General features: G+C 40.8%; 4 protein-coding genes across 11 annotated transcripts; 3 read left to right on the top strand and 1 right to left on the bottom strand.

Annotated features, from left to right (window-relative positions):
• Nucleotides 1-808: 808 nt before the first annotated feature.
• TNPO2 (transportin 2) lies at nt 809-39338 on the top strand. 4 transcript variants are annotated; one of them, XM_083351315.1, is made up of 25 exons: nt 809-1003; nt 3696-3811; nt 5169-5244; nt 6830-6979; nt 7866-7972; nt 9595-9728; nt 11360-11441; nt 12804-12926; nt 14202-14320; nt 15554-15614; nt 16629-16797; nt 21292-21444; nt 21613-21838; nt 23013-23184; nt 25095-25181; nt 25481-25588; nt 26118-26276; nt 27513-27600; nt 29768-29866; nt 31111-31206; nt 32217-32292; nt 35126-35225; nt 35837-35911; nt 36192-36322; nt 36767-39338. In XM_083351315.1, exons 2-24 carry the CDS (start codon nt 3713-3715, stop codon nt 36297-36299), a joined length of 2667 nt encoding a protein of 888 aa, XP_083207441.1. In that variant the 5' UTR covers nt 809-1003; nt 3696-3712; the 3' UTR covers nt 36300-36322; nt 36767-39338. The 4 variants fall into 4 exon arrangements, with proteins under 4 accessions (XP_083207441.1, XP_083207442.1, XP_083207440.1 ...); XM_083351316.1 differs by having other exon boundaries at nt 809-988; XM_083351314.1 differs by having other exon boundaries at nt 809-958.
• A 1738-nt stretch (nt 39339-41076) lies between these two features.
• FBXW9 (F-box and WD repeat domain containing 9) lies at nt 41077-67852 on the top strand. 2 transcript variants are annotated; one of them, XM_083351327.1, is made up of 12 exons: nt 41077-41364; nt 42720-43148; nt 43763-43905; nt 45392-45520; nt 48923-49035; nt 50565-50656; nt 52305-52453; nt 55500-55613; nt 55727-55816; nt 56697-56762; nt 56948-57066; nt 67810-67852. In XM_083351327.1, exons 2-11 carry the CDS (start codon nt 42722-42724, stop codon nt 57020-57022), a joined length of 1398 nt encoding a protein of 465 aa, XP_083207453.1. In that variant the 5' UTR covers nt 41077-41364; nt 42720-42721; the 3' UTR covers nt 57023-57066; nt 67810-67852. The 2 variants fall into 2 exon arrangements, with proteins under 2 accessions (XP_083207453.1, XP_083207452.1); XM_083351326.1 differs by lacking the exon at nt 67810-67852 and having other exon boundaries at nt 56948-61038.
• A 70-nt stretch (nt 67853-67922) lies between these two features.
• Nucleotides 67923-77571, bottom strand: WDR83 (WD repeat domain 83). Of its 2 annotated transcripts, XM_083351333.1 has the most exons (10): nt 77328-77571; nt 75623-75872; nt 75072-75192; nt 74392-74497; nt 71779-71827; nt 71569-71695; nt 71130-71197; nt 70585-70693; nt 70193-70307; nt 67923-68569 (listed from the first exon to the last, which is right to left on the bottom strand). In XM_083351333.1, exons 2-10 carry the CDS (start codon nt 75723-75725, stop codon nt 68417-68419), a joined length of 951 nt encoding a protein of 316 aa, XP_083207459.1. In that variant the 5' UTR covers nt 75726-75872; nt 77328-77571; the 3' UTR covers nt 67923-68416. The 2 variants fall into 2 exon arrangements, with proteins under 2 accessions (XP_083207459.1, XP_083207460.1); XM_083351334.1 differs by having other exon boundaries at nt 68333-68569; nt 74392-75192; nt 75623-75712; nt 77328-77515.
• A 19-nt stretch (nt 77572-77590) lies between these two features.
• Nucleotides 77591-85673, top strand: WDR83OS (WD repeat domain 83 opposite strand). 3 transcript variants are annotated; one of them, XR_014491031.1, is made up of 5 exons: nt 77591-77735; nt 81275-81380; nt 82942-83039; nt 83466-84232; nt 85440-85673. XR_014491031.1 is itself a non-coding variant. In XM_083351345.1 (4 exons), the coding sequence occupies exons 1-4, from the start codon at nt 77686-77688 to the stop codon at nt 85504-85506; spliced, it is 321 nt and encodes a 106-aa protein (XP_083207471.1). In that variant the 5' UTR covers nt 77596-77685; the 3' UTR covers nt 85507-85673. The 3 variants fall into 3 exon arrangements, 1 of the variants encoding a protein (XP_083207471.1); XR_014491032.1 differs by having other exon boundaries at nt 83981-84232; XM_083351345.1 differs by lacking the exon at nt 83466-84232 and having other exon boundaries at nt 77596-77735.
• Nucleotides 85674-116519: the final 30846 nt, after the last annotated feature.

Genomic DNA, 116519 nt, shown 5'->3' on the forward strand with positions numbered 1-116519 from the left:
AAAAGAGCAACAAAGATGATTGGGGGACTGGAGGCTAAAACATATAGGGAACGGTTGCTGGAATTGGGTATGTGTAGTTTAATGAAGAGAAGGGTGAGGGGTGACATGATAGCAGTGTTCCAATATCTCAGGGGCTGCCGCAAAGAAGAGGGAGCCAAGCTATTCTCCAAAGCACCTGAAAGCAGGACAAGAAGCAACGGATGGAAACTAGTCAAGGAGAGAAGCAACCTAGAACTAAGGAAAAACTTCCTGACAGAACAACTAACCAGTGGAACAACCTGCCTCCAGAAGTGGTGAATGCTCCAACACTGGAAGTTTTTAAGAAGAGACTGGACAGCCATTTGTCTGAAATGGTATAGGGTTTCCTGCCTTAGCAGGGGGTTGGACTAGATGACCTCCAAGGTCCCTTCCAACTTATTATTATAATTATTATAATTAATGCAGCCTGTTTGGAACCGGGCCGCACGAGTGCTGTGCAGATGCAGGAAATTGGATTAATTCAGTGAACCAGGGTTCCGTTAATCGTGGGTTAGTATGCGAGGTGAAGATAGGGCCGATCATCACCTGTAGATGGAAAACAAACAGTTTGCTCGTTAGAAACTAGATATTTTAGGAAGCCATTCGAAACTAACATTCATTTCGCCTTGGGACCGGTCCTCGCAAGGTAAGGCTGTGCCACGTGACCACAGCGCCCGGACTCCAGAAGAAGGGGCGTGGCCACCGCCCTTTCTTGGCCTACGCCGCATGACGTACTTTCTTCCTCCGGCGTGCGTAAGCGGTTTCGGCTTCCTCTGGCGTTTGCGCCGGGACACGTGACAGGCAAAGACGGCGGCCGGGCCGGCTCACAGCCCGCGTGTAGCGTTCGCTTCTGGCTTGCCGCCCCCTTCCTTCCTTCCTTTCTCTCCCTCCTTCGGAGCTGACGCCGCGGCCTCAGCCCGGGCAGGCGGGGAGCCGGCAGGTACCTCGCCGCGGGGGTGGTCGGTGGAAGGTCAGGAGCTGCAGGGCGAGGCGATGGCGCGAGGTTTGGCCTAGACAGGAGTTGGGCGAAGGAGAGCCTTCAGGAGTCCGGCCCAAGCTGGCCTGAAGGCGCTGCGCTCGGAGGGTTGTGAGGAGGGGGCCGGCTGCGGAGCGGACTCCCGGTTGTCTGAAGAGACGCCAGCCGTGCTCGAACGGGGTGGGTGGGTGGGCGCGACGCTGCCGGCCGAGAGCTTCTCTGGCGTGGCTGGCGGGGAGCAACCCAGAAAGCTTCGGTTGCGGCTGGTGGGGGCCCTCGGGAGCGACCGTGGCTTTTCGGGGAAGGGGCTCAGGTGTTTGTTTGTTTTTTCCCCTCCCCGGTGGCGGCTGCTGCTGCTGCTGCTTTCCGTGGTGCCTCTGTGTGGGGAGGTGATGCTGCAGAACCCCGGGCGGGCGGAGAGAGAAGCAAGCGCCTTGGGAACCGCACGGGAAATGTGCTTCAAAAATGCAAGACAAAAAAAAAAAGACCTTGGGCTGATGGAGAGCGCGGGTTCGCCTTAAGCCCCTCAGGATCTTCTTCCACCCAAAACAGGGGTCGGCAACCTCGGCTCTTTTATGACTCGTGGACTTCAACTCCCAGAATTCCTGAGCCAGCTATGCTGGCTCAGGAATTCTGGGAGTTGAAGTCCACGAGTCATAAAAGAGCCGAGGTTGCCGACCCCTGCCCAAAAAGAACTGCCCAGCTGCTTTCCCAAAGCTCAGAAAGGGCAAGAAAGTAGCGCGTTTCTTTTTAGGATGCGATTGTCCTCTGGGCCCCCCCTCCCTCCCTCCCTCCCTCCTCCCGGTACTTGGGAGAGAAATCTTTTAACATGGAGGCCTCGTTTAATCGTTACTGATAGTTTGCCTTGCGGGGATCGATCGTGGAATAATAAAAAGGGGATTCCCTGGGTTCTGTCCAGTGTGCACTGACTTGTTTCCGTTGATTTATTAGTCCGTTTTCCCCCCCATCAAAATAACTGCTATAGAATGGTAGAATAGCTTTTTCCCCCCCCTGTTTATGATCTCTTTTCAAAGCATTTATGCTTGATTTTAAGAGCTTACCTTAGTAGAACCTTTTTTTTTTCCTTTGTTACTGTTTAAAATTATTGGGAGTTTTTGCCAATTTGCAAGTGCAAATGTCTGCTGTTTAGCAGCTCTTGATTCTTAAATATATTTCTTGAGAATTGAGGGTTCCGTATACTGATTTTTTTTTTCCGTACCAAAGCTTGCCTTGTGTTTTCTGTTCTTAGGGCTTTATAAATAGCTTATCCTTAAGTACCTGTTTCCAATAATACCCTGGGTTGTACTGTAAATCTTTTAACCTTATTTTGGAATAGTATTGTGCTATTCAGTCCAAAAGCAATAGAAAGTTTCCTTGCATTAGGTCATGGTAATATGATCTTTTTAAAAATGGGTGTATGGGAATCTATGACATAAAAAGCTTACAAAACAATAGAAGAAAGGGAGACTTTTAAAGGAGGAAGAGCAGGTCCCATGGATTTTTATAATCTTGACTGAAATGTAAAGAAAAATACAGATCTAGAAGTTATAGTTTTGTTTAGTCCTCTATCATAGAATATTGGGTGTATGTAGAAATCTCACAAATGTGTATAACTGAATATGAAGGGGTTTTTTTTTCCTGAGATACAAAATATCAGAGCTTGGAAATAATTGGACTACTTCATGAGAGATAACAGGGTTGACTGCAACAATAAGCATTTGACATGTATGATGAGTTCATGTGCTCAAACAGACTGAAAAATCTGTTACATTTCATGGCAAAGCTGGTCATTTAAATATATTGGGATGAGGAAGCAGATCTACCAAGAGTTTAGCTAAAGTCTGAAAGTGAAGCTGGAGGAGAAGGGGGAGACAAATAAGTTGCTGAGTTTAGAGAATGTAGTTTTTTTTTAATCTTTAATTATCATTTTTGAAAGATGGTAAATTAAGGCATCATCCGATATCATCCTCTGTATTTACTTCCTTTGCTGTCTTCATGTAATTTCCCCCCCCCCCCCCCCCGTTTATTTCAGTGTAAGTCCTTCCCTACCAGATCTCTATATGGAAAAACATGGAAGCAAATAGTTCCTTCTGCCCCACCATGACTAAATGTGTGCTGAGTCATAAGTAGATTTTGACTCTGGTGCCTCATATTTTTCTAGTAGCCTCTAATTGATTTTCTTTGAAAAAAAGTCTTCGATATTGTAGATAAAAGTTCCTGCTAGATTTCATTTATTCTGTCTTGTATATTCTTCTGTTTTCACAAGGAACCATAGCAATTTTATTTATAAAGTTCATGTAGAGTATTATATTGCATAAAAGTACTTTGTTGATGAAATATGAAATATTTCCATTAGAGAAACTCTTTGGCTGGTCTTCAACATATCCTCCACCATAGAAATATTGAATTAAGTTGTCACCTTTCTTTATTAATACAGTGTGTTTTTAAGTCCTATAAGCCAAATCTTAGATTTACATTGCATCCTTCCTAGAATATAAACTAGGCTGGAATGAAGTAAAGTTTATCTGTGTGGACTTCCTAAGTCTGGTTTATAAAGCAATGATGCCATATGTGGGTAGCTTATATAATTTTGCATGTAGATTAATTTCCAGGTTGCATTCTTAAGGAGGTTTGCTGTTAGCTTTGCTTGTATGTGTATAACTGCTTTTAATTTATGTTTTAATAATTTTTCTACCTACAGATAGGCAGTTTTCCATCATGGACTGGCAACCAGATGAACAGGGTCTCCAGCAAGTTCTTCAGTTACTCAAAGATTCCCAGTCTCCAAACACAGCAACCCAGCGTATTGTGCAAGATGTATCCTTGAACTAATTAGCATTGCTACAGTATTGCTTGAGATTTAAAAAGAGAACAAAATGCAGGCAATGAGCTTAAAGAATAGAGGGAGAAAAATAATATGTCACATTGGGGAATACAGGTAACCCTCGACTTATCCCCATTTGTTTAGTGACTGTTCAAAGTTACTATGGCATTGAAAAAAAGTGATCTATGATTGTTTTTCACACTTATGACCGTTATAGCATCCCCATGGTCATGTGATCAAAATTTGGGCACTTGGCAACTGGCATGTATTTATGACAGTTACATTGTCCAGGAGTCATGATCACCATTTGTAACCTTCCCAGCTGGTTTCTGACAAGCAGCCTCAGCTACACATTCACTTAATTGCAGTGATTTGTTAACAGTTGTGGCAAAAAGGTCATAGAATGGAGCAAAACTCAATAACTGCCTCGGTTCGCAGTGGAAATTTTGGGGTCAATTGTGTTATAAGTCGAGGACTACCTGTAATTACTAATGAGATAGACATTTTGTTAGCAACTTTCCCAACATACTATTTTTCCAGATATTTGGGGCTGTAATTCCTGTATTCCTGGAGCAGTGGTAATATTGATTGTTTTTATCATTGTAAGGACCCACTTCAGTTAATCACCCAAGAAAGCAGAACTCTTGAAAATGACATTGTCTCATAAGGATACTTTCATTAGGGGTCAGTGACAGTAGGGAAGTCAAGGTGAGATCTGTGGAAAAGCCCACCGAAACGTTATAGTTAAGCAAGCAATATTCCTCCTCCCACCAAAGTCACAATGTCCATTTGAAATCCAGCCAATCCACAGGTGGCCTGAAGAGCGGGTAACTGGCACAGTTGGTGGGCATCTCAGGGTCACCTCCGGTTTCATTTCTCTGTGACCGACTCCCTGATAAGGGAGACATTCCTTTCTCAAAGGGATGGAGGCAGGAGGAGAAAGTAAAAAGCAAAAGTTATCCCAAGCTAATGCAAAGCTCCCCCTCCCCCCAGCAGAATGACAGGCCCCCAAAGTAGAGTATATATGTAAGGCAAAGGGGTTTGGGGACCTGACCGTAACCTAGGTCACAGACTCCTTGTTTAAAATGGCGGTAGCAGAAAACAAACCTGAAAGTGGTTCCTCTGGCAGTGGCCTATTCTTGATGTAGCCTTCTGTAATGGCCTGGCTGGGGGATTATGGAATTCACATTCCAGCGTATCTGGCAAACCCCAGGTGGCAAAAAGCTGCAGTCATAGGGCAATATGGTCGTCTATTACTACATCTGTGGCTGAAAAAAAATATATATGGGCTTTTGGAGACTTTTAGTCAGAACATATTATGAATGAATGAATTCTTAACTAATGCTACAGAAACTGAAACAGCTCAACCAGTTCCCTGATTTCAATAACTATTTGATATTTGTTCTGACACGACTGAAATCTGAGGGTATGTCTATCAAATCTATTACAACACTTTTTTAAAAAAACAAACCTATATTATATAGTCTGTATAATAATGGGATACAGTACTTGATTTATAATGTCTTTAACTGGCCATTGGAATATTTGAGAAAATTAGATTTTGACTTAAGTGATATGGCATGTTTAGCTTCTGAGTAATGTTGGAAAACTGCCTGATTTAACATCTTAAAGGAGATTTTCCTTTTAATCTCTGACTGATAATTTGGTGCTCTGTATGGCTTAGAAAGCAAGGGAGGATTTCAGGAATCAAAAAGTCGAGCTTCCTTTGTTTTGTTTAATGCTGCTCCCTTGAAGCTATGCTCCCCCTTCAAAATGGCAGAGCAAGGGTTAATAGGCTGAGCTTTTGGAAGAGCTCCAGTGAAAGAATCTAGATTCTAGAATAAGGTAAGAAGATAAGCCCATTGTAAACATATAAATTAACTTGCAAGAAATCCTATAGATAAAGGTGTTCTGTGACTGATGACCAAAGGTATGTAGTGCCCTGATTTTTAAGTATACAAAAAAGATTGAAGTTGTTTGGATCTTTACAATAATTTGTAATAAGCTGCTGTTTGTACTAGAAACTAGTGAGACTCCTGAGTGAAATAACTCTAATAATTTTACCTTTTTTCCCTCTTAAAGCTTTGGCAGTTTTGTTGGATAACTTAGGAACAAAGAATCATTTAATTCCACACACAAGATTTATTGGTATATTAAAATGCCCTCATTTATTTTTGTGAAAACTGGGTTCATATAGCACAGGTTCCCCTTATAGTCACCCGGCCTTACATTCTTTTTTAATAAAATTTAATCTACTAAAAGGCTAATAAGTTTTCATTGTTGGTATCCAGGCAGTAGTGTTTACCCTATCATTTATAATACTTTGGTACACTGAAACTAAAAAAAGTACTGTTTTGAATAATCCATGAATCTTGATTTAAATTTTAATTGAAATAATATGATCTTCAGCTCTGTTCTGAATTATAGGCTAATAAATATAACAAGGAAAACATAACTTGAATGGAAATTGATATAACTTAGCTGAGAACATCAACAATGGTACTGTCAAATTTCTTAAAATCTGGAAGTGTATATATTACATAAGACTAAAGAAGGAACACAAATGCTGAATTGCACCGTAGAGCCAAAATCCAGTCATGCTGCTAAATTTCTTGGCTAAATGGGAGGTCAGACTGTGACCCTTTTCAACACAGCTTGGTTAATGAACTTACTCCCATGATAGCAGGATCAGATGTTAAGAGTTCAGACATACTTTTGCAGTCCAAAGTATATGAGAGAATTATAGGTGCATAACCTTACGGATGTCTTTTAAGACATTCAGAAGGAAGTTAGTGAAATGCACGTGCATACATAGACTGCATTACTTTTTGGGTACACATAGCTTCATTGTACGGCAGTCAGCCAGTTGTTGAATCCAGTTTCCCCCCCCAGTGTCTTTATTCACATCACTTCTATTTGTTTTTTGTATGTTATTACCTAAAACATTTCCGTAATTTTATGTAACATCTCATAACATTTAGTTCTAATCCCACTGATCTCTTTAAAAACAGATGAACCTACCCGTTCTCTGAGTGGCTTGATCCTGAAGAACAATGTGAAAGCTCACTATCAGAGTTTCCCCCAGCCTGTTGCTGAATTTATTAAGCAAGAGTGTCTTAACAACATTGGGGATGCTTCTTCTCTTATAAGAGCTACAATTGGTGAGTAGTGGTAAGAAGCTAATAAGGATGGATTACTAACTAGAGTTAAATCTGTGCTATGTTTTGAATATGAAACAAGGTACGGAGCATATTGGAATGTGAAAATAGTATCTGTCTGCAACTTTGTGCAGCAGCGGTGGTGTTTTTTTCTTCCCAGGATTATATTGAAACTGCCAATTAGCAGCTATGCATATCAATACTGGATAGAGAGATAGGTACTTTGAAGAGTTTCAGATAGGTGCTGTTTTCTCTCCTGTAAACTCCCAGCCATCTTTTAAACATTATTTCTGAAGAGCTGCTCTTTGTTATTAGAAAGGGAGGGCTATACTAAATTAGTGCTGTGAAAGTGTTTTAATTAAAAGCAGAATTATTTAATAAGACTCTACTTCAACTTGTAATGGTCAGCTAACTGTGCAAATTGGAAGTTGTCTACCTCCCACTGTGTATAGGAACACTTATAAAAAGTAGGGTGATTGGGCTCAACAGATATGAAGCAAGTAGACGGTGTAAACTGGATTTGTCTATATAGACCTTAGGCATAGCATAGCATAGCATATTCTCCTTAAGGGCAAAAAATTACAATTTAAAGGGTAAATGTTTCATTTACCCCAATTGTTGGCTCTCCAAAAATTAACATGTAGCATAAAGGATTTGCACACTTTAGTTACCTTTTAATAATAATTCCTCCTAGTATGTCTCAGTTGCTTTAACAGTCTTAGCATGTTTTCTGTTAGATTAGCTGAGGAATCAGTGGCGCTCAGCCCCAGTGAATGATAGGTAACAGAAAATTCATCTATTTTTTTATAGCAAACATTATAAAATCAAAGTTTTTATATGAGAAAATGGCTTGTGAGGTGATCTTGTAGTTTGTTCTTTCTTTCGGCAGGTATTCTTATAACAACAATTGCTTCCAAAGGAGAACTGCAGATGTGGCCAGAGCTTCTGCCCCAACTCTGCAATTTACTTAATTCTGAAGATTACAACACATGTGAAGTGAGTGGGGCAACTGCATAGAATTAATTGATGGCTTGAGCCAGCAAGATGGTCTTAACTATGGCTATAGAGTATAGATTTGGCACTGAAATTTTCCTAAGAAAGCTAGTGTAAGTGATGCCAGAAGCCATATTTTATTTAGTGTGTTAAGGATTTTTCAGTTTTTGCTAGGTATAATATATTAATATATTGAACTTCTAATTTACTAGTCGCTTCCTGTTCATTGGAATCCTATGTCTTCTCAGTAATCAGCTATTGTGAGTTTACTCTTTCTGATGAGTAAACGTCAGAGAGAGTCCCTCTGTGAGGGCGATGGTAGTTTTAAAATTAGATAGACAGACAAGGTTTCCCCTTCCAGTCTTGTCCAACTCTAGGGGCCGGTACTCATCTCTGATTCACAACCAAAGAGCCAATGTTGTTGGAAGACATTCCCATGGTCATGTGGCTGGCTTAACTATATGCTGAAGGTGCACACATCACTGTTACTTTCCCACCAAAATGGTGCCCTTTTATCTACTTGCAATTTGCATGCTTTCAAATGGTGAGGAGCTGGGGCCATTAACGGAAGCTCATTCCATCATACGGTACTGTCTTGAATGCCAGCCTTGCTGTCCACAAGCCCAGCGTCTTAAGCACTTGGCGCTTGTGCCCCTCTAAGATAGATAAGATGGGATAAGATACGATATTGGTGTTTTTAGTATTTATGAAGTTAATGGAATATTTTTAAAAGCCTAGCTGGTATTGGTGTTCACAATTTTTTGAAGATGTAGTATCATATTTCAGAAATGTGTTCTTAATACAGGTAGTCCTTGACTCACAACCAATTGGTCAATAACTGTTCAACTGACCTATCCTAAAACTTACAACAGCTGCCTCACCCCTACCCCACATCATGTGATTGCATTTGGGGAACTTGGCAACTTGCATTTACAACTGGTTGCAGCATCCTGCAGTCACATGACTGCATTTTTTTTGTTGTTTCTAGCAAAAACCATTCAGAAGAATAGATTTGTTTAATGACAATACAATTCACTTTATGACCATCCTGAAAAGAGTCACATCTGACCTATGACTGAAATTTGGAACTCCATTGTGTCTGCAAGTTGAGGACTACCTGTATTCTTGTTTTACTGTGCAATTTTTCATTGTAAAATTTCCTAGTTAAAATGAGAGATATGTGGGGGGGGAAGGTAGTTGGGCAGTATCAGATGCAACTGGTACTCTAAAAAAAATCAAGTTAAACATTTGCATCTTGGAAATATAGGTATTCTAAGAATATATCCATGTGCTCACAGTTTTTACTGATAAAAAAAATGCAGAGTGTTTATTTTTTAAAGAACAATCCAATTGGTACTCCTCCTGCAATCTCTTCAGCTATTTAGCCACTAGAATGGCACATAACCAGGTTGTTGCGTAGGAAGTCTGGCTCTGGGTAAGAGGACAACACGTTCCTTCAAATTGGCAGCTTGTCTCTTCTCTTTGGCACAGAGTGAATACCGCTCATGTTAGAAAATCAATTTGAGGAGCAGAGCCAAGCTGTAGGCATTCAAATGAATTTTAGATGATCTTTGCCTGTTTTTCAACTCCATATATTTGTTACTAAATATTGCAATATTCTATAGGGGGCATTTGGTGCCTTACAGAAGATCTGTGAAGATTCTGCTGAGCTCCTGGACAGCGATGCCCTCAATCGGCCTCTTAATGTCATGATCCCAAAGTTCCTTCAGTTCTTCAAGCATTGCAGCCCCAAAATTAGGCATGTATCTGTTCTAGCATCAATAAAACGTTTAGTGGAATGTGCCATTTTGGATTAAAATCAAAGATAGTAATTAAAGCTTTTTGTAATATATTTACTGCTTTTTGATTGAATAAACCAAAATCATATTGCTATCCAATTTCAAATATTTTGTCTGTCATAAAATTAGTAGTATTTTTGGCAAGTAGCTCAGATATCTAAACTAGTCTTACTGATCTTTGGAGGGTCCAATTGGATTGATTTCCAATTCTCAGTTTTCTTAGCAACCTGGAGAGTGCTGACAGTCAAGCTCCACTCATTACAATAATTAACCACGGTACTTGTGGGTAATTCAGCCACAGTTTTCTAAGTTCATATGATGCTAACCCATTAAGAATGATTTTGCAAAGTACGGTGACCAAGTCATATTAAAAAGAAAGGACAAAAAATCTGATAGTTTAGTATAATATGTGAATCTAGATAGCTTCATAAACTTACGACACTAAGCCAAAAGTTCTGGTTGAAATAAATCAGGACATAAAAGTAGTATAAATGGAAGCAGTTTCCTTGTTCCTGGTGGGATTTTTTTTCTTTCTTTACAAGTAATGGAACTAATTAGAAACCCCCATTAACTGTAGGTTTCTAGTTTACACATAACAGGTGATAAAGTAAATTGCTAGTAAACAATAATAGGTATGTGACCATTGGGTTTTGCATCCTGAATTGCTTGGAATACAGTTTCCAATTGAAGAAAATGCTCGTAATTGCAGTTTTCAGATTAGGCCCCTTGATTACATGAGCGGAAAAGCAAAGTTGATAGAACGTGCTGCTTGTCATATCCAGGCTTCCAAAAGCAAGATTCTCTGAATGTTCCCTATACAGCAGGGGTGTCAAACTGCCAGTCCATGGGCCGGATGCGTCATGTCAAAACCGCGCCCACCCCATTGCTGGCTATGGAAAAAAAAGTCACGATATGTCGCAACACGTCATGTGACATTGCGAGTTTGACACCCCTGCTATAGAGTGCCAAGTGAAAAAGAACATTTATTGTTATATAGTGACATATTTTAATCTTTGGAACTATCCTTGTAACATAGTTACCATTTTAGTAATGTAAAAATATATTTTCTATTTTGTTAGGCTTTAATAGAATGAAACAAATTATTTTGATCATCAGTTTTACTGTTAGTTAATTAATTAATTAATTAATTTTATTTAATTAAATTTCTATACTGCCCTATTCCCGAAGGACTTTATGATGTTTGCAGTGTCCCCAGGGTTGCGTAGTCACCTTTTGCAACCTTCTGACAAGCAAAATCAGTGGGGAAGCCAAGTCCACTTAACTGTGTTGCTAACATAACAATTGCAGTGATTCACTTAACAACTGTGGCAAGAAAGGTTGTAAAATGGGGCAAAACTCACTTAAATGATTCGCTTAGCAACAGAAAAGTTGGGCTCAATTTTGGCCACCATAAGTCAAGAATTACCTGTAGAAATAAGTAAAGGAAATTGTTAAATCTGATCTATTTTTAGAACAAAATATTGGTTGTCCAGAACTTACTTGAGATTATATCATGTTGTTAGTAAATTACTGAAGTCAATAGCAAAGGTTAAACCAAATATTTTTAAAGCTGTTGTTTTCTGTTCCTTAGGTCACATGCTATTGCTTGTGTCAACCAGTTCATCATGGAGAGGGCCCAGGCCTTGATGGATAACATCGATACATTTATTGAGGTGAGCGGAATTAAACTAGGTCAACAGTTGTTTTGAAGGTTGAGTTTTTACAGTCCACTTAAGTATTAGGTGTTTTATGGACTATCAGTATTATAATTTTAGAGTACAGGTGGGTAATTCCCAAATCCTTTTTCTCCAACTCCCAGATTCCTTCCATCTTGCAACACTTCCTGTGTAACCTTGGTGAGCAACTATAATAAACTGAGAAGTTTCTGATAGACTTTACAGACTTCTAAAAATTAAAAAGGCATCTTTAAAATTAAGGCAAAACTCCCTTTGTAATGTCATTATAAACATAACTTTATGGATGAGAGGGGGAAATTGCAGCTCCTGACTTGTGAGCTTTCCCAAACCCAGGTAAATTGTCTTCCTTTAATTAAGGGGAAGTCACTTCATCTTAAAAAGAAATCTGTGAACATCTTCCAGAGATTTTCTTTCTGATTATTGCAGTTTTTGGATCAAGTACCCTGAAACTGGAAACATACCAAATGTTTTCTGTATCTGAACGATGGTGGGAAGAAACTGTGGAATTGTTTTTTGGAAATTTATTTACTGGCTTATGTGTAGGTGAGGAGGCCTCAAAAATTTTAAGAAATGCCAAGATTCTTCAGAGCAAAGTTTGATGTCATTGAATTAACAGTTCTTTAACCTTGCAACACATGATCAGATTTTCTTCTGTGATTGTTATATTTCTCTACTATTGTAACCATAGGCAGTATCAGGTCTTGGTTTTTTTTTGTCTGGTGCTTAATATGATTTTTTAAAGGAAGATAAGGATTTCAACATTTTCATCCTTAGTTTTCTACGTTTTAGTAATTTCTTTTTACTGCAGTTACATATCCATGGGCAGAGGCAGCCTTAGAAAATACAGGGTCCAGTTCAGAGAGAAAGGTATTTGGTTCTTAATACCAACATATTCCTTTCCCTAAATATAGGAAAATATAATACGGCCTCAACTATGCATACTGAGGTCACTGTTTTGTGCTACCTCTCTACTTGAAAATAGGCAGATAGTGTCTGTGAAAAACCTGAATGTTCATAAGGTGTACAACAAATAGTAAGCTTGAGGCTTTTCTGTTTTCTTTCCGTACACACTTGTTTTTGCTTTACTAACTTTATTGTCACCATGTGTCCACTTGTTAGAAATACTAAGCTTTGGCACTACTTGCACTTGGCTTGAGTTGCATGAAAAATAAATGCATTTCTGTGTTGACAAAGAACACATATTGTAATGTTTTTCTGCATAGAAGGGAAGGTTTTCTCTCTAGGCTACAACAGTTCTAGAAGATCCAAGTATTTGTCCAATTCTTGAAGTTGGCATTGGATTCTTGACTTAAAGTAATTTTTCCCCCTTCTTGGCAGCACTTATTTGCCTTGGCAGTAGATGAAGATCCTGAGGTTCGAAAGAATGTTTGCAGAGCATTAGTAATGCTGTTAGAAGTGCGAATTGACCGACTTATCCCTCACATGCATAGTATCATCCAAGTAAGTACTCTTGCTTTACAGAGTTGGTCCCTCTAAACCAGGGGTGTCAAACTGCCGGCCCAAGGGCCAGACCCTTCACCAGGAAACCCCATTGCCGGCAACGGGGAAAAAGCTCTGATAGGTTGTGCGATGTCACGTGACGTCATGAGTTTGACATGTCTGCTCTAAACCAATCATAGCAAGCCTACAACACGCATATCAGAGGTGGCGTGCTGCAACATTTTGGATGTCACGCAGCATTTACCGATTCCTGACAACTATTCACCTTGTTGATGTTTACCAAACGTAATGTTTACGATGATTACCAAAGAAGCTGAATGAACAAAAATACAAGAAATATGTGACCCTGCACCATCCAATCTGAACTTTTTGTTTCCATTGTGCAAGATTCTTCTGGAAGTTGATACTTGTTCACCAGTTTTTTGGAAAACACAGACAAGAAAGGGATAATGTGTGCTAGCCGCTGGTGTTGCTTCACTGGTTCATAGAAAAATTCATTCTCACTGATTTATGCTACTTATGTGACAAGTCCCAAGCAAATAAGTATCAGGTCACTACCAACTGCAGGTAGTCCTCGACTTACAACCATAATTGGGCCCAAAATTTCAATTGCTAAGTGAGATATTTGTTAAAAGTGAGGTTTGCCCCATTTTCAACCTTTCTTGCACCGTTGTTAAGTGAATCCGGCTTCCCCATTGACGTTGCTTGTCAAAAGGTTGCAAACGTTAATCACATGACCTAAGGACACTGCAACTGTCATAAAGATGAGTCAGTTGCCAGTACTCTGAATTTTGATCACATGACCCTGGGGGATGCTGTAACATTCATGAGAAAAACAGTCACAAGGCACTTTTTGCAGCGCTGTTGTAATTTCAAACAGTCGCTAAATAGAATGTTGCAAGTTAAGGACTACCTGTATTCTCTATTCAAAAATTAAATTATTTACTTCCAACCTGGGTTTTCTTTCCCTCCAAAGCCTTCAGAATTAAAGCCCACAAATTAATATTCCTTCAAGTACAACCCTATTTCTACAGCAGGAGAAATTAATTAATTTTACAAGTCATTAAATAATACTATTAGTATAATCATAATGAATGTTGGAGGTTTTCTTAAAGAAAATATTTAAGAATAGTCAATAAATGAGTAAGTCAGGGAATACCTATACTCCTTTTTGCAGGAATTTTAGTGTTCTGTAAGACAGATATAGCAAATACAAAGCAAAAATAATGGTTTCTTGAATCAAAGGTTTTATGTCTCTGGTTTTGTCTGTGACAGTATATGCTTGAGAGGACTCAGGACAGTGATGAAAATGTGGCATTGGAAGCTTGTGAATTCTGGCTGACGTTGGCTGAGCAACCCATCTGCAAAGAGGTGCTATCTTCACCTTTAGTACAGTGAGTAATTTAATAGCAGCAGCAGTGCACTGTCTACTTTTTGATGCGTGGACTTTGTTTTCATGTAGCAAGTGATTTGATATTTACATTGTGAAAACTTGCAGATGGCTCCACCATTGTATCCTTTCTTAACAGAAGCTCTGTGCAAAAAGGAAGCAGAATAAGACTTAGCTGCCACTAAGCTGATTTTGCTTATTTGAGTTTCAGCTAGGCTGGATAGTTTATATTAAAACTGTATATTAAACACATATAGCTTAATGTATATGTTTGTGAGCTTTCCTTAGAGAAACTAATGGAATAAAATAACAGAATATTGAAATGAAAATAGTATATATCCCTTTGGTCCAAAGGAGTATTTTCAGGAGAAATAGACCACAGCTATTTCATTCCAGATGGATAGTGTCTCTCAGCATAAACTAAACTTTAGACTTCACCAAGCCAAATGTCACTGAACTAGTTATTAATAACAAAGATGGGAGAAGACGGTTGGTCATGTAAACCTGTTATATTTCTATAATCCTCACTTATTAATATGAATTTAAAGAATTAGAAAATTAGAAAACCAATCCCTTGTTCAGTGCAGAATACAGTACAACATTTCTGATCAATAAACATCCAGGCTCTCTTTATGAAAGAGAAATCACTGCATAATGTAATGGCCTATTTAACTGATTAACCGTTCTTACACTTATAAAGTATTCCTGATTTCTGGCTCGAACCACCTTCTTTGTAGCTTTAACCCACTAGATCTGGTCTTGCCCTAGGACAGTGGTTCTCAGCCTGTGGTCTGCAGACCTCTGGAGGTCCCTGATATCGTCACTGGGGGTCTGCAAAGGCTTGAAGAAATGTTGTGATTTTAAATCTTGAGTTAAGTCTTAGAGGTTCATGGCCATGGTCCATAGCCAGAAAAGGTGTTTAAAGGGAGTCCGTGGTGAAGAAATGGCTGAGAACCACTGCCCTAGAATGTTTATTACTTTTTTAAACCACCATTCAAGTCTGAATGGACTTTACACTTTACTATTACATGCTGTAGTTTCTTGCCTAGCAACAAAAGCCAAGATATCTTGTGTGAATACTTCCTTGCTTTTAAAAATAGTTAAAATATTTTTGAACTCTCAGAAGCTATTGAAATTTAAATCATACATTTTCATTCCTATTTGTCAAAGCTGCTGTTATCCATATTGTTCTGGGTCAGGATTTCACCTGATAAACTATCTCATTTTCTCTTACTAGATTGATTCCTATTTTGGTGAAGGGCATGAAATATTCAGAAATTGACATCATATTATTGAAGGTATTACTTTAAACCATCTAAACAATTTAGGAATACTATGTTGCTTAGCTTATTAATTTTTTTTCTTTTCTGATTTTTTATCACTATTCCTAGTTCTTTACTAAGCCAAGTTAATTAAAATAATATTCTGTGTTGTATAGTAGCTTCAATACAGCTTCATTGGTTTTTTTATGCTATTTTACTGCTGAACATCCTTCCGGGTGTAGTGGGGGAAAAAGCAAAAAAAAAAAGATAGTAGACACTCATTTCTATGAAACTGAAAAAGTACATTATCTATTGCAAAAAATGTAATACATGCACATACACATACAGGTCCCTTCATGTCAGTGATGACTCCTAGACTAGTTCTTGCAGTTTTCTTGGCAAGATTTTTCCAGAAGTGGTTTTCCATTGTCCACTTCCAAGGGCTGAAAAAGAGTGATGCCCAAGGTCACCTAGCTGGCTTTTTATCTAAGGTAGGAATAGAGTTCCTGGTCTCTGGCTTCTAGCCTTGTGCCTTAACTGGCACTCTTAATTTATATATCAGGTAACAAAAAAGTGTTATAGCAATAAGTCAGATAGCATGGACTTTTGCCTCTTAAAGACAGGTTATTAGATATTTGTAAATGCAAGGAAAAGGCTGAGCAAATGCATTTATGGAAATGATGCATGACCTTCAACCTGACACCAGTGATGGGTTGTTATATTCGTACTGTCTGATCCATAGAAGCATTGTCTGAAGCCTCTTGAGAAGCTTGTAGTTCACTCTTATCAAAGTTTAAGTCAGCAATTTGAAGTATTTTCATACATTGGACTTCCATCAATCAAATGCAGATGGCTGCAAGTGAACATGATATCCATGGACTTGGTTTCTTACCTGAATCTATTCTATACAGAGAGTAACCATGTAGGTTTCAGAGAATAATTAAGGTCCTCCATTGAAGAACCAGTGGAATACTATACGGTGTTTTGCTTTCCTAGCAAGAGAGATTCCCTATCAAATGAGATTCCATAATAGGCTCTTTCCCCTTACAGGGTGATGTGGAGGAGGATGAAGCCATCCCAGATAGTGAACAAGATATCAAACCTCGCTTTCATAAATCACGCACAGTTACTCTGCAGCATGAAGAGGAACGGTTGCAGGATGAGGAAGATGGAGAGGATGAGGACGATGACGACGACACGCTGTCTGACTGGAATCTGAGTGCGTAGGGGGATTAGTATTAAGCCGTGCTCTAGGGCCAGGGTCCCCAACCCCCAGTCCGTGGACCAGTACCAGGCCGCGGCATGCCAGCAACCGGTCTGCACAAACAAACACCAAGTCCCATCCTTGAGATGCAGACAGCACACAAAACCACGCCCCCTCCGGTCCACAGAAAAACCTCTCTCTACAGAGGTGCTCAAGAGGTTGGGGACCTCTGCTCTAGGGATCGAGAGGAGTAAAATCCCGGGGATGTGGATTCTGGGAAATAGTGCATGTGGGTTAAATGGAGAGAATGCTATTTGAACTTGAAACTGTAGCCCTGTGTAGATGAAGTAGTTAACGCGTTTTCTACTTTGCTGTTATATGGAATTAGATGATAATTAGATGTAGAAAATAAGTTTTACTAGGAACCAATTGTTACTCTTCTTTTTGGCTGCCCCTTTTTAACTCTTAATTTTACATCATCTTAGCAGGGGCTTGAGAGAAGAGCACATACCGTATATACTTGAGTATAAGCCGAATTTTTCAGCCCACTTTTTGGGCTGAAAAACTCCACTTCGGCTTATACTCCAGTGAACAAAAAAAAAGAACTGTCCCTTCGTTCGGAACAGGCTGCTGAGAGAAGGGAGCGGCAGAGCCTTGCAGAGCTGGCGGCAGTCCAGCGTTGTTTCTTCCCCTCGTGCGTGCGTGTGTGTGTCAGACCCACAGGAATGGCTGGTAGGGAAGCGGCATTCCGGCATTCCCCCCCTTCCTGTGTGTCGAGCCCACGGGGCTTGACAGACAGAGAAACGCAAATGCTGGACTGCCGCCACCTTTACTAGCCATTCCTGCGGGTCTGACACACACACACACACACACACACACACACCGCCGGGCTTGGCTCCTCGGCAGGAGGGGCAGCCCCTGCCGCGCCCCCCTCCCGGCCCGCCGCGCCGCCGCCGCTTCCTCCGGGCAAGTCGGGGGGGCTTGCGGGGCGAAGGCACCGGCCAGGGGGCAGGCAGGGCGGGAGGGCGGCCGCGCAGCTCAGCGCCGCCCCGAAGCCACAGCCAGCCGCCGCTCTCCCCCCCGCTCGCTCGCTCGCCTGCTGCCTCACCCCCGCCGCCCCGAACTCACCGCCAGCTGCCGCTCCCCCCCGCTCGCCCGCTGCCTCGCCCGCACCGCCCCGAACTCACCGCCAGCCGCCGCTCCCCCCCCGCTCGCCCGCTGCCTCGCCTGCGCCGCCCCGAACTCACCGCCAGCCGCCGCTCCCCCCCGCTCGCCCGCTGCCTCACCCGCGCCGCCCCGAACTCACCGCCAGCCGCCGCTCCCCCCCCGCTCGCCCGCTGCCTTGCCCGCGCCGCCCCAACGCCACAGCCAGCCGCCGCTCGCAGGCCTTTCCGCCTCCCTCCCCTTTGGGCAGCGCTCCGCCCGGCGCCTTCCCTCCCCCGCTCTCCGCCGCCTGGTGACGCGCACACTGGCGCAGCGGGGCTGAAAGGAAGCCGGTCCCTTCCCTTCACTCCCCGCTTAGTGCCGGAGTCATGGCTGCTGACGGGGTGGATGAACGGTCCCCGCTGCTGTCAGCGCCCAGTTCGGGCAATGTGACTCCGACGGCCCCGCCGTATTTCTTGGACAGCAGCCCGAGAGGTAAAAAAACCCCTCATCTCTCTCCCCAGCCTCGCCGCGGTTTTTGCTGCCTTCTCCCGGCACGTTGGCCCCAAACTCCCCATCGGCTTTCCCGGCGTCGCTGCCAAGTTCGAGGGGAGAAGAAGAAGAAGAAGAGCGGGGCACGGGGGTGGGGTGGGGCTGACGGAGGAACGAGCGGATGAGCTTGGGTGGCGGGGCAGAATTCCGCGGGTCGCTTTCGAGGCCGCGGGAGCGAACCGTCTCCAGTTCTTCCGTTTACTCTTCGCCGAGAAAATGGGCGCTGAGATTTTCTCGGCGAAGACTCACCTTCTCCCGTTCACCTTCAGCAGCTCCGCCAGGCCCGTCCAGTGCCCTGCTAGCAGAGCTTGACAAATGCAAAAGCTGCTTTGGTTAAACACTGGAAGGTTTAGTGATTAACCCACCCCACCCCACCTGGTCTTCTTGCTGTTTCTCCCCATCCTCACTCCTACCCACAGGGGCTCTCTGCCTCTTCTACTACTTCTTTTTCTTTCTTTCTTTTTTGCTGAGGTGTGCGTGTCTCTCTCTCTCTCTCTCCCCCTCTCTCTCTCTCTCTCTCTCCCCCTCTCTCTCTCTCTCTCTCTCCCCCTCTCTCTCTCCCTCTCCCTCTCCCTTTCTTTCTCTCTCTCTCTCTCTCTCTCTCTCTCTCTCTCTCTCTCTCTCTCTCTCTCTCTCTCTCTCTCTCTCTCTCTCTCTCGTGTGTTATCTCGAACCAGATGGGATGGCAAAGTCAAATGCAAATGGGGATCTTGCAGCTCTTGCCCTGCCTTTCCCCCCACGGTTACCTTCTGTTCTTGATGAGCTCACGAGTGCTCAAGGACAAAATAGGGCTGGGCAGAGCCGGCAGTTAAAAATAGGATGCAGATAAAAGGAAAGGTAAGGAGGGGTTCAGGTTGAGAGGAGAGGCTGCGTAGCCTTAGTGTAACTCCTGTGTGAGCTGACTGGGTTGCCTCCAATGGGCTCTGACAGTGGAACAGAATGGAATAGAAAATATGGAATGGATTGGAACAGAACGTAGAACAGAACAGAACAGAACAGAACAGAACAGAACAGAATAGAATAGAATAGAATAGAAAAGAAATATAGAAAGTGAATGGAATAGAATAGAATAGAATAGAATAGAATAGAATAGAATAGAATAGAATAGAATAGAATAGAATAGAATAGAATAGAAATATAGAAAGTGAATAGAATAGAATAGAATAGAAATATAGAAAGTGAATAGAATAGAATAGCATAGAATAGAATAGAATAGAATAGAATAGAATAGAATAGAATAGAATAGAAATATAGAAAGTGAATAGAATAGCATAGAATAGAATAGAATAGAATAGAATAGAATAGAATAGAATAGAATAGAATAGAAATATAGAAAGTGAATAGAATAGAATAGAATAGAATAGAATAGAATAGAGAATGGTAATAAGAATAGAATAGAATAGAATAGAAAAGAAATATAGAAAGTGAATGGAATAGAATAGAATAGAATAGAAATATAGAAAGTGAATAGAATAGAATAGAATAGAATAGAATAGAATAGAAATATAGAAAGTGAATAGAATAGAATAGCATAGAATAGAATAGAATAGAATAGAATAGAATAGAATAGAATAGAATAGAAATATAGAAAGTGAATAGAATAGAATAGAATAGAATAGAATAGAATAGAATAGAATAGAATAGAGCTGGAAGGGACCTTGGAGGTCTTCTAGTCCAGCCCCTTGCTCAAGCAGGAGGACCTATACCAGTGGTGGTGAACCTATGGCACGCCTGCCAGAGGTGGCACTCAGAGCCCTCTCTGTTGGCACGTGCGCCACCACCGCTGCCAGCAGCAGGTCCTTGTCGGTTGGTGGACTGGAAGAAAAGGGAGGGGGAAGCATTTTACATGCGTGCATGCGTGCACGGGGCCACGAGCAGGCACATGCTGCAAAGGGGGCGGGGCTAGTGCCTGCGTGATACTCACTAGCCCAGCCCCGTTCTCACATGGTGCGGTGCCTTGTATCTGCACCCTGCGGTGCGGCGGTTGGCGTTTTTGTGCCTTGCGGTACGGTGGCCCATTTTTTGCTCCCCCTTTTTTTTTTTCGTGCCAGAGGCGGCACTCAGAGGCGCCTCCCTGTCCCCTCCCCCGAGGGCACCAGAATGCCGATGCTGCCTTGGCACTTTGTGATAAACAAGTGGGTTTTGGCTTGCGGTTTGGGCACTCGGTCTCTAAAAGTTTCGCCACCACTGACCGATACCATCTCAGACAGGTGAATGTCCAGTCTCTTCTTAAAAACCTCCAGTGATGGAGCACTCTTGATTTCTGGTGGCAAGCTGTTCCACTGGGCAGCTGAGAGAAAGGGGCGGCAGTAGCTGCATCCCCCGAAAGAAGTCTTCGCCGAGAAAATGGGCGTTGAGACGCCTCATTCTCTCGCTCAGCGGAGACTTCTTTCGCGAGATCCAGCCTCTGCCGTGCTGCACCGAGAGAACAGCAAGCCACCCCATTCTCTCGGCGGAGCACTCCACCGCCCCATTCTCTCGGCGGCTTGCCACCCCGTTCTCTCATCTCAGCAGAGACGTCTTTCGGGGGATCCAGCCTCCAGCTGCTGCATTTCCCAGCCTCGGCTTATACTCGAGTCAATAACTTTTTCCAGTTTTGGGGGGTAAAATTGGGGGGTCTCGGCTTATACTCGAGTCGGCTTATACTCAAGTATATACGGTACTTAATTTTCCAATACATACCGTTGAAATCAATAAATGAGTTTCTGACATAACAGGGTTTAGCGCAGAAGCTCTTTGTACTTACTGACGTGAAAAGTTTTTCTCCTTTCGGAATTTGTGTCATTTCTGTCACATGGCCCATTTCTTTTGCAGGGAAGTGTTCGGCTGCTGCCCTTGATGTGTTGGCCAATGTCTTTCGAGATGAGCTCCTCCCGCATCTGCTCCCACTACTCAAGGGGCTGCTTTTCCATCCTGAGTGGGTCATCAAGGAGTCTGGAATCCTTGTCCTAGGGGCGATTGCTGAAGGTGAATCCTGAAGTTATTAGCTTAAGCCAGAATTTCTTTCTATTGAGGGACAAGGACAGTAGTGATCACTTCAACAAAAAAAAACAAAAACCCATGGAATTGACAGTTTTAATTAGTTTGCCTGAGAACGTCTAGATCATGTACTAAAAACATCTTTTGCATTTCTAGGCTGCATGCAGGGCATGGTTCCTTACCTCCCTGAGCTGATTCCCCACTTGATCCAGTGCCTGTCTGACAAAAAGGCCCTGGTGCGTTCCATTGCTTGCTGGACCCTGAGCCGCTATGCACATTGGGTTGTAAGCCAACCCCCAGACATGTATCTCAAGCCTCTGATGACAGAGTTGCTCAAAAGGATTCTTGACAGTAATAAAAGAGTGCAGGAGGCTGCTTGCAGGTAATCTGCTCCTGGAATGCTTCAGTTATCTGTGAAGGACAGCGTTGGAGACTTAAGATTTTTTTGTCATTATCAGCACAAATATGCTTTCTTATTTATTTACTTATTTATCTATCTCTTGCTTTTCTATTAATTTGTAATCAAAAGGGCTAATAATTAAAATGCAAATAAAACATTGATGATCCTTTACCACCCATAGTTCCCTCTGCTTAGATGTAGAAATGACGTTGTAGAGTGCCAGCTGGTTATTGTTATCTCCTAGGCTTGATAGGGAGCTTAAAAATGCTTCCCGGTAAGAAAGGTATCTGGAAGCCTTGAGCTTCCATCTGTAGCCCTGAATAAAACTTAGGATCTGTAGCATAAATGGATTTTTTGGGACCATAAATGCTGCAGTGTCAACCTAGCAGTTAGAAAGCACGTAAAAATGCAAGTAGAAAAATAGGGACCACTCCGGTGGGAAGGCAACAGCGTTCCGTGAGCCTTTGGCGTCTAGTCATGCCGGCCACATGACCACGGAGACGTCCTCGGACAAGCGCTGGCTCTTCGACTTTGAAACAGAGATGAGCACCGGCCCCTAGAGTTGGAAACGTTTAGCACGCATGTGCGGGGGAACCTTTACCTTTACCTTAGATGCTGCATAGGGTATTACATTTTCTAATGCCCTTTATTCCTGGCAATTTGGTTTCAGATCATGACATCTATTTACCGTTATGTAAGTAGCAGGTTTACAGTGGGTTCTTGGGAAAGTGTAACCTCATTTTGCCTGCCTATTACAATCCTGAGGGAAAAAAACACTGCGAGAACAATAATTATTACATTGCCAGCCTGCATCCAGAATATATGGTTTGTGTGGGCTGGCCACCCATATTCTAAAGCAGGTCTGAGCTGTATAGTAAGGCTTTCTAGTATTATCTTGAGGCTTTCTTTGGATATGATGAAGAATTTGATGATTGAGCTCTTATCACATGATGAGTCATGTATTCGTACTGTCTGATCCAGAGAAATGCCCTTATATTTCAGATCAAAAATAGTAATTAGGCTATCACAACAAAACTAATTTTTTTATCCAAAAAAACCACCGAAGTGTTGGGTTGACGTTTCGTTTTTATCTGTTCACTTCCTGGGGCTGTTATCCTTTGGGTTTGTGTTCACTTCCAATTGTCTTTTTTTTTAGTGCTTTTGCCACCCTTGAGGAGGAAGCTTGCACAGAATTGGTCCCATATCTCAGTTTCATTCTGGATACTTTGGTTTTTGCTTTTGGAAAATACCAGCACAAGAATTTGCTGATCCTGTATGATGCAATTGGCACTCTGGCTGATTCTGTTGGACACCACCTCAACCAGCCGGTTAGTACATTTTTTCCTATTGGCAGGCAGTGTCAGCAGAAACTGCTAGCATTTAATGACTATGATTAGTTGAACTATTTCCTTTCCCACTTGAATAAAATACTATTAGTGCCAGGATTCTTGAATATAGGCAAATCCAGGTTGCGATTTTTTTCCCCACTCAATAGGATAACAGTAGAGGGAAAGGGATCTGCTACTTATGTCTGTTTTCTTTAAAACAGAAATCCTTAAATTAAAATGTGATGGTACACAGAAGAGTGTAAACCATAGTGGGGCACCTCTTTTACAATTCTTGGATTTCCACCAAATATTTTGATAATTTGATAATATAATTTGTTGAAGTGCTGTCCCAATGCATGGAGGCTGTGTGAGCCTCAGTGGGAAGAAACTAATGCAAACTCAAATGCCACAAAGACTAAATGGCTGTAGATGTTAGAACCACCTAGATCTGGGGACCTTATATTTTTATTCATGGATGGAATTGCATTTGTCCATTCAAGAGTGATGAAGCTCTTGGATTTAAGGAACCAAAAAGGCCTTTGCAGAGCTCCATCTGGAGTATCAATTGCATCCTTTCCTGGTTTGAGAGGGCCTGCCTGTAAAGACCACTTAGAAATTTTTCTGCTTCGTGAGCTATGATGATTGTCAGTGTTTCTCCAGGTACAATTCATGGTGGTGAGGTTTGCAAGAAGTGTGGGTTGGAAGTTGCAGGGGAGTGCGAGTTGCAATACAAGTTGGAAAGAGTGCACAAGGCACTGCATGAGTGGTACATGTCAGAGAGGGTGCACAGGCTATGTACAAAAGTCAAGGTGCCGGTTGGCGAGGGTGTGCAAGTAGCCAGCATGGCGCAAGTACAGAGGGCTCAGGAAGGGTGCACAGGTCAGGGAGACTTACCCCAGTGACCTATGACCTTCCCTGCTGGCTTCCCCTATGACCTTATGGGTAAGCAAGCAGGGAAGTTTGCAAATGATGATCACATGATTGCAATGTGCTACAACTGGTTGTAAGTGCTCAGGTTGCAATCGTGACCATGCCCATGCTGGGATAGCCAGAACTCCAAGGACCAGTCTTAGCCATCATTCATTCAGTGCCATTGCAGCTTCAAAAAGTAGCTGAATGAATGGTAGGTTGAGGACTGCCTGTAGACTGTATTGAACAGCTGTTGGTCTGTCTGTGTATCAAGTGCATCAGGAAACTGGCCTTCCAGTTGTTACTGAACTGCAGCTCAAAACAGCCTTCAGTACTGATTGGGTGTGTGCGCGGGGGTGTGATTCACTATTATTTATTTATTTTTATTGAAAAGTTTTAAAATACATTTTTGAATACAAAAAAAAAACCCTCCTCCCCCCCTCCCCTTCCCCGACTTCCCAGAGCTGAATACAGGGTATAAAAATACAAATAAACATAATCTAAAATACGCTAACAACAATAAAACATTAAATTCTATCGCACTTTAACTCTCCATCGTCAAAATAATAAAATAACTACAAACTAATTATACATCATATAGATCCACTACTTATTCAAATGCTAAATGAAACTTTTTAGTGATTCACTATTATTAGAAACAACCAAGGTGCTACAGATTCCTACTTCAGATATACATAATGAAAGTTAACGGGCAACATTCAGTTGCTTGGCTTCTTCCTAGTCAGCTGATTAATCACTTCTCCTTTAATTTTCTTATTATAATCAAAATCACAAACGGCAGTTATTATGAGTGAGAACTGAAATTTCTCCAGATCTTATTTTTTTCGTCTGCTACTTGTGTTTTTATGAATAGATGCTCCTGTCAGTGCAATTGTTAGCATTTTCAAATCTGAAAATGATTTTTAGTTCTAAAGATTCTGGGCTGTTGCTGGCAATGGTTCCAACTGAAATGTGGTTGTAAATTGCCTTATTTTTTCCAGGAATATATCCAAAAATTAATGCCTCCACTGATTCAGAAATGGAATGAGCTGAAGGATGAGGATAAGGATCTTTTCCCCCTCCTAGAAGTAAGTAGCCAATTAGCTACTAATTATTTGGATGGGTTTTAGTGTCTCAGATGATATGATTAATGGTGTTGTACATGAAAAATTGACTTATCTGATGCTCTGTTTAAAGATAAATGTCTGTAGGTCCTGTACTCTATGGAGCTACATGTTGTGTGTCGTTTTAGCAAAATGAGAGAAAACTGATATTTATTTTTATGTTTGATCTCAAATTCCTGATTTCAATATTTAAGTATAGAAATGTACATTCAACATGATCTTTCATGAATGTCTTTTCATGCACTGTCCATTCACTTCTACAGTGTTTGTCATCTGTAGCAACTGCTCTACAAAGTGGCTTCTTACCGTACTGTGAACCAGTCTACCAGCGCTGTGTAACCCTTGTGCAGAAAACCTTGGCTCAAGCAATGGTATGGCAGTATTTTCTCAGCAGTATCTGAGAAATTTGTTCTAAGTTTCCAAAACATGTTTCTGTTTTGGAATCACGGCTTGCTAATGGATGAGAAGTAATGGAGCACATTAATTCATCATAAAAAATATTTGAACCATTAGGTGCCTGAAGCTGAATTTGCCAGTCTATTGTTTTAATGTGTGGGTATACAGAGTTTTTCAATCCAAGAGCTATATTTGGTTTAGAACTGGATGGTGTGGGCTGCATTCTGTAGAACAATGTGGAACAATTTGAAAATTCAAATACGAATTCATTTAGATTTAATTGAAATACACTGAATAGTTGTTGTATTTTTTTTTAATCTGCTATGTCACAAACTACAATTCAGTGGAAATTTCTGGAGGGGTCCTGGGAGCTGCATGTGGTTGCAAGTTGTCTATCTCTTATAGTAGCAAAACTACTCTTTTCAATCTGTTCAGGAAAACTTGAAGTATAGTTGATATGTCACCTTTTTTTTTTGCAATAAATTATTTTTTTTCCCAACACAGATGTACAGTCAACACCCTGATCAGTATGAAGCACCTGACAAAGACTTCATGATAGTTGCTCTTGATCTTCTCAGTGGTTTAGCTGAAGGTCTTGGATGTCATGTTGAACAGCTTGTGGCCCGTAGCAATATAATGACTCTACTGTTCCAGTGCATGCAAGTGGGTGGAAGTTTTACATGTTTGGCTGTTTAGCCCAGAAACAGTTAGTCAGCGCTCAAAAAAAATCATGTCTTGAATATTAGTCTAAACATTGCAATAAAAATAGTGAGCTGTTATAATATATTTTAGCATGATTGCAAGATTGACACGTAGGTAGTTCAGAGGAAGTAATTTACCATTGCATGTTTTTAATTATTTGCTTTATAAAAGCATTCTAAAAATGGAAGCTGTAAATACTTTGGGATAGTTACCACTTCAAGATAATTTTCATAGCATATTAGAGAGAGAGAGAGAGAGATGATGGGAAGTATGTATGTGTGTGTAAATATCATTATTGAAGAAACAGAATAGATGAGAATTATCCAGCAGTGCTTTGAAGATAGGAAAAGCAATGTATGTTGTTTAGTCAGACGCAAATTTTTAAAAGGAAGTGAAAAAATTACTTTGTCTAATGGGGACTGGAGTAGATTAAATATCTTTTAGAATAGAATAGAGGTAGAAGGGACCTTGGAGGTCTTCTAGTCCAGCCCCCTCCTCAAGCATTACCATTTCAGATAAGTGACTATCTAGTCCAGGGGTGTCAAACTTGTCACGTGACGTGTTGCAACATATCGTGACTTTTTTTCCATTGCCGGCAATGGGGTAGGCACGGTTTTGCTATGATGCATCCAGTCCGCGGGCCGGCAGTTTGACACCCCTGGTCTAGTCTCTTCTTAAAAACTTCCAGTGATGGAGCGCCCGCGATTTCTGAAGGCAAGCTATTCCACTGGTTAATTGTCCTCACTGTTAGGAAGTTTCTCCTTAATTCCAGGTTGCTTTTCTCTTTGATTTGATTTAGAAATATACGTAAGTTTTTATATTCTAAGTGAATCTAAAAAACTTAACAAAATTGGATAATAAAAAAGGAATTCAACGGGTATTTGTCCCAATCTTACTTCAGCTTACTTCAGCTTTTAATATAAATATGGCAAATTTTTAATCTGAGAAAAATTAATCAGCTGTATGTTAGTACCAATAAGGCAAAGAGCCTGGAGTAGGACTTAAACAAGACTGGCACAGGTAGTCCTATTTCTGTGTCTGAAATAAAATTTAATCATGTAGCTGATAAATTCACACGTTAGGTTTATACATCATATTAGATCTTGTATTTTTATAATTTTGTTCACTTCTTACACAATACCGTAGTTAAAATAATAAATAGAACTTTTTTTCTCATATTTATTCTCCTGTTTATAGGATACTATGCCAGAGGTTCGGCAAAGCTCCTTTGCACTCCTGGGAGATCTTACCAAAGCCTGTTTTATGCACGTCAAGCCATGCATAGGTAGGTACCCTTTTCCCCTAAGGCCTACAGATATTTTTTATGGTAGTAGTAGTCTCGGTATTGATGCTTTTAAATATCCCAGGTAAGAAAAGCAAGAAATGTACATTGGTGGGAGAGGTCAGAAGGACATTATGCTAACTGTTAACATTGACTTGTATGTGGTTTATGTTCCTGTGCTCCTGATAAAAGATGGTCTTTGGCATTTTCCTTGCCCATCCTAATTCCTAGTTGTTGGGACATTTTGAAAAGTACAGATTCCAGATATTTTCATTTCTATTCCACTTAAAAGAAGCTCCCATTAGATAAAAGATGGTTCCATTGAAGGCAGTATATTAACAGTTAGTTAGTTTCCTGCTTTAGTGAGAAAAAAAGATTAAAATGAAAGTGATAATTCTCCCAGCCAGTTTTGTGTAGGCTGAGAACTAAAAGATGGCAGATATACAACTGATCTTTATTCTGGGTTTTTTGCTGCTAGCCTTCAGAAGTAAATTAAGAATTAAAGGGATGATTTGATCAGTTCAGTCATATTAACTTTTAACAACTAATACTGAAGGAAGGAGGGCGTCTGCCAAATCAATGACTAAAACTTTGATAAAGATTATTCTGAAGTTATTACACAGAGACTTTAAACTGAAATATTAGATAGTTGTTGTTCAGGCTAAAATGGAGCCCTTTATACCAACCTATTTATTGGAATTTGGCAAAAATGACTTTAAAAATTTGCTGCTTCCAGATGAGAGCTAAAAAAAATCAGTGATCCAAATACTATAAATGCTACTTGTAATGTTGCAGTTGAATACAGTATGAGTTCAAATTTAAGTGTTCTGTACTGATCGTTTAGAACTAAGGCTAGGATGACAAGGTAGACCACAACCTACTTCTTGGTAAGCTAGAAAAATATGGGTGACAGTATCACCACCAGATGGATTTGTAAGTGGCTGACAAACTGTACTCAACAAGTAATCCTCAATGGCACTACATCTACATGGAGGGAAGTAAGCAGTGGGGTACCACAAGGTTCTGTCTTAGGCCTAATACTCTTCAATATCCCCATAAATGATTTAGATGAGGGAATAGAAGGAGATCTCATCAAATTTGCAGATGACACCAAGCTGGCAGGAATAACCAACACTCCAGAAGACTAGCTCAGAATCCAAAAAGATCTTGGCAGATTTGAACAATGGGCCCTATTTAACAAAATGATATTTAATGTGGAGAAAAGCAAGGTATTGCACATGGGCAGGAAAAACCAAAGGTACAAGTATAGATTAGGCAAAACCTGGCTCCAGAACAGTAACTGTGAGAGGGACCGTGGAGTCCTAGAGGACAATCACTTAAACATGAGTCAGCAGTGTGCGGCACAGCCAAAAAAGCTAATACAATCCTTGGTTGTATAAACAGTCATAGAATGAAAATCATGTGAAGTGTTAGTACCACTTTATAAAGCCTTAGTAAGGCCACACTTGGAATACTGTATCCAGTTTTGGTTACCACATTCCAAAAAAAGATGTTGGGACTTTGGGGGAAAAAGTGCAAAGAAGAGCAACTAAGATGATTAAAGGCCTGGAGACTAAAACATATGAAGAACGGTTGCGGGATTTGGGAGTGGCCAGTCTAGATAAAAGAAGGGCTAGGGGGGACATGATAGCCTTATTCCACTATTTGAGAGGCTGCCACAAGGAGGAAGGGGTCAATTTATTTTCCAAAGCACCAGAAGGCAAGACAAGTAACAACTGATGGAAACTAATCAAGGAGAAGTAACCTGGAATTAAGGAGAAACTTCCTAACAGTGAGGACAATTAACCAGTGGAACAGCTTGCCTTCAGACGTAGGTGCTTCATCACTTGAGGTTTTTAAGAAAAGACTGGACAACCACTTGTCTGAAATGATATAGGGACTCCTGCTTGAGCAGGGGGCTGGACTAGAAGACCTCCAAGGTCCCTTCCAGCTCTATTCTGATTGATTTCTTAAAATAAAAGATACATTAATGAGACATCTGAATTTTGCCAGTCCAAATCTAGAGCTGCCTAAATTAAGATTGAAAGAACTAACACAGTGATGAGATTGCCCATTCTTTCTGTACAGAACCTTTATAACGGTTAGTTGTAGTCTTAGTATTCTTTATTATGTGGATAATCGATGCTGAGTAAACGTATTTTCTCTTTAGCTGAATTCATGCCTATCTTAGGGACCAACCTGAATCCAGAATTCATTTCTGTGTGCAACAATGCTACTTGGGCAATTGGAGAGATATGCATGCAAATGGGTGAGTGTAAAAAAAGTGCCCAACACAAATATGGGTGGATAGACTACTATAGCACTTTGGAGCTGTATTCCTTTCTGGTTTTTATATGAGAATAATGTCTCTTTGGCATTTTAGGGTGGTAGACTTCTTGTTGCTTAGGTGATGTATGAAACCTATTTAAGTTGTGCTTTTTGGTGTTTAATTCTGTTAGTCCCCCAATGAGATTTTCACTCTCACAGTCTTGAGCCATTGTTAACGTTGGCTGTGATATATTTTGATAATTTGATAATATAATTTGTTGAAGTGCTGTCCCAATGCATGGAGGCTGTGTGAGCCTCAGTGGGAAGAAACTAATGCAAACTCAAATGCCACAAAGACCAAATGGCTGTAGATGTTAGAACCACCTAGATCTGGGGACCTTATATTTTTATTCATGGATGGAATTGCATTTGTCCATTCAAGAGTGATGAAGCTCTTGGATTTAAGGAACCAAAAAGGCCTTTGCAGAGCTCCATCTGGAGTATCAATTGCATCCTTTCCTGGTTTGAGAGGGCCTGCCTGTAAAGACCACTTAGAAATTTTTCTGCTTCGTGAGCTATGATGATTGTCAGTGTTTCTCCAGGTACAATTCAAGGTGGTGATGATGACCTAGAAAGGCCTAAATGGCATAAGGATTGATTATTTGTGACACCATCTGCCTCCCATGGTTTCTTCCCATCTAGCTGACAGAAAGTGCATTCTCTGGGTCCCGTTAATAAACAGTGCCATTTTTCAGGAAGCATGCCTTTCTGTGACTTGGTGCCTGGCATCTGAAATGGCGTCCCCTCTGAGATCTGAATGGCTCCCACCCTAATAGCATTCTGGAAGCCCATAAATATCAGGGTGTTCTCCCATGCTTGAGTTAGGTTGGATTGCTTGCATGTTTTTTTGATGGTGTATATCCACATTCCCCATTTTCATTTGTTTGATTCAGCCTAGAGTTGGATAGTGTCAGAGTCAAATAAATACATAAATAATAGCGTCAATTTCTACTTTATCTATAGTTGTGGCCTACCCCTAATTGTAACAGGACCCTTTTCTTATATTTGATTTCTAGCCTTAAATGGTGTTGTTAAGATTGATATAAGCTTTTCTGGTCATTGAATCAAAAATCATTTTGTTTATGCATGAAGAACCAGCAAGATGTTAAATTGGAAGACATTCAAATATGGAGTCTAGATTTCTACAACTAAGCATGACTCAGTTCACAAATTTCTTTTTACCAGGGGCTGAAATGCAACCATATGTTCAGATGGTGCTGAATAATCTTGTGGAGATCATCAACAGACCAAATACCCCTAAAACTCTTCTGGAAAACACAGGTGAGAGGGCATTTGCTGTCCTAGTGATAGCTATGATTGTTTACTAATTCATAAATAGATTTATTATTTTTTTTAAAAATCCCATTTATATCCTGCCCTTCTCCGAAGACTCAGGGCGGCTTACAATCTAAGAAGCACAAATCAATGTGCTTAGCAATAGCCTTCATTCTATGTATATGCCTGCTTTATTAGGGCTTTCGCCCCCCCCCAGGCGGCATTATTACAAAGTCAGCTTATTGCCCCCAACAATCTGGGTCCTATTGATTAGATTTCATGGGCAATCCTTTAATATGACAATCATTCAAGATTATGCTTTAACCACCAGTTCAGAAGAAAATGAAGTTGTTAAGCTTTATGATCAAATCCAAGTTGGAAAAAAAACAGAACATACAAGCAAAGTGTGTTGCTTGTGATTGGAATGCCAATGTTGGAAACACAAAGAAAGAAAATATCATTAAATAGCATGGTTTAGGAAACTAAAATGAAGCAGGGGACCAACTTATCAATATCTGCTGTTCTAATGATGTCATGGCTAACACTGTCTTCAAACAATGAAAATAATGCCTCTATACACAGACATAATCAGATGGAGGATATATAAATGCAGTTCGATACATCAGGGGTCCCCAACCTATGGGCCGTGGCCCACTACTGGGCTGTGGCCACTTGGCCACCGGGCCGCACGAAGGGATGGAATTGAAGGAATTAATAAGACATAACCATCAGATGGAAATGTCATTAAACCTCAGACTTCTATGGCTGTTTCTTCACTAAAATTTCACTAATTTCAAATAATTTATGACTTACTAAAGGTTTAATGGAATTAAAAAGCTATGTATTTACTTTCTTTTTTTTTCTATGCACGTTTACTAGTGTGAAACCATCTTTATATTATGTGCTGCAGTATAGTAAAGCTAAGGTGGTATTGATTCTGTCCACCCATATCTTATTACTACAAATTGATAAGACACTGCTTTTGTGACAGGTTTGGGTTTTTTTGTTTTTTCTAGCCATCACAATTGGCCGCTTGGGCTACGTCTGTCCTCAGGAAGTGGCACCGATGTTGCAGCAGTTTATCAGACCTTGGTTAGTGTTTATGAAGAGGCATAGAAGAAACTTTGGGGTTTGCTTTTCCGGGGTTAAAACAGACTGGGGACATCTCAAATGGTGAAGTATTTGATCCTCTAGAACAGGGGTGTCAAACTCAAATTTCATTGAGGGCCGCATCAGCATTGCGGTTGCCCTCAGGGGGCCGGGTGGGTATGGCCAGGGTGGGTGGGTGTGGCTAGAGCGCGTATGGCGTACTGGGTGGGCGTGGCCAGCTCTACATCGTTTGCATCAAGGGTGCCTATGGGGGCCTGGTCAGGAGTGGGAGAGATCTGAGGGTCTCTGGCAGAAGGAGGGTCTCTGGGCCAGGGCCAAGGCAGTGGGGGCCGTTCCCTCACTGTTTCCAGGATGGCTTCGTGGGCCGCATGAAACCACTTCGCGGGCCGGATCCGGCCCCCGGGCCTTGTGTTTGACATGTCTGCTCTAGAACAGACATGTCAAACACAAGGTCCGTGGGCCGGATCCGGCCCGCCGTGTGGTTGCGTCTGACCTACGGAGCTGCACTGGAAACAGCGAAGGACCAGCCGGCAGCACCTCGGCCTGGCCCAGTCCAACTGGGCACCGATCTACAACCTGGTTGCGTCCATCAAAGCCAGAACACACACAGCCTTAGATCCACAGGGTAGCCCTCAAACCAGCGACAGGCACCCCCCATCCCGCCCCTTGAGCACACGTGCAGGAGGCAGCAAGCAGATGGAGCCCAGCGTCCCTGCTGGCTGTCTTGCCCTGGAGGCTGACTTCACCCAGGACACCAGCCCTGGTCTCTTCCTGTGCGCACATCCAGGGGGCGGGGCAGAGGCAGCGGGGCAGCCCCTCACTGGTTCCAGGGCTGCCCCATGGATCTAAGGCTGAGTGCGTTCTGGCGTTGATGGACGCAACCAGGTTGTAGATCAGCGCCAACCCCCCTCCCCCACCAGCACCTCCATGGTCCGCTTGCCGACCTAGGCTCACAGCCACGGGGCTTCCCTTTCACCAAGACCGGGGGGCCCCACACGTGGGATAGCGATGGCCGGCCGCAGAATGGCCACCAGCAGCACTGGCAATCTCTCCCCCTCCCGCCGTTCCTTCCTGAGCGTGGAGGAAAGAGAGATGGGAATGAGAAGCAGGGGAGGAAGGAAGGAAGGAAGGAAGCAAGGAAGGAGATGGAAATGAGAAGGAGGGAGACAGTGAAGGAGGGAAAGAGGAAGGGAGGAAGCAAGGAAGGAGAGAGAGGCAAGTTGGATGGAGATGCCCCAGTTCACTCAGTTCTGATTCAGTCCTGGATCCATTGAGACTTGGGTTCAAAGGAGAAAGCAGTTTTGTGTTCTGTTTTGTCACAGACAACTTTGTTGGTAATCCAAGTTAACATTGATATTCTTGAGTTGTGAACTCTTAGGAAAGTATCCCCTCCTTGTGTGTTGCAAACGGCCGTTTCCAGTGGGGGAAAATATTTTCCTTTGCTATATTTCCAGTCTGAATTAGACCATGGCTGGGTCCCTACAGAAGAGACCTTTTAAGCATTATGTATTAACAGAAAAGCAACTAACTTACCTCTGTTCCTAAATGCTAAAGCTGTTGCACATAAAAAACAGAGGAGCTCTGATCAACTATCCCAGCCACCATTTTGACAGTTTTGCTGTACTGTTGTCTGTGGACGCCCCCACTAAATGCAAGCGTGGGAGAAACCGAGCCTGGTTTGTTCCCGGTCTTTTAAGTGGCCACAGACTACTAGCAAAAGTGGCCTTTGATCACAAGGCAAGGAGGCATCGAGAAATGTTTCCCCTTTTGCATTTGAGCATCCAAGAAGGGACAGGAAAGGAGAAAGGGAAAGAGGAAAGACAAACAAAAAGAAGGAAAGAGGGGAAGGAAGATGAATGAAAGGAAAATGAAGAGGGAAGGAAGGAAGGAAGGAAGGAAGGAAGGAAGGAAGGAAGGAAGGAAGGAAGGAAGGAAGGAAGGAAGGAAGATTATAATGAGAGGGAGGGAGGGTCTGAGGAAGTCCTGCCTTACCACTTGCCCACGAGCAGCCCTGCTGCCCTTTCGCCATCCACTTTTCCCTCCTCCTGACCTCCTGGTGGTTTCCCATCCTATCACTGAGGATGCTTTGGTTACAAAGCCGGGTGGGAGTGGGCCTCCCTCTGACCCACACATTTTGCCCTCCCACACACACCATGAGCAACTTGGCCAAGGAGAGCAAGCCAGTCAGCAGCAGCCTTTAGGAGGAGGTAAGCACGGCCAGGCGCCCCCTTGGGAAAGGCTGGACTGGGCCCTCCACTGCCCAGGGCAGCCTGCATCACTGGGGCTCCTCCGCATGGCCGGAGAGGGACAGAAAGGCTCCTCTGGTGGACAAGGGTGTAGTGCTCGCCCTGGTCTCGCCTTCCTCGGCTGGAGACAATGGATCCCCCCCAGCCCTGCACAGGCCACCTACCCCCAACACGAGCGATGTTGAGCTCGCCACACCCACACCTGCTATGCCTGCCACGCCCCCCCTACCCCCCCAAGTCTACAGTTTAAATACATTTAATGTCACAGTTTTTCTTACAGGACGTGTAAAGGAAAGATCCTAAAATTAGCATTTATAATGTTTTTTTTGCTTGTGGTTTTACTCTAAATAATGATCAGAGTTTAAATTGAACCATAAGCACTATATAAAGAAGGCTGCTAAGTGAATATTTATATGTAAATACATTAGTGGAAGAATGTTATTTGACTCTAATAAATCTGATGATGTATCTCTGCCAAAAATACCAATCTTAGTGCATGGTTTGGGAAATGCATTGTTTTTGGTCTTCCCCACTTTCTTAACATATGAAAGATGTATTCTTGTTCATAGGTGTACATCTTTGAGGAACATTCGTGATAATGAAGAGAAGGACTCTGCTTTCCGTGGCATCTGTATGATGATTGGAGTAAACCCTGGTGGAGTTGTACAGGTAAATAAGCTTTAAACATAAATTCTTTGCTTTGTTATGTATGCTATCCCAGGCTGAACAAGAAGATAGATCTTGCTGTACTGGTAAATCTACTGTTAAATTAATTAAGGATGTTTGACTCTCAAATGCTTAGCCATAATAGCAGTCAGTTATGAAAAATATTTTTATATGAGGAGACAATTTTTAAATTTTGCATGCGTCTCCCTTGCTAGACTCCAAACAGATGAATGTCTAGTTTTTCTAAAAAGACTGATCCTATTACCTTGAACTCTGCCAGCCTAATTCATAATAATCAGACATTTACTCAGTCCTGCATAAGTTTCAATTTGTTATGATCTTCATTGCTCATTAATTGATGTTAGAGCTGGCTGTTCCATTCTCTGCAGTATTTTCATATGCTCGTTAATATGTAGAAAACTAGTCAAAAACATCCAGTATATTATATATATTAGTTTCACAAGATCTTCCTTAGCTTAAGGCAGGCGTGCCAGGTTTCTTAACTTCACACTGGTTAGATTTTTTATTCCATGCCCTATACTTTTGCAGAATGATGTTGGCTTAAACTATAATTTGTAGTGAATATTTTCTTAAGAATTATCGTGTTTTTCTAGGATTTTATTTTCTTCTGTGATGCTGTTGCTTCATGGGTGAGTCCAAAGGATGACCTGAGAGATATGTTTTATAAGGTAAGTCATCATCATAGGAAGAGGTTTGTTTGACAGTATGCTGTATGAAGAGAAGTAGTCATTCTTTTAGAATTCATTTTACTTCAGTAAGTTGATGTTATTTGTATACTCATGTTGTTTCCTAATTTATATCTCTGAATTTTCTTTCTGAGTTTTTTTTGAAACTGTAGATAGATTATAAGCAGTTTTGTGTGAGATATAGGGTTGTGTTAATAATGGTGTGGTTGTAATGGTGTGCCTTTTTCTTCTTCCTAATGAGTGATAATGTATTTTTTTCCAGATTCTCCATGGTTTCAAAGATCAAGTTGGGGAAGATAACTGGCAGCAGTTCTCAGAGCAGTTTCCTCCACTTCTGAAAGAGAGGCTTGCTGCATTCTATGGTGTTTAGGCGAAGCCGCAAAACCATACTTGGTGAGTCCCAAGAATGTTGAGTGAGATTATATCCCCACAATTAAAAGGAGAATGGGTAACTAAAAGGGGATGGAGCATTTTTTAAGAAATCTTGTCTCAAGGCTGAGAAATTGAGAAGAAAAGGATAGATCTTCCAGCTCTAATCTCGTAATCCATACTGATTTTGAAGATCCAGCCTTTTCATTTTACTATACGCATTAGAATTAAGAAATATACCAATAAGACTTTAATGTCCACCATAACCAGTGGTATTGATTTTTATTGCTCCTGAATTGTGGCCAGTTTCCACTTCTAATTGTGGCTGTACTAATTTAACTCGTTACTCTGCATGATGAAAGTTAAGTAACTTGGATAAAACGAGTTGTGAAAAATGGTTCAGTCTTGTGAATTCAGTGGGTTATTGGCTACCTTTTTTTAATTCCAATAATTTCTTTCTTTTCTTAGGTTCCTGTGTGCGCTGGGAGGGATACTGGGAACTCGTCCATAACCCAGTGTTGCAGATCCCTGTTAATGGGGGGTTAGGGAGGACGGGAAGAGCATTGTGGGACATAAAATGACCGCTCCCCATCTCCTGAAATTTACAAAGTTGGGGGGGAGGGTGGGCCTCCATAACCAATTGAAACAAAAACCAGGGTATCTCAGTGGCAGAAGGAAAGGCCTCGTTTATTCAGAGGTCATCATAGATGGAATGGGGTGGGGTGGGACTCGGCCCTGCGCTGGGAAAAGGGAGCAAACTTAAACTGCAACACTCTTGAGAAGGGGATCTAACTAGGGGCCATCATAAAGAACTAGCTAATAATAATAATAAAGGATAGGTTTAAGATGTTAAAAAGGATTAAAAGCTACAGTGGTTTAAAGCCAGCTGACGAAGAGGGAAGGGTTAAAATGTAATCCAAGGGGGTTATACTACTGTATATTTCCAGTCACTGGGATTCAAGAGATCAGCTATTCTTCACCTTTTCAAGACTGCATGGTGACCAAGAAGTAGATTAGCAAATCTGTGAGTAGTCCATAATGACTAAGTGTAAGCATTTTCATCTAGGAACCTTAAAAAAAACCCACAGAAACTTTTTGCCATAATAATTGCCATGGCACTGTGTGCTAGAAGTGATGCTCAGTGCAAAGGCAGCCTGTGACCTTGCAGGGACCTGCTAGCCATCTAGGGAGCAGTCTTTTTCATAAGAAATCCTGTTGGAGAAGCATGTCTTCGTTTTTTTTTAAAGATGCCACAGTTGCCATGAGTCTTTTACCCTGTTGTTCAGCTGTTACTTTGTGACACTGCTATTATATTGCTTCAGTTGCAGGAGGCAGGAAGGAGCAAGGAGGGAAATTGAATTTCACCTGGGAATGACTACACAGGCCAAACGTGGGCAGAAAACAATGCATTTATTATTATTATTTTTTAAATGGCTCGTGGCATACAACGTCCTGCACTCTTCTGATCCGAGTGGTATTTTACATGATGGTAATTTACATTTTCTGTCTTAAGGACTTCTTTACCACATTCACCACTCTGGCCTACAAAAGAAATAGTAAACACAACAAAGTACAGAAGAATGATTAAACAGGGAATCCTCCATGAATGATCAGTGAAAGCTTGTAGCTTTTGCTGCATACTTAATGGAGTCGCTGTCTTAAGAAATTCTCATTAGATCCAATTGCACCCTTCTCTGAAAATGGGGGGGGGGGGTTGCTGAATGCTTTTAACATAGTTAAAGCCATAGATTTTTAATAGGAAATGAAAATGTTGGAAGTAGAAGCCCGTTTTCCCCAAAGGCAGCTAGGATGTGAGGGAAAGGGAATACTGCTTCACTTTTGGAAAAATGAGGAATGCTTGAGGAGAGGTAATACTCAAAAGGAACATTCTGGAGAATAAACAAGAACAAGATTTGTGCAAAGTGGTGTTTATCTACAGACAGCTTGGTGACAAGGAACAAGTGAGCTGTTCTGAGCAGATCCCAATGGAACTTCGGCAACATCAGGATTAATAGCCAGACAACTAGGTTGAACTGTGCCTTGTGTCCTGCATTGCTTCTGAGGGTGGTAAACAAAAGTGGTGAGACTACTTAGATGTTAAAGATGATTTGTGTGACAAAAGGGACATCTCTTTTGGGGGTTAAAGTTGTACTTTCTGACAGTAACTGATGGTGGTACTTTCAGTACTGTGTATGAACTTTTAAAAGTGTATTTGTGAGATTGCCCAGTAACTTAAGCTTCACTGATACACCTATCTACATTTTTCTTTATATTTCTGGCCTCCGTTTCATATGTTGATAATGCTTGCAGTTCTTGGAATTTGACATAGAACTTGCCGGGGCATTACCATACAGGCCTTTGTGCCAGAAAATCATTTCATTTGGGAGATGGCGCATACCTAGGTGAAAGCTGCTATTCTCATTTATGGATCTGATTGCTAGGAGGTGGGGCACGCCCTTGCATCTCTGCATCTCCTCCAAAGGTCAAAGAAACAATGGTAAAGTTGCAGATAGCAAACTTCCTGAATTTATCTTTTTAATAGTATCAAACTTGAGCAGGTCTCTGAAAGCAATCGGCTAGTTCTTTGCATTTTAATTGTTTTATTACAAGTGTTCCTCCTTGTGCTGTATTCTCCTTGTCCTGGGGGGAGGGGGAGCAGAGATTCTATTTGGGTAGCAATTGGTTTTTAAATGCATGGGAAAGAAATAGGCATCTGTGGAGGTGGAAGCCTGGCTTGTACTTTGAAACCAAGTGCCCAGGAGTATGAAAAGAAGGCTGTGAACTCTTCCATCCAGTGAAGTTTAAGCTACTTGGCCTGACTGCCTCTTGAAATGGAATTTGTCTTTTGTACAAGTGCTTCTAGTATTGCCTCCTGTTTGTTAATCCTGGATTTGTATATTTGTAAATGTGCCGTAATGTTTCCAATGGTGGAACTGCAGTGTACCTAGTGTTGAAGCAGCTGCTTGCACCTTGCTCAAATGAGATTTTTCTCATTTTTATGTATAATTTTTTGTCAACTAAAAAAATTCCTGTGACTCCAGTTTCCTTGTTTCTGACCACTTTCTTTGTCTTAACTTAAATGTTTTTCATCGTATTTTCCAATGTAGTGATTCATTCCCCCCACCCACCCACCCACCCACACACACACACACACACAAATTCAGGTGGGGTGAAGAAACCTGAATTCTGTATTTCCTACTGCTTAATTTGTATTAATTTTTTCCCTTGAATTGCCTCATTGAGAATACTACTTCAGTGGCGGATGGGAAACTATTTTTTCAAGTAACTTCAGTTTGTTGGTTAAGATTTGCCTTTTCAAATTATCATAATACAGTTGGTAGAATGAAACACTTTTTGAAAAGATGCATTTGAGCAATGTGGAATTAGAATTCTAAATTATACACAAACCCAAGATCATTTCCTTTCTAATACAGAAGTACGTGCTAGTGAAGATGTTGGAGCCCTTTGATAACGATTATTTTGCAGTGAGTTCAGAAGATAGATTTATGCAAATTCTCGGGCTTTCAGAAAAGAGAATTAGAAGTCACAATAACTATCTTGCACTGTGCCCTTAAAATGAGACAGCTGTAGCAACTTTCCTGTTCCTTGGACTTCTGTGAATAAATGGCTGATACAGTTTACATCAGAACTTAAGTAGTCTCTAATTCAGGGGTCTTCAAACTTGGCCCTTTTATGACTTGTGGACTTCAACTCCTAGAATTCCTCGGCCAGCATGCCTGGCTGAGGAATTCTGGGAGTTGAAGTCCACAAATTATTAAAGGGCCAAGTTTAAAGATCTCTGCTCTAGTTCTAGCCAATTTTCTGGGCTAAAACTTTTCAGTCATAAAAGGGCCAAGTTTGAAGACCTTTGCTCTAGTTCTACCCAATTTTCTGACAAGATTTTGTCTTTCATCATCTATATTAAAGATTTGTTACTACACAAGTCAACTGCAGGAATTTATTAATTGTATTTTATCTTTCTGGACAAGGTTGTCCTGGAGTGCCTTTAAACTAGATGGTAGTCATGCGTGTGCAATGTTTAGTTACCAAAACATATTTCAGTTGCATAATTCAATTTAAACAAAAGTAAAGCGACTATATTTTGTGCGTGCATTTGCAGAATATAACTTTATGCCACATACTTGAACATGCACATAACTTCCTCCATACATTTAGTCATACGTATGTTCTAAAACTCTGATAAAACAGTCCTGTCCTGCTGAATTTCTGCGTCCTCAATTGTCTTTAACTTAATCCCTCGTCAAGATGTTAAAAGAGCGGTCCGTTTTGCTGGTAGAAAGTTTTAAAAGAATGTTTCTAAACACCGCCATAAGCCAGATAATAAACAGTCAAAAGTTTCGCTAAAAGTACGGTTGAGGCTGCGGAAATGCAGCTGGTGCCCGTGGGACCATTGTTTTTTTTTTTTTAATTAAAGAGTTGTTTAATTAAAGCAGGGGTCTTCAAACTTGGCCCTTTTATGACTTGTGGACTTCAACTCCCAGAATTCCTCAGCCAGCAATGCTGGCTGAGGAATTCTGGGAGTTGAAGTCCACAAGTCATAAAAGGGCCAAGTTTGAAGACCCCTGAATTAAAGAGTTGTTACCTAAAAGTTCCCGTGCGCGCGCACTTGGAACCCAGAGAAAATCGGAGACTTGTCAGGGCTCCTCCCCCACTAAAAAAAAAAGGTCGGTTCGCGTCATCAATTGGCGCCGGAAGTGGTTCCTTGGAGACGAGACGCGCGAAGGCCTCGTAGCGGGCGCGACCTGTCGACAGCGAAGCTGTCTTGAATCGGTGGCGTCGGTTCTTCCCTTCCGACGAAGCGGCTGAGGCGGGTCGCCGTGAGGATTAGGATCCTAGCTCGCTGCTGCGACCAAGGAAGCGGGAAACGGGACTCGGCGTTGGGATTAACCTCTTCCTGTGTGGAGCTCCGCATCTACAGAGCGGAGATCTTCCAACGGCGCTTAAGGCGGGCGTGACCGCTCTTCGTATTGCCACGTCTGCCTGAACGGAGGAATTGTATTGGGCAGCAGAGCTGATATTTTTCGCTTGCTGCACTTCCCGGACAGGTACAGGATAAGCGTGCACGGAGGAAGCAAGCGGAAGGAAGGCAGCAAAGAGAGCAGTTCCTTTTTTTTAGAATCGGCTTTGGAGGGTTTCCGCGTGGGGAAGAGCAAGACAGGAGGTTCGGTTTTAAAATTGGCTTGCTGAAACGGTGATCAAAAGTGAGAGAGAAGCAGTGGTTTTTCTGAGATTTCTACTCTGCCTCTATGTGGTGTTCAAAGGATAAGCAAGCTTTCCGGAATCTGTTCCAGGAAGCTCTTTAGCCTATTTGCGGTTTTATTCATTAGGAAAAATGACAGCCATTTCAGAATGCACATTTTCCTCCTCCAGGAACCTGCTTTGCCCTTAGTAAGTGCTGGGGCCCATTGTGTGATGCACGCAGAGCCTGTTGGGCTAAAGCAGCACTAAAACTCTGCCCATGCACTGCTTTATTTACAGAAAGACACTCTTTAATTTCCTGCCCATCAGTCTCTGGCCTAGTTGCGCATTGCTTCTGGTGCATAACAAGGCTTATAAGCTTTGCACTTACAAGCTCTTTCGTGGCGTGTGTGTGTTTGTATGTGTATATATATGTGTGTGTATGTGTATATTGCTAAGCTTGTAAGCCGCCCTGAGTCTTCGGAGAAGGGCGGGATATAAATGGAATTAAAATAAATAAATAAATAAATAAATAAATGATTGGAACCTTCCTGATGTAGCTGGGAACCATAGCATTATGATTGGATCATGCAACAGTTTTATTTGCGTGGCGTCAGTTCTCATTTTCAGATGAAAGCTTGGAAGTCAGAATGAGAATAACTTTTCTAATCTTACTCTTTTCTCGACCTATGAACATTATTATTTGAAAAGAGATAAAACCAAATAAGATTTCTACATTTATCATTCAGAAGTCCATCTTCTTGTTAATTATCTAGGAAGTTTTTGAAGTTCAGTAGATAATTTGAACAAGCCGGCCTGGTCTGATGGGTTTGGGTTTTATTACTGTTTTTATGTAATGTATCTATTGCACTGGGCATTATGGTTTAATCTCTTCTTAATTTTTGTATTTTGGTATTTTAGTATTTATTGCCCTGTTCACCGCCCTGAGTCCTTCGGGAGAAGGGCGGTATACAAATTAAATTAAATTAAATAAATAAAATAAATAAATAATTTCTTTTTACATCTTGTTCCTTGAGCATCATTTACAGGCTTAAGTGTGGCTATAATTCATGCTCTCAAAACTTCCTTTTGCTGCATAAAACTTTTGTATTATTAATTGAAATGTTGTATAATTAATTGAAATATATATTTCTAATAAAATAAGGTATGTTTGGTTTTTATCATCCCTTATCTGAATTGTTTATTTCTTGCCTTCCTGCAGCAATGGAAACTGCCTCAGATTCTTCTGTTGAACAACAAGCCTTTGACAATAACTCTGACACAGAGAGCAGAATTGATCCAGATACCCAGGCCCTCGAGTATGTTGAGCGTGTTCTTGGAACTTCAAGTCAATCTAGGCAAGCAACCCAGTGTCTGCCTCCAGAGTCTCTCTCAATAGGTGGTAGAGTCCAAACATCAGACCTCAGATCACCTCTGGAACTGAAAAAATCTGTTGCTGAAGAAACTGCTTCAGGGCTGTTGTCTCTTCCTCTAGAGTTGATTTTAGAAATCTGTTCCTACCTGCAAGCCAGGTTTGTTCTGCACGTCCTTCCTTTAGTCTGCAAGACTCTGAGGGACATTGTGCAAGATGAAGTCACTTGGAGAATTCGACTTTTAAAAAGAATTGGCAATTGCTATCCAGTTGTAGAAGGTAGGTGGATTTTCTTTCTAGCTGTGGTGACCTACTGTATATTTTAGCTTTTCACAAGCAGTTTCTCAGATGCTTAACTTTTGATTTTTGGGAGAGGTGGAATTGGTATTTTAAATGTAGATGATGGGGGAAGAAAGAAGCTAAAATGAGTTTTCCTTGACTGAAAAGAGGGTTATCATTAAGTAAAATGAATAGAAATTTCACTCGAGCTACTTTTCAAATGCTGTAATTTGTAAATATTGCTGTAACTATTCTGGGTAGAACAACAGTAAATATTTCCTAGCCTGCTTCTCTTTCATTTTTGGAGTGTTGCCAGTAAGGTTAATAATATTGTCTCTGAACTGATAGTACCAAGTACTTTACGATTTAAAGACAACGTCTCGTTAGTTCCTAAATTGAAATATTAGAATTTATCATAAGTCACTTTTGCAGTGTTGCAACTCCTGCTCCATTATGTAGAACTCCAGTGTTTTAGTATCTATCTTTTTTGGTGTTTAAATTATGTAAATCATGTTAACACTTATAGGTAAAACCACTATGTAAACATAAATTGCTTAATTTTGTTTTTACACCAAACAAAGGAAATATATCTCTTTATATGTTTTTATTTTTAGCAGGTAATGATTTTAACTGGCCAACAGCTTGCATTGAACTAGAGGAACACCTCCAACAATGGGCAGAGTGTGGCAAAAACACAGAGTATTTTTCCCTTACTGAAGGCCACTTTGCTTCTGTTGATTCTGTACTGCTCCTTCAGGTAAAAACCTGTCTCTTTGCTGCTATTAATGATTCAGCTTTGTTCTGACAAATTATATCCTTCAACATCCAAATTTTAATTAAAAAGAGCATCTTAAAAAATGTTCTGCATTTTCATTTTTCTGTGAAAACTTTGAGAAATAACTTACAAAATTCATTTTGGCCCAATAGAGTTTCCTTGATGTTATGCTCCATTATAATCATAACTCTCTCATAGTAGAGCTGGTTGTGTGTTTGTTAGTATTTTATATGATTCTTTAGACCTAAATGCTGAGTAGAGAATTAACTGTGGCCACTTCCTTTTTAAAAAAAATAAAAAATCAACCTTCCTTTGTCTATCACTTAATCTAAAAAGTATTCCTTGTTTGCTACTATTGCTTTCCCATCATTTTTATTCTTGATTAATTACTGCTAATTACTGCTAAAGTACTGTATTTGTCAAACTATTCTGATATTGTCTTTATAATGGGCTTTCAGTTTTATGTTTGTTTATTTATTTCTGTATATTTCTGTATATTATGTTTATTTATTTCTGCCTATCTTACTTATAGGACTCTTGGTGGCTTACATGTAAAAACAGCAGAAAAATAAACTTGTATAGATTAAAACAATTAAAACAATAGATTACAAAAATAAAAATTGCTAAGCACATTGATTTGTGCTTCTTAGATTGTAAGCCGCCCTGAGTCTTCAGAGAAGGGCGGGATATAAATGGGATTAAAAAAAAATGCAGAAGAATATCAATCAAAGCTCATAAGCAATACAGCCGTCTTGCGGGCTCCCCACATCCATTGACTTCAGGGGTTTCCTAAAGGCCAAGATTGGATACAAATCTGACCTAAAGAGACATAAACTTCCAGACAGTAGATGATGCAGCAGAAAGGGCTCTCCTCCTCTTGGGTCCTGTTATACAAAACTCCTTCATGCACAGGATCCACAACATGTCTTTTCTGCTGGATCTGATGGAGTGGCTAACTATAAATGTAATCAGGGGAAGGCGGTCCTTCAAACAACCAAGCCTTGTAGGGATTTGTAAGTCGTTACCAGTACCTTGAATTGAACCCAGAAGCAAACTGCAACCAATGCAGCTCAGGGAAAAGAGGTATAATGTGCATCAATCTTGGATTTATGTAACTCCCCATACTTTATTTTATTTACTTATCAAATTTAGAAACCACCCATTTCCCTCACAGAGAGATTCTGGCCAGTGTACATATAAAATATCATATTTTGCACCAGCTGTAGCTTCTGAATGCTCTTTAAGGGCAAGGCCTGTGTAGAGCATACTACAGGAATCCACCCGGAAAGTGGCCGAGGTGTGAGTGACAGAGACTATACATAAGAAGTTGTGTGTGTGTGTGTGTGTGTGTGTGTTTTACTGAAAAAAAGTTGGGTGTCTGCTCACTGTCTTTGTGATGCTACTACTTCGAAATATGAGGACATTGACCTGTATCATTTGATTAGCATTTATTTTTTATCTTATCCAGGGTGGGGAGCTGTGTATTTCTGGCTCTCGAGACCGAAATGTCAACTTGTGGGATCTAAGGCAGCTGGGCAAAGCACCAGAAAAAGTTCTAGTGAAAGTGCTGGGGACAGAGCGCAATGGAACACACAAGGTAACTGGAGATTCTGAACCAGAGCAGTACATTAAACATAAATAATTTACATTATTACAGAGATTCTGTATGGTCAACCCCTAAATTTCCATCTGATAGCCCCATTCTATTGTTTAAACCAGAAAATAAAGTGCAATGAGTTTCTCTGTGTGTGATGTGTATACAGGTAATCCTTGAGTTACTATTGTAATTGGGCCCTCAATTAAAGTCACAAGTAATGATAGTCATATAGCAGGTCACCACATGGCCAGAACCAATTTTATGACCTGTTTTGCAGCTGTCATAAAGTGAACACTGCGGTCATTATGCAAACCCATTGTTCGCTATGTGGCAGTTTTGCCACAAACCAGAAGTAAATCCTGGTTTCCTGCAAAATTGTAATTCATAATCATGTGCCTGCAGAGTGTTGCAAATGACTGTAAATGTGGGCTGGTTGCTGAGCGCCCCAAATATGGTCACAATGGAGAGCAGACATCAGAATTTTAGAACCAGGTCGTAACTAGGTTCTGGGGGGATCAATCATAACTTCAAACAGTTGTTAAGTGACTCGTTGTAAGTCAAGGACTAGCTGTATGTGTATGACATAGCTCGTGATTTGGGAATTTTCTAATTAATAGCAGTACATCCCTCTCTCTCTCTTTTGAACATTAAACCTTTCCCTTTTACAAACTTGCCTGGTAGCTTGTCTTTTACTGTAAAAAAATAAATAAATTAAAATGGCCCATGCCTTTTTATGGCTAGTTACAAAGAAAGGTGTAGGTAAATACATGAGGTATGTGCTATCCTGGCAGAAATATGGCCTATCGCTTCCAAGATGGCATTTAGAAGACCTTTCAGTCCTGTCTAACCTCTGAGCAGGGAATGACCATTCCCAATGAAAAGGAAGGGAGTGCTTCATCATTTTACTATTGTGATGCGGAGTTTGTAAAAGAAAAAGGTGCCGGAACTCACACATGTCGTACAACCCGCCTTGCCTATCCTACAAGGTTCCATCCAAAAAAGGTGCCGGAACTCCATTCTGAGCGTTCTATGAGGAAAAAAAAGCCGTCAGGAAGTCTACGCACCCCTGTTAAAATGCCAGGTTTTTGAGATGTAAAAAAAAAAAAAATCCGATCAAGATAAAATCACTTCAGAATCCTTTCCACCTTTTACATATAAGCTGTAGAATTCAATTGAAAAACAAATTGAAATCTTTTAGGGGGAAAATAACAATGAAAAAACTCACAGTAATGTAGCTGCATAAAGATGCCCACCCTTAAACTGATACCTTGCTGAAGCACCTTCTGACAGCATTCAGTCTTTTGAGATAGGAGCCAATCAGCGTGGCACATCTTGCCTTGAGCATCTTTGCCCACTCGTCCTTGCAAAAGGGCTCCCGTTCTGTCAGATTGCAAGGGCATCTCCTGTGCCCAGCTCTCTTCAGGTCACCCCATATATTTGCAGCCGGATTCAGGTCTGGGCTCTGGCTGGGCCATTCCAAAACTCTGAACTTCTCCTGGCGAAGCCATTATTTTGTTGATTTGGAGGTATGCTTGGAATCTCTGTTGTTTAAAAGGGGAAACTCCTTCATCTTCAGCATTTTAGCACAGGCCTGAAGGTTTTGTGTCAAAATTGACTGATGTTTGGAACATTTCCTAATTCCCTCCACCTTGAGTAAAGCCCAAGTTCCAGTTGAGGGAAAGCAGCCCCAAAGCATAACGCTGTCACAACCCTGCTTCACTGTGGATGTGATGTAACTTTGGGTGATGCGCAGTGTTGGTCTTACGCCAAACATACGTCTAGAAATCATGGCCAAAATGTTCATCCTTGGCCTCATCAGACCGTAAATACCCTTTTCCATAGGCTTTTTTGTGAGTCTTGATGTAGGTTTTTGCAAAACGTAGCCAGGCTTGGATATTTTTCTTTTTTTAAAAAAAACTTCCATCTTGCCACCTACCTCATAGCCCAGACATAAGAAGAATATGGGAGATTGTTGTCACGTGTAGTATAAAACCAGAAGTTGTCAGACATTCCTACAGCTCCTTTAATGTTGCTATAGGCATCTTGGCAGCTTCTTGGATCTGTTTTGTTCTTGTTTTTTCATCAGTTTTGGAGGGACAGCCAGTTCTTGGTGATGGTCGCTACTGTATCATATTTTCTCCACTTGTTAATGACTATCTTCACTGTGCTCCACAATATATCCCATGGGAATTTTTTTGTGTCCTTCTCCTGTCCTTCTCCTGACTGATACCTTCCAACAGATACATTTGATGCTTTGTAAACTCTTTGCGAACCATGTAAGAGGCAATAGAGTAAATATCAGAAAAATCCTACTTAGAACAGCTGAACTTTATCTAAGCCTGATCAGGGTCATTTTAATTAATGGCAGATGTGTACTGAATACTATTTAATATACCGTAACTTGGAGTGTGATTGATTAATCTTGAACAAAACTACATCCATACTTATAAGAGGGTGTGAACACATCCGAAGCCATATTATTCTAGGTTTCCCCCCCCCCCCAAAAGATTTCAGTTTGTTTTTCCAATTCAATTGTACGGCTTATATATTATATTAAAGGTGAAAAGAATACTGAAGCAATTTATCTTGGTTTGATTTTTTTTTACATTTTAAAAACCTAACATTTTAACAGGAGTGTGTAGACTTTCTGTATCCACTGTAAATCAAAAAATTGTGATACAAAACTGAAGCCGAATTTCTGTTTTAAAATGATACATATTTACGAAGCTGCTGGATCTTATTTTATATATAACAGGAGATTGATTGTCTTCAGAGAATGAAAGTTCAGCGTTTTGCTCAGTTATACCTTTTGCTGTGTATGCCAATATGAGGAAAAATCAGAAAGAGATAGAAAAGAGATATTTGTGTAGTTCACCTGGAAGTTATTTGGCCTAACTGTAAGCATTTGTTGTAATTATTGTTATTGCAATGTGTAATCGTTGGAAAGATTAGCTGAATATATATATATATATATGAAACATTTGTTAATTGAGTTTTGCCCCATTTTACAATCTGCTTGCCATAGCTGTTAAGTGAATCACTGCAGTTGTTAAGTTAGTAAGATGGTTGTTAAATGAACCTGGCTTCCCCAATGACTTCGCTTGTCAGAAGATTGCAGAAGGTGATCACGTGACCTCAGGACACTGCAACTGTCATAAATATGAGTCAGTTGTCAAGAGTCTGAATTTTGATCATGGGTCATGGGGATGCTGCAGTAGTCGCAAGCGTGAAAACTGGTCATAAGTCATTTTTTTTCATTGCTGCTGTAACTTCAAACAGTCCCTAAATAAACCTTTGTAAGTCAAGGACTACCTGTTTATATACCAGCACAGTGTTATTAAAAACTAAAGCGTGGTGATCTATTTTGTCCCCACTCCCTCCCTTTTTCCCCCCACTGCCTAGGGGTGGGTTTGGTCCCTGGCGTCACGTGATAACCGTGTATGTTCAGGCTCCTGGGACAGCACAGTGAAGCTATGGGATATAGCTGCTGATGGAAAACAGTTTGGAGAAATCAGGTACTGTTGCTGCTTATCTTCTTACATTATATGTACTTAGAAGACTAAATGGCAAGAAGGAAACTAGATTCAAAGAAACAGAATAATGACCGGAAAGTAGATATTGGCTTCAGTCCTTAATCGAGGGCCCAGACAGATTTAACATCCTACTTTCTAAAAATAACATCAAATCATGACTAAAGGCCTAAAATAGTACAAGTATTCAGTCTTCAGTTATATTGAATGTCAGAGAATTTCACCTAATTTCTTCTTGTATTATTTCCCAAGGATTTATTTAAAAAGACTGGATTAATGTCCAGTTAATATTGTACCACCTTACTGAATCTATCTGTCTGTCTGTCTGTCTGTCTATCTATCTATCTATCTATCTATCTATCTATCTATCTATCTATCTATCTATCTATCTTGTAAATATTGTACAATGAGCCTTCTCAGCTTCTTTCCTTTTCATCTTATAAATCTTATTTCTCTAATATGCATATGTACCAGGTTGCAGGTGCTTCTAGAAAGTTTAGAATTTTTTGTTCCCTATCTTTCGGTCCATCCCCTTGTATTTGGCTGCGAGATATTTCAGGCAAAAAGTCTTTAACTGGGATAGATACAAGTCTAACAAAGAAAATTCCAGCTCACTTACATAGTAGCTCACCCTATCTCATGGAGAGTTTATTCTACATAAATACATTATAGCTATGAAAACGACATTGTGTAAGAACAGTGCAACCTTGTCTAGTCTTATATTTCTTGAATTTCCACACTGATATGCTGGTTTTGGATTCAGAGAGCTGGAGGTTGCAACTTTAATGAAAACTGACATAGTGGATCGTTGGATCCAGATTTATCAGCTCTTAGTACTGGATGTTTCATATAATAAACTAATTTCTGTGATGGCTTACTTCATTATGCAGATGGTGCAGATTGCCTCATCTGCATTAATTTATGATATTTGACTGGAGTTATTATGCAAATACCAAAATCACCAAGACAATATTCTTATCTATTAAAGAAAGTTTCATATTTAATGTTATTCATATATATTTATATCAGTATTTATGAATTGCATACTCCCTTTGCTCAATTAGTCCATTAAAATTAAGATTCTCTATAATTCAGCATGTAAATTGGGTCTTCTGATTTCCAGTCACAGGGAATGAAATTAGGCAGGCAGAATTGTTAGCTGATGCTGCAGCAGGTGCCAGAGTGGTTTTTTTTCTCTTGCTTTTCCACCTGTCAGTTGTAGTAGATCATGGGTGTCAAACTCACCACATCATGTGACATGTCGTGACATATCATGACTTTTTTCGCATTGTTGGAGCTGGGTTGGGCACGATGCAACTGGCCCGGGAGGTGGCAGTTTGACACCTCTGTAGTAGATGATGACAGCCATTGCAAGCAGCAAAATGGGGACTAGCTAATTTATATTGTAAAAAGTATCAGTCTAGAAATAATGGAAAATCCAAGGCTGAGCAAAATGTGTGACCATGAAATATGCTTCTTGACCCATTGCCTGATCCTTTCCTTTTGGATTCTAGTGAGAAAGCAGCTGTATTGTGCCTTTCTTATTTGCCTGACATTTTGGTCACAGGAACCTATGACAAGAAAGTGTCAGTCTATGATCCACGAGGTTAGTACCAGTTAGTACCAGTTGCCTGCTTTCAACACTCATTGTCACCATAGGTAAGGCATTTGTGTCGCATGATTGCATTTCAGCTGCTTGGTAACTGCCTGGCATTTGTGACTGATTGCAGCATCCTCTGATCATGTGATTAAGGGTTGTTGTTTTTGCCATTTCTCAGCAAATATGCCCATTGGATAAGCTGGAATCAGACTTACAACCATGTGTTTCACTTAATGACTCTGTGGTTTGCTTGATGATTGCAGTGACTTGCTCAACACCCATTGCATAAACAAACATAAAATTGTGCGTGGTGACATAGTGACTCGACTTACCACCTCAATAACTTATAATCAAACTTCTGAACTCGACTGCAGTCGTAAGTCATATATTACCTACATGTCATGGTCTTCTTATCTCTATGGACCAAGAGCAATCAGAGAAGAAAGGATTATTCTGTCTAGACATTAGATGTTTTCTGTGCCAGATCTAGGCATATTGTGGATGCTCCCAAATAATTACTATCACGTAGAAGGCTTGTCCATTCACAAAATGTCCATGAACCAGTCACAAAACACTCATGTCAACACTGCTAACATCGAATGTTCTTGCTTGACAAGAGATGAAGAAGCAGCTATTTCATATGTTAAACTTGTGTATTGCTTTAAGAGATAGGATTAAGGCAGGGAGGAGGAAGATTGTACCTCAAGGCCATCTGGAATTAAAGAAGAAAAGAACTTGGTGGGTTGTCTAACGGAAGGGAAACTGATTCTTTAAATTAATTGGAGAATATGGTTAATGACAAAATTAGAAAGGTGGAGAATTGTGTTTTAATGTATTGTGCAAGGGGGCGGAGATTTCAGATTCCAGCTTCCTTCGAGCAAGCATTTGCCGGTGTATTAGGCTAAATAAAGGACTTTTAAGGTAAACAGTGCCTCAGAGTCACTTGAAAAGCCCATACGTCGGAAACTTGACAACTCAATTATCAGAAAGCAAACTATTGAGGCTATTCCCATCATTCTCTCTAGCCACCGAAGATGCTTTCTACTTCTTTAGCTTACACTTACCTGTTTCTAGAAAAGAAGGTCCATTTCTGGATGTGGTTGCAATCATCTACCATTTTTATTTTCCCTGTGGCCAATGCAAAGCCTGGAAGTGCCATATTCTTGAAAATCACTGTGTTTGGCAGCGTATTAGTTTCCCATTTATTCATGTTTAACTTAGTATGATTTTGTTTAAAAAAAAATTAGGCAGGTAGCTTTGAGCACGTTGCCTCCCTACAGCTACAATTAATTTCTGAAGACTGCCATCTCAAGCAGGAAGCTTTATGCAAGAAAATTATAATTCCCCCACTATGATTATTTGGGTATAAATTGCTACGGTGGGTAATGCATGCTATTTTTCTGTATGTAATAGAGCCCCCCCCCCAAAAAAAAAATCATTAGGAGTGGAAAAACAGGGAGGAGCTGGCAAGAGAATTCCTAAAGGAAGCTCTGCCTTCTCTCCAGCTTGCAGTTATCCTGATAATGAAATGGCAAACCTCAGTGTGGAGAAAGAATTGTATGTGATTGTAGTTGAGCAAGCCACCAATTTTATAAGATTTATCTTGTGCAGGTGACTGGGCTCTTGTGATGCATCTCTTGGCCCTCTCTCACAGCTGCTTATACCCCAGTGATGAGCCGCAGGATTCACTCCAATGCAGTCCTATCCCTTGCAGCTGACGAACACTTCATTGTCTCTGGCAGTGAGGATCGGACGCTGGTATGTTTCGACAGGCGGACCAATAGTGTGCTTCAAAGGCTTCAGGTGAGCTTCGACCTCTTTTTCACGATAAAACTAACCAACAGTTATATAGGGGATGGAGGGGGGGAAACCAAGAAAAATTGAATCCTTAACTATTCCATCCAATTTTAGAGCATTAGAGTATAGGAATACAGTATGAATACAGGAAGTTAAATAAGAATAAGCTGGTGTAAAGGGATAGAACTAGATTCTATTAGTAAGATAATAAATAATGCAAAGCTAACAGTGCAAGAAAGTAGAAGATGAAAATAAATAGGAGGTGGAGTGGACTTCCAGTAAGCACCATGGTAAAGTTAGATGTCCTTGCTGAAGGGAGAATAGCGTGTACGGTGATTGAACGTTGGCTGCAGACAAGCAAATTCTCTCTGGAAAAAGAAAAAATTGTACGATTGCCATTCACACTCTGGACTGTCAGGTTTTCTGATTGGCTTGTGAAATCATCTGACTCACAGTTATAACAAGGCCTGTTATGTATAAAACGCTCTACTGAGCCTTATCTTTGGAATTATTGTTTACTGCTTGGAAATATTAAGACTTAATTTAATTTAATTTAATAATATTTCTATACCGCCCTTCTCCCGAAGGACTCAGGGCGGTGAACAAGGCAAGAATAAAAATACAGGATTACAAAAGTTAAAAAATAATTAAATACATGCCCATATCCTAAAAATACATCTTAGAACCCCAGTAAAATGACAATAACAACCCCCCCCAGTCCCCTCATCAGGCCAGGCCAGCTTGTTCAAAAAAGTATGTTTTTAGCTCGCGGCGAAAGGAGCGAAGATCGGGCGCCGTCCGGAGCTCCACCGGTAGCTGATTCCATAGCTCCGGGGAGCCCACAGAGAAGGATCTCCCCCTGGGGGCCACCAATCGACATTCTCTGACCGGTGGCACCCTGAGGAGACCCTCTCTGTGGGAACGCACAGGGCGGAGGGAAGTTGATGCTGGCAGCAGGTGTTCCCTAAGGTACTCCGGACCCATGCCATGTAGGGCTTTGAACACCATTACTAGTACGGTTCAGAGCAACTAGTTTTTATGGTATTCACTGAGTGAGTCTCCTTCTCCTTGAGGAAAGAAGTTTTAAATGTGATTTTAAGGATGTGGAAAAATACTCATTTCTTTGAATAAGCAAAAAGGTGTTGATTTTAGAAAATTAAAAAACAATCAGAGATATTTGGAATAAAATTTTTAAACTAATTATAAAAATCCTTTTTGCTTGGTTGATTGGAAAAAAATGGTATAATAGGATTTTGAAGATTGGACACTAGAGGGAACTAAAAGAAAATAAGTATTACAGCTAAAGGAAACGTATACTTAAATTTGACCTGTTAACAAAAAAATGGAGCAAAATACTTTAACTATATATTTTGAAGGACATTTTGAACAATAGACTCCAAAATTAATTTTAAGAATGCTTGATACCATAGATAATGTATTAGTGATGTCACAGAAGAACAAGCTGTATGGATAAGACTGAAACTGATTTGATTGTGGATTTAAATATGACAAGTTACAAGGACAAAATGGAACAAGATAATACAGTGGACATAAAAATGAATCTGGTTAATGTCTTAATATTTAAAGGGGACAAACAAGTATTGAATCAGAAGAGATATTTGGATAATATTTTCTTACTGGATGTACAAAAGAGATCTGTTAAAGTCTTGAATGAAGACTAGGACATTATTTGAAGGGAACCAAAAACTAAGATTGTTAAAGTATGGGGAAGGAATCTGGAGCTGGTTTAATTGATCAAGGTTAAAGTAGGTAGTTATTTCTGGTAACTCTTAATGGACTTCTGCTGATAAGAAATAAATTATGTGGCTGATGGAATACAGTCATGCTCGAAACTGTTGGCACCCCAGAAATTTTTCCAGAAAATCAAGTATTTCTCACAGAAAAGTATTGCAGGAACACATGTTTTGCTATACACAGGTTTATTCCCTTTGTGTGTATTGGAACACAACAAAAAAGGGAGGAAAAAAAGCAAATTGGACATAATGTCAAACAAAACTCCAAAAATGGGAGTTTTTGATAGAGCTTTTTGGTAAAGCACATCATTCTACTGTTTACCGAAAATGAAATGAGGCCTACAAAGAAAAGAACACAGTACCTACAGTGAAATGTGGTGGAGGTTCAATGATGTTTTGGGGTTGTTTTGCTGCCTCTGGCACTGGGTGCCTTGAATGTGTGCAAGGGATCATGAAATCTGAGGATTACCAAAGGATTTTGGGTCGCACTGTAGAGCCCAGTGTCAGAAAGCTGGGTTTGCGTCCGAGATCTTGGGTCTTCCAGCAGGACAATGACCCCAAACATACGTCAAAAAGCACCCAGAAATGGATGGCAAGAAAGCGCTAGAGAGTCCTGAAGTAGCCAGCAATGAGTCCAGATCTGAATCCCATTGAACACCTGTGGAGAGATCTTAAAATTGCTGTTGGGAAAAGGCGTCCTTCCAATAAGAGAGACCTGGAGCAGTTTGCAAAGGAAGAGTGGTCCAAAATTCCGGGTGAGAGGTGTAAGAAGCTTATTGATGGTTATAGGAAGCAACTGATTTCAGTTATTTTTTCCAAAGGGTGTGCAACCAAATATTAAGTTAAGGGTGCCAATAATTTTGTCCGGCCCAGTTTTGGAGTTTTGTTTGACATTATGTCCAATTTGCTTTTTTTCCTCCCTTTTTTTGTTGTGTTCCAATACACACAAAGGGAATAAACCTGTGCATAGCAAAACATGTGCTCCTGCAATACTTTTCTGTGAGAAATACTTGATTTTCTGGAAAAATTTCTGGGGTGCCAACAATTTCGAGCATGACTGTATATGGGTTAAAAATAAGAAATAGGACAGAATTGTAAGTAACATATACTTTTCTAATAACAATAAGGAAGAAGAAAATAGTGGAGTTTAATATTTACCTGAGACAAAATATATATGAAACCTTATTTTTATATATAGGTTTTATAATAAGCCTGATGACCATAGGAATTATGATATTTCATACTTATGTCTGGTATCACATAGAACTGATGGCAATACTGTTTATCTTTTCCCCCAGCTGGACACATACTTATTTTCCATGTCGTACCAGGGTTCTCAACTGTGGGCTGGAGACAATCATGGAATGTTGTATGTCTTTGAGAACAGTGGAGGGCATTTCAAGCACATTCGGGTATGGTACTGGTGATAGATCATGGAGGGGCAGAGAAATGTGGTTCTTCTCTAATTTCCACACATAAAACAATTCTCTTTCATTTGATGTCTCACTGCTTTTTCTTTTGTCAGTATTTTGATGTAGGTCATCGCTCTCAGATCACTGGAGTCCAACACTCATTGGGTGCACTGTATACAACTTCCACTGACAAGACGTTCCGTGTAAGAGTTGTGGTGGTATCTAAGTACTTTACTAGGAATGAAGTGTTAATTTAGCAATAGCACTTAGATTTATATACTGCCTCGTAGTAATTTACAGAAGTCTCTGAGCAGTTTACAGAGTCAGCCTATTGCCCCCAGCAATCTGGGTCCTTACTGACCTCAGAAGGATGAAAGACTGAGTCAACCTTGAGCCACTCAGAATCGAACTCCTGCACAAGAATTTGCATGAATTGTATATTAAAATAAGTATTTTCTTACAAAATATGCACTTCCAAACATTTAGTTCTTAACATGCTTTGTGTATTTGGGTGGGTGTTCTCTTTGGACTAAAAAATCAAATCAAATCTAAAGAATAACTGAATTATTTTTGGCCTGGAAAAATAGTTCTGGTAGAGTTGTGACTGAGGAGCAAAACAAAACAGAACAAAAAAATAATCACAGTACTGTAGATTTGATCAGTGGAAGCAGAATTAATTCTGTCCACTATCATTTTAAAATAGTTGATTGAAAACTAAAGCACATAAAGTTGCCACATAAAGTTTTAGTTATAAACTAAAACTTTGGATTATTTCAACAGCTTAATACTATTAGTAGCTACAGATAAAGATGATGAAATATGATAAAGACCATTTCATAGTTTTTTTTTAACATATTGCTTCCATATCATTTTGTTACAAATAAGCTCCTTCACTGCATCTGCCTGGCTTTATTAGATTCATAGACCATTGTTTTGGAGAGTTGCCTATACTGAATAGTTGCATTGGCATAAATGTTTTGGGACTGTAGACTTTACATATAGCAAAGTAAAATAAAGGGTTTTTTCAATTTGTTATATTCTCATATACTTTTTAGACTTAAACCTCTTGGATTTTTCTTTCAGATACATATTCCTACAGATCCACCAAAGATCATCTGCTCACAGACCCATAGCTATGTGCTAAATGGGGTAAGGACAACAGGATGGAGATGCTGGTATATATTATTCAGGAAAGGGGTGCTGCAGCTATAAAAGGGAGGGATCTATTCACTATTGTCATCACTGTTTTGGGTCAAATGGAATTTTATTGTGGGCTTAATGCAGAGGCTCTACTTATCTTCAATTTCTTGTTTTTTTGTTGTTGTTTTTTGCAGGTCAGTGTTGAAGGAAATATGGCAGTAGCTGCCTCAGGTGGTTTCTCCTTGGAGGTTTGGAAACTCAGTGTTTGATGACAAGTGACAGTGATCCATGCTCAGAAGCTCAGGATCATCAAGTACAGTGTATTGGACAATTATTTCCTCATAGGTTCCAGGGTCCTGAAGTCTGTTGAATTGTTTTAATATGTTCTTTGGGGCCGACTAGTCAAATGTTGTAGCCTCAGCTTTGCTTCTCCCAGTAGGGTAACACACGAGGCTTGTATGGAGGCCATCTGATTCACATTTGAACCTTAACTTTAACCTAACTCTTTCTTGCTGGCCATCTCTCTCATTTCACCTTGTATGGCTGAAACAAGGTGAAAGGTTTGTACTTTTTCCATCATCTAGCTAGCCCTTTCGACGTCTGCCCCACTCCACATAGAGGAGCAGTGTCTTCTCTTTGGCTTGATGACTAAGAACTCATTGGCTTACCAGGTAAAGAAGCACAGATCTAAGGATGAAAGGGTGAATTATGGGCAGAGGAGAGAGTGATGGTTAGAGGAACTACCCAGCTAACTTGGCCTGATGAATGTTTACATTTAATTCAAAATATTCAGCCATAATGGCAGATCAAGAGTTATGTTGCCTTTTTCTCCCTTGTGGTAAGCAAAATATGTCTTAAAGCATGATTTTTTTAAGGGATTTGGTTTAGAATTAAGAAATGGAAACCACTAAGTAAGATTATACAGCACATTTTGACTGTACAACCATTTTTTCAATTTTGTCATTATTAAATTATAACAAAAACAAGTTTTGAACAAGATGAACTGTTTCTTCAATGACATATGGCAAGCTTCACATATTGTGCTCAGCCATATGCTTTGGTTGGTTTTGTTTTAATATGTGTGAACCATATCACAGTATTTTATAAAGCATGGTTTGTAGTCTAGCATTATTGAATTAGCCTTGAGGCTTATTCAGTATATCATGATTAAAGTAAACCATGGGTTATCATAATGTGAAAATCCAGAATATAGACTGGGGTGCAACACAAAATGTCAATTGTTGTATTTTCATTTATATTTATTTGTCAGTCCTTTGTCATTTTATAAGCAAGAATCTAAGGACTGGTTAAATTTGAATGCATTGGGATATATGTACATAAACTTGCTTTTGAATTATCCAACAAAGGCAAACTGATAAGCTAAAATCCTTCCCTCTTATTCTTGTTATCTCTGAGAATTAGAAATGTTACTAACTCTGAGCTGGACAGTGTCATTCTTTTCCTTCTATGTAATAGGGATACAAAAATACTTTAGAATGAATAGCAGGAATAATTGGAGTAACAAATATAAAATATAAAACAATAATGAGCATCTTAGACATCAGTTTCTATATTTTCATCAAAATTCAGTAATTTCAGTACTTAATTTACAGTGTTGATTTTTTGAAGCAGGAGTTGATATTAGAATGTATAGTCAGAAAACAATTCAAAAGACTTATTCCTTCAGTAATATGATATGATCTGTATTATTTATAAGGCTGAAGCTGGAGTTATTATTGAATAAGCAGATTGAAAAGCACACTATATGAATCTCACCTTCCACAAGAACCACCTGGAATTGGTGTGGTAATAATAGATACCCCCTCCCCTCATATACACAATATCAGTTTGGAGTCAGGCAGCCCCCAAAAATGAACCAAATAATAAAAATAAGATAGAGACCATACTTCACTATGGAAAGCAACCCAAAGACTTCTTTAATAGTTTTTCTATGACATTTAATCAATTATTGACTTCTGAGTGAGGAATGGTAAATTATCACATCTCCACGTGTAGACAATGACTGTAGCAAAGACTAAAAGACTGACAAGTAGGCCAGTCCCAAGAAGACGGAAAGTCATCCACTTTTGCTCCAAACTGTAGCTCCTTGTGAGGACACTGCAGGACAGTGGTTTCCTACCAGTTTGAGAACTGGGAGAAAAAGGGAATCATCATATTCTCAGTTGCAGTAAAGACTTTTAAAGGGCACTGAGTTCACTAATCTTACTTCTATTCACTTTTGGAAATCACCCATTTAATTATATTAAGAATATTAGAGATCTTCAAAACAAGTTTGAAAAACCACTTGGTGAGTTTACCTTTGTTCTTGAACAAAAAAAATTAACTGTAAGTTTAAGAAATAGAAACAAATGGTAAAATCTAAATAAGAATTTAAGAAAGATATAAATGCTAAAATCACGTCTGATTTACGTTGACCACGTCACGCATGCAATTTCACTGGAGAAGGTGATGCTAGGAACGGTTAGTGGAACAAAAAGAAGGGCAGGCAAAGAACGCACTGGCTTGATAACATCAAATCTGATACAAAGTCGAACATCCAGCCATTGAAAGAAGCTGTGCTTGACAGGATAGCATGGAAAGCACTTGCTTATAAAGTTGCCAAGAGTCAGATACAACTAAATTGTTAAAACAACAACAAATGCCAAAAAGGGCAAGAAACATTTAGGACTTTTTAATTTGGGGAAAAATAAATTAATAAATAATGCCTTCGTGGGAATGCTATTTTATTTTGTCTATCCAAATAACAAAGATATAGTCTTTTATGATTTCAGAAATTACACACTAGAAGGGATTAAAGACTCCAGTCACGAAAGGAAAAAGACTGCTTCCAGTTTTTGAATTGGAGAGAAAGTATTGGGTTGGAGAAATGACAGATAATGCTGTTAAATGGGAATCATTTCAAGATACTTGAAAATGGAGACTGTTGTAGCTGCAATGTCAGAAATGTTTGCTTATATGAATGTATAATTTAGAAAAGAATAAAGGAAAGATGTAACGAAAAAGCTTTGAAAGACCTACATGATGAAGACATGAAAAAAGCATGGGCAGATTTACTAGAAAATAAAGAAATACAAGATAAGAGACAGCAGTTAATATGGAAATACAAATAACAAGCCAAGATAATTTCCTGGATAACAACGTCTTGATGGATTAACAAAAGAGGTTTGTTAAAGCCTTGAAGCAACTTTAGAGATGGAAAAGAAAAAGGAACGAAGATCAAAATCAAAAACAGCATCTGAACTGATCAAAATCTACCATTGTTAGTATTTTAAAACCAATTTGTTTTACCAGGATTAAAACAAGATAATTTGATAAATTTCTGTAACTCTATGGACTTTTTGATGACAACTGGAAAGTTAATGATTTATGGATTTACAAGTGGAAAAGGGGTGAGCTATGGGAAGAGATATATGCGTGCAAGGGGGAAGAAATATTAAGTTTGTACTTGTGATGAGTCATTTCTTTAACTATTTATATTTTTTTATTTTATTTTTTCTTTGCACTTTGTATTGCTTCTCTTTATTTTCTCTCTCCCTTCTGAATTTGGTTTGTATTATTTTTAAAACTGCATAAAATTATTTTAAAAAAGTAATTCTATCAACAGGATTTGAAAGGGAAGAGAGCATCTGTGAAATATAGTTAGATCTAAAGAGAATGTTAATTCATTTATTTCTGGCATTGTATTGATTCTTAAAATATAATCTTTAAAATAATATTTTCAGCAAACTTTGGCTACATTGATAAGTACAAAGAATTTGCCCAAATGATTGAAAAACTACAAAATGAGTAGATGGGAAGGGTAAAACTGGTAAGGTAAATTCTACACAATGAACAACAAACATTCCCTAAATTGGCAGATTCTAATATTTGTTGAAGGGATCTAGCTGAAATAATATTGAAAGTTTGATACGTTTAATTGACAAGAAATAACCTTTGCTAAGTTAATTTGCCATCTAAAATTCCTGCCTCAATAAAAATGAATAAAAAATTCTTGTTCTACCTCCATCACTTCCAAGGTTTAAGATTTTATCATTGTTTACGATTCCATGTTTGAGTCAATTTTCATCCCGACTTTAAACATGCTGTGGTTTAGAAATCAGATGAGGGTACATTCATGCACTAAATTTCATGTTCCTAATCTATTTATTTAATGAGCTGTATGAAATAATGGAATGTTCAGGGGGGGAAAACAATGAATGGAACAATACAGTTCACACTTATGTTCCCCTGATTATAGTGAGTTATGGTAATAAACTATCTCTGACTTGGCAAATTTTTGTGATCTTCATCTTATAATGCATACTGCTTTACATTTATGAAAAACTGTTTTGTATTAAATGCAGAAGGCATGATATAAAAGCCAGAAAGATATGCTTGAATTAGCATGAATTTGGAATGAAAGTTTTTCATAAGGAAGCTTTAAAAAAAATCTGAAAGGAAAATTAGAGACTTAATGCTACTAAGGAGTGCATCACACTTGGCGTAATCCAGACAATATTGTGGCAAGTAAGTAGCTAATTTGGAGAATTGTAGTGAGAACAAGAGAAGTGTGTTAAATTACTCCTAGAATTGGAGAAAGAAAACCCATTTTTGGTGGAAAATGTTGAAATCTCTCAAGTAAATCGGATATGAAATAGATGAGCTAATTCCACCTTATTGTAAGGCTACATTTACAGAATCTTGCAAGTCTGAAAGGACAAACAAACTTCCTGGTGCTACTTTTATTTGCTGGATCTGTTAAGGTGGGCCCTTCCTAGGTTTCTTGCTCTGACTGTTAAGCCATTCTTGTCTAATTGTTTCCTAGGCAGCCTCTTTCCCCCACGGTCATTTTCACACGCCATTACAAAATCCACTACTGCTTAGAATGAGGGATCTTAAAAACCTCATAGTCATATTTCACTCTGAGCTTTTATAAAATAACTGAAAAGTTTGATTGTCTAGAACAGTTAGGACTAGACATTTATACATTTCAAGAATCTTCGGATAAGAACTTCCATGAGCGATTAGGTCTAGACCAGGGGTAGGCAACCTTGGCTCTTTTATGAGTTGTGGACTTCAACTCCCAGAATTCCTGAGCCAGCTGTGCTGGCTCGGGAATTCTGGGAGTTAGTCCACGAGTCATAAAAGAGCCAAGGTTGCCTACCCCTGGTCTATTGTGATGTGTAGATAATGCCTAATTTATATAATTGTTCCAATGAATATGAACATTGTTCTTATTACAAATAGGATATAGCTGAGAGAAAAGACACAATACTGGTAAGCAGAGGAATATATTAACTAGAATTTGAGAAAAAAATAAAGCAACTAATCATTCTAGCAATGTGGCTTATTAAGCATACCGCTCTTTCACTTGCTGTCCCTCTTTTTTAATTAATAAGTGTGGAAGAAAAAAAGGATGGTATATTTATCCTTGTTACTTTGGTACTGCAGTCTTATTTTTCCTGGTTATTCTGTTTTTTTCATAATTTTATCAAAAAATTAAAAAATAAGATTAAAGGAAAAAAGAAAATGCAAGAAAACAAAAAAGTAAAAAGATCCCCTTTAAGAAAACAACTTTCCACTATCATCATGACAAATATAATTTCATAATCTCTTCACCTTCTTTTAATTAACGGGTATGTAACTCTTCATCCCATAATACCTTTTAGTAATAAGCAAATCAAAAAAGTAAACCTCTCTTTATTCAATTATTAGAAAAAAGTTTAGAGCTCTAAAATGTTAACGTATATAAAACTTAACTTTCCATAGCTCATCCCTTAGTTGTAAGCAAAAGGCATAAAGGCATAAAAAGCTCAATATCCTAGTGTCAATAAACAAAGCCTGAAGTTTAATATTACAAAGAGTCCATTTATTTTTTTTAAGACACATTCCAATATACGGTATTTCTCCCATTCCAAATGTCAACAATTCCAGAGAGAACCAGCCTAAAATAACAATATGTCCTTTCATATAAACATTCCATATCTCAATTCTAAACTATTAACAAAATAAAGTATTCCCAGCATCCTAATATAAACAAACAACTAGAATTTAACATAACAAAAAGATATTTTTCCTTCAAAAAATAAATCCACACATTAGATACAAAGTGTTTAAATGCTAAAAAATTAGGATACATGAAATGGCTATAAAGTTAATGGTTTAAACACTATATTAGCTAATCCAGTATATTACATTTTTCTAATTATCAGTACATACAAACAGAACCACCCAAAATGACAGCATGTCCCATTTTGTTGTTGACCATAGAACTTACTACAAAGTTCTTCAATACAATACTTTTAAGCAGTCTCTTGTAAATCCAGCAAAAAAGAAGAATTATTCCAGTTGTGCCCTAGAACTGTCAACATTTTTCCTTCATAATTTTTAAAACTTCCCACGATTTTCTCTTTACATCTAATGGCACATTTTTATTTGGAGTTTCACTCATGTTGTTCTCAAGTGGAGCTTGTTGCATATCTAGATATACTAGTTGTTGCAAAATCTCAGGATGGGTGACTTTGGGCTTCTCTCTCTCTCTCTCTCTCTCTCTCTCTCTCTCTCTCTCTCTGTAACTTACCTCAGAGGGCTGTTTCAGGGGAAAGAGATAGAAGGAGCATAAGGTATATTCAATGTCTTGAGTTACTATATTTATAAAAATGATAAGGGTGACGCTTTTAAAAATTTAAAATAAATATCTTGTTCTATATCTATAACATCTTCTGCAGACAGCCTGTCCCCAAAAAGGCACAACATAGCTGACATGATTCAAAGTCTCAGTGCAATTCTTGGTGGAGTTGCTCAAATATATCCCTAAATGTCATTTCCCATAAACATGCATCTTCTTTAAAAAATAATTTTGAGGTCTTCATATTCAAAATCCAATATTCCAACCCTTTCTGTTGCCAAAACATTCTGTTGTTATTTTAAATTCTTTATAAAAATAAATCTTCATTTTCTTATGTTACTGATTCAAGACACTCACCAGATTTTTACTGCCTTGCTACTTTGAAGACATCCAACTTCCTTGAAGCAGTTAATAAGCTATTTCCAAGGGTGGTTAGCAAGGGAATTGCACAAACATAAGTGTCCTTTGAGGGACGCGGTGGCTCAGTGGGTTGGGACACTGAGCTTCTCGATCAGAAGGTCAGCAGTTTGGCAGATCGAATCCCGAGTGCCACATAGCATAGTGAGCGCCTGTTACTCGTCCCAGCTTCTGCCAACCTAGCAGTTCGAAAGAACGTAAAAATGCAAGTAGAAAAATAGGGACCACTACAGTGGGAAGGTAACAGCATTCTGTGCGCCTTTGGCATCTAGTCATGTTGGCCACATGACCACGGAGACGTCCTCGGACAAGCGCTGAATCTTCGGCTTTGAAACAGAGATGAGCACTGGCCCCTAGAGTCGGAAACGACTAGCACGCATGTGCAGGGAAACCTTTACCTTTACCTTAAGTGTCCTTTGAACCATGCCATTTGCAGAATTTACCCATATCCCAATTTTCCCCCCTTCAGAATCTTTTTGTACTCTTTGTTAAGATCAATAATAAGGAAAACAGGTTCTGACATATCTCTCTTATCCTGAGGATTGTAGCAGCTGATCTAGTAATAAACTATAAATGATCGCAAACATCAATTTTTTTGCTGAAACTTCTTCAATGCACCATTTTTCCCTAAAATGCTGTTTTGCCTTGACAGTATTTTATTCTCCCCCCAAAAGGAAACAGTATTGAGCCAATTAATCCAAGCAAATTTGGAAATAACCTTGGTATTTTTATCCATGAAGTTTTTGCCTGCTTCTTAATCCATATCTTATAATAACCAGTGTTTCCTTTATGTTGGTCTTTGAATGAGAAATCTATTATTTCTCTCAAATTTTCATTCCTAAAAGGCTTATTATAATATGTAACTACCTGCCTCTTCTGCAGTCCAGCTTCAGCCAACAGCTATTCTAATACTTGGCAGTTTTGAACTGGCTTGAACTGGTTTCTTCTGAAAAATAAATGTATTGCTTTTCTTTCTCTTAATAATAATCTTACAGATCAAGCATTTGACTCAGTTTAAAATTTATCTCTATAGCAAGACGTAGCACAACATGACAAATTTGATTCTGGAATCCTAATTCTCTGGACTCTAGTCTACCAACAATCTAAAATACATTGCCAGCCATGTAGAATATCAATTGGCATTTTTCCATATATTCAGGGTTAGCTGAGCCATGTTTTCACACTGGAGGCAGAAAACACAAGAATTTTTCTTTCAAGGTTGAAATAAATATCTAATAATAATTTTCTGCCCTATCCTAACAGATATGGCTGGGCTGAGAAATTCTGGGAATTGAAGTCCTCAGGATTTAAAGTCACAAAGTTTGGGCACTCCTAAAATAAAACCACCACCACCATTTTAATCTTTGCTTCTACTCTATTGTCTTCATCTCTACAATGATTCTGGATTATTTTGAATGTTTATAGCATGTACGTATCAAAATATCTGCCTGGAAATATCTGCCTGAGATTCAAGGTACTGGTAATGGTGTTTAAGGCCCTACATGGCATGGGTCCGGAGTACCTTAGGGAGCACCTGCTGCCGGCATCAACTTCCCTCCGCCCTGTGCGCTCCCACAGAGAGGGTCTCCTCAGGGTGCCACCGATCAGAGAATGTCGATTGGTGGCCCCCAGGGGGAGGTCCTTCTCTGTGGGCGCCCCGGAGCTATGGAATCGGTTGCTGGTTGAGCTCCGGATGGCGCCCGACCTTCGCTTCTTCTGTCGCGATCTGAAGATACTCTTATTTGAACAAGCCGGCCTGGCCTGATGGGGGATGGGTTGGGTTTTTATGGTCATTTTTAATATCTGTATTTACTGATTTTAGTCGGGCATATGTTTAATTTTCTTTTAACTTTTGTATTTTTGTATTTTTTATATATCTGCCCTGTTCACCGCCCTGAGTCCTTCGGGAGAAGGGCGGTATATAAATAAAATTATTAATTAATTAATTAATTAAATACCTTTTACCGGGGGTGCATCTCCTCATGATGAACTATAGTTTCTTGCTCTTGATTACTTCATCGTTTTAGTGCTAAATGAAGTTGTTAAGTTAAAGTAGAAGGACCTGAATTTGACATGGTTTCCTCCTGTTTACATAATCAGACTGATGCCAGTTTTCATGTTACGGGAATCTTGGTCAAGGTGACTTCAGAAGGCTCATTGCTTCTCAGGGCACTTGTAATTAGCTTATACTATTTGAGCAAATAGTGCAGCACTAGGGGCTCAAAACACTGAGATAACCTGAATTCAGTCCAGAAGAGATTTGAGTATATCACTGTTCTGTCATTTGCTTGACAAACTGAATGTGTTTATTTGCTTAATCCAAGTACTCCAAGACACCAAAACAAACCACATAGAAGCTCTGCCACCATGACTATGCAGCAGAAAGAATAATTTCAAATTAATTGAATGCCTTGGTGTCTCTGCCACACCTACTATCATCTTGTATTCCAACTAATCCTTTGTGTATCATGCATTGACTCAGCAACAGATAGTTTTGGTTCCCAAACCTGTAAAGTCAGTTTAAACAATATGGGAGAACACATGATCCCACAGGATATGATGCAATTACTAAATTGCTCGCTTGGGGAAATTTGATTGCAATCCATCTCTCTCTCTCTCAGCTCTCTACTAAGACTCATAAGAACCAATCTGTGGCATTAACTGTAGAAATTAAATAGAATAAGCAACCCAGAGATGGTTCTGTACATAACTATGAAGTTTATTTAAGCAAAGTAACCTTTTTTAAAAATGTAGAAGTGGAAAAGATATTCCATATTAAAAAAATCTCAAGAGACACAAAAGTAGCTGAGTGACCTTGGGCTAGTTACTTTCATTTAGGCCTAGGAAGGAAGCAATGGCAAACCTTGCCAAGAAAACTGCAGGGACTTCTCCAGACAGTATCCAAGAATTGGACATGATTGAATGGAAGAAAAAATATATTTATGAAATAAGATAACCACAAAATAGAATTTTCTTTCTCACCCAGAACAATTGATTGCTGCATTTTGTTCATCATCTTATCAGGAGTAGAGTATCTATAAATTTTATTTAGCGTTAAGGTATCTAGATGTAGTAGTGCTGGAATGTTGATACATACTTTTGCATTTTGCAGGGTTTTTTTCTAGTGGCCTTCCTCAATTGGTGCCTTTCAGATTAGTCATGCTATCTGGGATTGGTAACAGTTGTTAACTCCAATGTATTTTAAAGGCATGAAATTAAGAAAGACGAAGTATTTTTTATTACAGCAACCACAATAACTGAAATAGAAATACTTTACTGACCTTACGTTGCTGGTTTCTTTAAAAACAGGAGAGAGTGGCATGAATATGAGATTTGAATAATAAGAACACATCTATTTCTTATAATTTTATTTTTCTTTTTATAGAAATGCATTTTGGATACAAACAACAAAAGCAGGAAAAAAACCCAATTCAATCAATTTTAATGCAGAGGCAACATAGGGAAAAACATCTGTCTTCTCAAAGACCCACTGAATATGTAACAACAGTTTAAACAAATTAAGCATCTGAGTGGTCTGTTAAAACGTACTTTTAAATGCAGATAGCTACAGGAGGAGATACCTGTGGATGCTATGTGATACCTTCCCACAAAAAATATATATGTTTCTACTTATTTATGCATAACTGGTGTTAAAATGTAGTAATTCTGGGAGGGAATTTTTAATTTATTTAGCATAAAATTCTGGCTTCAGCTGTTTGAATCCAAAAGCAGTAAATACACTCCCAAGAAAATAGTAACTTCATCTGTTCATATCATTCTCTTTCATTTCTGGGATACAGTCTGAATTCCTCACTGCTGAACAGTATATAATTCATTTTGAATTCCTAAACATCCAATTTAAAAAATACTATATTTCTATTGAAGGAGGATGAGCTCCCTAGAAAAGTTCAAGTTACATTTGAACTTTCCCGGACAACAGCCTTTTAAAAACATTTTCTTCAATAACTGTCATTAACAATTGGTAACATTAAGGCATTTTTTTCTATTCAGGTGCAAAATTAAGAAGACACGAATGCAGCAGTTGACTAACCAAGCAGATGTGACCAAACAACGTCTGAGCATTTCTGAACATGAGCAATCAAAATATTTTTCCTGTCATTTTAAACAGGTAAACAAACATCTAAGGGTCAGAAAGCAAACATATTTAATTTTCAAAATTACTTAATTTTTTTTTTACAGTGACAATTTCAATTAATGTATTTGTCCAAGTGAAGAATCAGGACTAGTGTTTATGTAGTTTAAGCCTCTGAGCCACAAAAATATAAAATGAAACAATCCCCACGGTACTGTTTAAACTGTATTTCCTTCTAATCCAGAAACACCCAATTTTTAAAAAGAAACCTTTTCCTTGACTAATGCCTGTAATACATAGGCTGAATTTAAAAATACCTAAAGCAAGGAAACTTTTGAGCTGTTTTTGAGCTCAAGGACAGCATTCAGTCAGGCTGGTTCTACAGAAGAAGCTGAGTCCATATTATGCTCCATCCTTCTTCCTGAAAGCAAACTACATAGAGCTATACTCACAGAACTGTAAGAGAAGTGCATCGGAGAGGTCCATCATCCTGTATCTGCAATCTTGCTCAGATGGCAATGCTAGTCATGCAGGCACACTTTCCTCGGCTGTATAAGATTCTTCCCTCCAACACTGAACAAGACCCCCTGCAGCAGTGAGCAGGCAGGTTTCAACTGGGTGGAAGGACAGTGACTGCACAGCAGTATTGCACACTGGCAAGGCCAGAACAAGGGAGCCCTGTGGGGGGGAAAAGGACAAAATGTAGCTACATTGGTCACAAAACCTACAAAGGACAGAGATTAAACAAGAAAAACCAAATGCACAGGTATTATATAGGTCAGGGGTGTTAAACTGCCGGCCGGCAGGCCGGATATGTCATGCCGAAACTGCCCACCCCATTGCCGGCAATGGACAAAAAGTTGCGATGCATCGCGACATGTCATGTGACATTGCGAGTTTGACACCCCTGGTATAGGTGGTACACATTGCTCAATACTAGTAATTGGGGGGGGGGATCTCAGAGTCCTAGTGGAGAATCACTTAAATATGAGCCAGCAGTGTGCTGCAGCTGCCAAAAAAGCCAACACAGTGTTAGGCTGCATTAACCGAGGGACAGAATCAAAATCACATGAAGTGTTAATACTACTTTACAATGCCTTGGTAAGGCCACACTTGGAATACTGCATCCAGTTTTGGTCACCACGGTGTAAAAAAGATGTTGAGACTATAGAAAGAGTACAGAGAAGAGCAACAAAAATGAGGGGAATGGAGGCTAAAACATATAAGAAACGGTTGCTGGAATTGGGTATGTCTAGTTTAATGAAGAGAAGGACTAGGGGTGACATGATAGCAGTGTTCCAATATCTCAGGGGTTGCCACAGAGAAGGAGTCAAGCTATTCTGCAAAGCACCTGAAGGCAGGACAAGAAGCAACGGATGGAAACTAACCAGTGAGAGAAGAAACCTAGAACTAAGGAAAAATTTCCTGACAGTTAGAACAATTAATCAGTGGAACAACCTGCCTCCAGAAGCTGTGAATGCTGGAAGTTTTTAAGAAGAGACTGGAAAGCCATTTGTCTGAAATGGTATAGGGTTTCCTGCCTCAACAAGGGGTTGGACTAGATGACTTCCAAGGTCCCTTCCAATAGTATTATTGTTGTTGTTGTTATTGTTATTACAGATACATTATTTGCACAACTGTCAGCACCACATAGGCAGGTATGAGGAAAATCTGATTTCCAGGACAGCTTGTGACAATATCCTCTCATTAACCAACATGAGCTTAAAGAAAATTGGACAAGGGATTAGGATAAACCACTAGCAAGGCCAGTTATTTTATATGAATTATATTAAGAAGAAATTGTCCACATTTGATAATTTGAATTGAAACAAATGCGACCTAACTCAAGGATAGAAATAAATAGTATTCACCTTTTAAAGATATAAGCTGGGCACTTAGCTTCAAGCCAAATAAGCTTGCACAGAAATGCTTGACTCATGAACTTCAAATATAACATAACTGGATCACTTATATCAAGCGTTATTTACCTCTTAGATTAGAAATCTGCATTGATGCTGCAACTTTCCTGATTATATTTTAAGTAGATCCATTTAAACAACTAAGAGCAAACGAAACAAACGAATAAAAACAACTGCTATTTCTGTTCCCAATTTAGATGTCTGTTTCCTACTAATCATTAATGGGTGCTGGGAAAAAGGGGGTGGCTTGCTTTGTTTCCAGAAAAAAACTTGCTTTTCCAACCAAGTAGAATTTTGGTTACACCCCAATGACTGGCTGACTAAAAAGTCAAATGACTGCTTCGAAGGAAAGCCCTTGATTTTCCCAGCCAATCTTGTTTACCTCAACCAAATCCCAGAAATAGACTTTCCCATCTTCTGAGCAGCTCCCAATATGTGTGTCTCTTTCACTCAGGCAGCAGTCCATCTTGTAAGTTACATTCTTGTGGCCGGTGTAGCTGGAGATACAATTGGGAGAATAAGGAGATTATTCCTGACCATCTTGGAAGACTTCCCCATCAACAACCCACCACACACACCCCAGCTCTGTAAAGGGATTTCGGCTGGAGCTGTGTGAGTTCCGGCACCTTTTTTTTTTTTTTACAAAAAAGCTCTGTTTAAGGCAATTGCATCTTGCTCTTTAGCGTGCATTCACACTTCTGTACTGGGAATAGCTGGAGTCAACCTAACTGCTAAAGGAAGCATTACAGTTAACAATGAAAAGTGTTTGCTTACTCTCCTAGTAGCTCGCCCGTATCCTTGTCCAGCAATCGCAGTGTAGAATCCAAGCTAGCAGCCAGTGTGCATTGCCCATCCTTGCTGAAACATACACAGGTAATGGGACCTATAATGAAAACATGGCAATGTTGGATGTTATTGCTTCATGCAGTAGATATAAAGGTCTATGTGCATGAAGAGGAGAGAACTTGTTCAAAAAGAAAAAGGAGGGTACAGTGGCTTGCAGGTATTATGCCACGTACTACTAACTATTAGAATATATGGATCTATCATTGAGAAAATCTATGAATCAACAGTGGCAATGGTTATATGAGATGATGGTACATAATCATCAAATGTGGATGCAAGCCTGAAGATACAACTGGTGCCCTTGCAGACACTTTTCAGTTTGAACCAGGTGGAAATTTACCAAACAGAAGATGAAATAAACATGAGTTACTTGTTTTGTGCTTGAGGCATCATATCCCACAACAAAGTAACATCTTCAAAAATGTGGTTCTCTCCTCATTCAATTTAGCAGATATTCAATATATGAAACTTACTTCCAATGTAGTCTGAGCAGAGTTCTCCAGCACGGAGGTCATAACGTCGGACACGGCCATCCACAGAACTGGGAAACAACAGAGCAACATTGTTAAGAGAACACTCTGACCTTGACGTCGCAAACTATGCACTTCAAAAATATTTGTTCACAAGCCATGTATGTCCTTGTATCATACTTGCTGTGAGTTTGGATTATAAACGTGATGAAAATTTCCAGTTCAGTTGTACACGTTTGTTTGCTCTACTCATATTTTAGCAAAAATTGACACAGTGTTTTAGATTCAGTTCCAAAAGGAGAAAAAAGTTATTTAAAAAAAAAATGAAAACAGACATGGAAAGGTTGAGGATATTTTAACATCTTCTCTAAAGTCTATTCTGGACTTGGCAAAGCATCAAATTTGCCTTTTCCAATTCAAGCGTCATCCTATTTTCCTTTACCCTGTAAGAATTTCATAATCTGAGACTTTCAGACTGGAGATGCCATCTTTGGCCTCATCCAAGATTTGGATGGGTTCTGGTCTACGTGAGCGACAATCCCAGCAACGGACACTGGAGTCAATGGAACCTGCAGGAAAGTAAAGAGGCATGCTAAATAAAGGCTAGGATGAACAATCTAGAAGCAACATAGAAGGCAAGATTATTTCTTACCTGAAAGAATTATAGTGGCTTCCTCATTGAACTGGACACAATTCACCTTCTGTCCAGTAGGAAAAAAAAGAGAATATAAAAAGATTAGGGCTTGCTATTCTTAAGTTATATTTAACTTTCTATTCTTGGGAGCTGAGCTTGGGAGTGTGCACAAGTCTGCATTATTTTCCCATTCCCTTGTCCTTTGACACTTCAATTATTGTAAACTGATGATACCCAACTTTTTCTTTCCACCCCGACCCAACCCAGTGATGCCCTCACTGTGATGTCCCGTTGCCTGGAGGCGGTCCGGGTTTGGATGGGGAGAAACAGGCTTCGTCTCAATCCTGACAAGACTGAGTGGCTGTTCATACCGGCATCTTGGGCTGACCAGCCTTCTCCATCATTAACAATAGGGGATGAGGTATTACCCCCCGTTGATAGGGCTCACAACTTGGGAGTCCTCCTGGATTCATGGCTCAGTTTGGAAGATCATATAGGAGCCGTGACCAGGGGGGCTTTTGCCCAGATTCGCCTGGTGCGCCAGTTGCGTCCCTATCTGGACCGAGATGCTCTATGTACAGTCACTCATGCGCTCGTGACCTCCCGGTTAGACTACTGCAATGCCCTCTACATGGGGCTGCCCTTGAGGACCACCCGAAGGCTTCAACTGGTGCAGAATTCAGCCGCGCGAGTTTTGATGGGAGCTTCCCGATACTCCCATGTAACACCTCTTCTCCGTGAGCTGCATTGGCTTCCGGTTGCCCTCCGGGTGAGATTCAAGGTGCTGGTAATGACCTATAAAGCCCTAAATGGCTTGGGTCCGGACTATCTAAGGGAACACCTGCTGCCGGCATCATCTTCCCATCGTCCTGTGCGCCCCCACAGGGAGGGCCTTCTCAGGGTACCGCCGGTTAATGAATGCCGGCGGGTTATTCCCAGGGGAAGGGCGTTCTCTGTGGGTGCGCCTGCCCTATGGAACCAACTACCCACAGAACTTAGGACTGCCCCCGACCTTCGCTCATTTCACCGGGACCTGAAAGCTTGGCTCTTCGATCTGTTTGGTCCAGACTGTGGGGTTGTTAATTTAACTTGGTTTTAGATTTACTCTTGGGGCTTGAATTTGTTTTATTTGTTTTTAATTTTTTGTATTCATGGTTTCAACTGCCCTGTAAACCGCCCTGAGTCCTACGGGAATAGGGCGGTATACAAGTCCAATAAAATTAAATAAATAAACTTGGGCAGTGGCTGGAATTCCGTATATTTATCTCCATTATTATTTCATCTATAGCTGTGCAAAATACTTGAAGGCAAAATACGTTAGCATGAGTGAAGCATCTCTTCTCAAACTGCTGAGGCAACCATATCCACCAGGAAGCTCATCATCTGCTTAAGCTTAAGCATCTTCTCTTGGTTGTCACTGCAGGCATATCATACAGAGCTATTCTGCTTTGCCAAAAGACCCAGTAGAATTTTGACTGTATGTGCTCCGAAACAATTTCAAGGAGAAATGCCTTGTTCACATCTATGCTCTTTGCAACGCATCCTTTAAATGTTTGTACAGCCATAGCTCCATCCCTCAAACCTACTACATAATTTCATAACTATTAGGCATTATACTTTTCCTTAACTACTCTCTTCATCAGTACCATAGGGTTTTTTTTAATCACTCTTATTGCCACCCACTATAATCCTTAGCCAGAGACCTCAGTATAAAGTGTGCCTAGGTGTATTCGTTGGGTTTACCTTTTTCTAATGAGATACAAACACAAGTATACTGAGCAGAAATTTAAATAATATTCCATTTAACTATGCTCATGAAAAGAACTATCAATAAGATGTCGTAATAATATTTCCAGGTTAGAATACTACAACAAGCTAAATACTCCTGGAGGCACATGGTAAAGACATCTGTATGCTTCATAGCAGATGTGCTACTGAACTCACAATTCCTTAGTTAGAATCTCAACTAACTTAAACCCAACCTCCCCTCAAAAAAATGTTAAGATCACTGGTTACTTGTGAAAAAAGTTCATGTTGACACTGAATCTTACTGACCATGCTGAGGCTTACACTTTACAGCATTGGCTCACCGTAGCACAGCCCATATAAATACATACTGATGCAGTTTATGGCATACGTAATTGCTGAACAAGCAAATGATTGCATTTTATAAAGGTTCCTCTTTTTTGTAAAGTTTCTTTGGAAGAATATGTTGAAATACAGAAGCTATTGGGGCAGATATTCTAAGCAAATTCACTAAGACAGAGTCTTTCTCATCCATTTCTTATGTACAAGATCAATAATTCATCATTCAGCAAATCAACTAGTGCCTTGTATTTTTTCATCTGAGAATTACAAATCCCTGTTTCTATAATCTCGCTTTCTTTATCCATGTCTCCAGTAACATTTTTACTTATCCCAGACAATTCTGAATGCCATCCAGCTTTTCTCTCCCATTATATTTCACAAGGGTTTCTGCCAACCGGAAAAAAACATCAGGGATTTTGAGGCTCTCAGAAGCAGAACATATAACTGTTATTTTTTAAGGTGGAAACTCAGAGGAATTTGTATTTCAAAAAGACATGAATCTTCTCACTTTCCAAGCACTCCAAAGGACAAAATACATCTTACCCCTGCATGGCCACGGAACTTGCGAATCACTTGGCCTGTGGCGACATCCCACAGCACAACTGTTTTGTCTTCTCCACATGAACAAAGTTGGCTGTTGTCAAATGACCTAAGGAAAACACAGATAAAGAAGGGGATACGAAAATCAAGAGAAATAATTTTCCTTAGCATCTAAATCAAGAAGAGTACTTTTCTTTTTAAGAGCTATTATATGTTCTGAATGCAGAACATATATTGAGGCTCTCAATGTTTTTAGTGTAAGTTTTCAGTCAATTTAACAGCAAAAAAGGTTTGAATGAGTGGACAAGATTTTAAAATATGAACATGAGTAAAATTTCCTGGACAATTACTGCATCATTCTTTTTTTCCTTACCCAAACTTCACAGAAACACACTTTTACATATGAATAATATTGTAATTTGAATTCTTTAATTTCATAGCCATTGTTTCATATAAATTAGTTTTGTTAATTTACATTATAGAGTAATTATTGTCAAGATTATTTTTAGTTTATTTTTATTTCATTATGGAGTTTCACACGTTATTTGTATTTTCCAAAATAATATCTTTTGCAAAGACTGTTCCCCATCATCTAATCCAGTTATTTTAAACTTTCCTAAAGTATTTCAGTATTTAAAAATAGTTTTTTTTAATAAAGTGGATCCATCTCCCCTAATTCCTACCCTGCAGCATCTAGGACTTCATAGCCATGGCCACAGTATGTCTTGAGGAGAGTCCTTTTGTGTGGGTTCCAAAGCTTGAGTGATTTGTCACTGCCACAGGTGAGACAGTAATTTCCATCCACTGAGAAAAAGAAAAGTCTCATTTAATGTTATCTAGCTGAGCAAATTCCAGGGAATCCCTGGAAGACAGTCTGTTTCATTTCTCTTAGAATGATGCAGATTCCACCATTTTGCAACTTCAAACTTATTGACCCAACAAGCAAGACACATCTCTCACATCTTTTAGCTATTGCTAAAGCACATTGATTTGTGCTTTAAAATTGCAAGCCGCCCTGAGTCTTCGGAGAAGGGCGGGATATAAATGGGATTAAAATAAATAAAAATAAATAAATAAATAATCATTACAACTGTTTCCTTGATCTGTTCACAACTTACTAAAAGCTTACATTTATACACTATTAATTTTACATATATATTTGCTTTGGAGATTTCCCTAGTTCTAATAACTGAAAGCTGCTATTCCTATTTTAGGAAATCAAAAATACACTCACCATTGAATCTCACTGCTCTTATAGCTCCTTGTTTACATTCTAGTGTAGCAAGCAATTTTTGGGGAAGCTCAGGTTTCTTGGGTTTGGGTTCTGGAAAGGCCATAACATAGATGTATGTTGATTGCTAAAAAATTCCCACATGCATAATACATCCACAGCAAAATCTCTAGGAACAGGAATATCCTAAGGCAGGTTGATGCATTAGGACTATGTTGCTTCTGGGTACTTGTTGCCTCTTGAATTGCATTACCTTATTGCAAAATAAAACACACAAAGAAAACATTTGTCAGTTGCAATCTCTTTTTGAGCAACCCATTTTGTTTCAAAAAATAACATATCAAAATAGATTATTTCAGTCAATGGCTACTTAGTAAACCAAGTCAAACATGTACTCTACATTTGTTATGCTGAAGCAACATCTTCCTATTGTATGTAAAACATCTATTTGGGAAACTGCTAAATAACAACATGCCAGTTTTCTTGAGAAGCCTGTCTGCATCTTCTGATTTCACACCACTTGTTATCTTTACAAGTCTGTTTTGTTTAACCCTAGGTCACTTTAAACTTTCAGAAAGGTCTGTTGAGCATGCTCTTCCTTTAAAACCTTTCAGCTTTACTTCTTTGGGCATTATACCAACACTTAATTGTTCTTTATGGTGCCTTTCTTACACAGCAGCTGTACAAGTAGTCCTTGACGTACGACCATAATTGAACCCACAATTTATGTTGCTAAGTGAGACATTTGTTAAGTGGGTTTTGCCCCATTTTACAACTTTTCTTCCCACAGTTAAGTGAATAATTGCAGTTGTTAATAACAATCTGGCTTCCCCACTGACTTTGCTTGTCAGAAGGCTGCAACTGTCATAAATATGAACCAGTTGCCAAGCATCCAACTCTTGGTCACATGACCATGAGTATGCTGCAACGGTCATAAGTGTGAAAAATGGTCATAAGTCACTTTTTCCAGTGACGTTATAATTTCGGATGGTCACTAAACGAACTGTTGTAAGTAAAGAACTATGTGTATTGGAATAGGGGAGGTAAGGACCGGAACCATTTTGATTAGACCAAGGGTCTTCAAACTTGGCAATTTTAAGACTTGTGGACTTCAACTCCCAGAATTCCTCAGCCAGCCTGCCTGGCTGAGGAATTCTGGGAGTTGAAGTCCACAAGTCATAAAAGGGCCAAGTTTGAAGCTCCCTGGATTAGACCAACTGAAGATTCACAAAATCACCAGCTTTTTAATATCCAAAAGGTCTCAGGCAAAAGGACCCCCAAATTCAGGATAAAGCAGGGAGGGGAAGAAACATTGGGGTTGATCTTTGGCTAGGCTGGGCTACAAACAACCGGAGAACCACCAGGCGGCCACAATGCTTCTAACCAAATCTCTTTTTGCTTCTTATGAAATGATGGTCGGACTCTCGCAGCTCAGATCTGCAACTCTCGTTTGGTCTGTAGCAAGCGATGCTACTCGATGGGAGAGTCTCCAGATAGTCAAATGGAATTTTACTGGACAGAGGACAGAGGATGGTGGGGGGGGGGCGGGTAGGTTACCAGGGATCCTCTCAAAGCTCGAATGTTGCACGTGGATAAGAAGCCAGTTACTGAAATTAAAAACTCTTTCCTACACGCCCGCCGCCTCCTCGAATCATGGAACTATTCAGGTGGGGAAATAGTTCACATTTCTCTTGCAGCTTCTACTTACGAAATAGCAAGAAGAAAGATTATAGGGAAATAACAGGCGTCGACTCGTCAATTTACTCCTCCGGTTTAGTTTCATTAATTCCACCCCCTCTCGGCATAATTTCTTCAAGCGAGAAAGGAAGGGCTATAACATTCTTCCGCCTCCGCCTTCTTCTCCTCCTCGGCCAGAAATGTTAGTTTCAAGGCCTTTCGAGTCAAGAGAAGCGTGGACTCAAAAAGGTCGGAACAAAAGCGCCTAAACTCGAGGGTGTTACACTCTTAATCTTCCCCCCCCTGCGGCACTGAAAGGAAGCGGAAGTCGCCGCGGCCTCGAAGGAGGGTCGTTCTCCGTAGAGTACTGGAGCCCGCGGCGCAGTGGGATGTCTAGCAACAGTATGGCCGATCCGCGGCGTCCCAACCGCATTCTCAGGTCAGGCAGCAGTGTGGGATTGGGAGTTGGCATGGCAACGTCACGACTTGGGCCCGGAGTTGCTGTAGCACGGAAGGAGACGGAACGGACAAGTCACGAATGGTGGCACGTGACTTGCCTGGGGTCACTATAGCAACATTGTAGCGAAGTCGCGAGGTGGGGTTCTGGCTGCTGTCGCTTTAGGGCAGGGGTCTTCAAACTTGGCCCTTTTATGACTTGTGGACTTCAACTCCCAGAATTCCTCAGCCAGCAAAGCTGGCTGAGGAATTCTAGGAGTTGAAGTCCACAAGTCATAAAAGGGCCAAGTTTGAAGACCCCTGTTTTAGGGTTAGCGAGGAAAAAAAATCACATAGGGAAAAAAAATGCCATGGTAGAAAAGGGAGACAAATATTGCGGAAAGGCAGATAGTTTCAAACGGTCAAAGTTAGGCCCTGATTCTACGGCAATAATACCTGGGAGTAATTTGGTGAGAGCAAAAGGTTGTTTTCACATATTTGTTTGATTCTGAAAGGTCAGGGAGACGTTGGCCTCGCTAGTTATGGGTGGGTCTGCAAAGAGCTGATATTCTAATTTTTTTTAAAAAAATAAAGAATAATTAAGTACTTAGTAAAGGATAAAAACAAAAGCTTACAAAATGTCATGAACAACCTCCCACGGTAGTTTCATGGGTAACCTTCAAAAGTTACAGTGACGTTGTAATTTGCATAATCATATTTAACACAGTGCTTACATCCACAACTCTAAGGCAGTGAAAGCCTGAAACTTTTCCTGAAAAATTGAATGCTTTGAAGTGTGAAAGTATTATTTACTTTCAAGAACTAAATTTATATGCCCTGTGGTAGTAGCTAACTTAAAACTCCCAATTCCAATACAAAATACACAACTATGAAATGACAACAAAAGAACTAGGTTTCTTTTTTTTTCTTTGTAGCCCAGTTCCTTTAACTCTAGCCTAACTACTATTAGTAGTTGTACTAATTGGTGATTATATAGAAAGGCCCATGGATACTTAATATTACAACTTCAAAGAGAGGATAAATTGATACCTGAATAAAGCCTGAAGAAAACATAACATACTTTGATATGGCTAATTTCAGACTAAAGCTTCAGTTCAGAGAAACATGTATTGGTGTATTGAGATTGAGATTCTCAATGGTAATGTAGCAATTGCTGTTATAATTACAAACCACTCCTAATGTTCAAATGAAATTTAGTCTCATGACTTCAACTGTCAGATCTGATCCTGATAATTTTTGTTTTATCTGTAATTCAGTGCTAAGATAGTGTACTCATGTACATGATTTGTTTTATTTTTTCCAATTTAAAAAAGTGATAATATAAATATTATCAATATTTAAGAAATAGCTAAGAGCAGGTGGTGGTAACTAAACAGTAATGCCAAGTGGTGCAGTAGAAACACACCCACATTTAAATCTTGTTAAACTATGTAGTTAAATTAGGCTACTACAAATCAGGTTACGGTATTTATACTGCTGCTTATTCTTTTCTGTCGAGCAAACTTTTGAACCATCTGTGGGATGTCCAGGGCATAGAACAAACTAAATAGGCCAGCATAGTAAGAAGAAAGATTAGACAAGCATTTTTCTCTTCACTTTAGATTACTTTGTGTATGGGAGGGGGAAGAAAAGAGCCCTACATCTTTTGCATGGTTTTTACTTAAGGAAGCCCCTTTGATCAAGAGAATCCAATAAAAAGAGATAATTAATCTTGATTTCTAACCCTTAAATGTTTGTTTTGCCTACATGGATAGTCCTTGGTTTATGTCCACTCATTCAGTGACCATTCGAACTTACAATGGTACTGAAAAACTGCACCATAAGCTTACAACCAGCCCTTGAAGTTCCAGTTGTTAGCTTTGCCTATACAGATAGTACTTGGCTTACATTCATGTGTTCATTTACCATTCAAAGATACAGTGGTGCTGAACCCACCAAAACTACAAACTTACAATCAGCGCTTGAAGTTCCAGCTGTTGCAGCATCCCTGTGGTTGTCTGATAACGATCTAGGAGCTTGGGTGCCCAGCTCACAATTATGGCATCACAGCAAGGCACATCATGTGATTGCCATTTGCAGCCTTTCATGCCAGTTTTGCACAAACAAAGTCAATGGGAAAACTGGCAGGGAAGGTTGCAAGTCACTCCAGAAGGTCATTTTTCCCAGAGGAGCTCATTAGGGAGTATAAGACCCCAGAGATCTCATACTCTACAGCTGGGGTATCAAACTGCCGGCCCATGGGCTGGATGCATCGTGGCGAAACCACGCCCACCCCATTGCCGGCAATGGAAAAAAAATACGATACATTGCCACACGTCACATAACTTGCGAGTTTGACACCCATGCTCTATAATAATCCCCCCCCACACCTGCACTCTTAAGCTCATGCCTGTCTGCAGCCCTTTTGCTGGCCCTCCTCAGCCTCTGAGGCCCACACTGACCTGCCTGTGCTTGCTAGTGCCCATAGCACCCCCGTGGCACCTGCACAATTCCTCCTGTGCTCCTTACTTGGGACTCCTATCTCTTCCCACTTCAGGGGTTACAACAGAAACCGGAAACTGCCAGGATTGCCATCATTAAACAATGCAATCTGGTGATGTCATGTTTTACAACACTTAGTGAAGGTAATTTTGGTCCTAATTGCTGTCTTAATCCAAGTGCTACCTGCGTGAGCTTTGCATATTCATAATATAGTTTTTATTATATTATTTAGTATGCCAGATTACACTTTAGCAACCAGAACTGGGACCAGCAAGTCTATCACTAAGGGAAGTGGTCACTAAGTGAAACTGCAACTGTGTTTATGTTCTTGCTCCAGCTTTCCTTTATTTACAGACCTGTGAGGCTCATAAATGTGAGGACTGGTTGTAAAGTTACTTTTTCATCACTATCGTAACTGTGATGGTCTCTAGCCAAGGCAATCGCTAGATGAGAACTTCTTTTTCTTTTTTCCTTCCATTCAGTCATGTTTAGTTCTCAGCAACTGCCTGGAAATCTTCCTGCAGTTTTCTTGCCAAGGATTTTCAGAAGCGGTTTGCCATTGCCTCCTCCTTAGAGTTAAGAAAAATGTCTAGCCCAAGGTTACCCAGCTGGCTTTATGCCGAAGGCAGGACTAGAACTCATGGTCTCCCAGTTTCTAGCCTGATCCCTTCATTAGTACATCCAATTGGCTGTCAAACAAAAGCTACCTGTGTACAAATATTATAGAGCTAACTTACAGAGCTTAATTCATAATCCTGCTTTTCTTTTTTGTCCATATTAAAACAAGATTCTTCTCCTATTGTTTGGTCTTTATTATTTGAAGTGGTTGAAACAGAATAGCCTTCATTAAAATTTAGAGAGAGCTTTCTGCAGTGTGCTGAAGTATAACTTGGGGAGAAAATGCTGAACATTGATACCATTTCTTTTTTCAAGCTGTTGGCTTTGAACTTGTATGAAAGTTTTATTTCTTGCAGGGAAAGTAGAGTTTACGTTTTGCTCATCAGTTCAAAACTGTAGCTAGAAATGAATTTTTATTTGCAGATACAAGCCTCCAACTACAGAAAACAACCCTACTTTGGAAGATCCTACGCCAGATTATATGAATTTGCTAGGAATGATTTTCAGCATGTGTGGCTTAATGCTAAAAGTGAGTATTAGAATACCCAGGTTTTGACTGAAAGACATAAAGAGCACTAACTGAACACATCAAATAAAATGTTTTTACTACTTACATATTATGGATGCAACTATTGAATTGCTATTGGATAGTATAGACTCCAGTTTTCTTTCTTTCCAGGGTTGAATTGAATTTACTGCACAGTATTTCTCAGAAATTTTTCCGCCAACTTTCAGAGGCTGACTAGTTAATAACTTTAACTTTCAGCAATAAATTATTAGTTTAACGTTTCAATTCATATTAATTTGGATTTTATTTTTAGTAGTTTTAGTTATATTTACATAGGCTGCTGAAGATGTATTAGTGTAAATTATTCCAGAAGAAATCAAAACTGACTTTAAAAGCTGTATAAGCATTGTGGAGCATTATAGATGATAGAATGGTTAAAATGAAATTCCTTTCAATATATCCATGCTGCAGGGAATACATAATGGTATATCCTGTTCAAGGGCTCTTTTCACTAATTTCAGTTTGATTCTGCCTAAGGGATCTGAACTGTGCCTAGAGGATAACATGTCTTCTGAGAAAAAGTGATAACAATACTCATTACTGGTAATAGTACCATCATATGTAAATGTTTTTGAAAATATATGTCAATTATTTTACAACAACTCATTCAGATCTCATTCTAGATTAAAATATCGTAAGAGTTTAATTATATCAGATCACTTCTTAGCATTAAGAGACAGATACATTAATAGTAATTCAACTGTATGCTCTGAATGGATGGCCTATATGAAATAGCAAATACAGTTATGTAACTTAAAAGCCATCAACAGGTTAGTATATAGAGAAGTTCAGTTTAATTATGAGATAAATTTAAGCCTTACCCAGTGGCATTTATTTCATCCTCAGTCATCAGCATCTTTCTTTTTACAGTTGGCCAAGGCATTATTCACATAACAATAGTACACCTGTAATATCAAATCTTTTAACTGGTGCTAAAATAATCTAAGAGAGAGAAAAAGAGCTTTGCGTGAGTTTGTATTTGATAGTGACAACATACAAAGTTTATGAAAAATTCAGGAAAACCTACACTGCAATAACAGTGTATTGAAAGCTGTATGGTAGTTTTCACAAATAATAAAATCTCTATCTGACAGTGTTAACAAAATGTAACATTGATTTTTTTTTCTAGTCTTCTTTATAAGTTCTGCACTACTAATTCTCAACATATACATTTTTCTTGTTAAGATTATTACCAGTAAACTATACAACTTCATATGTCATATCTCTTGAAATTAGAATTTTTGGTTCATATTTCTCATTGATAATGGCATTTAATTCAGTGGAACCAACTGAAAAAGTCTGAATTCATTAATATGGCTTTATTTTTATCATATGTATTTTATAAGTAACTTCACCATGATTTTGCTTTAGCAATATTTATTAGTTTTTAAAACTGAAGACTGTTCCTGAACTCACAGGAAAAACAAAGTGGAATATTTATAATATTGTTAAACTAGAATAACTCTGATGTATCATTGTGACCCCATAAGATTCTCATCATATTTTTCTATGGTGTTTGCAGTTAAAGTGGTGTGCTTGGATTGCTGTCTACTGCTCATTTATCAGTTTTGCCAACTCTAGGAGCTCAGAAGACACCAAACAGATGATGAGCAGTTTCATGTAAGCCATGTTTTTACTTCTTTTAGACTTATGTCTGATTTCCCATGGTATTAATTTCTGAATACATACCGTAGGTCTTGCTTTGGAAATGCTTTTTCAGCAATGCTCATTACAAAGTTCTTAAAATTACAAATATGATCCTCATTTTTGATTTCCATCTGATAGTGACTTTTATAATACTTCCGTTCAAATTAAAAGCTGTTTTGCCTCTGATCAATGTGAAGCACTGATGCTTCATGGCAGATTGATAATTGAAGCTGCCTTCTCTTCCTTGTGTTGGCCTTTCTGCTGAGTTTATGCTCTTTGAAGAACAGTGGGGTATATGGCCACTAACAACAAAAATTGCCAAATAGTGGAAATCAGATTTTATGGTGAACTTTTATTAGCTTCTGTTGCCTGAGCATTTCCATTTTGCCTGTTTTCCAGACAAATCTGCCTTATTGGCCATCTTTTCAAAGGATCCTTTCATTGGAATTGAGATAGATGTTACATTTATGGAATAGATGTTACTTTAAGAAACAGAACTATTGAAAGGGAGTAGCAGGTTTTACCTCACTGTAAAAAAAGGTCTCTAGAAAAACAGATCTGGAGTTCATCAATGGAGAAACAGCAATAATAGCAGATACCTTTGCCTCACTGCAGACATTTTCATTCTTCGTGTAGAGAACAATATGCCTTAGATTAAAAATCACCACAAACTGCAGGACACCTCAGGGATTTGATCTCCCGACGTTTTCGTGTTTACATCTACAGTGAGGAAATGCCTGAAAATATCAATGCCTTTGAAAATTACATAACTTGGGAGACTCAGCTTGCTTATGGAATTTAAACTTTTTGTGAAGCCATAACAGAGTTGCTTTTTATTTTCCACCCTGCTTAATAAGTTCATATTTCATCCTTATTTAGTTTCCTTCAATCTTTTTTTTCTTTTCCTTTTACAGTGCAACTACCACCTACCTGTATTTCCATGTTTCTTTTTCTTCTTTTTTTGCTATTTTATTGAAAAAAATGTTTGTATTCCTATTTTTGTATTCAGAAGTTTTCTGTGTATAAGAATGGTATGTTTAGACAACAGAATATAAACTGACAGCAAACAACACTCCTTACTAGCACTGATGATGTTACCTAGTTAGGGTAATAAAACATCTGCAAGAAAACAAGCAAGCTCAGAGAACACCAAGGACCCCTGAATGGTATGTTTATGTATATGTAGATAGGAATCAATTACCGTATTATAAAATGTGACCGGCAATTTTAATCAATACTTAACTGCATTCTTATTGTGTTCTTCTTTTATGGATTTTATACATGATTCCACATAATGCACAAGTTAACTCATGCACAAATGTATTGAGAGAAGTAAATCTCCAGGACTGAGTGGCAGCCTTGGGGTTTACAAGAACGTGAAGTTGGGCAGTACATGGGATTTTTTATTTATGGATTTTTCCCCTCTCTTTACTCTTTCTTTTTTGAGGAAGGAGTGGGATTACTTTGAATTGAAGATCACTCATAAAAGTTCCTGGAGGAAAGAGAGCGTAGAAACATACATCAGGATATTACAATGCAACCCTATGGCTTAAATACATCTGTCTGATGTCAGAATTACAAGGGGCAGGTATTGCCTCACGTCTCTGCAGTCATCTTATTTTCATTATGCCTATGGGATCATCTTTCTTTCTAATAAATATGGTGTTTTATCTCATACTATATTTTTACATTGTGGAAGCAACTCTGTTACAGTTTTCGAACCCTGTGGGCACTGACAGTGGATATGGAAATACTAGATTTTTGCATATATTTTTTTTAGATTTAGCCTAGAAGTAATGATTCTCCATTTTTCTATTTGTGTCAACAGATTAAGTGGTAAACTAGCATTCTCCTTTCTAGTTTGTCTTCTTGCTCATTGACCTTCACTTTTTCAGACTCTTTTGTTCCTTTTAGGATTGTAATGCTTATGTCCAACAAGAAAGTACCGGTATTCGTAATTTGTGTTCTTTATTCACAAAAAAATCTCTTTATTTTCTTGATTAAATTCTAAAGTTTCAGTTCTTCCCCCCCCAAATAAAATCATCCAGTAACTTTCAGTAAAGGATAATGATTCTAAATTTAATCACTTCTTATTAATTTGGAAAGGTGTTTTGTGAGCCACTACTATTAGGCAGATAGTTGAGGCTTCAAGGGCAAGAAGTGTTCATTTAGTTTCTCAGTTGCTAATTATTGCTGAGGAAAACACTTACACGAAATAAATATAGACTGATGTCAAATTCATATTCCTGAGCAAATATATTTTTTTAATTTGACTACCTATTTTGGAAAGTTAGAATAACTGTAATTTGATATTATTGTGAATAAAATGTTAGGGATTCTACATTAATTCTGTCACTATTCTCTTTTTTCCAGGTTGTCTATTTCTGCTGTAGTGATGTCCTATCTTCAAAATCCTCAGCCCATGTCTCCTCCTTGGTGAAAAGATAACACTTTTCTTTAAAATTCATCTTCCCAAATAGATGGGTTATCCTGTTCAGAGTGGAACATTTTCTTATATAACATAAATTTAATTGCCCAGGTATACTATTGCAACATATTGGGAATATTTACTTTGCTATATCAATAAAGTAATTATTGTTAAATATGCATTGGCTACTTTGCCAAATTTTCTTTAACATGTTAAGAATGGATTTTATTTTATTGCCAGTACAACTCTGAGCCATGCCAATATAAACAAAGAATTCTTTAGTTATTTCCTGAACTATTAGGAGGGTCTGCCCCAGAGGAAAAAGAATCAGTGTCATCCAGAAATAAGTTTATCATCAATAAATATGTTTTAAAAATTCGTACTTGAAGCTAATTAGCATACAACAGAAATAATGTCTTGGGAAATATAAAGCTTTGTGTATCTATAGACGTAGCCAGCTTTCCACATAGCTTTTAATCAAAATGGCTTTTTGTGGAGGCATGTTACTGATTTTTAATTTCTAGCACAATTATCTGTGAGGTATATGAGACAAGGATCTTTCCAAGTACAATTTTAAAAAGGGACTGTAGTTATCCTAGTATTTCCTTTCCCCTCCCCTTTCTGGGATGGACTTCCTCCTCCCTCTTCCCTAGTGAGCCATGCTTCATTAGCAGAAAACATGGGGTCCCAATATGCAGACCCTGGGACCATTATCATCTTCTAACCTTGGAGACACCTCGGGAATATCTTGGAAATGCTGTACAACGTCATCTGAATTGCAATAAAGGTATTTCTATATAAAAGGTGTTTCTACGAGTTTAAACTATCTGGAGAGACCTGTTAAAGTTAATTATATCTGCTTACACAGACCATAGAAGTCTTACAAGAGATTAATTAAAGCACAACACGTCGTTCCAGAATAGTTAGAAGATGATTTTAAATTCCTCTTGTCTGCATGTTGCTCAACAAACAAAAGTTAGAAAATTTTTCTGCAATCAAGTTTAAAGTAATTTGAATTCCCTCTCTCTGCATCCTTGCTCAGTCAAAAGACAAGTACTAATTTTACTGCCTGCAATCCATCGTGTATGCATGTTATCTGCAAAGCTTAAGTGAAAAAAAAAATCAGTGATCAATTTAACTAGCTGCATTGTGTGTGTGTTGTCTACAAGTAAGAAGTCAAGGATAACAATTACTCTTACTGGCCTGCATGTGTTTATCTCAATGAAGTTTAAAGTCCAGTTAGAAATGTGTTTTAATTTCTAAAATCTGCAATTTAAAGTCTGTAACGTTTCTACAATCAAGTTTAAACAGTCAGGAAATGCAATCTGAATTCCTTCTTTCTGCATCCCTCATGTGCATGTTGTTTCCGAGCAAGGCAGAGGTAACAAAGGATTTGGAGATAACATTCTGTGAGCTTTTGTTTGAAAAGGCTAGTAAAAATCTCATTGCCTCTTTGCCAGTTATTCCCTGCAATTAGAATGACTGTTTGCACCTTCAAGTTGTGAAACCAAAAGAAAGTTTAAAGAAAGTTCCTGCCTGCCTTTTTCAAATAGTTTTTCTCTAAAAGTTTCAGAGATTCACCTTTTGAAAAACAACTCTGCTTCTCTGGCCAGCTATTAAGTGGCCAGAAGGATAGACAATAAAGTAATTTGTTGTCCTGGTAACCAGCCCTTGGTGGTTCACCCCACCTCAGGAATGCGAGCTGTGCCACAGCTTGTAAGCTTGATGTTATACAGAGAGAAAAGCATTCATTGATAGCCATTGTCTTCAGAGTTGAATTTTTCTCAAACAAAATTTTGCCAGTTGCAAATGAAACCTATGCAAGCATTTCTACAGAGATCATCCTGTGCTATTAGCCATTGGTTTTAAAGTTGAGCTCCAACAAAAGTTTGCCAGCTAGCAATTTTTTTTCTCCTTCCTCTCTCTTTTGCAATAAAGATTGCTGAGAAAACAACAATAAAAGAACAATTAAGCAATTAGTTGCCTAGTAACAGGCAGGAGTCCTCGTTGCCAATCTAAAATGCTTAAATTGTCTGCAAATTCAAAACACAGCTGAAAGCTTGTATACAGAGAGAGACTTTGATTCACACTTATAGCAAGCTATGCAAGCATTTTTATATGATAGGAAAATGATCTAAAATCCTAAAATAGGTGTTTTAAACCTCCAAAAAGGAGATCATTCAGCAAGCAAATCAATCCTACCCAGCCCACTAGCTTAAACAAAGAAACGAGGGAGCAATTAACCTCCATCAGTGACACAAAGTTACAGCCTACGTTTAGCTCTTAACACGGGGAGAGAGAGTTCCTCCAAGGGTTTCAAACCGGCTCACAACTTGTGGTCATAGGGAAGAAGAGTTGCTTCACTTAATGTCTCAACTTAAGCTAGGGAAGGTACCAAGCTTGCATCCAAACAGCGACCCTAGTGGCCAAAAATTTTGGTTTATCACTATATGGATGACATACTAATTGCAGCAGAGGGACCAAAGGGTACTGTTATGCAAACAGTCCCTTTCCTTACTCAGCTTTTAAATTCTGCTGGTCTTTTTATAGCCCCAGACAAAATACAGTCACAATATCCGGTACAATATTTGGGTCATAAGGTACTTGCAGCTGCAGCTGCCCCCGATCTTCCACTTTTAAATATTGGACCAGTTACTACCTTGGTCAAATTACAACAATATCTTGGTACTTTGAATTGGGCTCGACCTTATTTCTCTCTTCCTACTAATATTTTATCTCCTTTATTTAAGGCCTTAACATGCCCCAAACATCCTGCAGATAAAATCATCTTGGATTCACATCAATTACAAGTGATTCAAGATGTTAATCTGGCACTTCGTACTTCGTGGGTGGATCGATTAGAAGCCAACATTCCAATATCTTTGGCTGTTCTTTCCACTCCGCAATTGTATACAGGAATTCTTATGCAAATTAGTAGCAGTAAAAGACTTCTAATTTTGGAATGGTTACACCTTTCTCACACTCCTAAAACTTCTATTTTTTCTCGAATCACCCAACTTGCTGCTCTTTTTACCAAAGCTCGAAAACAGGCAAAGGCAATGATGGGTCTGGAAATAGACACAATTTATCTTCCCTTCCGATTGACACAATGGGAAGAAATGTTTGTAAATTCAGATGCCCTTCAAATTGCTCTTGAAAATTGGAATGGGAAGTTATCTTGCCATCTCCCCACAGACCCTCGACTACAATTGATCAATACAATCCCAACTACAATTTTTAATCCAATAGCAAAACAACCTATTCCGCAGGCACTAACAGTGTTTACGGATGGTTCAAAAGCCATTGGGGCATGTGTTTGGCAACTTGATTCCACATGGCACAAACGTCTCACTACGGGACAATCATCAGCCCAACAAGCTGAATTAGCTGCTTTTAATCTGGCTCTTTCCATTTTTCAAAATCAGCCATTGAACATAATCACGGACAGTCTTTATGTTGCCAACATTGTTTTTTCCATTTTTGATGCCTATATTTCTCCTTCTTTATCACCATCATTAATGACGTTATTTTCACAGCTGCAACAATTGTTACAAAAACGAACAACACCATTATTTGTAGCACATATTAGGAGTCATCAACATCTTCCAGGATTCCTATCAGAAGGGAATCATATGGCGGATGAAGCCTGTAAATCTGTCTTACAGATTTGTGCTTTAACAGCCGGAGAAAGTCACTCATATTTTCATCAAAACAAAAAGGCTCTTGTGAAGCAATTCGGACTCACACACCAAGAAGCTGTTGCAATCATTCAACAATGCCCTACTTGTAGTCTTCAAGCTCGAAGTATCCTTGAAGGAGTAAATCCTAGGGGTACACAAGCTTGCGAGACTTGGCAAATGGATGTTACACAATTTCCTCCATTTGCCCCTTGGAAGTATATTCATGTATCCGTAGATACGTATTCAGGCTTTATCATGGCCACCCTACAAAGAGGGGAAACGGCCAAACAAACAATCAATCATTGTATTAGATCTTTCATAACACTGGGATGTCCTAAAGTTTTAAAAACTGACAATGGTCCTGCGTATACAAGTACTGCATTTTTGGAATTCTGCTATCGATGGGACATTGTACACAAATTTGGTATTCCATTTAACAGCCAAGGGCAGGCTATTGTGGAACGCACAAATCAAACACTTAAAAATGCATTGCAACGATATTTAGGGGCAAAAGGCGTAAGCCCCCCGACACTCCCAGTGTTGCAAAATGTTCTTAGTTTTTGTCTTTATACTCTCAATTTTTTGAACATTACAGGGTCACCGGCTACTTCAGCCGCTTCTCGACATTTTTCTAACCCTCCTTGTCCAACCTCCAGACCTTCTGTTTACTATAGGCAACTACCAGATCCTACTTGGAAAGGACCGGTTCCCCTGATCACCTGGGGAAAAGGCTACGCTGCAGTCCAACTCCCGGATCGCACATTGTGGGTCCCTGCACGTTGCGTACGGCCCTATCATGCTATCACAAAGCTTTCCCCTGCTGCTGACTTTATGTCTTTGCCTTTACTCTTTAGCGACAGCTCGACTGAGGGCTGACCCGCATATTATACTTGCACCCCCTTTTACATCTGTCACTTTCACTTTTCGAGATGACTCTCTGCCTCACTGTAATTATGCATTGCAACACCGCGGTCGTTATCTTGCCTCTCCTTTTCCGGCACATATTCAATACACTTATTTTCCCTGTGCTATTTTCCTTCATGTAACGGTCACCCCCTCCACTATTGGCTCTTACTCCTGCCTTGGATTTCTAGCCAATGGCACCCGTTTCAATCAAACCGTGTATCTCTTCTCTTCATATTCTGCCTCCTACCTTCCTGTTCCTTCTCTGCTTGCATCTTGGCTCTCCAGATACCCACCCTATTCAAAGGATCCCTGTGCATCTTCCGGTGGTGGCGCGGCGCCGAAGACAGCCTTCCCGGGCTGCCCGCGGCTCAGCTGTTTGTTTTTTCGCCCGAAACAGTGCCGATCAGCTGTTCGGGCGAAATTGAAGCCCCCTCCTCGGGAGAAGAGGACGGGGTGAGGCCCCAGGTAGGGGTAGAGTTCTCCGGGGCCGCCTGAGCTTGGAGCTTGGGCGGCTGAAGGATTGAACTCCCCCGAAGCCTGGGTTGCTCCCAGCTGGCCGGCGTCTCTGCTCCGAACTTCTTGGAGCAGAGCCAGGCTTCTGCGAACCATCCCTGCCTGAAGAAAGGACTATGATTTAAAGGAGCAGGCAGAGCGGTACAAGAGGCAAAGGTGAAGAGGATTATTTTACTATACTCTCGAGCTTGTTGGACTTTTTAAACTTTAAGTGAAAGTGCGTCATAATTGAGGACTAAAAGATGGCGGCGAAACCTCCCCCTAAAACTCTTCGGAGTGGTGGATCCTCGCCGGTGCAACAATCATCACTACAGGCGTTGCACCCTCCTGAAGCGCTGACATCGAAGGATTTGCGAGATGCTTTGGATAAACATGCCCAGGTACTTTTGGAATCAATTAATCAATCAATTGCTGATAAATTTGCACAGATGGAGGAGAAATTGGAGAAGTTGGAGGAGAGAATGGAAGAGAGGATGGAACAGAAGTTCAGCGTGATGAAGGTAGACATTTTGTCTTCAGTGCATAAAGTGGCGGAATGTGTGGAAGAATTAGATGAAAAAATGGATGATCTGGCTCAAAGGAATGCTATATTAGAAGTAAAAGCACGGGAGAATGAAAATGCAAGAGACAAAGTGGAAAGGGAGTTAAGCCTAGCCCAATATTACCAGATGCAGTTTGCTGTCAGAATCAGAGGTTTAAAAGAGAATATTAAAGAAGATTTAAAGCAGCTGATCTCTGAGGCTCTCGAAGTGGTATTAAACCAGCCAGCATCTGAAATAAGAGCAGCTATGGATAAAGTGTTTCAGGTGAATTGATGGATTGCCAGACAGAGAAAGTTGCCTAGAGATGTGGTGGTTTATTTTGCAAAAAGAGAAATTAGAGATCAAGTTATACAAGCTGCCTATGATGCTAAAGTGGTGATTGCTGAACAAGAAGTCTTGGTTTTAAAAGAAATTCCTCCAAGGATTTTAAGGGGAAGGAAGGACTATACATTTCTCGTGCATGAGCTTAAGCAAAGAGATATAAGGTTCAGATGGGAGATTCCAGATGGGCTGATGGTGATGCATGAAGGTAAAAGGTATCGGCTGATTACTGTGAAGCAAGCGCGTGATTTCTACAATAATGTCTTAAAAGCAACCCCATTAACACTTCTGGAAGCTGGAAAGGGATCTGGAGAAGGAGAACATCAAGAGGATGAAACAGAGGAAAGTGGTGCTGGAGGAGATCAAGCTACAATTTCTTTGGATGATCCTAGAGAGCAAAGAGTAACGCGTGCTGCTTTAAAACGAGCAAAGAAAATAAAAGAACAAGATCAGCAAAAGTCTTCAGATTCTTCACAACGTACATATAGTCAAGCTGTGGGAGGAGCACGGCCTAAAGAAGTTAGTCCTATCAAAGCTGTGGTCCAAGAGCTTTTGGAGGATATGCATGGCAACTAAATTTCTAACCTGGAATGTTAATGGACTAAATTCACCGCAGAAGAGGAAGAAAGTTTTTCAATATTTAAAACAATTTAAGATAGATGTTATATGTTTGCAAGAAACGCATATTAGAGTTTTGGATCAAAAGCATTTACTGAACTCGAGACTGGGTACGCAATTTGTTGCCTCTGCAGAGAATAAGAAAAATGGAGTGGTTGTTTATGTTAAAAGTGCCTTAACAGCAGACTTAATTGAAGCAGATAAGCATGGAAGATATGTTATGATTGAGCTGTTGTTAGAAGGTAAAAAGACGCTTCTAGTTGGATTATATGCACCTAACCAACAACAAGCTGATTTTTTTAGCTTACTCCACACAAAGCTTACCCAGTTGGATTATAAATCTTTTATTTTTATGGGAGACTGGAATGGTGTTTTGGATGTACAGTTGGATAAGGCTGGAGCTTTTAAGTGCATTCCAAGTCATGCTAGACTGCCTAAATCTTTTTTTGAAATGAAGGATGACCTGGAATTGCGAGATATTTGGCGTGAGAGACACTTGCAGGAGAAGGATTATACTTTTTATTCTGACAGACACCAATCTTTTTCGAGGATTGATTTTATTTTGTTGACTAATGATTTTTTTTTGAGAACTAAAAAGGTGAAGATTTGTGCAAGAACTATCTCTGACCACAGTCCAGTTTGGTTGGAGATTGATAAGGAGAAAAGAGATAGGCGCTCGTGGCGCGTAAATGAGAATTTGTTTAGAAATCAGAGAAATGTGGAAGAATGCAAACAGCGGATGAAGGATTTTTTTGAGATTAATATGAATAAGGGTACCTCTATGGACATGGTTTGGGATGCTAGCAAGGCCTATATGAGAGGGGTGTTGATATATATGAATAATAGACATAGACGTGCAGTGGAAACTAGAAGGAAAGAACTGGAGAATGAAATAAAGGAAAAAGAAAATCATATCTTCCATGATTTTGAACCCAGAGGATGTGAAGATCAAGGAGGCTATTAGACTGCTAAGAGGACAATTTGATAAATTAATGGCAGATCAAGTGGCAACCAATCTGCGGTTTGCTAGGCACAATACTTTTTGCAACGCTAATAAACCAGGCAGATGGTTAGCTTATAGACTGAGGAAAAAACAAAGGGCCTCTAATATAGATAAGATTGAGTATAAAGGAAGGGTTGTGTTTCAACAGAATCTTATTAAGGATGCTTTTGTGGATTTTTATTCGAAATTATATACTAAAGAGGAAATTAATGTAAAAGATATTGATATATACTTGGAGAATGCTAGCATCCCGGTTCTTACGCAAGTACAAAAAGAGGGGATTAATCAACTGATTACAGAAGAAGAAATTTTTACAGCAATTAAGGAACTGAAGGTGGATAAAGCGCCAGGCACGGATGGCTTGACTGCGGCCTATTATAAAAATTTACAATTAGAGATGATAAAGCCGTTAAAGGAACTGTTTCAGACAATTCAGAGGGGGGGAAAGGTGCCACCGTCTTGGAGAACAGCTTTTATCTCTTTGATTCCGAAGGAAGACCAGGATGCTACTCAAGTTAAAAATTACAGACCGATATCGCTTTTAAATACAGATTATAAGATATTTGCTAAGGTTTTGGCTAATAGACTGATGAGGGTTCTGCAACAGGTGATTCATGGGGATCAAACGGGGTTTATTAGTGGTAGGCAAATGAAAAATAATGTGAGACATATAGTTGATGTGTTAGAGTTTTTGGAAAGGCACAACCAGATCTCTGCAGCGCTAATCTTTTTAGATGCTGAAAAGGCCTTTGATCAATTGAATTGGCAATTTTTGTTGAAAGTTTTAGATAAAATGGATTTTGGGGAAAAATTTTTACAACTGATTAGGGCATTATATCAAAAACAAACTGCCCGAATCATAGTTAACAATAGCCTGACAGCAGTATGTAATATTGAGAAGGGCACAAGGCAAGGGTGTCCGTTATCGCCCTTGTTATTTGTGTTAACATTAGAGATACTATTGGTTAAGATTCGGAACTCGGAAAAAATTAAGGGGATACAAGTTGGAGATCAGGACTATAGATTGAGAGCATTTGCAGATGATCTGGTTGTTACAGTGACCCAGCCAGAGAACTCTGTTGTGGACCTGATGGAGATAATAACACAATATGGGAAGGTTTCTGGATTTAAAGTAAATACACAGAAAACTAAAATTTTGGCTAGAAACATGACAGTTTCACAGAAGGCTCTCTTAGAAGGATTACCGTATATACTTGAGTATAAGCCGAATTTTTCAGCCCACTTTTTGGGCTGAAAAATTCCACTTCGGCTTATACTCCAGTCAACAAAAAAACTTACTGAGGACTTGTGCGCGGCCGAGGCTTTGGAGCTTCCGGGATCGCGCTCACCTCTCCCAAGCCACCGCTGTCCGGAGACCTGCCGAAGTTTGGGGAGGTTTGGGGAGGTGCGCGCGCACCTCCCCAAAAGTCCCCAAACGAAGCCGGGTCTCCGTTCCTCTGCGCCCTGCCTGCCTGCTTCTTTCCACAGCGGAAAGAAGCAGGGAGGCAGGGGGCGGAGGAACGGAGACCCGGCGACATTTGGGGAGGTTTGGGCGCCTCTCCAAATATCCCCAAACGTCGCCGGGTCTCCATTCCTCTGTGCCCTGCCTGCCTGCTTCTTTCCACAGCGGAAAGAAGCAGGGAGGCAGGGGGCGGAGGAACGGAGACCCGGCGACGTTTGGGGAGGTTTGGGTGCCTCTCCAAATATCCCCAAACGTCGCCGGGTCTCCGTTCCTCTGTGCCCTGCCTGCCTGCTTCTTTCCACAGCGGAAAGAAGCAGGGAGGCAGGGGGCGGAGGAACGGAGACCCGGCGATGTTTGGGGAGGTTGGGCGCCTCTCCAAATATCCCCAAACGTCGCCGGGTCTCCGTTCCTCTGTGCCCTGCCTGCCTGCTTCTTTCCACAGCGGAAAGAAGCAGGGAGGCAGGGGGCGGAGGAACGGAGACCCGGCGACGTTTGGGGAGGTTTGGGCGCCTCTCCAAATATCCCCAAACGTCGCCAGGTCTCCGTTCCTCTGTGCCCTGCCTGCCTGCTTCTTTCCACAGCGGAAAGAAGCAGGGAGGCAGGGGGCGGAGGAACGGAGACCCGGCGACGTTTGGGGAGGTTTGGGCGCCTCTCCAAATATCCCCAAACGTCGCCGGGTCTCCGTTCCTCTGTGCCCTGCCTGCCTGCTTCTTTCCACAGCGGAAAGAAGCAGGGAGGCAGGGGGCGGAGGAACGGAGACCCGGCGACGTTTGGGGAGGTTTGGGCGCCTCTCCAAATATCCCCAAACGTCGCCGGGTCTCCGTTCCTCTGTGCCCTGCCTGCCTGCTTCTTTCCACAGCGGAAAGAAGCAGGGAGGCAGGGGGCGGAGGAACGGAGACCCGGCGACGTTTGGGGAGGTTTGGGCGCCTCTCCAAATATCCCCAAACGTCGCCGGGTCTCCGTTCCTCTGTGCCCTGCCTGCCTGCTTCTTTCCACAGCGGAAAGAAGCAGGGAGGCAGGGGGCGGAGGAACGGAGACCCGGCGACGTTTGGGGAGGTTTGGGCGCCTCTCCAAATATCCCCAAACGTCGCCGGGTCTCCGTTCCTCTGTGCCCTGCCTGCCTGCTTCTTTCCACAGCGGAAAGAAGCAGGGAGGCAGGGGGCGGAGGAACGGAGACCCGGCGACGTTTGGGGAGGTTTGGGCGCCTCTCCAAATATCCCCAAACGTCGCCGGGTCTCCGTTCCTCTGTGCCCTGCCTGCCTGCTTCTTTCCACAGCGGAAAGAAGCAGGGAGGCAGGGGGCGGAGGAACGGAGACCCGGCGACGTTTGGGGAGGTTTGGGCGCCTCTCCAAATATCCCCAAACGTCGCCGGGTCTCCGTTCCTCTGTGCCCTGCCTGCCTGCTTCTTTCCACAGCGGAAAGAAGCAGGGAGGCAGGGGGCGGAGGAACGGAGACCCGGCGATGTTTGGGGAGGTTGGGCGCCTCTCCAAATATCCCCAAACGTCGCCGGGTCTCCGTTCCTCTGTGCCCTGCCTGCCTGCTTCTTTCCACAGCGGAAAGAAGCAGGGAGGCAGGGGGCGGAGGAACGGAGACCCGGCGACGTTTGGGGAGGTTTGGGCGCCTCTCCAAATATCCCCAAACGTCGCCAGGTCTCCGTTCCTCTGTGCCCTGCCTGCCTGCTTCTTTCCACAGCGGAAAGAAGCAGGGAGGCAGGGGGCGGAGGAACGGAGACCCGGCGACGTTTGGGGAGGTTTGGGCGCCTCTCCAAATATCCCCAAACGTCGCCGGGTCTCCGTTCCTCTGTGCCCTGCCTGCCTGCTTCTTTCCACAGCGGAAAGAAGCAGGGAGGCAGGGGGCGGAGGAACGGAGACCCGGCGACGTTTGGGGAGGTTTGGGCGCCTCTCCAAATATCCCCAAACGTCGCCGGGTCTCCGTTCCTCTGTGCCCTGCCTGCCTGCTTCTTTCCACAGCGGAAAGAAGCAGGGAGGCAGGGGGCGGAGGAACGGAGACCCGGCGACGTTTGGGGAGGTTTGGGCGCCTCTCCAAATATCCCCAAACGTCGCCGGGTCTCCGTTCCTCTGTGCCCTGCCTGCCTGCTTCTTTCCACAGCGGAAAGAAGCAGGGAGGCAGGGGGCGGAGGAACGGAGACCCGGCGACGTTTGGGGAGGTTTGGGCGCCTCTCCAAATATCCCCAAACGTCGCCGGGTCTCCGTTCCTCTGTGCCCTGCCTGCCTGCTTCTTTCCACAGCGGAAAGAAGCAGGGAGGCAGGGGGCGGAGGAACGGAGACCCGGCGACGTTTGGGGAGGTTTGGGCGCCTCTCCAAATATCCCCAAACGTCGCCGGGTCTCCGTTCCTCTGTGCCCTGCCTGCCTGCTTCTTTCCACAGCAGAAAGAAGCAGGGAGGCAGGGGGCGGAGGAACGGAGACCCGGCGACGTTTGGGGAGGTTTGGGCGCCTCTCCAAATATCCCCAAACGTCGCCGGGTCTCCGTTCCTCTGTGCCCTGCCTGCCTGCTTCTTTCCACAGCGGAAAGAAGCAGGGAGGCAGGGGGCGGAGGAACGGAGACCCGGCGACGTTTGGGGAGGTTTGGGCGCCTCTCCAAATATCCCCAAACGTCGCCGGGTCTCCGTTCCTCTGTGCCCTGCCTGCCTGCTTCTTTCCACAGCGGAAAGAAGCAGGGAGGCAGGGGGCGGAGGAACGGAGACCCGGCGACGTTTGGGGAGGTTTGGGCGCCTCTCCAAATATCCCCAAACGTCGCCGGGTCTCCGTTCCTCTGTGCCCTGCCTGCCTGCTTCTTTCCACAGCGGAAAGAAGCAGGGAGGCAGGGGGCGGAGGAACGGAGACCCGGCGACGTTTGGGGAGGTTTGGGCGCCTCTCCAAATATCCCCAAACGTCGCCGGGTCTCCGTTCCTCTGTGCCCTGCCTGCCTGCTTCTTTCCACAGCGGAAAGAAGCAGGGAGGCAGGGGGCGGAGGAACGGAGACCCGGCGACGTTTGGGGAGGTTTGGGCGCCTCTCCAAATATCCCCAAACGTCGCCGGGTCTCCGTTCCTCTGTGCCCTGCCTGCCTGCTTCTTTCCACAGCGGAAAGAAGCAGGGAGGCAGGGGGCGGAGGAACGGAGACCCGGCGACGTTTGGGGAGGTTTGGGCGCCTCTCCAAATATCCCCAAACGTCGCCGGGTCTCCGTTCCTCTGTGCCCTGCCTGCCTGCTTCTTTCCACAGCGGAAAGAAGCAGGGAGGCAGGGGGCGGAGGAACGGAGACCCGGCGACGTTTGGGGAGGTTTGGGCGCCTCTCCAAATATCCCCAAACGTCGCCGGGTCTCCGTTCCTCTGTGCCCTGCCTGCCTGCTTCTTTCCACAGCGGAAAGAAGCAGGGAGGCAGGGGGCGGAGGAACGGAGACCCGGCGACATTTGGGGAGGTTTGGGCGCCTCTCCAAATATCCCCAAACGTCGCCGGGTCTCCGTTCCTCTGTGCCCTGCCTGCCTGCTTCTTTCCACAGCGGAAAGAAGCAGGGAGGCAGGGGGCGGAGGAACGGAGACCCGGCGACGTTTGGGGATATTTGGAGAGGCGCCCAAACCTCCCCAAACGTCGCCGGGTCTCCGTTCCTCTGTGCCCTGCCTCCCTGCTTCTTTCCGCTGTGGAAAGAAGCAGGCAGGCAGGGCACAGAGGAACGGAGACCCGGCGACGTTTGGGGATATTTGGAGAGGCGCCCAAACCTCCCCAAACGTCGCCGGGTCTCCGTTCCTCCGCCCCCTGCCTCCCTGCTTCTTTCCGCTGTGGAAAGAAGCAGGCAGGCAGGGCACAGAGGAACGGAGACCCGGCGACGTTTGGGGATATTTGGAGAGGCGCCCAAACCTCCCCAAACGTCGCCGGGTCTCCGTTCCTCCGCCCCCTGCCTCCCTGCTTCTTTCCGCTGTGGAAAGAAGCAGGCAGGCAGGGCACAGAGGAACGGAGACCCGGCGACGTTTGGGGATATTTGGAGAGGCGCCCAAACCTCCCCAAACGTCGCCGGGTCTCCGTTCCTCTGTGCCCTGCCTCCCTGCTTCTTTCCGCTGTGGAAAGAAGCAGGCAGGCAGGGCACAGAGGAACGGAGACCCGGCGACGTTTGGGGATATTTGGAGAGGCGCCCAAACCTCCCCAAACGTCGCCGGGTCTCCGTTCCTCCGCCCCCTGCCTCCCTGCTTCTTTCTGCTGTGGAAAGAAGCAGGCAGGCAGGGCACAGAGGAACGGAGACCCGGCGACGTTTGGGGATATTTGGAGAGGCGCCCAAACCTCCCCAAATGTCGCCGGGTCTCCGTTCCTCCGCCCCCTGCCTCCCTGCTTCTTTCCGCTGTGGAAAGAAGCAGGCAGGCAGGGCACAGAGGAACGGAGACCCGGCGACGTTTGGGGATATTTGGAGAGGCGCCCAAACCTCCCCAAACGTCGCCGGGTCTCCGTTCCTCCGCCCCCTGCCTCCCTGCTTCTTTCCGCTGTGGAAAGAAGCAGGCAGGCAGGGCACAGAGGAACGGAGACCCGGCGACGTTTGGGGATATTTGGAGAGGCGCCCAAACCTCCCCAAACGTCGCCGGGTCTCCGTTCCTCCGCCCCCTGCCTCCCTGCTTCTTTCCGCTGTGGAAAGAAGCAGGCAGGCAGGGCACAGAGGAACGGAGACCCGGCGACGTTTGGGGATATTTGGAGAGGCGCCCAAACCTCCCCAAACGTCGCTGGGTCTCCGTTCCTCCGCCCCCTGCCTGCCTGCTTCTTTCCGCTGTGGAACGAAGCAGCCTGAACGAAGCGGAGGCTTGCAGAACGGCGGATCGGCTTATACTCAAGTCACCAACTTTTTCCAGTTTTTGGGGGTGAAATTGGGGGTCTCGGCTTATACTCGAGTCGGCTTATACTCAAGTATATACGGTAACTGGATTTGAGATTGTTAAAAGGGTTAAATATCTGGGGGTGATTTTGTCGCCCTCTAATACAAAGCTATATAAAAATAATTATGAAAAACTATGGGGGAAAATTCAAAAAGAATTGGAGAGTTGGCAAAAATTGCAATTGTCTTTGTTGGGACGGATTGCAGCAGTGAAAATGAATGTCCTGCCCAAATTTTTATTTTTATTTCAAATGATACCGATTCTTAAGAAAGATTCTAACTTGGAGGAATGGCAACGTGGTATCAATAAATTTGTGTGGGCAGGGAAAAAGCCACGAGTTAAACTTAAGATTATGCAGGATACTCGTGAGAGAGGTGGCCTTAAATTGCCTAATTTTAAATTATATTATGAAGCTGCTGCATTAGTAGGAATAAGCAATTGGATTAATTTGACGCAATTGAGGTTATTAAATCTTGAGGGCCATGATTTGTTGTTTGGCTGGCATGCATATTTGTTGTATGATAAGAAGGTAGATACTGTGTTTAGGATGCATATTTTAAGACAGGCATTGCTGAGAGTTTGGAAGAAGTATAGACATAAGTTAAGCAGCAAGATACCATTGTGGGCAATTCCAAAACACGCAATAGAAAATATACATGCTGGTTTCAAACATGATGTGACTACGTACAAGGAAATTTTAAGCCTGGAAAGGAATGTTTGGTGTTTGAAATCATATAGCCTCTTGCGAGAAGAGAAGGTTGTTCAAACTTGGTTTCAATATATTCAATTACGGGCCAGGTGGAAAGAAGACCAGAAAAATGGATTTACAATGACTGATGAAAATTTGATAAAGCAGATTAGAAATCAGGGACCAGCACATATTAAACGGATATATCTTGCATTGATAGAGATTGACTCAGAAACAGAGCTTGTTAAGGATTGTATGATAAAATGGGCCCAAAACATCCAGGAAGTTATTACAATGGACACGTGGGAAAAGATTTGGGTGAGGAACGTAAAATTTACTCAAGCTCAAAATCTAAGAGAGAACTTTTACAAAATGTTTTATAGATGGCATTTAGATCCTAAAAAGCTTGCAAGTATGTATCCGAATTATCAGCCTAAATGTTGGAGGTGCGGTGATGAAGATGCAACATATTTTCATATATGGTGGACATGTAAGAAGGTTAAGGCTTTTTGGATAAAAGTCTGGTGGAATATGCAGAAGATTTTTAAACAGAGGATAAAGTTTTGTCCGCAACTTTTTTTGTTGGGAATAATTGCAGATGCTACAGTTGTGGACACCAAGCTGATGTTGAACTTAATTACGGCGGCAAGACTTTTGATAGGCCAATATTGGAAGAAAGAGGAACTGCCGACCATAGAAGAGTGGACTTTAAAGGTTTCCGACCTGGCAGAGATGGCGAAGATTTCGACCTATTTGAAAGATCATTCGCAAGAACGTTATATTATGGAATGGAGAAAATGGATTGAGTTTATCCAGAACAAGTATAGGGTTAAGAAGTTTTATGTAGCATTCGAATAAGTCTTCTTTCGTTTTTTTTTCTTTTTCTATTCTAGTTTTTTATATATATTTAATATTGTTAAGGTGTGTTTTATCCTATATAAGCTAGAGAGTGATGGATTTTAGAATTTATAGTTGTTAGTATATGGTTGTTTATGATTGCCTTTTTATATATATATACCTTGTATTTAGCTCTGGGAAGTCGGGGGGGGAGGGGGGGTGGAGGGAGGGGGGAGGGGGGGAGGTTGGGGGGAGGTAGGGGGGGAGCAGGGAGGGGGAAGGGGGGTTTTTTAAAGGAAAACTGTATTTTAAAACTTTTCAATTAAAAAAAAAAAGGATCCCTGTGCCGTACGTTACGTCTGCTGCAGACGCCCCTCTCCTGCCAACACGCTAAAGTGCCTCTGGTCTTTTAATCGCCTCGTCGGCCACTGTGAAGGAGGAAGCAAAATTCCCCCGCCGCCTCATCATCACATCCATCAACGGGCTTCGCCAAGTCACGACCAGCGAGGGCGCGATCAAAGTCCTTTGTCACTTTCTCGCCGGCCGCATAACATTGCTTGGACAATTACCGATGCGCAGCCTGCTGCACCAGCCGCTCCAAGAACCATTCTACAAGCCTTATCACCACGTCAACATTTTTCTCGATCACGACGCTCTTTGCCCTCCGTCCCTGACAACCAGCATCGCCATGCAAACTACACCTGGACTATCACTGACTTTCAAGGAAACACCCTATACTCCATTTCCAACCGTACCCTGTGGCCCTGGTTTCCCACGCTCTACTTTGACTTTGCTGAAATGCTCGTAGGAGCCCATGGGTTTAAGCACAAAACAAAGTGCGATCCTTCCCCTCGTGAGGTCTGGAATACAGGCCCAGGCCTGTACATTTGCCCAGGCTATATTACAGACCTATCCCATATAGACGAATGTGGAACCGCCTCTGATTGGTATTGCAAATCCTGGCAATGTGTGTCCACAGGAAAAATTTGGTGGACTGCACCTTACACTACTGATTACATCAAGGCAGGACTGGGGCCGGACTCCAACTTGCCTTGGTCCTCATGCAGCAATTGGGCCTGCTGTGGTGTTCGCCTCAACCCAATGTACGTTACCTTCACGTCACATGGAAAAAGGCTCCCGCTTGCTGCTTGGTTAGCAGGGAAAAAGTGGGGGGGGGCAGATCCTATGATAATTCCGGATACCGTCATCCAGGTAATATTTTCATAATTCGACTCACTATGTCACTAGAAGTATCCCCACCTGTGGGTCCAAATAAGCACAATAACTCTCCTTTTTTACAACCCTTTCCAAGGGAAACTAATCCGTTGATAACTCTTGTTTCCTCCACACACGACGCCCTAGTAGCAGCCCATGCTTTCCCTGACAATGATACCAAATGTTGGTTGTGCTTATCTTCTCAACCCCCTTTTTATGAAGCTATTGGCTCCCCCTCCCCATTTGCAAATAGCACCTCTGATGCCACTTGCAGGTGGTCCAATTCTTCTATAACTATATTTTCCATTGAAGGCCAAGGATGCTGTCTTGGATATGTACCTTCTAATTACTCCCACTATTGTATTAATGCCTCATCTGACGCTTATATATCTTGTATGATATTTTTACCAAATGAAAGGACAGGTCTTCCTTATGGAGTTGAGGGGTGGTCTACAATGTATACTCACTCTACAACAGCAGATCTTTCCAAACGACTTAAGGGTCAGTTCTTCATTCCTTCCAATGGATCCATCTGGGCCTGCTCCACTGGTGCCACTGCATGTGTCAGTGGAGACATATTACACACACAAAAAGCCTTTTGTATCCAGGTTTACCTTCTCCCAAAAATGTCTGTCTTTTCTGATAATGACTTTATCTCCCGTATGGAACCACCCCAATATTTTCTTCGAGCTAAGCGCGAGGTAATCACCACTATGACCTTAGCCATTTTCTTAGGCCTGGGAGCCACTGGTGCAACAACAGGTATTGCAGGTATGGTCCTGGGTGACCAAAACATCCGCAAGCTAAGTATCGAAATTGATGCAGACCTCAAACGAATTGAACACTCTATGGTTGTTCTCCAAAATTCTCTCACCTCACTATCTGAAGTTGTTTTACAGAATAGAAGAGGCTTGGATTTGCTTTTCTTGAAAAATGGAGGCCTATGTGTAGCTTTGAAAGAAGAATGTTGCTTTTACACTGATAACTCAGGTATTGTGCTTGACTCCATGGCAGAATTAAACAAACGATTGAAAGACAGAGAAGGGGAACGCTCCCAGCATTATACTTGGTATCAAGGAATGTTTAACTTCTCTCCCTGGCTGACCACCCTTTTCTCAGCCATAGCTGGTCCTTTAATTTTATTATTACTTGCATGTGCAATTGGCCCATGTGTTATGGGTAAACTTTTAGATTTTCTACAACGAAGGCTGAGCAGCATTAGCGATGACATTCTGTTGATGAAACACACTGTTGACAGTGAATACAAACATCCTCTTTTAGAATTTACCTCTGATGAACCCTCACACCAACACTCTTTGAAAGGAACACTGGCGCCGGCACAGGAGGTATCGAAGGATTTCTCTTTTTCCCGCGTAAGTGTCCTAGAAGAGAAAGTTCTGGACTACATTGAGGGGCCTTCTCAGTAATTGGCCTTAAAAAACAGAAAAGGAGGAGTTGTAGTTATCCTAGACTCCCAAAGACCTTTTTGCCTTCTATATTGAAAGTTATTAAGTTCTGCATTCCTGTCTCCAGTGATAAACCTCTGCCTCCTGCTCCATTTACAATTGTATACAAGGTTATAAAAGTTCTGCATTCCTGTCTCTAGTGATAAACCTCTGTCTCCTGCTCCATTTACAATTGTATATAACAAGACTTGTCTCCTGTAATTGCCCTTGCCTCAAGATACGGCTTCCTGTCTCCTGTAATTGTCCTTGCCTCAAGTTATGCCTTCCTGTGATAATGTCTCCTGTAATTGTCCTTGCCTCAAGTTATGCCTTCCTGTGATAACCCTTGTCTTCTCTGTTAGCATTTGTATACGATAAGCTATGCTTTATTGTTTCCTGTGATGACCTTTGCCCTCTTCATTAGCAGTTGTATGCAATGAGCTATGTTTTCTTATGACCTTCCATATGTTGCTTCCTCATGTGTGTACTTCCCCCTCCCTGATGAAACTGCTCAATAAAAGAGTGCTGTGCAAAGCTGTTCGGGGGGCAACACCATCCACCCCGGGCACTCTGTGCTCTCTCACCTTGAACAAACTTGTGTTGGTGCCTCAGTTTGTCCTAGGATCCTGTTCCTGCGCTATCGCAGTTCCCAAGTGTGACCGTCGGAACGTCCGGCACACTGGGTCGGTGGCAAAGGGCAGAATCCTTCCATATTCAAGGTGTTCACCCTTGCGAGGGTCCCTCTAAATTCTCACCCCTGTTATGGGGCTCTAAGAGTTGAGGCCGGAATTCTGATCGGTCGCTCGACGCGACAAGGGACCCTCAGTTATATTAAGAACTGGATGAATCCAGAGAGAATCGTATCCATTCGCTATGCAGTACAACTATTTTTTGTACGCACATCTAATCTTGAGTACTATAGTTTGACAGCATTCTCCTCATTGGTATGCTTTGTATAAAGGTAAAGGTTCCCCTGCACATGCGTGCTAGTCGTTTCCGACTCTAGAGGCCGGTGATCATCTCCGTTTCAAAGCCGAAGAGCCAGCGCTTGTCCGAGGACTTCTCCGTGGTCATGTGGCCGGCATGACTAGACACCAAAGGCGCACGGAACGCTGTTACCTTCCCACCGGAGTGGTCCCTATTTTTCTACTTGCATTTTTACGTGCTTTCGAACTGCTAGGTGGGCAGAAGCTGGGACGAGTAACAGGCACTCACTCTGTTACACGGCACTTGGGTTTCGACCCGCCAAACTGCCGACCTTCTGATCGAGAAGCTCAGCGCCCTAACCCACTGAGCCACCACATTCCTGTATGCTTTGTATAAGAGGGTTCAAATATGTATTAGAAAACAGACATAGAATGGAAAGACCAATTTCTGAAAAATTAATTGGCAGAACCTTTACTCATGGACTCAAGAGTATATTTTTCTTTATTTACTCAAAACAAGAATGAACAATAAGTGAAAGAGTGAAGGCTTTAGGCCTTTTGGTTGCTTCAAAGCAGTGTTCTTTGGCTAACTTCCAAAGACTGGATTGCATGTGGTGATTCATGAGCGCTCCCATCTCTCTCTTTCCCCTTCCCACTCCATGCCTCAGCTTTCCTACTTCCAGGCAATGCTAAATAACCTGAGGGAGATGGCACAGCTGGGATAGTGAGGAAAAGGGTACATATCAGAATGGGGAGTACCTGGTCTAGTGTCCAGTAGGAAGGAAACCTGACCTGAATTTGTGGTGAATGGGAAGGACTATCTGTTATTTATTGATGTGTCCTATCTGTCAGTAACATATCATAGGGAACAAAATTAGATTATATTGAGCACATCTGCAAAAAAGTTTCTGAAAATTTAAGTTCGGCTAGATACTGTTTGCTTTCTTCTTTCCTAAGGATTTCTGTTCAGATCCATTTTAATATGGATTCATTTTGGAATGCTAACTGACTGCAGCCGGTCACCCGCATTGTCACAAAGGCAAGATTGCTCTGTGGCTTGGGGAATGCAGCATTTCCTCCTTTCAGACTGCTAAAAGTGTCTCAGTCAGAAAAAAAAAGGAGGCAAAATCTTTAGAGCTCTATTATGCTCACAATTCTCAGAGCATATTTTTTTTCAACTTTGGGAGGCTTGATTATGGGTGGGGTGGTGATAATTCTCACAGCATGCTTTGTGTTGACAGAGCTAGGAATTGGCATTTTGTTCAAAAGTAAAGCTGTGTGGTACATTGTTTTTCTTTCTGTACCGCCAGAGGCCACCTACAGTCTTGTCCTAAATTGCTCCCATGCAGTGTAATGTTTTGAATGGGCTAATGAAGGAAAAAAAGGGGGAAAAAACCACAATGTTATGGGGCAAGATGGTTTGCAATGAATATGTGGATGGTGGAGGGGGGAGGGGGGAGAGCAAAGAGAAACGTCGTCCCTGCCTGAACACTCACCCATCTGTTTTCTATAAATTTATTTCCTTCCTGGCCTACGGATAATCCTGTGCCTTTAAGAGACAAGCGCCCACCCACCCCTTCTTCCCATCCCCAATCTATTCTGGCTTGCTGCTGTTTTCATTTCCGCTTTCCTGTTCCGCATCTGGTGCCAGGAAATTCCCCACTTCCGCACTTGCTGGCCAGGAGACGGGGGTGGATTGGAGGCTGCCGGGCTGCGTAGTCAGTATGGAATGCAGCCGGAGGGGGTATCAACATCTCCTTTTAATCACTCACCACCCAGACGGCTTAATGAAGCCGAGTTGGAGTGCATTTGCACATACATATATCTGTGTTTGCTTAAACCCCAGCTCCTGTTCACACATCACACTGGGAGGCTAATCTGTAGCTCAGCAACAAAGGCGCTGCTATGGCACACCAACATTGCACCATAGCAGCTGAGGGCTAAGTTTAAGTGACATGGCAAATTGTTGCATTATTCAAGAATTTAAATCAAGCTGAAGTGTTGGGAGTTTTAACTCTGCACGGCAACTTTCCCTTTTATGATTTAATCTCACATGTTTGGTTGGTAAAGGAAGAATCCACATTTGCAGTGACGTTGGTTGATGCCATTTTGGGCTAAAATCTTGACACTAAAACTACAGATAGTGGTCTTTCTTTCTTAGAGAGGCTGAATGGGCTACGAGGTTCTTCTGCCCAGTCCTTGTTGAAAGAAAGCCTCAAGAATGGCCCTGAATTAAAGTGGGGGCAGGTAGTTAATATACTGTGTACAGTGTTACTAAGGATTACTTTTCTATTATTTGACTTTAGGGAGAGAACTGGGTCTAACGTATGTGATTCAAGGAAGCAGAGAAATTTCTAGGCCCCACTAGAATTGAATCCCTTCCCTTCCGCTTCCCTTTCCCCTTCCTCTTCCTCTCCCTCAAATAGAGCAGTGCATCCTGTTAGATAACTGCAGTCTGAACTTTAGTACAGATGGTAGATCTTTGCCCAGCAGGACTTGCTCAACAAAGTTATGTTCTCATTCAAAGCACCACAATTTGGTGGTGGATTACTAACCTGTCGATCAAGAAGGCCTAGTGTGGCTAGCTAGCTGATTAATTAATTATATCTAGTCTTTCATCCAGGAGTTTAATACTGTATACATAGTCTCGCTCTTGCTTTTTTCCCCCATAGCTTCAACAATAACCCCAAGAGATAGGTGGGGCTGTGAGAAGGTATTTGCCCCCAAATCACCTGTAATCTTACATGAATGATTTTTTTTGACCCTGCCACTACTGCCTCTGGGTAGTATTTTAACTGATGGCTATTAACATACTGCCAAATGTGAAATGCTGCTGTTGAATGGAGGAAAGTATGCGAGATAAACAGAGTAGTGTTACAATAATGAAAGCCAGTTTGGAGTAGTGGTTAAGGCAACAGGTTACAAACTAGAAGATTGTGAGTTCTAATCCCGTCATAGACATAAAGCCAGTTGGGGGACTTTGGGCCAGTCACTCTCTCAGCCCTAAGAAGCAGGCAATGGCTAACTTCTTAAATCTTGCCAAGAAAACTGCAAAAATTTATCCAGTTAGTCACCATGACTCAGAAACTGACTTGAAGGCACACACATTAAATAATACGAGGGCAATTCAGAAATAAACCTCCATTTGAGCATGTGTGAGAAATAGGTGGGGATAGCGATGCCTAAAAAGTTTTGGCAGCTGTAATTCATCAAATTTTTTTGCATACAGGAATTGTATTACTGCATGCACTTCACATTTGGCAGAATTTTCTATGGAAGGGTTCATTTTCAATTGATCTAGCAGACAAGTCAACTGCAACACAACCTTCTCCTTCAATTCCTGCGCACGGCGCCATAGGGTGGGCGTTGCTATCCCCGCCTATTTCTTGCACATGCTCAAATGGAGGTTTATTTCCAAATTGCCCTCGTACCTCGATATTATAGTTCAAGGGGCATGGAAAAATATTTTAGGAGGGAGCAACCATTGTTAAGAGCTGCCATTGTTCTCTTCATTTCCCAGTTACTTAATAGTAGAACGTAGCCATAGATCTGTGCAATGTAGGCCTGCACAGGGAAAGAAAAGATCTCTTTTTGAGATCCAGGCACAAAGATCTTTTGTTTTATACATGAAGAATAGCATCTTCTGCCCTGTAAAGGTCACCATTTTTATGTTAACTGTAGCTGATAAAATGGGAGTTATCTGTTTTGCCGATTTGCATGCGCTAATACACTGATTATTAGTGCTGTCTCAGCACTTCTGAGGTCACACAGGGAATTTAAAGCAAGAGGAATGTAAATATAGAATCTGTCTGAAATTCCAGAAAGCATCCCAGGATTAGAAAAGAGGCAGTTGTTTTAAATAGTGGCAGGCAGTACTACATTTGTAGCACACATGCTCTGAAGCATCTTTTATGCTGTGAGGGGAGACCAGACAAGGACAACTCAAGCACTGATGATCATGTTTATATATCAGTGGTTTTGACCAAGATGTTCCTTTTTCTTCAAAACTTGCACTGCCTTGCAGATCTCACTAAATTCCCTCACTAGTAATCAAGAATATGATTTTGCCAGCCATCCTGTTGTTATTGTAACCTGACCAGTATGCCACAGGAAAATTTACAAAGGCCACCCTGCTGAAATGAGGTACAAGGCGTTGCGAAAGTCCTCCAAAAGCTCCTCCCTCCCTAAGCATGCACCCATGAGATCCAGCATGTGCAGTCAGACAGTGGGAGGAACAAAAGATGAATCTGTAGGAGGCAACAAGAGCATCTTGAGGCAACAAGAGCATCACCTAAGGTGGAAACGAAAGCCCAATCTAATCAAAGAACTTAATACCATTCTTATACTCCATGCCTCTAGAGAAAGAGTTCCCATGGAATCAGGAATAATATTTGGGCAAGAGGAAATTAAGAACCCTTTCACCTCATGTAGTTTTAGTGCATAACTTTTTCCCACGTAACTCTTAAGTCTGATCGTGTCAGCAGGCATCACATTCTGACAAAGAGGCCTCTGAGATACTATTCATTCAAGATTGGACTACCTTCAAAAGAGGAGGCAACCTACTCTTCCTTGTTTCTTTTCTTTGGCTTTCAAGATTGTTTCAACCCTTCCTACCCCAACATCTCAGCCTGCTTATAATGCTTTATCCCAGCACAGAATGACAAGTGATCCAAGGCTAGAATGCCATACATCTGTTAAAAATATGAGATATAGAGAAATACCATGTTGATTTCATCTATTTTCTAGAAAGACGATCCAGAAAGAAAAAACTGAATTCCTTTTTTATTTGTAAACCAAAGTAAGGTTAAATAATGACACAAGCCCTATCCATTCCCAAAGGTTAGTTCCCTCACAAGGTCTGGTTCTCTCATTAATTTGGAATCGTTTCCAAAAGAGTCTGGTTCCAAATCAAATATTGAAGATTCGTAAACAAGCTTTGGGTGCAGAATATCAACCATTTCAAGCCTGTGATTGACAAAAAGGAGAACAATTTTCTACTTTGCTTAAAGTTGCCTTACGTTGTTACAAACTAATTAGTTGCCGCAAACATAAATATAAAAACTGTATAAATTACGAACTCTGGAATTACTGAATAAGAAGCAAGAAGCATGCAGATGTATATGAACTTTCCCTCATTCTGCTAGCTGCTTCATGATTTGATAACTATAACTTTGCTAGGCACAAAAAATGTTTACAAGTCACATAGAGAATAGCATGTGTCAATGCTGAGGAGGTATTGCTTTGCTTTTGCTTTGCTTCAGCTTTACATTAGGTGTTACTGGGTAAGTTTAACTCTGCATGTCTACCAGTTATTAAAGGCTGAAGTAAAGCTCATAGACAACAATTTATATTCTTAAAACAATCTGAAACCAAGCTCCTTCTCTATTCTCGCCATCTAGTTTTTGTTGCTTTCTTTTTGGAAGGAGGGTGGGAAGATGACAACATCAGGAATCCTAGCTTCTAGCATAACCTGCTCTAGCTGTTAGCTTATGCCGCCTGTCTACCAAGCAGTTTCCCATGGGTACTAATTATTCTGAGGTGGGGCCCATAATTGCCTTGGTTGGAGCAATTTAATCAGGCTGTCTGGCTGCTCCCTGCCCACGATGATATTCAATAGAAATTCCACATGCTAAGAAGTGTTGTAATTGTAGGATCCCTGTCTTCTCTAACAATAAGGCATTGCACAAGCAGAATGGTAAAGGCATACCTGCTCTGCTTAAGGAAGACTGGCTAAACAAAAGCAATCCCAATAAGCAACTTTCCAACTATACTGGTGTAGGTGTCATGAGAAGTAGGGATTGAGGGATAAAGAGATACATAGCCTATGCTCCGAAGGAAGAATTCTAAAAAGAGGGGAACTACAACTTATTTAGGCTGAGATTTGTTGGTTAAAATGGATGGAAAGAAGGAAATTAATGAAGGGTTCCAGCCTCCAGCCAAAGTGTGGGCGGACTGGTTAGTGCTAGAACCTGTGTTCATTTGCCAGCTTTGTAACAGAACACACCTCTATCTTTACATTCATTAAAGTAACCCAAGAATTTTGAAACAGCTGGTACTAATATAAACCTACACTCTCTTTGTGTGTGGGGGGGGGGTTTGCATGCATGCATGCAGAGACACATATGCCCCTATTTGTATGTCCAGTTAATGTGTCTGAACGTCTTTCCTTTCTGCCTGAGAATTGCTGCAAACAATTTCTTTCCTTCTGTTTTGATGCAATAGTGTTCTTCTCTGAGTTACATCTACATTTCTAAACTAGAGAATACTGGCCATTCTTTCTCTTACCACTATTTAATAACGTCAGAAATTTTGTGAAAACCAGAAAAGAGAAAGGTAAAAATCCACATCAGTTTATGTACAGTTTTTAATCAGAATTACCTGGTCCAAGAAGAGAGTGGTTATCAGACTCCAAATATCATTCAATAGAAGGTGTAACTGTGTTTATGGGGCTGTCCCCTTTCCATACCATGAGAACATAGGAACTTCAGCAGGTGCCGGATGCAGCCTGGCTGGTGGCAAGGCAGAACAAGCCATCCGCTCCAGTATCCTGTCTCCAGTAGTAGCTGGTGCACAGGAAACCACCCTGACTGCATTTAGCATGCCAAACCTTCCTCACTGTGCAGCCCCACATCCGTGTGTGTGTGTGTGTGTGTGTGTGTGTGTGTGTGTGTGTGTGAGAGAGAGAGAGAGAGAGAGAGAGAGAGAGAGAGAGAGAGAAGGGGGGGGGTTTCCTGTCCTTCAGCCTGTGCCTTTAGGGGGTGGAGGGAATTCAGATTCCTGGCAGAGAGTCATTCTGTGTGTATGGGAGCCTTTAGTTCTGCTGCCTTTGTTCTGCTGGAGATATGCTTGGGGCATTATCAAAGACCCCTCTATCTATTCACAGAGGGAGTGTCTTGCATAGGCGATGGTATGACAGGGCCCCTAGGTGCAATGCAGAATTGTCTAGACTGTTAGGATTTCCCTCAAACATAAAGGAGCTAGGAAAGCAAAAATGCTTACATTCACAGTAATCTTAAATAAAGGCAAACTACAATTATATTGCCTACTAGGGAAAAGAGGGAAATGTATAATTTCTAAAACTCCAGTTCTTTGCATTCTAACAAAAGCAAGACTGGGCAGACATTCTATTTAGACAGTGATATGGGCAAATGGCCCACTGCTGTGGCACAGGGTATTTTGGCCTTTCAGCTTGGAAGGAGCAACTTTCTGTTGAAATAGACCATGATCTAGACTGGCATTTACCCTTCAAGATACAAGGCAGGGAGACGGGCCTTTCCTCATATATCTAGGACCCATAAATATGAAATAATGTTGTTGCATATGTATTTAGGGCCCATGGGGACCCCTATGGCTGTGCCTTATAATTTTCAGAAGAACATAATTAAAATCAGATATTAAAAGAAATGCTTCAGTCATCCTAATAAGATAATATATAAAGACGAAAAGAGTGCATATTTCAATCACTTAAAAAATCTCTCTACTAGAAAAGAAAATTCAAGGAAGTATTGAAAGGCAAGCATAGAAAAATCTTTATTGGCTTCCGGTTTGCCATGCAGCCGTTATGGACGGCTAGGAGACTTGCTGTCTCTCCCCTGTCCAGTTTCACATCGCTGGGGGCCCCTGAAAAGGACCGAAAGTCATCCTGAAGAGGCGACCAGCAAGGAGGGGTGCTTGCTGGATTGCAGGAGAGCTGCAACTCTCCCATTAGACCTGGCGATCCCTCCCTCCAAACCAGTGGATGAAAGGACCGGCCATTATGGCACGTCCCTAGGCTGTGAATGGCCAAAGTCACATTTTCCACCAGGCAACTCTTAAAGCAGCGCTTTCCACCAGGCAACTCTTAAAGCAGCAGGGAAGAGACTGAGTGAGATCTATCTTTTTTACACCCTAATTACTTTCTGTACCTCCTTAAGCTGCTAAGCATTTTCCCCCCTGCGGTGAGGGAAGGGGGACTTTAGCCCTCCCTCCAGAAAGAGCAGCGACTAAATACCCAGGGGCGTTTTAAACCTTGAAAAAGTAACTGAATCCCAATTGGAACTTTTATTTCTCAAAGCATGTGGACTGAAAGATTTTTTATTTCTTATTTTTCATTGTCTACTTCTGTTGGAAATCTGGATTCTTTCTTATAAAAAAAAAGAAAAACTGAAAAGATTAAGACAACTTTGGAACTCAAAGGGAAACTTTAAAAGGGGCCTGGCTGACTGCCCAGGGAAATAGATAAGATACATAACCTTGAGTACTTTGAAACAACAGCTGTGAAAGGCTTTGTGTTCCCTACCTAGAAAAAAAAATCTCTCTTTCGGATTTTCTAAGTGTAAAGCTTTTAGCTTAAAATACCAATATGGAAGAAGACCAGGAACAAAATTTATTTATGGATGAAGATCAACAAACTCTTGCTATGTTGAAAACACTAATCTAAATTCTTACTACAACCAATGAAATACTAAGAGGCTATGGGAAGGAACAAGAAGACAGCCCAGATATGAAAGCCCAAACTTTGACCACTACTAAAGAACCATCTATACAAAATACAATAGAAAAAATGAAACATTCAAATATGATGACAGAAGAATCTACTATTCAACAAATATTGATGTTTGAAAATCCAGAAAAGACATTGACAACTTGGAAAAAGGAAAAGGTTTCTTATACAACTCAGAAGGAACTAGAGGATCTAGAAAAAGAACAGTTGGATGAGAAGACAAACAAACAATTCAGAACAACCACGTCCATATGGAAGAATAAAGGGACGACCCACTAAACCTACAAGTCCTCTCAAAAAAATGGCGACCGGATGGTTTTGCCAATATCAATTAATATACATTATATTACAAGGAGATTGGTTCTATGACCCAAAAACAAGGACATGGAACATGATTTGGCAAAGGAAATTTGGTCATTAAAATTTAGCAGTATAAATACTAATAGCTAATTTGAATATTGATTTGTGCATAAAGGTCATGTAAAGGTGAATAATGTAGATAAGCTAAAAACTTATTGTTGAAAGTAATAAATAAGTCTATATGGAATGTTAAAAACAAAAATTATCAGTTTAAGCAAGAGATAGAAGATCCAAAGAGGAAGAGAGGAAGTATTAAATATTGAAATAAAAAGAATTTTTGATTACTACTTAAAAAAACTGAAAATTAGCAAAAAGGAAGGATATCATATTGTGTCCTTAATTTGTTGACATAGAGGGTGAGAAGTTAAGTAAACGGGATGTGTATTTTGAATATTAGATTTTGTGAGGAATGGTGATAGATGAATTGGGAGTATACTAAAAATCTTGGAAATGATAAATATCAAACGTTAAATCTAAACGTTAGTGGACATTAAAATTGAAAAATCTATTAGGTCATTGATTGTCTAAAAGATTGTATGTTAAAACAGTTAGAATATATGTAAACTGAAAACTATGGATATTTATTTTATTTTTTATTTTAATTCCATTTATATCCCGCCCTTCTCCGAAGACTCAGGGCGGCTTACAAGCTTAGCAGTAGCCTTCATTCTAGGTATATGCCTGCTTATTAGGGCTTTCACACACACCCCCAAGCGGCATTATTACAAAGTCAGCTTAATTGCCCCCAACAATCTGGGTCCTCATTTTACCTACCTCAGAAGGATGGAAGGCTGAGTCAACCTTGAGCCTGGTGGGATGCGAACCTGCACTAATTGCAGGCAGCTGGTGTTACTTAAGCAGGCATTAGCCCACTGCTCCACCAAGGATATATGTAAGAAAGTTATTTTCTATGTGATTGATAGGGTAAAACTTGTCTTTAAATTTACAAATAGACAGTATATATGAAGGGAAAAAGAGAGGAAATGTTTATGGTAGCAGTTTGAAATCTGTACTAATGATATCTGTATGTAATTGAATTACTACTACCCAGCCACCATGTTGCTTTTCAAATATGTGAATGTAATATTAGAAAATCAATAAAATTTGTAAAAAAAATTATTATCTACAATCAAAATGGAAAGCTCACAGTTTTTTTAATGTAGTCCGGCACAACAAAAACAGTACGGTGAGAAAGCATGCTTCATCTTCACCTTGAGAAAGATGCCCATGCATTCTTTTCCCCTTATTTATTGAAGTTATTAACAATGAGTCCTGGACCTGGCACTGTGTTACAACCACTGCTAAAAAGAATAGTGTGATAGATGTCTATGGAGATTCTCAGTCATCCAGGTCATGGTTGTTCCAAAGGTGCTTTTTCAAAAGGACACTGGACCTGGTTTTTCCTTGAAGACATTTGCTTCTCAGCCAAGAAGCTTCTTCAGTTCAGTTAGATGAGAAGTGAAATGTCTTCAAGGAAAAACAAAATCCAGTTACCTTCTGAAAAAGCCCCTTTAAGATTAGTGGGAATTCTTTCTTGGTAAAGAAAGGCCAAGGAATCAGATGCAGCATTCTTTCATTGATCCATATGTATGTGTGAGTGAAATTACTGTATGATTTTTAAAAAGTTATTGTGACTCGAGAAAGAAAGCAAAGTGCAACAAAGATGATTTGTCTGGAGTACAAAGCCCATAGTGAACGGTTGCAGGAATTGGATATGTCTAGTCTAATGAAGAGAAGGACTAGGGGTGACATGGTAGCAGCCTTTTAATATTTTAGAGGTTGTCACAAAGAAGTGGGGGGCAATCTATTTTCCAAAACACTTGAGGGAAAAATAATAAGTAACAGAAAGAAAAGTCAGAGATGCGCAACCTAGAACTAAGAAGAAATTTCTTGACAGTGAGAACAATTAGTGGAACAGCTAATTGCTCCACTGTTGCAGGTTTTTAAGAAGAGATTGGACAGCTGCTTGTCTGAAATAGTAGGGTCTACTGCTTGAGCAGGGGGTTGGACTAGAAAACCTCCAAGATCCTTCCCAACTCTGTTATTCTGTATTAGGAAATTAGACTTCAGTTTTGAGACTTATGGTCAAGTACATCTGCCCATTCATGCAGTCAAGCAGGTTACTGAATGGCACTCAGTAGGCTTATATTTCAGCAGATCAGCATCTCATCTTGAACACTAAACAGTTCCTTTTAAGAATGCAAAACTATGAAAGAGAGCTCACAAAATCATATTTTTAGCACTTTGCTATAGCTGAATGCCTATAAAATAGCAAAGAGATGTAATCTTTAAACCAGATGCTGTACTTTGCTTCTCAATTCTTTTTCAATTACCTACCTTGTTGTGTTGTTCAAGAGAAAAGATTTGCGTGAATTCAAATCCTTAATTATAGGACAATATTCTTCAACACGTCTTCTACTATGTTAAATTTCTATGCTATTAAAATTTAATAAGAACTATAGTCCAGAAGAGGAAGGCATCTGGATGAAGAAAGTTGCTTAAGAAGTTTTTCTATCTTAACTTATTCTCTCCTTGTACGTATAGCTCCGAGTAACAATGAATATGGGAGAATGTAAGATCTTCTATAACAGGGATCTACAACCCCTGATCTGTGGACCAGCACCGGGGCACAAACCGGGCCATGCAAACAAGTGAAGCCCCACCCGTGGATGCAGGCAGCATGCGAAACCCCAGTCTGGTCCATGGAGAAAACCTCTCTCCAGGGACCCAGTCCCTGATCCCCCAAAAGTTGGGCCTGCTATTCTATAAAGATCTCTGACTAAGAGCAACAGAAATAGCAGAGATCTATGTATGTGGTGATGGTTTTTTATCCTAGTCAGACGTCTTAGGTTATATTTGGCATCTGGAGGAAGGGAGGGAGGGAGGGAGGGAGGGAGGGAGAGAGAGAGAGAGAGAGAGAGAGAGAGAGAGAGAGAGACTATAAACAGAAGATCAATGGTATGCTTCAAACTAAATAAACAAAGGTGTGGAAATTTTTTTATCATTGCAACATCCAGGAATCTCAGGTAGCATGACCAATGGTAAAAGGATGCCAAGAGCTGCAGTTTCAACATCTGGAAGGCCACAGGTTTGCAGCTTGCTTTTATGCATGCATTCAGTGCTTAGCAGTCTTACAAAAGTAGGTCATAGTCCATCATCTTACTAATGCCAAAC

The sequence above is a fragment of the Vipera ursinii genome (assembly GCF_947247035.1).
Source record: "Vipera ursinii genome assembly, chromosome: 2".
Classification (NCBI taxonomy): Eukaryota; Metazoa; Chordata; class Lepidosauria; order Squamata; family Viperidae; genus Vipera; species Vipera ursinii.

Excerpts from the sequence above, each read along its gene's own strand:
- TNPO2 (XM_083351313.1), top strand. The coding sequence starts at position 1,447 with ATGTGCTTCAAAAATGCAAGACAAAAAAAAAAAGACCTTGGGCTGATG. Across the intron at positions 11,442-12,803 it reads ACATCGATACATTTATTGAG|CACTTATTTGCCTTGGCAGT; the intron begins GTGAGCGGAATT and ends CCTTCTTGGCAG. Across the intron at positions 26,277-27,512 it reads TACTGTTCCAGTGCATGCAA|GATACTATGCCAGAGGTTCG; the intron begins GTGGGTGGAAGT and ends TCCTGTTTATAG.
- FBXW9 (XM_083351327.1), top strand. The coding sequence starts at position 42,722 with ATGGAAACTGCCTCAGATTCTTCTGTTGAACAACAAGCCTTTGACAAT. Across the intron at positions 50,657-52,304 it reads GTCAGTCTATGATCCACGAG|CTGCTTATACCCCAGTGATG; the intron begins GTTAGTACCAGT and ends CCTCTCTCACAG. Across the intron at positions 55,614-55,726 it reads GGCATTTCAAGCACATTCGG|TATTTTGATGTAGGTCATCG; the intron begins GTATGGTACTGG and ends TTCTTTTGTCAG.
- WDR83 (XM_083351333.1), bottom strand. The coding sequence starts at position 75,725 with ATGGCCTTTCCAGAACCCAAACCCAAGAAACCTGAGCTTCCCCAAAAA. Across the intron at positions 71,828-74,391 it reads AGTTCCGTGGCCATGCAGGG|AAGGTGAATTGTGTCCAGTT; the intron begins GTAAGATGTATT and ends CCTACTGGACAG. Across the intron at positions 70,694-71,129 it reads CTGCTCAGACTACATTGGAA|GTCCCATTACCTGTGTATGT; the intron begins GTAAGTTTCATA and ends TTTTCATTATAG.
- WDR83OS (XM_083351345.1), top strand. The coding sequence starts at position 77,686 with ATGTCTAGCAACAGTATGGCCGATCCGCGGCGTCCCAACCGCATTCTC. Across the intron at positions 77,736-81,274 it reads CGTCCCAACCGCATTCTCAG|ATACAAGCCTCCAACTACAG; the intron begins GTCAGGCAGCAG and ends TTTTATTTGCAG. Across the intron at positions 83,040-85,439 it reads CAGATGATGAGCAGTTTCAT|GTTGTCTATTTCTGCTGTAG; the intron begins GTAAGCCATGTT and ends TCTTTTTTCCAG.